Below are 144,179 nucleotides of genomic sequence, written 5' to 3' on the forward strand. Positions count from 1 at the left end.
TTAATTCTATGCCCACTTTTTTATTTTGTTTTGTTTTATGAGACAGGGTTTCTCTGATTGTTTTGGAGGCTGTCAGTCCAGCCTGCCCTCAAATTCATAGAGATCTGCCTGCCTCTGCCTCCTGAGTGCTGGGATTAAAGGCGTGCACCACCATCGCCCGGCTATGCCCACTTTTAAAGTTAGTTATTTGATATTTTGGTGACTAGTTTCTTGAATGTTTTTCTATAATTTGGAAATCAGCCCTTTGTCAGATGTGGGGATGGTGAAGATCTTTTCCCATTCTGTGGGCTGCTGTTTTGTATTGTTGACTGTGTCCTTTGCCTTGCAGAAGCTTCTCATTTTCAGGAGGTTCCATTTATCAATTGTCAATTTGAGTGTGTCTGTGTTACTGGCAATATGTTCAGCATGTGGACTCCTATACCAATTTGTTTAAGTGTATTTCCCAAATTCTTTTCTAAGGGGTTCAGTGTGACTGAATTTATGTTGAGATTTTTGATCCATTTGGATTAGGTTTTCTGTGTGGTGATAGATATGGATCTATCTGCAATCTTCTACATGTCAGCATTCAGTTACACCAGCACCATTTGTTGAATTTGCTTTCTTTTTCCATTGTATAATTTTAGCTTCTTAATCAAATATCAGGTGTTCATATATGTGTACATTAATTACCAGACTTTTAATTCGATTCCAATGGGCTACCTGTCTGTTATTGTGCCAGTACCAAGCTGTTTTCATTTACTATAGTTCTATAGTAGAGATTGAAGTCCAGGATTGTGAGGCCTAAGAATTTTCTTTATTGTCCAGGATTGTTTTGGCTGTCCTATTTTTTTTCATAAAAGTTGAATATTGTCCTTTCAAGGTTTATGACGAATTGTGCTGGGATTTTGTTGGAGATTACATTGTATCTGTAGATTGCTCTTGGTAAGATTGCCATTTCTCCTATGTTGACCCTACCTTTCCAAAAAATGGGAGACCTTTCAATATTTATTATCTTCTTTTATTCCTTTTTAATGACTCAAAGTTCTTGTTATACAGGTTTTTCACTTGTTTGGTTCAAGTTACCCCAAGATGTTTTATGTTGTCTGTGACTATTGTAAAGAGTGCTGTTTCTCTGATTTCTTTCTCAGTGCATTTATCATCTATAATTAGTAAGGCTACTGATTTTTGCTTAAGGTGGTTATTAGTTATTGTAGTTCCCTGGTAGAGTTTTTCTTAGGTCACTTATGTTAGCTACCATATCATCTGCAAATAGTGCAAATTTGGCTTCTGCCATTCCAGTTTGTATCCCCTTGGAGAGACTGGACAACCTTGTATTATTCCTGATTTTAGAGGAATCACATTGAGCTTCTCTCCATTTAGTTTCATGTGGTTGCTGTCTTACTGTATAGGGTCTTCATCATATTTAGGTATGCTCCTCTTATCACTGGGCTTTCCAAGACCTTTTTAATGATTGTGTGTTGGATATTGTCAAAGAATTTTTAAGCATCTAGTGAGATGGTCATCTTGTTTTTCTGTTTCAGATTGTTTATATGGTGGACTTCATTGATGGATTTTCATATCTTGAACCATCCCTGCGTCCCTGGAATGAAGCCTAATTGATCAGGACAGATTATTTTTCTGGTGTATTATTCAATTTGGTTTGACAGCATTTTATTGAGTATTTTCATCAGTATTCATGAGGGAAAATGGTTTGTAGTTCTCTTTCTTAGTTGTGTCTTTGTGTGGTTTTGGTGCCAAGGTAGTTGTAACATTGTAGCAATAGTTTGCCAATGACATTACGGCTTATATTGTGTGGAACCCTTTGAGGAGTGTTGGTATTATCTGAGTTTCTTGTAGAATTCTCCACTGAATCAATCTGGCCTTTTTTTTGTTGAAAACTTTTGTTGACTGCTTCTATTTAATTAGGGGTTATAAGTCTATTTAAATTGCTTATCTGCTTTTCATTTAATTTTGGTACAAGATATCTATCCCCAAAATTGTCCATTTCCTTAAATTTTTCCAATTTTGTGTTGGATTTCCTCAATGTCCAAGGTAATGTCCCCTATTTCATTTCTGATTCTGTTAATTTGGATGTTCCCTGTGTGCTTTTTTGTTACTTTGGATAAAGGTTTGTCTATTTTGTTCATTGTCTCAAAGAACCAACTCTTTGTTTCATTTATTCTTTGCCTTTTTTCTTTATTGATTTCAGCCCTCAATTTGATTACTCCCTGTCATATACACCTCAGGGTTAGTTTGCATCTTTTTTTTCTAGATCTTTCAGATTGCTGCTGGTTTTCTTGGGTGACTATTCTTAGTGCTATGAACTTTCCTCTTAGCAATGCTTTCAAAGTGTCCCATAAGTTTGGTTATGTTGTGTCTTCATTTTCATTGAATTCTATGAGGTCTTTAATTTCTTTCTTATTTTTTCCTTGATTCATGAATGGTGCAATTGTGTATTGTTAAATTACTATGAGTTTGTAAGGTTTCTCTTATTTGTTTTGTTGTTCAGTTCTAACTTTAAACCATGGTGATCCAATAAAATACATGTGTTATTCCATTTTTTGAGTCTGTTGAGGATTTTTTGTTGCTAAGTGTTTGATCAAGTCTAGAGAAGTTTGCATGTGTTGTTGAGAAGAAGGTTTATTCATTTGTGTTGGGATGGAATATTCTATAGATGTCTGTTGAAACCAATTGGAACATAACTTCTGTTAATTGCTTTATTTCTTTATTGTTTCTGTGTGGTGGTCATGTCTAATGGTGAGCGCGGTTTTGAAGTCTCCCATTATAACTGTGTGAGGTTTTATGTGTGATTTGAATTTTAGTAATGTTTATTTTTTCAACGTGTATGCCGTTGTTTTAGGGGCATAGAATATCAGAACTGATGGATTTTTCCTGCGGAGAATTTGAAATGACCTTCATCATTTGTTTTGATTAATTTTAATTTGAAGTCTTATTTGTTATATATAGCTATAACAGTTTGCTTCTTAGGACCATTTCATTGAAAAATCTTTCCCCAACCCTTTACTCTTACGATTCGTCAGTCTTTGGTAGATGAATCTATTTACTCTAGCTTATCTTCAGCACCCGATATTCTTTCTCCATCTGTTGTATTCTGTTGGTTATGCTTCCATATTTAGTTCCTCATAATTACCCAGATTTTCTATTTCCACTTTGTGTTTTCTTTATTGTCTTTATTTCAGTTTTCAGGTTTTGAACTGTTTGAATTGTTTGCTTTGTTTGTTTGATTGGTTTTTCACTGACTTTTCTTGCTTTTTTTAAAGAGCCTTGCTTATTTCTTGCATTTTTGGTATGTCTTTTCTCCATTTTTTTTGTGGCAGAATCAAGATTCACTAGAATCAATACATTTTAAATGAGGTTTATTCTGAGAGGTTACACATACACAAGAGACTGCCACAGGTTCCAGCTCCAAGCATCCTCCCAGTATGTATCCCATGACCCAGTCAGCTGCAAGACAGAGCAGGAGCCTGTCGAACCCAGCTTAAATACCCCACCTCATGTATGCACCTGTCACCATGCCCAAAGTATGTGTTCATGCATACTTAGATCTTGCTACACCATTTCTTCCTTTTTTGTTTGTTTTTTTTCTTTCATTTCTTCAAGGGGTTTTCTCCTTCACTCTTTGAGAGTCTCTATCATCTTCATAAGTTGTTTTTATTGTCATTCCCTATTGTTTTCCCTGTGTTGGAGTGTTTAGGTCTTACTGGCATAGAATCCCTAGACTCTGCTCATGTCATATTAATCTTTTTGTTGTTGAATATGTTCTTCCGAACACTTCTTCCAGTGGATACAGGTGGGTTCTGTCCCTCTCCTGGTAGCTATGTGTGCAAGGTTCTCTGCAGGTTGGAGTTGGTTGGCTGAGGCTCTAATTGTGGCATATGCTAAATGTCTTGGTCTGAATCCAGGTTTCTCTTTGGGATTCCGTGGTGAGCCAGGACTGTGGGCTGTGTTTCAGGGGACTTAAACAGGTAAAGGTGGTCAGGAAGATGCCAAGCATTCACCTTTTCTGGGTGCCAGTTCAAGACCAAAGTGCATGTTTTTAACATGAGCCTTATGTTCCTCTCAATTTTCTTAATTTGCATCTCCTCTGTAGTTCATTTTAATATTGCTAATAAATTGTTAATATTAATAAATTTCTCACAAAGACCCAAATGTATTTTATTGATTCTTCAATTTCTTTTAAATTTTACTGCTTTTCTCCCTGAATTTATGATTTTGGCTGTAATTTAAACTTTTTATTTTGGACATTTCATGTATGCCATTAAGCTACTAATATAATATCTCTCCGGTTTTTTTTTATTTGTTTGTTTTTAATTTAGTCACTAAGTTCTATGGATTTTTCTCAGAACTACCTTAATTGTGTCCCATAGAATTCTGGATGTTGTCTTTCTATTAATTTTTGTACAGACCCATTAATAAACTTAAATCGAATTGTTAAGATTCATTGTGGTTGTTAACTTTCTGTTGTGTCTGTTGTTGATATCTTACTTTAGTGTCTGGTGATCAAATAAGTTGTAATATGTCGTTTCAGTTTTCTAGACTATTGAGCTTTGCTTTGTGTCTATTTATATGGTCAAATTTTGGAGAAAGTTTAATGAGTTGCCAGGAAGATTAGTCTTTTGTGTTTTGTTGAAATATGTTGTGATATTGATAGATCACTTTGATTTATCGATAGATTGAGGTTTCCCTGTTTAGTTTTTGTCTAAATCATCTATCTATTGGTTTATGTGCAACAATAGTAACCCACTGTCACTCTCTTTTTGTTATTATTTGATGTGATCTGCAATAGCATTCTTTATGATCATCAGTGACCTTTGTTTGCTGCATTGATGTTTAAGATTGCAATATTCTCCTGGTGTATTTTTTTTCTTCAATCATTGTGAAGTGTCCTTCCTTATCTGTTTTTGTTTAGTTTTGGTTTGAAATCTATTTTGTTGGAAAATAAAATGGAAACAGAATTTGGTTTTAATGGCCATTTGCTTACAATGACTCTTTCCATAATTTTACCCTGAGGTGATATATATCTTGGATATTAAAATGTATTTCTTGGATTTTGCAGAAGGCTAGATGCTGATTTTGTACCCAATCTGTTAGAAAGTATTTTTTCAGGTTGGTGGTTTGTTGCAATTGACGTTGAAATCTATCAATGAGCAGAATTTGTTTTATCCTGTTATCTTCTTTTGTTGTGTGTTATCTCCCCCTCAAATCTTGATTTTTTGGTGTTTGAGATCATATATTTCTCGCATCTTATTGGGTATGGTTATCCTCCTCAGTTGTAATTTTCACTCTTCTTCCTCCTATAGAGCTGGATATGGAAAATTATACTGCTTAAATTTCATTTTATTGTAGAATGTCTTTCTTCATTAATCGTTATTGAATGTTTTGCTGAGTAAAGTTGTCTAGTCTAGCATCTGTGTTTTACTATAGTTTGTAGAAAATCCTTCTAGGATTTTCTGTCTTTTAAAGTCTCCATTGAATAATTAGTTGTTATTTTAATAGGTCTGTTTGCACATGCTATTTAGTAGCTTAAGTTTGAAGATTTCAATATTCTTCTGTTGTTGTATTTAATATTTTAAGTAATGTGGTACTTAAATGGAGAAATGGAGAATTTCTTTTACGACCCATTCTATTTCCTTTTTTTGCATGCTTCTTTTTCCTTGATAGGCAAGTTATTCTTCAGATTAAACATTTTCTTTTTTGAATATGTTGAAAATATTTTTAAGCTTTTCTCTGGTTTTCTTCTCATTCCTTTATTCCCAGCATTCATATGATTATTGTTTTCATAGTGTTAAAATTTCTTGGATGCTTTGTTTTTGAATCTTTAAAAAGTTAATATTTTCTTTAATTGAGATATCCACTTCTTGCATCTTGTCAGCTTTTAATTCTCTTGTTGAGGCTTGCCCCTATATTTCCTTTTCAAGTTTCTAAATTTTTCATTTTCAGTTTTCTCTCTGCTTTGCATTTAATTAGTGATTACTTTTCCACTTTCTGTTTTCCTTATTTCTATTTCCCTCACTTCGTTGTTGCTTCTCTCCCTTTCTTCATTCTTTTTTTCCTTCCTTCCATCCTTCCTTTCTTTATTTTGAGAATAAAAATCTTTGCTATTGTACAACACTCTACATTGTTGGGAAAGTATAAACGGAGCTAGCATTTGATGCCCTGACTAGCCTCATATGCCAATTCTGATAGTCATGAATGTATCAAGATTTTAACTAATCTGCGTAATGGTTTTCCTAGTGTGGCCCAACAGCTCCAGGCACAACATTCTGATCTAGAGAAAGAGGAAGGTGACAAACGGTGTCCCATATGCCATGCCCATGGTTCAATCCATGACAAAGCCAATCTTCATGTGATTAAAACAACTGAACTTGCATTGCCCTCAGGGACTTAGGGACAGCAGCTCTTTTCCATGTTCACTTTGCTCTGTCTTTTTTTTAATTTAAGTTAGAAACAAGCTTGTTTCACATGTCAATCCCAGCTCCCTCTCCCTCCACTTCTCCTCCACAACTCTCCCGAATAGGTACTCCAGTCCCCCACCCAATCTCTACTCCTTTACCCAGGGAGAGTACATCCCCAGTTACTGTCATCTTATCCAGAGCAAGGCCTAGGCCCTCCTGCAAGCATTCCTGCTGAGAGAGAATCCCCTATTGTACCATGGGCACTCAAAGTCTATTTGTAGGCCAGGGTTAAATACTACCCAAGGCCCAATAGATTACCTAGGCCTCGTCACCACTTTGCTCTATATCAAACACCAAAAGATAGGAATTATTATTATGAAAAAAGTTTCATTTGTATTATTTTAATGAAATGTAGACAGGATGCAATCAGACACGAATGCAAATTTCAGTTGAGTATTTCTTTCACTTCTCCAACAATCAATAGGGATATAAGTGAGAGAAAAACATTACCAGGTATAGTCATTCATATTTTTCCACTGCTCCTTTTGACTACTTTCTATGTTTTTCTTAAATATCATTTTGAATTCTAAATAAGAGAAAGGGTTTACAATTTTTCTTTATATCTTATGTTTATATACTCAATAGAAAAATACCATCATATTATGACTTAGGTGAAATATTTATTGAGTATTTTGAATTTAAGATAAATATTCTAACATAAGATGTGAATAAGTCTATATCATTGGTAACTTGAACATGTTCAAACTCTAACAATTTAAAGATGTCTAGAATTTTAATCTCTTTGGATCCAATTGTTCCCCCCAATATCCCCTCATTTCCCCAGGGAGGGTGAGGCCCTCCATGGGGGTGTCCATAGTCTGTCAATTCATCCAGGGCAGGGCCTAGACCCTCTCCTGAGAGTCCAGGTTCACAGTGTACCTCTCATTGTTGGATGGACACCCAAAGTCCATTTGTATACCTGGGATAAATACTGATCTAGTACCCAAGACCCAATAGATTTATGGGACACTTTGAGAGCATTGCTAAGAGTAGTAGTGAGAAAAGGAAATTCTGCTTCATCAGAGATTCTAGGAGACTTTGATGTAGAAATTAACACAGACATAATCAATACATATTTTATATATTTAAGAAATTATAAAGGAACATTTATTAAATTTTAAATTGCAGTCACTTATGGGGAAAATATCTAAGAAATCACAAGTAATAAGCATACTAGCACTTTAAGTATTGAACAGTTTCCTATAATTAAAGTAAAAGAATGGAATACCTAACATAGTTTATAAGTACTCTTAAATATTTTGAGAATAGGAAAAATAATTATCTAAAAAAATTTCAGTAATGTGAATGAATTCATGTGGACACGAATATGTAATGCTGGCTACAGTTGAGCAAGTATTCACACAGGAAGAAGAGCAGAATAAAGAGGTATAGTTTTGAAATTTTATTCTTTTTGAAATATGATATATCAATATGTCAATTTATATTTTTCTTTGAACGTTTTTGTTTTATGATTTGTCATTCAGCTTATTTCGCTAGATGTCTTCATTCTCTTGAAAAGACCAAAGTAAAACCCTGCTCCAAACCTAACTTTTGGGAGGTTCCTCTTTAGCGAGTTATATCTGAGCAAATGAAGACTTTAGTTAGTCATAAAAGTTAGTTCAGATTGAATCATCGCACTGTTTAATGAACTACCATCTCCTCTAATTAATAGGTCACTTTTGTTCATATCACACCTTTATCAATTTTAATAATATCCAGAAATTGCTTCTATTGTGGAAACAAACAAAACTACTTTCCAAAGATAAACAATATCCTGATTTCCATTTTGTGGTAAAAGTTTTTACATTACATATTATAATTTAATTCTGTTATTTTTGTTTTCTACTATCCAACGTCTATTTACATCTGTCACTGCTTTCAAATTAGCATGCAGAAAATTCAAAGTTAATATATTTCTGGGTGTTTTCTTATCCCTTTCTCTTTATCTATGCTTTACAGTTTGATTTGCTTTTATAACTGCTTGCCCTGAAGATTTGAAGTATGCAATATTCTTTATATTGTAATAAGAACAATGCTTCTCATTTTACTAGAGACATATGTCTTAATTTGTATAATTATTCACATGATGACAATAATTTCTAACAAATGTGTGATTGCAAAAATCAGACTTTTCAGAACTCAAATCTGTTGCCAATTGAAATCCCAAATTGACATAATGATTTCATGCATTTTTTGACTTCCCAAATTCTACAAAAGAGAATGCATCCGTCCACCAGATATAATTACTTTGAGTGCACTTTCGTGTAGGGAGAAATCATGTACCTGCAGCTGGAGCATGATGAGGAAGGAAGGGCTTATCAGGAGAACTTCCCTAAAATACCCAGTATCTTCCAGTTGGGCAAGCCTTCTCCAGACAGAGCCCTGGGTGGGAAGCCCTGATTCCCCAGGGTCCTTGTCAACACTGCTGCCCCACCCACATACAATGAGGGCAAAGGAATTCCAGAGGTATAAAGCCCATTGCCTGAATCTCCTTATTAACAGCTCTTATATCTGTTCCCATTCTCCATTTCTCAGACATTTTTCTTTTACTATCAAAGACAGAAGAGCTCCAAGGGATGGTTGATTCTTCAAGAGGCTGACAATTTAGCTTTTCTGGTAGCAGCTATTCTAACACCTGCAGTTTCTCTGTTGTAAAGTCCATTGCTTAAACCATACAAGTTTGTCCCTCAATCATTTTAAATGCAAGAGCATTTCTCCCTTTCAATGATAAGTTGATATTATAACTTGTTCTTGTACAACCTGAATGACTGGGAATTGATGTTTATAGTATATTCTAATTTTTTCCAAAACATATGTTAATTTTTTATTTGTTTCTAAGATTAGAGGGATATTAATCTGAGTATTCTGTTGCTGAAACACATCACATTCCGATAAATATATTCTTTTGGTAGCCATATATGACTTAAGTTTGCTCTTTTTTTTTTGACCCTATACTTTCTACATATCATGCTTCCTTTTGGCTGAGATACAGTTCCAATCCTGAAATGAGGAACAATTACCTCCTGAAATGGTCAAAATGAAAGCCAAAATTTGATACAATTATTGTGGCATCCACAAATGTGTGTACAAGAGTGAGGCTGTCGATGGCAATGCCATTTATTTGTGTTTTTATTTTTGTTTGTTGTTTTTTTTCGAGACAGGGTTTCTCTGTATTGTTTTGGATCCTGTCCTGGAACTCCCGCGGTAGACCAGGCTTGGTCTCAAACTCACAGAATTCCACCTGCCTCTGCCTCACAAGTGCTGGGATAAGAGGTGTGTCCCACCAAAGCACGGCTCATTTATTTGTATTTTTAATTTTGCTATTTGATTCTTTCTGGAAATTTCTCAAAATATTTGATATATTATTTCTCCTGTATTTTTTGTACTCTCTTCTATAGCTTTCCTGCCATTCATTCCAGTGTGTTTTTTTACAGGAGGCATTAGCTTTTATAAGTATTCTGGGAAGGATTTTTCTCCATGCTTACAGAAAATACTGAATCAAATTTGACATGGGGGCCTAAGAGAGGCCCATTTAGACATTTTCTAATGGCAAAAGGTTGCTTTGACTGTCCCTTATGGATTGAAATTCATTCGTCTAATGCTTGCCTTTTTCACTTTTTCTGTTTGATCCAAAAAAATAGGAACATTCTATTTAAACTATGATAAGAATGCCCAGTTAAGAATTCCTTTGTAAGACAGGGAGTGGTGTCCCATGACTTTAATCCCAGCACTTGTGAGGCAGAAGCAGGTGGATCTCTGTGAGATCGAAACCAGCCTGGTCTACAAGAACTAATTCTGGGACAGCCTGCAAATCCACGGAGAAACCCTGTCTTGATCAAGGGGATACAAATAGGAAAAGCTTTCACTATTTGCAGAGGATATGATAGTTTATATAAGTGACCCAAAAAATACCGCAAGGGAACTCCTAGAGCTGACAAACACCTTTAGCTGGGAAATAGAGAGGGGGAGAAGAGGAAGAGAGAGTAGGTCATGGGGGAAAAGGAGTGTTGACTTGCGGGGGGGTCAGATGGGGGAAGAAGGAATCATAGGTTAGAAGACAGATCAGGCACCATTTTGACCTCTAGTGATCTAAAGGGATGACACCAATTGGCAAGCTAAGCAATAGTGTAGAGACCACCCCGAATGCCCACTCTTGATAATGAAATTGATGTCTATAACCATCCTGGAGCTTTCATCCAGTGACTGATAGAAGCAGAGGCAAACACCCACAGTTAAACACTGAACTGAACCCAAGGAACCCAGCGACAGAGATAGAGGAGCGATGAGCAAATTGGCAAAGAATGGGCTGGCAAAACCAGCAGAGACAGCTGATCTGAACAGGGGAGAGCTGTTGGACCCCAGACCGACAGCTGGGAGGCCAGCATGGAACTGATACAGACACCCTGAATGTGAGAGTCAGTGAGGAGGCCTGGGAAACCTATGGGGTCCTGAGCAGTGGATCAGTGTTTATCCCTCGAATACTAACAGACATCGTATGTCCATAACACAAAGAGGGTTGCTCTCTCTGCCTGGACTCTTAGGGGAGTGTCTGGACCCTGCCTTGAGTGAAATGCCAGACTCTAGATATCCCCTATGTGGAAGGAATTGGCAATAAGGTGGGAGGATGGGGGGGGATGGGGGGTGCTGGAGGAGGGGAGGGAGAGGGAACTGGGATTGACATGTAAAACAAGCTATTTAGAATTAAAATAATAATAAAAGAAAAAAAGAAAAAGAAAAAAAAAGCCATCCACGTTCGAAAAAGAAACATTATTAAAAGTCAAAGCACATATAAAACCTCACACACTTGTAGTGGGAGACTTCAACACATAGCTCTCACTAGTAGATAGTACCACAAGACAGAAACTTAACAAGGATACGAAGGATCTATTAGAAGTTATGGCACAATTGGTTTTAACAGACATCTATTGAGTACTCCATTCAAACACAAAAGAATATAACTTCTTTTCAGCGCCACATGGAACATTCTCAAAAACTAACCACATACTTGGCAACATAGCAAACCTCAACAGGTACAAAAATTGGAATAACTCCATGTATCTTATTAGAACACGATGCTTTAAAGTTAGAATTAAACACCACCACCAATCGCAGAAACCCTGAAAACTCATGGAAATTGCACAATGCACAATTGCACCAATCCTGGGTCAAAGAAAAAAATAAAAAAGCAATTAAAGACTTCCTAGAATTCAATGAGAATGAAGACACAACATACACAAACTTATGGGGCACATTGGAAGCAGTGCTAAGAGGAAAGTTCATAGCACTGAGTGCCCACATGAAGAAAATGGAGAATAGTAACACTAGAGAATTAACAGCAGGACTGAAGGCTCTAGATCAAAAGGAAGCAAACTCACCCCAGAGAAGCAGAAGCCAGGAAATAATTAAATTGTTAGCTGAAATCAATAAAGTAGAAACTAGGAAAAATGATACAAAGAATCAATGTAACAAAGAGTTGGTTCTTCCAGAAAATCAACAAGATAGACAAAACTTTATCCAAACTTACCAAATGGCAGAGAATGAGTGTGCAAAATAACAAATCAAAAATGAAAAAGAGACATAACAATGAAGAGTGAGTAAATTCAGAGAATCATCAGGTCATTTGAAAAGATATACTCCACAGAATTTGAAAATTTAAAGGAGATGGACAAGGTTGCTTCACAAGTCAGTACGAGGTCCCTCTCCCTTTCCCTCCCCTCCTCCCGTGCCCTCCCCCCATCCGCCCCCCGTTATCCCCTCATAAAAAAATAAAAAAAAAAAAAATAAATAAAAAAAATAAAAAAATAAAAAATAAAATAAAAAAAATAAAAAATAAAAATAAAAAAAATAAAAAAAGGAAATGGACAATTTTCTGGATATATATCACTTACCAAAATTGAATCAAGAACAGATAAGCAATTTAAATAGTCCTAAGATGGCTTTAGTGCAGAATTTTACCAGAAATTCAAAGAATAGGTTATACCAATTCCCCTCAAAGTTTTTCATGCAATAGAAGCAGAAGGGTCTTTGTCAAACTCTTTTTACAAGGCTTCAATAAAATTGATACCTAAGACACACAAAGACTCAAGTACAAAATGAAACTTCAGACCAATATTCCTCATGAACATTGAAGCAAAAATACTTAATAAACTACTGGCAAATTTAATCCAACAACACATTAGAAAACGTATCCTTGTTTAATTAGGCTTCATTCCAGGGTTTCAGGGATGGCTCAACATATGAAAATCCATCAATGTAATCCACCATATACACAAGTTGAGAAACAAAAATCACATGATCATCTCACTAGATGCTGAAAAAGCTTTTGACAAATCCAACACCCATTCATGTTAAATGTCTTGGAGACATCTGGCATAACAGGAACATACCTAAACATAATGAAAGCTATATACAGCAAACCAACAACTAACATCAAACTGAATGGAAAGAAACTCAAGGTGATTCCTCTAAAATCTTTAACAAGGCAAGGCTGCACTCTCTCCCCATACCTCTTCAATATTGTACTCAAAATTCTAGCTAGAACAATAAGACCACAAAAGGAGAACAGGGGGATAGAAATTGGAAAGTAAGAGGTAAAACTTTCAGTATTTGCAGATGATATGATAGTTTATATAAGTGACCCAAAAAACCCTACTAGAACTCTTACAGCTGATGACCACCTTCAGCAAAGTGGCAGGATTCAAGATCTACTCAAGAAAATCAGTAGCCCTACTATATACAGATGATAAAATGGCTGAGAAGGAAATCAAAGCAACTTTACAGTTGCCAGAAACAACATAATATACCTTGGTGTAATGATATTCAAGCAAGTGAAAGATCTGTATCGCAACAACTTTGAGTCTTTAAAGAAAGACATTAAAGAAGACACCAGAAAATGGAAAGATCTCTGAAGCTCTTAGATAGCTGGTATCAATGTAGCAAAAATGGAAATCCTGTGAAAGCAGTCTACAGACTCATTGCAATCCATATCAAAATCACAGCCCAAATCTTCACAGATCTTGAAAGAACAATTCTCAACTTATATGCAAAAACAAAAAACCCCAGGATAGACAAGACAACCATCATCAATAAAGCATCATCTAGAGGCATTACCATCCCTGACCTCAAGCTATATTATAGAGCTATAGTCCTGAAAGCAGCTTGGTATTGGCACAAAAATAGACAGGTAGATCAATGGAATCAAATTGAACACCCAGAGATTAATCCACAAACCTATGAACACCTGATTTTTGACAAAGAAGCTAAAATTATACAATGGAAAAAAGATAGGATCTTCAACAAATGATGCTAGCATAACTGGATACTGGCATGTAGAAGACTGCAGATATATCCATATCTATTGTTGTGCACAAAACTTAAGTCCAAATGCATCAAAGACCTCAACATAAATCCAGCCACACTGAACCTGTTAGAAGAGAAAGTGGGAGGTATCCTTGAACGAATTGGTACAAAAGACCCCTTCCAGAACACAACACCAGTAGCAAAACACTGAGACAATTAATAAATGCGATGTCGTGAAACTGAGAAGCTTTTGTAAGGCAAAGAACACAGTCAGCAAGACAAAAAGGCACCCCACAGATTGGGAAAAGATATTCACTAACCCCACATCTGAGAGAAGGCTGATCTCCAAAATTTACAAAGAACTCAAGAAGCAAGTCCACAAAACACCAGAGGATCGAATTAAAAAGTGGGGGACTAAACTAAATGGAGAATTCTCAATTGAGGAGTTTAAAATGGAAACACTAAAGAAAATGCTCAACATCCTTAGCCATTAGGGAAATACAAATCAAAACAACTCTGAGATATCATCTCACTCCTGTCAGAATGGCTAAAAATCAAAAACTCCAATGACAGGTTATGCTGGAGATGATGTGGTGAAAGGGGAACACTTGTTCATTGATGGTGGAGTGCAAACTTGTACAGCCACTTTGAAAATCAGTATGGAGATTCATCAGGAGAATGGGAATCAGCATACCACAAGACTCAGCAGTTCCACTTTTAGGCATATACCCAACAATGCCTATTCATACAACAAGGAGGTCTGTTCCACTATGTTCATAGCAGCATTATATGTAATAGCTAGATCCTGAAAGCAGCCTAGATGCTCCTCAACTGAAGAGTGGATAGAGAAAATGTGGTACATTTACACAATGTAGTACTATTCAGCGGGAAAAAACAATGAATCTTGAAGTTTTCAGGCAAATAGATGGCACTAGAAGAAACCAGCATTAATAAGGTAACCTGGCTACAAAAAGACAAACATTGTATGTACTCATGTATGGAATTTAGACATGGATCAGGGGAATGTCAGCCTACAATCCCAATGCCAGTGAGTCAGGGAAACAGGGAGGCTCCCAAGAGATATGTATTATACTCCACAGAAGTGGAATGAGGCAAGATTTGCTGAGCAGATTGGGAACATCAGGGGAGGGGAGAGAGATCCATTAAAAAAGAGAGGGGGATTAAGAGTAGGGGAGAAGAAGGTATGGGAAAGCTGGAATGTTCAGTTTGGGATAAGAATAGAAGAGAGCAGGATGAGAAATATATTAATAGATGGAGTCATTACTGGTTTGAGGAGAGAGCTGACCCTAGTGAGATTTCCTGTGATCAACAAGGATAACACCAACTGGCAAACTAAGCAATAGTAGAGAGACTACATTAATAGCCCCTCCCTGATGGTAAGGTTGATGACTACCTTATATGCCATCCTAGAACCTTCATCCTGAGACAGATATCCACAGCTAGAAACTGAACTGAACTCCTGTAACCCAGTGATAGAAATGGAAGAGTGATGATAAAGGCATCAGGACCATGTTGGTGAAGCCCACAAAGATAGCTGACCAGACCAGGTGGAGCTCTTGAACCCCAGACTGATGGCTTAGAGGCCAACTGGGCACTGATCCAGATTCCATGAATATAGTGTTAGTAAGGAGGCCTTGGAAATCTCTGGGGCCTTGGGTAGTAGATCAGTGTTTACCATGGCATGCAAATGAACTTTGGGAGCCCATTCCAAATAGAGAGACGCTTTCTCAGCCTGCACATATGGTGAAGGGCGTAGATCCTGACCTGGATAAATAGCAGACTCTGGAGATCCCCCAAGGAGGGCTTCACCCTCCCTGGGGAATGATGTGGGGGATTGGGTGGGCAGCTGGGGGAGGGCTGGGGGAGAAGTATGGGAGAGGGAGCTGGGATTGACATGTGAAGCATACATGCATGTTTCTAAGACATAATTTATTGAGCCAAGGAAGATAACTACATTCACAAAGACACAGGCAATATAGAATCATACTTTACAAAACACTAAAAGAAAAAGGGAGGAGAAACTACACAAAATAACTTCACTAACAATAAATCAAGCGCAAACAAGGATCACCAATCAATGGTCATTAATATCCCTCAATGTCAATGGCCTCAACTTACCTATAAAAAGACACAGACTAGCAGAATGGATACGAAGACAGAACCCTTCCTTCTGCTGCATACAAGAAACACATCTCAACACCAAAGACAGACGTTATCTCAGAGTAAAGGGCTGGGAAAAGATCTTCCAATCAAACGGCCCAAAGAAACAAGCGGGCGTAGCAATCCTAATATCTAACAAATTAGGCTTCAAATTAAAATCAATCAAAAGAGATGAAGAAGGGCACTTCATATTCATCAAAGGAAAAATACATCAAGACGAAGTCTCGATTTTAAATATCTAGGCCCCAAATACAAAGGCACCTACATTCGTCAAAGAAACATTACTAAAGCTCAAAATGCACATAAAATCTCACACACTAATAGTAGGAGACTTCAACACTCCGCTCTCACCGCTAGATAGGACCATCCCTGGGTAAAGGAGCAAATAAAAAAAGAAATTAAAGACTTCCTCGATTTCAATGAGAATGAAGACACAACATACACAAATTTATGGGACACTTTGAAAGCAGTGCTGAGAGGAAAGTTTATAGCACTAAGTGCCCACATGAAAAAACTGGAGAACAGTCATACTAGAGAATTAATAGCACAGCTGAATGTTCTAGAACAAAAAGAAGCAAACTCCCCCAGGAGGAGCAGACGCCAGGAAATAATCAAATTGAGGGCTGAAATCAATCAAGTAGAAACCAGGAAAACATTGAGAAGAATCAATGAAACAAAGAGTTGGTTCTTTGAGAAAATCAACAAAATAGACAAACCTCTGTCCAAACTAACCAAAAGACAGAGAGAGAACATGCTAATTAACAAAATCAGGGATGAGAAAGGGGACATAACAACGGACTCTGAGGAAATCAAGAGAATCATCAGGGCATACTTTGAAAATCTGTACTCCACAAAATTTGAAAATTTAAAGGAAATGGACAATTTCCTGGATAGATATCACTTGCCAAAACTAAATGAAGAACAGATAAATAATCTAAACAGACCTATAACCCCTAATGAAATGGAAGCAGTCATCAAAAGTCTCCCAAACAAAAAAAGCCCAGGCCCAGATGGCTTCAGTGCAGAATTCTACCAGAAATTCAAAGAAGAGCTCATTCCAATACTCGTCAAAGTATTCCACACTATAGAAGCAGGAGGCTCACTGCCAAACTCTTTCTACGAGGCTACAATTACCTTGATACCCAAGCCACACAAAGACACAACTAAGAAAGAGAACTATAGACCAATTTCCCTCATGAACATTGATGCAAAAATACTCAATAAAATACTTGCAAACCGGATTCAAGAACACATCAGAAAAATCATCCACCATGATCAAGTAGGCTTCATTCCAGGAATGCAGGGATGGTTCAACATTAGAAAATCTATCAATGTAATCCACCATATTAACAATCTGCGAAAGAAAAACCACATGATCATCTCACTAGATGCTGAAAAAGCCTTTGACAAAATCCAGCACCCCTTCATGATAAAGGTCCTAGAGAGATCAGGGATAACAGGAACGTACCTGAATATAATAAAAGCAATATACACTAAACCAACAGCTAAGATCAAACTAAATGGAGAGAAACTCAAAGCAATTCCTCTAAAATCGGGAACAAGACAAGGCTGTCCACTCTCTCCATATCTCTTCAATATTGTACTTGAAGTTCTAGCTACAGCAATAAGACAACAAAAGGAGATAAAGGGGATACAAATAGGAAAAGAAGAAGTCAAACTTTCATTATTTGCAGATGATATGACAGTTTACATAAGTGACCCAAAAAACTCCGCAAGGTTACTCCTAGAGCTGATAAACACCTTCAGCAATGTGGCAGGATGCAAGGTAAACTCAAAAAAATCAGTGGCCCTATTATATACAGATGATGAAGTGACTGAGAGAGAAATCAGAGAAACATCACCTTTTACAATAGCCAAAAACAGCATCAAATATCTGGGGATAATGTTAACCAAGGAAGGGAAAGACCTGTATATCAAGAACTTTGTGTCTTTGAAGAAAGAAATCAAAGAAGATACCAGAAAGTGGAAAGATCTCCCATGCTCTTGGATTGGTAGGATCAACATAATAAAAATGGCAATCTTGCCAAAAGCAGTCTATAGATTCAATGCAATCCCTATCAAAATTCCATCACAATTTTTCAAGGACCTGGAAAGAACATTAATCAACTTTATATGGAAAAACAAAAGGTCCAGGATAGCCAAAACATCCCTATACAATAAAGGAACTTCAGGAGGCATCACCATAACTGACTTCAAGCTCTATTATAGAGCTATAGTCCTGAAAACAGCTTGGTATTGGCACAAAAATAGGCAGGTAGACCAATGGAACCGAATCGAAAGCCCTAATTTTAACCCACACACCTATGAACACCTGATTTTTGACAAAGAAGCTAAAACTGTACAGTGGAAAAAAGAAAGCATCTTCAACAAATGGTGCTGGCATAACTGGGTAGTGGTATGCAGAAGACTGCAGATAAATCCATGTTTATCGCCTTGTACAAAACTTAAGTCCAAATGGATCAAAGATCTCAACATACATCCAGCCACACTGAAACTTTTAGAAGAGAAAGTGGGAGATACTCTTCAACGAGTTGGTACAGGAGACCACTTCCTAAACATAACACCAGTGGCACAGGCACTGAGATCAACAATTAACAAATGGGACCTTCTGAAACTAAAAAGCTTTTGTAAGGCAAAGGACACAATCAAAAAGACAAAAAGGCAGGCCACAGAATGGGAAAAGATATTCACTAACCCTACATCTGACAGAGGGCTAATCTCCAAAATTTACAAAGAACTCAAGAAACAAGTCTCCAAAACACCAAAGGATCCAATTAAAAGATGGGGTACAGAGCTAAATAGAGAATTCTCAGTAGAGGAGGCTAAAATGGCCAAGAGACACTTAAGAAAGTGCTCAACATCCTTAGCCATCCGGGAAATGCAAATCAAAACAACTCTGAGATACCATCTTACTCCTGTCAGAATGGCTAGAATCAAAAACACCGAAGACAATTTATGCTGGAGAGGATGTGGAGAGAGAGGATCACTCCTCCATTGCTGGTGGGAATGCCGACTCATACAGCCTCTTTGGAAATCAGTATGGAGATTCCTCAGGAAAATGGGAATTAATCTACCACTAGACCCAGCAATTCCACTCTTAGGCATTTATCCAAATGAGGCAGGTTCATACAACAAGGGCATCTGCTCCACTATGTTCATAGCAGCATTGTTTGTAATAGCCAGAACCTGGAAGCAACCTAGATGCCCCTCAACTGAAGAGTGGATAGAGAAAATGTGGTACATTTACACAATGGAGTATTACTCAGCAGAAAAAAACAATGGAATCTTGAAATTCGCAGGTAAATGGATAGCACTGGAAGAAACCATCCTGAGTGAGGTAACCCAGTCGCAAAAAGACAAACATGGTATGTACTCACTCATATATGGATTTTAAATATGGATCAGGATAGTGCCAGTCTGCACTTCCACAGATAGAGAGTCTGGGAAACAGGAAAGAACCTAAAAGATATGCATATATGCATAGTACCCAAGAGAAGAGGATGGAGACAAGATCCTCTGAATGGATGGGGAACAGGGCGAGGGGGGGGGTAGTGGGACCTGGGAAGAGTAGAGGGGGTAAAGAGGAAGGGAGTTGGTCATGGGGGAACAGGAAGTTGAGGGGGTGGGGGTAAAATAGGGGGAAGAGGGAATCATAGGATCGAAGACAGATCAGGCACCAGAGTGACCTCGAGTGATCTAAAGGTATAACATCAATTGGCAAGCTAAGCAATAGTGGAAGGACCACCTCGAATGCCCATTCCTGATAATGAACTTGATATCTATAACTATCCGGGAGCCTTCATCCTGGGACTGATGGAAGCAGAGGCAAACACACAACTAAGCACTGAACTGAACCCAAGGAACCCAGTGACAGAGAGAGAGGAGTGATGAGCAAATTGGCAAGGAATGGGCTGGCAAAACCAGCAGAGACGGCTGATCTGAACAGGGGAGTGCTCTTGGACCCCAGACCGACAGTGGGGAGGCCAGAATGGGACTGATCTGGACCCCCCAAATGTGAGTGTCAGTGAGAAGGCCTGGGCAACCTATGGGGCTCTGAGCTGTGGATCAGTGTCTATCCCTGGTATACAATCTGTCTTCATGTGCCTATAGCACAAAGAGAGATGCTCTCTCAGCCTGGACTCTTAGGGGAGTGCCTTGACCCTACCAAGAGTAAAATGATAGACTCTAGACATCCCCTATGTGGAAGGATTTGGCAATAGGGTGGGAGGGAGGGTGGAAGGGGAGTGCGGGAGGAGGGGAGGGAGAGGGACCTGGGATTGACATGTAAAACAAGCTATTTAAAATTAAAATAAAAAAATTTAAAACAAGAATTACCAATTTTCTCACCAAATCTTTCTACAGTGACTGTAATGTGAGGTGTAGCTTTACTGACTGGAGAATACAGGCATTGAACTTCCTGTCTGAAGACACAGGGGCTATTATATAGCAATGTGCTAAGAGGAGGAATCCTATGATTTGCTGTATAGGGAAAGCCACCAACCCACAGAGGAGAGAGATCTGTCTGAAAAATACATGTGGGATACTGTAGAAAAAGCACGTGGCAAGATCTGTTTGAAAACAGAGCCAGTCAACATAGGATGTTACCTTTGCATCTCAGGTGATTTGGGAATTTGGGTGACAGCTGGAAGCTGTTGCAGAGAAGTTGCAACAGGAAAATCCTAAAGTAACTCAGATGTTTGGCGAAAACAATGAAAACCTATCTGAAGGGACTTTGATTCTGGCAGGAGTCCCATGTGCAACTCCAGCATGTGCCAGTGGCTGCAAAGCCACAGGCAAGTGGCTTTTTCAAAAATTTGTACCATAATGTTGGGTGCCAAATGTAGCATGGTTTCTAATTGGTCTTAGTAATACCAACGCACAATAAGATATCAGAATAGGTGCTGAAAGATCAGAGACTCTAAGGAGCAAACCACCGCCTGCTCTTATATTGCTAATTTCTCAGGTCAAAGGAGAATGATATCCTGTCTCATCCTGCCATATATCCCTCTGAGTAATTATTTTCAATAAGAAAGCAGAGTCATAAGTTTGTGGTAGGTGAAGAAATGAAACAAATATGAACCAGGTCTGAAAATGTACTTTGGACCCAACTATGTTTCATACTAATTTTAAAAAGTCAATCTTTGTATCCTCTGAAAAACAAAAGAATTAAAATGACATGTCTCCATGGATACTCTGTATTTGGGGGAGTACTTAAATCTGAAGCCTCAGTCTCACTCAGAGAAAACCTGTGACATTGGCCTGAGTTAATACAAAACAGAAAACACATATTCTTCATAGTGTTGTTGTGGGGATATAATGATATCAATGTGTTCACAACAATGATTTTCCTATATTTTGGAGCTGGCCCTCACTGAAGAATGTAGATTTCATAAAAATAGTAGATGAAATAAGTAATTATCTCTTCTTCTGTTCTACTGGAATACTCAGGACACCTGCCAGAGAACCAAGTCATAGTAAGAACTCATTTACTGTTTTGTGAGGTAATGTGTAAATAAATAGACTGTTCAATTGGAAAATCTCATAATAGCTGAAATGATTATAGCAACAATATCAAATCCATGCATCCATTGAGAAACAAAATGATACATGATAAAGTGACATTAAACAATACAGGTATAGACGGTAATAGCACTGCATTAACTTGTTCTTTATTTCTGCTGTTATTTGATGGTTTTCTCTATGCTTCTCAATTCTGTTTTTGTGAGATCATGCAAGTTTAATTTTCATTGATTATCAAATATGTCTTTATACTATATACACAATCAAAAAATACCATAATTTCAAAAATAGTAAACAGCTTGGAGTTTTTTGTCATCTATTCCAAAGTTCCTTTTTCTGTTTGGAAATTTTCCACTCTCTTCAAATTATATAGAGTGATGATGGCCGATATTAATTTGATGTTAATGGAGGTACACATAGCCAAGAAAATGTAAAGGGTTGTTTAAGTTCAAATACACAAGCTGAGGTTTCTTCTCATATATTCATCTCACCTACTTAAACTTTCTGAATTTCTGGAATTGAACAGATAACTCTGAGTGAAAATGCAATCTTTATAGCAATATTTAATCTTCCAACAAGCAGCTAGTCCAGAAATACTATGACAACATCTGTTCTCTTGGAATATTAGCATTTCTGCTTATGGCACTGGCTGCTTCTCAGAAGTGCATAGAAATGCAAACATGAGAAACATTCATTTTTAACTTTAACTTGAGTTTGAAAATCAGGGATATTCATCACTCATCTAAAGTAGTGAATACACACTTTTGCTATATATTTTATTCTGAAACAGTTTTTGACTCATGTATAGATTCATAATATCATCATGAGCTGTAGAAGTATGCATCTCCATAAACTTTCAGTACTGTCACTAATATGTATATGGTATTTTGTGGTATAGGGATAAAATACAATGTAATCCTCACCTCTTAATTGTTCTGTATTTTTTTTGTTTACATTTGTATTCATATACAAGACAGATAATGAACTTTATGAAAATGATATCCTTTGTAATATTTTCAGTGAATAAATTAAAATTTCTAAGTAAAATGACAATTTTTGTATATATCATCTCCAAAACTGGTAGTGATTTCATTTGATGTAATTTTTCAATACAATTTTTCTCAAGTACATGTGTCTTATCTCATAAAATTGAAACAATAACTTATTTTAAACTCCATCAAAATGTACTATGAAGAAGAGGTATGTGAGGGTTCTAAAGGATGGGACCTATGATGAGCTGAATGTAGGTAAAGAATTGGGGTGTGTGTGATATATTTCTATCTCAATAACATCACTTTACTTTTGGGTTTTGATATCAAAGTGTCTTTCCTAAACATCTACTTCTTTAGACAAGAGATATCATAATAGAGGTAGACATTATAATTTGGCACTAGTGAGATCTTTACAGATCTACAAGAATGACACCAACTGGCATTAAGGATACCTTAAATGCCCTCCACTGATAATGAGATTGATGACTACCTTATATGCCATCCTTGAACCCTCATCCGGTGGCTGACAGAAGCAGAGGCGGACACCCACAGATGACAACCAAACTGAACTCCTGGAACCAGGTTCAAAGAGGAGTGATGAGTAAAGGAATCATGACCAGGATGGCAAAACCCACAGAAGCAGCTGACCTAAACAAGGAGGAATACGTGGGCACCAGACTGATGACTAAGAGGCCAGCATGGGACTGAATCAGAACTCTACCAACGAAAGCCTGGGTGTCAGAGAAGAGGCCTTGGCAATCTATGGGACCTTGCAGAGTGGATCAGTGGTTATTCTTTGCATACAAATAGACTCTGGGAGCCCATTCAATATGGGGGGATGCTGTGTCAGCCTGGATACATGGGGGAGGACCTAGGCCCTGCCTGGGATGATATGAGAGACTTTGAAAATCCTTTATGGAAGCCCTTGCCCTCTATGGGGAATGGAGGGTGGATGGAATGGGGTGGGGATTTGGGAGGATTAGGGGATGAGGGGAGACGGGAAGGGAGAGAGAACTGACAGTAGCATGCGTAAAAAGTTAAATAAAACATACTATGAAAAATAAAAAAGAAGTTTTTAACAAATAAAATGCAAGTTTTATTAAATTCCTAGTAGAGTTTAATAAGCATAGGTAAATGGATATTTCATATTTATAATTTTGATGGTTTATGATTCCATAAATAAGGTTATTCAAAATATTATTTGTCTTTCTCAAATTTTTTTTACTCTATTTACCTGATTCAAAAAAAGCTCAATTATCTTAAAGTTTCTAAGATTACTTTTTTCAAAAAATTTCCTCAAGGAAAGTATAAAAATTATCTAAAAAGACATTTTATGAAACCAAACTCTTGAAAAATCCAGGCTTTTTAAAAGAATCACTGTCCCTTTTAAAACCTAAAATCACTAAAAATTCAGTCTCTAGATGGTTCAATACAATAAAATAAAAATAAATTAAATGCATCATAAGCTCTGTTCTTTGCAGCACAAACAGCTTGTTTCCTAAACATGTATTTTATGTTTTGATATTCATATTTATGTGTCCTCTTGTGCATGAATAAAAAAGGAAATATTGTCACTTAATAGTGTTTTTCTTGTCTGTCAGTTTGATAAGGCATCAATTGTAATGGATATTTTGTAACTTCACACATGCTGATGACCTACTAGAGACAAGAACCTCAATTATGAACATACCTCCCTGATATCAAAATGTAGACAAGCCTGTAGGGCATTTTCTTAAAACATGCTTGATGGGGGAGGGCCTGTCATACTGGAAATGTTGCCATCCTTGGACTCATGGCCCTGAGTACAAGAAACTAGGCTAAGCAAGATGGGAGGAACAAGCCAGTAAGCATACTCATTAGCTCCTACTTACAGGTTTTTTGACCCTGCTTGAGTTCCTATGTGACTTCCTTCAACTGGTGAACAGGGTTATGGAAGATTAAATGAAATAAACATTTCCTCTTCTTTTGGAGAGACAGAGACAGAGACAGAGACAGAGAGACAGAGAGAGAGACAGAGACAGAGAGAGACAGAGAGAGAGAAAGAGAGACAGACAGAGAGAGACAGAAGAGAGATACAGAGAGAGAGAGGCAGTATATTGTGGAATTTCAGAAACAAAAATATTGACAATAAACTTAACTTAAGGATGTGCAGCTATTTAAGCCATTTCTCTAGAAACATAGCAAATTAAAACAAATGAAGTCTATTCAAGCCACAGAAAGAATTAAAAAAAATTACCAGATTGATTTAGTTCTTTTGGACTTTCTTATCTCATTTTGTGTGTGATCCTTGAGAGTTCATACACAAAAGGAGTGCCTCTGTCAATAAACGATTCTTGTTTTTGACAATTGTTGTTAGTACATCATATAATATCCACATATAGTATTCCTTGGTCATTTAATTTTTGTCTTGTGCTTCATTGTTTGTGTGTGTATTTGTGCGTGTCTGTGTGTGTGTGTGTGTGTGTGTGTGTGTGTGTGGTGTTCTTCAGACAGTGTAACCCACCCCATCTTTGAACTTTCTAAATGAATATGTATAACATTGACATACCAATCTTCTTGCCTCAGCCTCTTGCGATTGAAAGTTTGACAAGTCACAGAAAACTTTTTTTATATCTGTAAAATTATTATGAATTACAACTGATTTTTATGAATTTTCATGATCTTTGAAGCCACTAGGTCAGTTCACCTGTTTTGGAGGGCTTCTCCAGTGCAGTCATGATGCCTTTGCTCTAAGTGAGAGCACAGACCCCTGTTGTAAACCTGGGGAACCAGCATTGGACTGAAACAAATCCTCTTAATGTGGGTGCCAGGTAGGAGTTCTGGGTAGTCTGTGGAAACTCTGACAGTGAAACCAGTATCTATCCCTATTGTACAAATTGACGTTGTGAGCCCATAACCCATGGAGAGATATTCTCTCATCCCAGATACACATAGAAGGCCCTATGCCTGCCACAAAAAGTTGTGACGAACTTTGATGATCCCCCATAGAAGGCCTCACTCTTCCTGAGGAATGGATGGGAGGGAGAGGGAACTGGACTTGATATGTAAAATAAGATTTTTTTCTAAATTAAATAAATTTTAAAAAAGAAATCTATATGACACTGTGCCCATATTTTAAGAACTTCTTTCATGATTCATTTAATAAAATATGAATTTGGAAATTGAGTTACAACTTAACTATGCCATGCTCATTTATGAACATAGTAAACTCTCTTTAGGATTAGATTTTTCAAAGTTTATTTGAATTATTTGTTTTATTCTTTAACATGTATATGTATATAAATATATATATATATGTCATTTTCAGTTCCTATTAGTCATATTATCACTCTCATTTCCTGCTGAAACCATGTTTCTAAGTAGTTTGTGTTTGCGGGGTATATGGATTTTACTGACCAAATGAGTTTAAGTGACATCGCTAGAATGAGCATGAGCATTTTGGCAGTGATTTTACCAATGAGAAAAATGAGTCTTCTCTAACAGAAACCATGGATTCTCAGACAGAATGTGACTCATGAAGCCCATTTCCATCCATAATGGAATGCTGATGAAGCCAGTATTTTGTAGGCCTTGTGAAGATAATTGCATCTGACATAACTTTATGACTTCAATGATCATGTCATGTCTAGATGACAGTTTCACCCTATTCTTGATTTTACAGTCTTTCTATCCTGTCTTTCATATTTCCTGAGGCTTGGAAGTTACAAATGAGTCAAGTCAATAATATTATATTTTAATTATACAACCGATGCAGTTCAAATGACTCTTTTAGTTATTGATAAAACGTATTCAGAGGATCACATATATATATTAGTTATTTGCACATAATTTACATATAGCTTAATGTCATTTATTAACATTACATATACAGAAGATATGAAGGGAGAGAGGTTAGAAATGAGAGACAGAAAAATGAAATTGATAAACAAAATTGAACAAGATGCACACTTAGAACGTATATAATGCACATTTCAGATTTAGAAGTATGTATCCATACTAAATCATCAAGAAACCTAAGGAAGAGGATTGACTTTGGAAACAGAGTTTGAATATTACACAATGTTTTTCTGAATACTGAGTTCATCAGAAAATATCCTATTCAAAGTTAATACACAGGAAAATACAGAAAAATAGAGTACAGTTCATATAGACTATTAATTTTAAAAAAAGGAATTAAGACATAATATAAAAGTGTTGCAATCAGGATGGTGGAAGGTCATGAACATCTAACTGAGCAGATAATTTTGATTCACTTGCACAGGGGAGTATTTGCTGAAGTTTTAAAAAAAGAGCCTGTCTCAGTACAACAGGAAAATCATACCTGTATCTAAAAATTGCTATAATAGTCTATATAGGGCACAGAATGGTAAAACTCCAGGGCAGAATCTGATCCAGTTTTGCCAAGTGTTTTAAATTTAACCCTGTAATATATATATATATATATATATATATATGTTTTATTTTGGTTATTCGAGAAAAGGTTTTTCTGTATTGGTTTGGAGTCTGTCCTGGACCTTGCTCTGTAGACCATGCTGGCCTCGAACTCAGAGATCTGCCTGCCTCTGCCTCCCGAGTGCTGGTATTAAAGGCATGCACCACCAATGCCCAGCTATAAATATGTTTTTATTGTGAAGTAATAAGTAATTAGTTACAGTTTTCACAGGTGACACCTGTTTCATTTAATTCACATGCTGAAAGTAGTGAATTGCCATAAACCCCATGCCTCATCTGCCTATTCTTTTCTGTCTACTGACACCCCTTCCCTCATTCATTGCTCTGGCAGGAAGTGTAAAGACAAACATTTGGATTATATAATAAAGTAAAGATGAATGAATTAGTAATTGCTGTTGTGTTGAACTACTGCAAGCTTCTTGTGGTTTGGTCTTAAATTTGTAGTGATTTCTGTGTTTATACTAATTCGACACTAAGGAAACTACATTGTTTTCAAGGTTTTAAGGGTGTTATCACATGAATTTGTACCACTCTAAAAAAAAACAGTTCTTCTGCAGGATCTACTTGAATAGTAATTTACAAGTTTCATGCTATTTAACAGCTTATCACAGATCAAGAAATTATGACATCTCTTTCTGATATTATCCCCTTGACAATGACTAGCAGGAAATAAATTTTCCATATGTATGTTTTTATCAGTATACACAAATGAAAAGAGTCAATCCTCTGTTACTCAATAAATCTTAGTTGCAAAATCCATAGCTTGATCCAGACCTTACTCTTTGCACCCACAAGAAAAATCACTTACTTGGTTTACTTCTGTTTCTCATAAATCAGAGAAAAGCTGACAAAATGTCGATTAATCAAGAGATAATAATAATTTTAATAGGGAGTAAGGCTTCCTTCCTAATGGGAAGTAAATCAAGAGAGACTGTAAAAAAAGAATGTAGAATGAATACGAATAAGTGTGTGCGTGTGTGTGTGTGTGTGTGTGGTGGTACCTGTATATGAGTGTCCAGTTGCATACATTCATGTCTGCATATGGAGACTAACACAGGACCTATGTCTTCCTTCATCCCTCTAATTTACTAACCTGAGACAGGATGACTCTCCGAAACAAATTCTCACTTGTTAAGGTAGAGTGATACAACTGCTTAATACTAGCTCCCAAATGTTGGAAGTTTAAGCATGTAGAGCTATGCATTGTTAGTTCTTCATAAATTCTTAGAGACTAACATAATGTTCTTATGCTTACAGATATATAGTTTCCCAATGAACCAGTGCCACAGCCATAAAATATCTTTCATATGGAATCATGTGGATATTTTTATTTTTGACATGTATGTAAAATGTGTGTATAATTTCTTTTAAACCTTGTAAGTTTGTGTATATGAATACACATACATGTTTATGGTATTTTGTGATTTGACATTTTCAATTTTCAGATGTAATATAGTACTTAGTTGATATGATATGTGTTGTAAACCTACAGCACATTTTATTAGAAATAGGCCATTAAATACATTCATACACATGTAAGTTGAAATTGACAGAAAATCACTGTTAAATACTTGTGGCTTTTTGATGTATAAAAGTGAATATTTGGTAGTGATGTTTTTGCTAATTTCAAAGCTCTTTGACTTTACAGTGGGAGGATGTGTTCCCTTTTACGTGCCTTATAAATCATGATAGAGTTCACTAAATAATATTCTATATAATTTCTTTGTTTTTATTTTGTAATTCTCAGTTAAGACAGTAGTTACAAAATGTATGCTTTTTGTTTCATATTGTTAAGAACATTGATACATTGATATAGGATGAATTCCAGGACAGCCAGTGCTGCACAGAGAAACCCTAACAAGATAGAGAAATCCTAATTAAGGTATCTCTGAGGTTGGAATTCTTTTGGCCACCAGTCAAATTCACAAATAATGACACAAAGGCTTATTATTGATTATAAATGTTCAACCTTACCCTAGCCTTGTCCCTCTAGGTATTTTAACTTAATATAACCTGTTTGTATTCATCTACATTTTTCCTTGGGGCTTTCTTTCATTCTATATGTCCTACTTTCTTTTTTCCTCCCTGAATGGCTTGCTGGTCCCTAGCACTTCTTTATTTCTTCTTTGAATCAAAATTCCTCACCCTAGTTACTCTCTCAACTTAGAACTCCTTCATCTATCTCCTTCCATGTTTTAGGCTGCTTAGCTTTTTAGTTTACCAATAATGTCCATAGAGAAGACAAAGTAAAACAGCAACAAACCTTTATATAATTAAACAAATTCAAAACATCTTTACAAAGTTAACAAATATTCCACAACAAAATCAAATGCAACAATCAAAGCAAAATGCTTTGTTAAAAAATAGTGAGTAACTCCTGTACCACTAATGGTTCTTAAATTATGGAATGGAAGATAAAAGAGTCAGAAAGACAGAGGAAGGCATAGAAACAATGGTTTGGATGATCTTGCTGTCTAGATATATTAATTAATATCCGCAAACATGTGGTCATCAACAGTATCAAAAGAAAGGCAACAATTATGGCTTTAGATCTAATAAATCGAAGTTTACATTGCCCAGTTATATCATCCCTGACCAACTAACCAGTGGTATAACAAAACAATATATTGTGCAAATTTACCAGATGGATCATTAGTTATTACAATTATAAAAATGACAGAATGTTATAGATAGTCCCATAAAATATGATAGGTTAATATAAACAAGTTTTCATTTTTTCAGTAAAAAGTTTCAAACACCTTAAACCAGTATTTAAGGAGTTATGCCTGTAACAGATTTGTGATCTTAACAAGTTTGTTGGTACCCCACAGCAGTTCCAAGCCCTAAAGAACTTTTTATTCTGGCTCTGGGTCCTGGTACTTCAGGTAGGCTCTGTAAATCAGAGATGATAAACTCTGCTGAAGATGAGCTTATAATTAAGAGGTTGCACTGAACTTATTCTGCCATCAGTCATGTCAGTTTGCCCTGCTAAAAGCCTTCTCAGTTTAACTTTTTGACCTTTAGGTTATTCAAGTGACATTCTTATGTTTTTTAGCAGGAGTGAAAGTCATACAGTTCAATTTTCTATTTAATATTGCTTATTCTTACAATTTTTATCCTTATGAATATAGACATTAAGAATTTATCCATCTTTGTTTTTTAAACTAGCAATGTAAATCATTCCAGATAATAATTCCTTTGGAGTAAAGTTCTGACAATATTTCATTGATTGTGGCTGAAGTATTAGCAATCAAGTTCTCAATATACTCCTGTCTCCTACTGAGAAGTGAGTTTATCAAACTCACATTTCAACATGCATTGCATATCTCAATATTAAATGTAAGTACTAGTATTGTACATAACATTAGGCCCCAAAAGGTCCAAATGCAAACTGTGTGAGCTACTGACATTTGGTGACTTCACTCTTTACTCTATTTACATTGTCTTTTCCATGTCAAAGTATAAGGATGGACTTTTTGGTATATCCCTTTATAATAATTAGACTAAGACATAAAGAATAGGTGTTGTTATAAAATGGCCAAGAACCAGGCAAATATCCTTTCTTTATGAAACTTTGTGACTATGACATTACATCCATCCTTGATCAAAAAACTGAATGACATGATTTAAAAATTTTCAAGCTGCCTGACACTAAATAGTGTTTGGATATTTTTTTATGGAAAGATCAAAGTCAATAAGTACAGATCCACATAGAAAAATGAGAAATGACTGTGTTTTCATTTTGTAAGTTGAAGAATAAGAAGAACTGTGCTAGTAGATCTCTCTGAGAGGGCAGATAATATAAAAAACACTTGTGAGTCATGGAAATATTTAGCAAAGAAAAATCTCAGCCCTGAAATTTTAATCAAGTGAGCAGGATGACTCATCCTGTTTCTGGCAAGCATTTCCCCCAGACACCTGTGTTCTTGCTTAAAAATTAAGTAAACAAAATCTCAGTAACAGAAGAGATGTCACTCAAGTAACTGAGAATGGGACACACTGCTGTCACCTCATCTTGCCCACAGTAAAGATCAGCACTAAGTCCAAAATTTTGTACTGCTTCAGTGTTACTGTCTTTCTTTCAGAACCATGATAGTGGGAGTACTAAAATCCCAGTTTTAAAGCAGTATTCCCCTGTGATTAGTTCTTATTCTAGGGTTGGATTTGCCTACTCTGTCCTCAGCGTTCTGGATTAAACCTCCATGCACACAGTTGCAGTATGATTCTTTTATTATAATAGTCTTTCATTTCTGATGATCACCGGAAAAAAGGAATTATTCAACAGTAAAAAACATAGACTGATACAGTATGAATTTTCTTTTATTTTACTCATAACTCAGAAGAAGCTAGCATAATGGTTCACAAAATAAAGTCATCTTTACTTCAAAAAGTTTTAAACATCCTGAAATTTAGGAGGAAAGCCTTCCTAAATGTAGCTGTGCCACTTAATCTCATTTTTGTTAATATTTCTCTCATAAGCAGGATTCTAATACCCTCCAATCAATGTACTAAAACTGGAAATGAATTCACATGGTTGCTACTAGAAATTTATTGTCCACCAGAAAAAAAAAAGATGCCTTCGTATTTCCATGAGTTCTGGTATTCCTGGCTTAGTTATTTCTATTTTTTAGAAGGGTGTTTCTGTTAAGGCACACACAGAAGAAGGTGGGATTTAAAGCTCTAAATTGCATACATTGTGCTCCTCAAGCAAAGTGATGAGCTGGTAAAGAAGGCTATAAGTATGACAGCAAAGCTGATCATGATAGTTACAAACAGAAGTAGAATGGCTCTACATATCACCGGTAAGAAGTACTTGAATGCAGAAGTTATGATAATGGAAGGATTTCTATATCTTTCTACCAAAATAAAAAAAATCAATGGAGAATCATGACTTGGAAAAGTAAAAAAGGATGGTCATCTATCAAACATGAGTGCAGTTGATTTGTCTCTTTTGAGGGAGAAAAGATTTTTGCTTAATCAAGCATAAATTGGATAGTCACACCTTACTAGGAGCAGCATATTTTGCTATAACCATGTTCAGATGTTAATCTGCGTCGGAAGTAGAATGCATGGAAATGAAGTTGTCAAGAAGAATCGTTTTTTACATTGCTCCTTGAATTTCAGTTCCTTTATGATTACAGTTTGGAACTCATCAAAGTCTAATACAACTGATATTTAGAATAATGGGATGAAGGAAAGGATACTTTCTATACTTTAAATTTTAATGTTAAGTATTAGATGACCATGCAGGTCATTTACATAGTCTTAATTAGGTAATTTATTACTATCATGAAGTTAATACAGGGCCAAAATTACTTTGACTTCTGTGAGTTTTTTTTTCAGTAGAAGTTACCTCCTTTACTCTGAGTCATGACAAGATGACCTCATCCTTTATTGAAGGAAAACCAATTGTTCTTTGTTTTCTTCTCTACATTCAATTCCTTTACACTGATTTTTAACTTGACTACACTGAACATCATTTGATATCCATTATGAAGTATGAATGCTAATTGAAATACCTTAGTTAAACACTATCTAATATGCTCCATACATGCATACAGACATAAGCACATACAAACATTCAAAGGCACATTAATGGAAATATATATATATACATATATATAATAAAAAATGAAGTCATTAGAAAATCTATTGAGTGTCTTTTAATTGATTCAGATACTATTTCAACTAAAATGCCACAAAACATAAGATATTGTGAACTGAAATTATGTGTCTAGAAGATTAATAGTGTTCCAGTACATAAAAACACACAAGAACACACAGTAACCACAAAATACCAATGTATATATTTTATAATTGTTTTTCTGATTGTATAATCAAAATGATTAAACGGAAATAGAAAGAACACCAATGAAAATTTTCCCATATGTGAATATAGAGCCACTGAGATAGGAAAAACAAAATAGAACTGCATGAACAAATTCATACCAGGACAACTGCATGTAATTAATGTCATTGTCAAAGAATTTGATGATGTTGTGGAGAACCCTAATATTCCACATTTATTTTCACTCTGTACACTGTGAAACCACTAATTTTTTTTCCAGTTAGCTATGGAGCCGCATAGAATTAAACAAATGTTACCTCAGTTACTGCAAGTATGTCACATTTGGTATTGATACACAAGCAATTTAATGCATCCTCTGGCACTGGGTGTGTAGCTATTGATCAAAATCAAGACCAGTCATGTAATGTAAAAGTCAAATTGCATAGGACAGTTGTTATAGCCAACATTTTTTCACAATCAAGTGATATGTACTCACAAAATGCATCCATAAAACTTCAGGCAAATCATATGGAAAAAAAGGAAAATATATTTGGGTAGGTTCTTAAGGAAATCAGATATCTAAAGTACACTAAAGTGAGCTTAAACTAATTATTTTTGTTTTGGTAGGTGAAATTAAAATATTTCTTATTATTTATTATTTTTTTACATCCCAACCAAAATTTTCCCTTGCTCCTGCCTGACCACAGCCTATTCCTCCTCTTCTTTTTCTTTTACAAAGTTGGGCATGCATTCCAAGAATATCAGCCAGCTGTGGTATATCAAGTTGCCTTAAAACTAGGCACCTTCTCTTATATTATAGCACGGCAAGGCAACCCTGTATGGTGAAAGGACACTGAAAGCAAGTATCAGAACCTGAGACAAACTTGTTCCCACTGTAGGAGTCCCACTATAAGAACAAACTTCACAGTTGTCCAATATATGCAGAGTACCTAGGTCAGACACATACAGGTTTTCTGACTGTCAGTTCAGTTCCTGTGAGTTTTTATAAGTCAAGGTCAGTTGATTATATGGGTTTTTGTTGTGGGAACCTTTACCCCAATGCCTCCAACAATGGTTTCTCCCCATCATCCTCAGGATTTTCCTAGCTCCAGCTAATGTCTAGCCATGGGTCACGTAATCAGTTTCTATCAGGTACTGGGTTAAGCCCTTCTGATGACAGTTGGCTAGGCACTAATATAGCAGAATGTCATTATGAATCATTAACTTTCACTTGTCAGTGGTTCTTGGTTATATCTTAAGTCTCTGGGATATACCAACATGGGATCCTTACCCTCTTGAGTGTGCTCCTTCTCATGGAATGTGACTCAAGCTGGAACAGTCAATGGTTGATTACTTCCACAATTGAGTACTATCTTTACTCCAGCACATCATGTAAACAGGAAAAAATCAAAGATTTTGTGGATGGCTATGTGTCCCCTACTGGAAGACTTACCTGGTTACAGGTGATGAACAGTTCATTTTCATATCCACCACTGATAATAATTTTTTACCTAGGTTCATCCTCACAGTTTTCTCGGAGTTTACATTGCTCTAGGTTTCTAAGTTGTCCTAGAAATGCCCGCTGAATCCAGTTGTCTATTCTAGTACTCTCTCCCCCATCCTCTCCAACACCTGATCATTTCTGTTCCCATTCACCCCCTCTTTAAGGCTCTTCCTCTCATCCAGCAGCAAATGTCTATTCTATCAATCTCCTTCACAATAAGATTCATACATCCCACTTCAGACTTCCTTGTTACTTAGATTATCTGGGTCTATGAATTATAGCATTCTTATCCTGTACTTTACAGCTAATACCTATTGATAAGTAAGGACATGCCTTATTTGTCTTTCTGGGTCTTCATTACATTAGGATCTTTTCTAGCTCTAACCCTTTGCCATGAAATATCATGCTGTGGCTGTTTTTAACATCTGCTTAATAATTGTATAAATGTACTATATTTTTCATCCATTTTTTCGCTGAGGGTTATATAAGTAATTCCAGTTACTGGTTGCTACTCATAAGGCTGATATGAACATAGGAGAACAAGGATTCTTGTGATAATGTTCAACATTCATTGCCTGTATGTCCAGGAGTAGTATATCTGGTTATTGAATCCCAATTTCCTAGAGATCACCACTTTGATTTCCAAAGTGGCTGTACAAGTTAGCATTCCCACCAGCAATGAAAGAGTGTCTCAAACTCTCCACACACATACTCTGTCACAGTTTCTCTTTTTTTCTGATTAAGTGTATCTAGTATTATGTTGACATCTTGATCCACTTAGATGTGAGTTTTGTGCAAGGTGATAGATATGGACCTATTTGCATTCTTGTACAAACAGACAACCAATTAGACCAGTACCATTATTGAAGATATTTTTACACTATATAGTTTCAGATTCTTAGTCAAAAGTCAGGCATGTGAACTTATGTCTTAATCTTCCATTTAATTACTTGATGAACCTGTCTTGCTTTTACCAACAGTATTCTTCCTATCTGTATATACACTGGTTTACATTGACAGATTTTCCTATGTAGAACCTTGTGTAAATTTCTGTAATGAAGCATACTGCTTGTAGTGGCTAACCACTATAATGTATTCTTTCATTCAGATTTTGTGTATTTTATTAAATATTTTACATCTATCTTCATAATAAAATTTGTTCTGTAATTTGCTTTCTTTGGTAAATCTTTGTGTGGTTTGGGAAAAAATTTCCTTTAAAAGCCTGTTCAAGAACCATTCTTAAGACCCCAAACATTTTAAGGAAAACTCAACTTTTAATGGGAACTAGAATCATGACCCCAATTAGCCTTACTGATACAAAAACTGAATGAGGTATCAAAGTGGATGTTGAAAGATTAGGGAAGCAAATGGGCAGCTACAGATAGACTTCTCACCTCTACTGAATGATCAGATCAAACAGGGCCAGAATGCTATCTCTGCCCTTCCTTATCACTTCTGCTGTCTCCCCAGCCTCATCCCTTCCTGTCTTCTCTCCATACAGACTTCCACACTTCTATGGATAACTAGTGGCTACCTCCAGCCTTTGATCTCCAGGGAAGTTTTTGTTTGTCAAAATGAAATATATCACATATCACTTTGCGTTCTGTAGGATAAAAAGCAAAGGTTATGAGTAACATAGACAAATAAAATACAATAAGCATAATAGGTACATATAACATATACAGTCAAAAATTACATTAACAGTATCCAGTATTCACAAACTCAGAAAAAATACTGACTTATCGATCTTATCTTGGTGGGTCCAAATGGTGGTACCGAAATTCAATTTCTATCCTAAAATGTATTTAGAATCTCAAAGCTATCATTTTATGTCTCTCAACCTTATACACTTTTCATTTTTGTGAAACTGTTTCTGAAGTTGTTAACAGGGAAAACTGTAGCTATAACTACCTAGTTTTCAATGCCATCAGAGACTCAAGAAGGAAAGAATGTTACCTGAGTAAGCAGGATCTGCAAGCAAGCATATTCCAAAAAATGTGAGAATGACAAAAATGGCTGGCTTCCAGGACAGTTACCCAAAATTTCTATGTAATGTTGAAGTATCCATCTTCAGCCTACAGGCATAGAATATCTGACTAGCAGGATATTCTACAAGGCTTCCTACCCTGTCCTGGCAAAGTTTAGCAGTCACTTCCATTAGTGTCCTGCTTGTCCAATTTGGACTGTATACTATCAACAGTCAAGGCAAGGGCACTTTCTTGGCCAGTGGCTAAATTTTTCTATAAATAAAGGAAACTCTATATGGATTTTTTCCAATGCTTCTATTTTTCTCTGAAGTAGACTGGTGCTGCTAGGAGCAGACAAGTCTCAATGTCTTAAAATAGATCCATAATTTAATACACAATCTTAAATGCCATATTCTGTAGCTATCTGATGTGTTAGAAGACCACCTGGCTACAAAAATTTATACTTGTTTGAACTTGAAAACATACCTAACAGGACAAGTTTGATTTCAATATGTGACTAATTAACAGAATATCTTTATTATCCTAAGTAGTTTGTAATAATAACTTACAAGGATAGAAATTTGCATTACATTGTTAAAGGAGCTGTATAGGTACACTACCATGAACAAGATTAGAAATGTATGCTTTAATAAACATAACTTTAGTCAGGTGGTGGTGGTGCATGCCTTTAATGCCAGCACTTGGGAGGCAGAAGTAGGTGATTCTCTCTGAATTTGAGGCCAGCATGGTCTACAAACCTTCACAGATAAGCCCTGTCTCAAAATCCCCAAAAAATAAAATAAAGTAATTTTAAATTTGTATCAATATACAAAAATACAAGTCAATGTAAACTATTTAAAACTACTCTCTTCTTTGGTGTCAAAGTAGATTCAATCAACCATTTCATGCTATTTATATAGCCTCCCATCTTTTTGTGAGAGTGAAATATTCTGAGTCCAAACTTTGTTCAGCACTTTTGCTGATCATTACCAATAACAACTTGCAATCAACCACTATTAACAATGGCAAATACTCACAGCCCATTGAATGAACAAAAGCCACTCCCACCACCTCTTGGGAATATGAGCATTCTGTCATTAAAATTACTTCCTGCTGTCTGTTGTCAAGAACATCATTAGAGGACCCTTAAAATGTTGATATTTATCAAGTCCTAGAATGGCTAGCTGTATGATTTGCTATACAGTCTGTGCATTTGCTGAAAATGTATGGCTTATCTCAAGTTCTGGCTAGAATAGTCCGTGAGGCTGGAACATCTCAGCTAGCTACCATAAAATTTTTCTGAGAAGTTTATATTTTAAAGCCAATGATTAGGTTATGTATGTCTGCTTAGTGGTGTTACAATAGTTCAGGTATAATCCTCATTGTGGGGCCCAAACCTCCTTCTGGAGACTTCAAAGGTCACTGATAGACTTGAACATAGTTCACTGAAGAAAAGGTAAAGATTTTAATATCACATGCAGCAGATCTCAAAAAGTTTAAAGAACTATAATTTGTTATGTACATCTGGAGTACAATAACTTAATTCCTACGTACCCTATAGTGACTCAAAGTCAAACCCATGTACAGAAAACTAGATGAGTTGTTCTACCAGAATTAGTTAGTACTATCTATGACCATTAATATCACTAAAATTAAAATATATAAATAGTAATCTTATAAATGTTGATAAAATTTTCAAACCTCAAGAAAAAGTTTAAAGAATCAAAACAAAACCAAAGCATAATGAGATTAGTACCAATCATGTCAGGTGACACTTCTGACATGAGACAGAGATTTGGGGTTTTCCTTAAACAAGCATACCTGAGATCAGAGAAGGCAAAGGCAATACTCCAACTCCAAAGCCAACTGTAATTTTTTGTTGAACTTTGAAGACAAAAACAGAATGAAAGAAAGAAATTGCAGTATATGTCTATAGAGAACAGTAGAAACAAGCATTTGGAAAGATTTATGAAACATTTTTATTTTGCAGAGGTGATGTACCAATAGGCCAATTTCACTTTTCCTTTGGATATTTTCTCTGAACGAGTCAGTCTTCATTGTCAGGTGTATAATATGTTCAATCATCTTCAGATTTTTTGCCTGGATGCCTTCATTCACCGGAAGAGACAAAAACAAAATGTTTCCCAACCCTAACTTAAGGGAGGTTCCATTTTAGCAGGTTATATCCATCAGATGAAAAGCAATTATTAGTTTCCTAAGTTATTTTAGATCGAATGGTCATACTATTTTATGAGCTATCATCCCTATCAATTAAGAGTTTTCTCTTGTTCTGGTTTCTCCTTGAATTTTCTTTTTATCTTCTAACGCTGTTCTATCATTCAGACCAGTATGCTTTTTTAAAAAATACATTAGGCAATTTAGTTGGTTTGGGAATAAATTTCCCTCCTGGTAACAGGGAATGAATGAACCCCATTGGACATGGGGGACTGGAAGAGGTGCCCAAGCCATTTCCAGGTATCAAGGGTTAATTTTCCTGTCCAGTGTTGATTCATACTCATTGGTTCAATGGCGGCTTTGCCACACCTTCTGCATACCTCAGGAGGGAGAGGGCCTTCTGTTTGAATTATTCATAAAAATAAAACACTGTTTCTAAGATTGCCCAGTTTGCAATCACATTTTAGGTATCATTATTTGCCACAATTAAAAAAACCTGTCCTTTTGGTTTTTCCTCAACCCTAAGGAATTCACCTGTCATATCTATGCATCATCATGGTTATAAGATTCCACTTGCACCCACTGGAAGAAGAGATATGAAGACAGAATAAGAGGACACTCAGCAATAGAAAGACCAATATGACTCCACCAGAATCTAGAGAAGCAACGCCAGCAAGACCTGAAAAGCACTACACAGAGAAAGCAGAGAAGACAGAGATTAAAATTATTTTATGATGATGATAAAGATCCTCAAAGAGGAAACAAGGAATTCCCTTAAAGAAATAGAAGAAAAACCAAACCAAAAATCCTTGAAATGGGGGAAAAATTCAAGAGATAAACAAATCTCTCAAAGAATCTAAAAAGTACCAACAAAAAACAACCAAACAAATGAAGGAAACAACTCAAACAGTTGAAGGATTGAAAGCTGAAATAGAAACAATAAAGAAAACACAGAATTAAGGGTGCTGGAAATAGAAAAGCTGGGTAAACGATCAGGAACTACAGATGCAAGTATCACCAATAGAATACAAGAGATAGAAGACAGAATCTCAGGTGTTGACCACTCATTGGAGGATATACAGTCATCAGCCAAAGAAAATCTGAAATCCAACAAATCCCTAACACAAAATATCTAGGAAATATGGACCACCATGAAGAAGCCAAACCTGAGAATAATAGGCATAGAAGAAGGTGAGGAAATACAGCTCAAAGGTGCAGAAAACATATTCAACAAAATCATAGAAGAAAACTTCCCTAACCTACAGAAGGTTATAAGATTCAATATTGACCGTATCTTGGATCCATTCCTCTATGGGTGATGATCCTAACTTTAAAGGTCTAATTACCCCCTTTCCATTGTGAATTGGCATTTTCAAAGCCAAGTTACAATTATTATTTGTCTAGCTTCTTAATTTAGTTTCATTTTGATTACAGTTGAGGTCAGTCTTTATTTAAAAAAAAAGCTCCTTTTGAGTCCTTTAAAACAGCATTAAATGATTCAGTTTTTTTTTTCCAAATTTATCAGTTCAATTCCAAGCATTCAAAACTGTTGCATGCCATACGGCTAGGGTGTGGTCATCATATACAGACAGTCTTTGTTCATCAGCATAATCCTCTTCTCCAAGAAGTTGGTTTAGTGGGATTTCAATACTTCCAGTCCTGCTGCATTTTTCAACAGTCCCAGCCTATTCTGTCTACCAGGTCCTCCAACGTAATTAAGGAACAGACTTTACCTTGAGGGTCAATTCTGTTATTCGTTGACCATGAATTTAATATATGCTTCACAAATGGTGAATGTCTACCATATGATACTACTGCTTCCTTAAACCTCCTCCATCTTAACATGTCCTAAGGAATTCAGTAGGCTCTAACACAACTTTGGGGGTGTTTCATTTGGCAATTTTCCTGTAATGTGACTTAATTAATTAAGGTTTTTTTTTGGAAAACTTGAACAGTACTTCTCTAATTTTAAAATGTAATGTTAAGATTATTTCTCTTTTAAGTTCTTCTGTCTGGGTCGTAATATCTCCATGATCTGTTTTAGTAAGTTTCTCTAAGACCTGTAATTTAGCACTCTTATCAACAAACTTTTTTTAGGGATAAACTAAGAATTATTAAACTGGAAGTAAGCATTATCAAAGTAATAATTAAACTTATGTCAATACTGGTAACTCCCGTCTCTCCATCACAATAATATTTCACAATTTTTTACATGGGAAAGATGCAGTCTCTTTTAACTATTTCCCCCATTTAAGATTTACCAATTGTTTCACCAATCTGTTTCCAGTATTGGTTAAGTGTGGAGCAGATACTGCTTCATAGAATAGTAGAAGCTTGAACTGCTGTCAAAGAAGCTACTTAGTGTGGCAGAAACGTGAAATGGGTTTCTGGGGAAATCCTACAACCCACTTGAAGAAAAGAAGACAAGGAGAATATTTGAAAGCAGCTAACACTATGTACAAAAAGAATTTTCAGAGTGTGATGATGTAGTTTGAATAAAATATGAAGAATATATTTCTTTTTATGATACATTTTTATTTACATAAGAAAAGAAATATCAAACAAATAATGTGGAAAAATAACAGAGGCAGGATATTCTCTGAAGCAAATCCAGGTTCTTATGTCAATTGAATTTCACTTTTGTGTGTGTGTGTCTGTGTGTGTGTATGTGTGTGTTTTGTTTGTACATACAAGTTTGTGTATTGGTTGTTTGTGTGTGTGTGTATAAATGTTTGTGTTTATGTGTATCCATGTACAGGTTTCTATGAGTATGTGTATATAGGAGTTCATGTGTACATTCTTACACATGCAAATTTGTGGGTGTATATGTGTGTATGTAAGAGTGTGTGGTTTCTCACAGAAGATTTTAGCTGTCTGCCTTAACCCTTTATTAATTTTATCTTATTTATTTATAAGTACAAATTTCTCCTACATCTTTTATTTTATTCCTCCAACATCTCAAGTACAACTCCTTGCTCTTCTTCAAATTCATTTCCATCATTCAGTTAGGTTATTCATATGCCTTTTGTAGGAGTCATCAAAAGGTTGACTCTCACGAAGTTAAGGAAGTTATCACTCTACTAGGTTTCCTTACCTCTAGTTCCAGTTCTCCCTCATTGGATTCTCTGCCTCCATCCCTGATAAAAATGGGTTTTTCTGCACTGAGTCCTCTGGATGTATGTTAAGTTACTGTTTTTGTGAGACTACTAACAGTGGGAGCCAATGTATCTCTGACTCAGTTGCCAGCATTTGGGACTCATTTCCTCCTACTGAGTTTCCTTGACCAACCTTGATATGAGACCTTTGCCTTGCATTATTGTAAATAGTTTTGTTCTGTTTCACTGTTGTCTCTTAGAGGCCTGAACTTGTGGTACAGGAAACACAACAGGATTGACTCTGGAGGTAAGGACAGGTAAGGGATCTTGGAAGAATGGAAGGAGAGGAAACTGTGATAAGAATGTATTGTATGAAAGAATAATTTATTTTTACTAAAATAAAAATAAAGTAAAAACAAAAAAAATATGGTAAAGAGAATCATAAATACAATAAATAGACTATATGATAATAAACATGTATTTTGACATTAAATACGTACTAGTATATTTTTACTATTGTAAACTTACATAATTTCTAATAATTCACCATTAAAGATCATTTTATGTCTTACCTTGATGTACAAATTCATAATTTTTGGATGATATCAATAGAAAAGTCCATGTAGATCTCATATATAATTTTCATCTTTATTTTTATTATGGAAAGCAACACAGGTAAATGTTGATGGAAGTTTCTGTTCAGCCTGGTCCAACAGTTTTTAGTCCCAAACAAATATACAGAGGCTTATACTAATCATAAACTGTTTTGCAGATGGCTAATGATTCTTGTTGGCTATCTCTATCTTAATGAATAACACATTTCCATTAATCTGTGCATCTCCATGTGTTCTCAAATTACTAGTAATGCCTGTGCCTCTTTCTTATTTGGTAGCTCCATGCTGCATGGCATCTCTCTAGTGACCCACTCTCTGCCTTTCTCCTCCCAGAATTCTCTTAGTCTGGTATCCTTGCCTACACTTCTTGCCTGGATATGCCCAACCTGCCCATTGGCTGAAACAGCATTATTCATCAACTGAGAAGAGAAATATATTTACAGCATACAGAAAGACATCCCTCATTATCACTATCATATTTTTACAGTGAAAAATAACACTGCCTAACAGCATCCTTTCAAGTCTCCAAAAGGAGGATGGGGCCTAACATCCACACTTTCACCTGATCTACGAAAACACCATTAAACTGAACAAAAATAACTAAAGATCTGCTTTGTACTACAAACTACTTATAACAATCTTGATGTGACTTACTGAGATGATCAAGCCTCCAGACGACTTTAGCCATCATTTGAAACAATTCCTGTACATGCCTATTATGAAGAGGCTGGACAATAAATGATCCAGCATGACAATTTTCTTTTTCAATATCCCATAAAAAATCCTTCAATATTCAATCCCAGATAGCAGGAAGTAACTTTAAAAACATGACATACACATTACCAAATTTGGGTGGTCTTTGGTCTCTCATTGGGTTATGGGTATTTGTCATTGTTTAGGGAGATTGGTTACACAATATTGTTGCTTACAATGAGGAAAACTGGAAAAATGGTGATTATATTCAAGGTTTTTGATTTGAAAAAAATAAGAGGAATCCACATGTAACCGAAGAAAAAGAGTATTTTATTGATTCTACTCTGAAAAGAATAAAGGGATGATATAGGTATACTAGTATATAAGGGAGACAATTTAATATATGGTTAAAAATCAAGTACTTATTTTAAATATTTTACATTGGATTGGATTTTAATGTATTTTATACAAATTTTGTGTACTGATGTAAACTTGAGATTAATTATGCTAAAACATACGGTACATATTTTTCTAATATTTTTCAAGTTATTGTACCTATACAACTCGTTTAATAATGTAATACAAATGTCTCGTCCTTGAAAGTTATTATTATCAAATATGTAATAATGAGGAAATGTAGCTTAAGTAATTAGTCAACTATTACAATTGAGCTTGTACTGACATTAGGAATGCTCACAAACTTAAAGAGATATTTTAGAAAGACAAGATTACTTCAAACATTCCAGAGATCTACAAAATATGGCATTTAACATATTTTAGTAATATAGGTTATTTTTTATTACTATGAGACATGTCTGCTCCTCACATCTCCAATCTACAATGGAGAAGAAAGTAGGTATTTAATAAACTCCATATGACATTTATTTTCTTTATGACAAAAGTAAGCCACTGGGCAAAAAAATGTCCTTGCCTCAACTACTGACAGTGAAATGTCCAAAGTGGACAAACAGGACACCAAAAAGTGTTTTTAAATATTGTTAAGACAAGGTGTTCCAGTCCTATATAAAACTGTGGTTCACAGAAATATCTGCAAGATATTCTAGGCCCATAGAACAAATATCAATGTTCCACCATTGCAGAGCTACCATGGATGACTCGCTAAGCAGCTAGCTGTTCCTTACTTCTCACATATGAACTAGTAATCCTCTGAATAATTGAATATATTAAATAAATTGCATAAGTATGTGGAATATTCATTTGCTCTACCAGTCAAACACAAAAGATTATGCGTTCTTCTCAGCGCCACATAGAACATGCTGTAAAATCAACCATATAATAGGCAACATGGCAACACTCAACAGATAAAAAAATGGAATAAACCCCTGTATCTTATCAACACCATGCTTTAAAGATTCAATTCAACAACAATACAAATTATCAAAATACTGCAAATTCATAAAAATTGAGCAACGCACAATTGCACCATTGCTGGGTCAAGGAGAAATAAAAAAGAAATTAAAGACTTCCTAGAATACAAGGAAAATACAGCATACCAAAACTTGTGGGACACTTTGAAAGCAGTGCTAAGAGGAAAGTTCATAACACTAGGTTCTCATATGAATTAACTGGGGAATAGTCACACTAGAGAATTAACAGCATAATGGATCTAGATCTAGAACAAAAAAAAATAAAAAAGCACTCGCACACTGGAGGAGTAGATGCCAGGACATAATCAATTTGATTTGCATTTCCCTGATGGCTAAGGATGTTGAGCACTTTCTTAAGTGTCTCTTGGCCATTTTGTCCTCCTCTATTTGGAATTCTCTATTTAGTTCTGTACCCCACCTTTTAATTGGCTCCTTTGGTGTTTTGGAGACTTGATTCTTCAGTTCTTTTAAATTTTGGAGATTAGCCCTCTGTCAGATGTGGGGTTAGTGAATATCTTTTGCCATTCTGTGGACTGACTTTTTGTCTTGTTGACAAAAACTTGCCTTACAGAAGCTTTATAGTTTCTGGAGGTCCCATTTGTTAATTGTCGATCTCAGAGTCTGTGCCACTGGTGTTATGTTCAGGAAGTGGTCTTCTGTACCAATTTGTTGAAGATTATCTCACACTTTCACTTCTAAGAGGTTCAGTGTGGTTGGATTTATGTTGAGATCTTTGATCCATTTGGACTTAAGTTTTGTACAAGGCAATAAACATGGATCTATCTGAAGTCTTCTGCATATCAATACCCAGTTATGCCAGCGCCGTTTGTTGAAGATGCTTTCTTTTTTTCATTGTATAGTTTTAGCTTCTTTGTCAAAAATCAAGTGTTCATATGTGTGTGGGTTAAAATCAGGGTTTTCAATTCGGTTCCATTGGTCTACCTGCCTATTTTTGTGCCAATACCAAGCTGTTTTCAGGACTATAGCTCTATAATAGAGCTTGAAGTCAGGTATGGTGATGCCTCCTGAAGTTCCTTTGTTGTATAGGGTTGTTTTGGCTATCCTGGACCTTTTGTTTTTCCATATAATGCAAATTGTCAGTTTGGAGTCCCAGTTAATTTAAAGATTAAAACTGGCTTTGTATTGAGATTGTGGCTCTCTCTTCCTCTAATCTTAAGCATTCTTATTAATGTAAAACGCAACATCTCTGTATCATGTCAGAAGAGCCAACTGATATTAGACAGAAGAAAAACAATTCAGAGGCCATTTTCCTGCCACTAATCACACAATCCTTTGGTTGTTTTTTGTCTTGTAGAAGCAGGTCTAGAGGTATAAATATCAACTAAACTTTATAAGATTAATATATGTATATATTTCAGATTTTGGCATGATATTTATGGTCATATATCTTACTATCTACTTCTAGAGAAATCGTTCATCTGCCTTCCTGTACAAGATTCAGGGTTTGAGTCTCTATCACTTTTCTGCAGTGAACTATGAACATTCCTAACAGCAAACTTGGAAGTCTCCAATAAGAGCATAGGGATCCTGATGACAATTCCATTAGACTTTGAATTAGATAACATCACTGAGAAGAACAATACCAACAAGGATTATCTTTGGTCTACAAACTACTGCTAAGGAAATTTTGAGGAGGCTAACTGAGATGATCTAGCCTCACATACTACTCTAGGTAGGACTTTGGAAATGTCCTGCACTTTCCCATTATGCATTGTCCAGACAACAAACGTACATCCACCTCTTTCAGGACTCGATAATTATCCCAACCTTCTCATCTCTTCTCTTTCCTTTTCATTCTTTTCCTTTCCTTTCCTTTTTTAATCTGGATTCCTTTAATTTCCTTTCACCAGAAGAGTGTGTGAAGTAAATTTAAGGGCACAGTGCCCAAATTTCCAAGAAGTGGGGTGGGTTGGTTTCTGTAATTCAAATAATTTTGGGTATTTGTTATTGTTTAAAGGGGTTCATTACAAGCTGTTATTGGTAATGGTCAGGGGAAACGCTAAAAAAAAGATAGCATTCAAGATTCTTGTTTTGTAAAGAAAAGTCAGGGATACAAATACGCTAGGACAAAAGGGTAGATTATTGAATCTACTCTGAAAAGAAAAAAGGAGCATATAGATAAAAAGTTTATTATTGTGCCTACTTTTAAAAAGCAATTACTAGTTTAAATATTGTACATTGGATTTGACTTTTTATATTGTATGCAAATTTTGTATGGTGTAAATTTGAGACTAGTTTTTTATAATATACTCTATATACTGTTGCAATCTTGTCCAAGATATTGTACCTATTAGTTCATTTACCAATGTGATACAAATTTTTATTCCTTGAAAGTTATTTTTACCAACTGTACAGGATGTAATGATATGAAGTTTAGTAGTTATCACCTATTACAATTGTATTTGTAGTCATATTAGGCATTTTTTTTGGTTTTACGAGACAGGGTTTATCTGTATTGTCTTGGAGGCTGTCGGTCTAGCCTAGCCTCAAACCCACAGAGGTCCGCCTGTCTCTGCCAACCTCACCTCCCATCTGCTACTCAGAAAGGGTAAGGCCTCCCATAAAAAGCCTAGTAAGTCTGTCCCATAACCTTGTTGAGGCAGGACCAAGGGCTCTCCACCTACCATGTCTAGGCTGAGCAAGATATCCTTCCATATATAATTGGCTTAACTAAGTGCACTAGATTTAAGTCTTGGACCCAATGCCACTGGCCTCATATATTTCCACTGCTGCACCATTGTCAACTGTATTTAGGGTGTCAATTTTGGGATTAAACAAGATCCCTGTTGTCAGATCAGAGTCAATGATTTCTTACTAACTTGGATCAACTGGTTCCATGGATTTATCAATTATAGTATTGACTCGATTCTTATTAGTATTACTCCTTGTTCAGTTCTATTGTATTCCAGGAGCTCAGCACAATGCTTACTTCTGGAATTCCACATATGTTTCCATCTGTTTCTGGAAGAGAGTTCTAATTCGTCTGGGGTTGTGCATTGTAAGCTGAATATCTTTTGCTTTATGTCTGTTATCAACTTATGTGTGAGTACCTACAATATTTGTCTTTCTGGGTCTGGATTACCTCACTCAGAATGTTTTTTTCTAGTTCAATCATTTTGCTGCAAATTTTAGGAAATCAATATTTCTTACAACTGATTAAATATACCAAATTGCCTTTATCCATTATTTGGTTGAGGGGCATCTAAGTTGTTTACAAGTTTTTTACTATTATGAATAATGTTGTTATGAATGGAGTTGAAGAAATATACAAGTGGAATGAATGTGCCTCTTTTGGGTATAAGTTCAAAAGAAATTGCCATACTGATTTCCACAGTGGTTTTTACAAGTTTGCGCTCCCACAAGCAATAGAGGAATGTTCTCCTTACTCCATATCCTATCTAGAATAAGTTGTTATTGGTGTTTTTTTTTATCTTAGTCATTCAGATTGTCATAAAATGGTATGTCATGGTTATTTTGATTAGCATTTTCCTGGCTACTAAGAGAGTTGAGCATTTTATTAAGAGTCTTTCAGATGTTTGAGATTCCTCAGTTAAGAATTATGTTTTTAGATCTGTATCTCAATATTTAATTGGGTTATTTAGTAGATTGGTGACTAGTTTCTTGATTTTTTTGTATATTTTGGAGGTCAGCCCTCTGTAGAGTTGGTGAAAATCTTATCCCATGCTTTTGGGCCATTTTGTCTTGTTCACAATGTTATCTGCTTTACTGAAGTTTCTCATTTTCAGAAAGTAACATTTATTTATTGTTTCTCTCAGTGTCTGTGCCACTGGTGTCCTATTTAGGTCTCCTGTGCTTACACATTCAAGTGTATGTCTTACTTTCTCTTTTATGAGATGTAGTGTGGTAGATTTTCTTGAGGTCTCTGATACATTTGGACTTGAATTTTGTATGTGGTTATAGATTTGGATCTATTTGCATTCTTCTACATGTGAAAGTCATTTATACAAACATCATTTGTTGAATGTGCCTTTTTTCAGTTTTATAATTTTAGATTTTTGTCAAAATTATGTGATTTTAGGTGTGCAGGTGGTCATCAGGGTCTTCAAATCAAGTTCTTCATTGTACCTATCAGTTTTTATGCCCTTACCAAGCTCTTTTCATTACTATACGTCTATATACAGCTTAAAGTCAAGGATGATTATGTCTCAAAATGATCCTTTATTTTATATGGTTGTTTCGGGTGCAGGTTTTTTTTCATATAAAGTTGAGTATTATTCTTTGCAGGACTGTGAAGAGTCATGCTGGCATTTTTGATAGGAATTGCATCTAATCTATAGGTAACTTTTGCTAGGATTGCTATTTTTACTATGCTGATCCAAATGATCCAAGAACATGGGCGATCTTTCCATCTTCTGATATCTTCTTTAATGTAGTAGGACACATGCTTAACCCTCTCCAAAAAACTAGTCTCTCTATATGCAGATGAGAATGAAATTCTTGAAACATCACACTTTACAATAGTCACAAATAACATAAAATCTCTTGGGGGTGATTCTAACCTAAAAAGTGAAAAACCTATGCGACAAGGATTTTGTCTTTAAAGAATGAAAATAAAAAAAATAAAAAAAGCATTTCACCATTTTTTGGAAGTTTTTCACACTTTCTGCTTATTCAGTCAATAGTATTTCCTTTGGGAAATCTGAAACAGTGGAAGACAAGATGGTTATAGCTTTCCTTGATTATCTGACACAAATAAGAAAATTACTAAACAGACATAAAGTGTAAAAAATTGATAGACACGAAAAGAAATTTTGATAATGCATATTAAAGTAGAGAATGAGTTTGGTTCAATCTTTGAACTCACCAAAATTGAATACATAAGGGAGCATTGTTTTCTGAATTTGTTTAATGCAAATGGACTAGATATTGTTGATGAAATTATTGACTCTATTATGTGCATAATTATTGTATTTATTGTATATAGTATTTCTTATATTTGTTATAATCATTTTTGTATTACAAAAATGGTAAATGTATTGAAATTTTGTTTATGACTTAACAAGTAAGGCTTGCCTGAAGACCAGAGTGCAAAGCTAGCCAAACAACTCATCCACACAGTCCAGGCAGTGGTGTAACATACCTTTAATCCTAGAATACACAGTAATTATCCAAAAAGTCATGCAGTGGGGATGCAGGTCTTTAATCCCAGCATTATAGAACAATATAAAGCATATGGAGACAGGAATGCTGTGTATTCAGTCTGTTATTAACCTGAAGACCTGTTTGGCCAAGCCTTGGTAGAGTTAAGAACTCTCTAATGGTTGACTGCTTACTTTTGGGATCTTCAGTTTGAACCCCAATTGCTGCCTTTGGGTTTTTATTATGTATGACACAGAGGAAGGCTATACATTCACAGCAGTTACAGGTATTCTGGCATTCACTCAAATTTTCAGGAACAGAGAAAAGAATAAAATGTATTAGAGGATGTGTAGTGAACTGCACCCATAAGCAACCATTTTTACAGTAAATAATAGTATAATTATAAAACAGAAAAACAGAGGCAAAAAAGTGATAATGAAAAAAAAACCTGCAAATATAAAAGACTAACTTTAAATTTTTAATGGAATTATAAACATCTTGATAAACTGATTCAAAATTTTACACTTAAATACATAGATATAGTTGAGAGATTCCAGATACAAAACCCTGTGTAGAATTAGAAACACCTATATGTAGCCCAGTTTATTACAACACTGGTAGTATACTCTCATTCTTGAAGATTCTGAAATAAGTCATTATTTTTTTAATTTGTTCTTCATGGGGAGACATACATAATTCCAAGCCTATATGGCTATGAATTACACTTGACATGAAATTCACTTGACAGTTACAAATACCTATCTACATGAATTACCACAAAGTACAGACTAAACAATTATTACATACACATAGAGAAAGGTTTAACACAAATGATTCACATTGATAATAAAACAGCATACAAACTTAGGAATGGAGCTACCCATCTCCAAACAGACTTAGAAAGCATTTATTGCAAGTCAGGAGTGAGAACTTTCATGTATAGTTAAATTTACTATGATGACAAATTCATGTGCACTTTCCTTTACATTTTTGTTTGTTGGCTTCACAGATTGTTCTGTAAAAACTGTATAAATAGGATAGGCACAAAAGCAAGACTAAGTTTTTGTATTATACCAAATTTTGAACTAAAAGAAACCCAAAGAATGCATAAAAATGAAAAAATACTGATAAGCAAACAAACACAAAATTATTTTTCTTATTAGTGATTGCAAAATCAAAGTTAACTGCAAAATGTGACCTTTTGAATTCTTTGTAAAAATATAAAATTATAGACATTACCTTTATAAATTATGAATTTTAAGTATAAGGCCACATGTACATTTTTAGATACAACAAGTGAAATGGTATGCAATTTTATCTGTGTCAGGAACTGAAATTCTTGCTTTCTAAGCAAACTGAGCTACTGTGTACTGATTTAAGGCCTAGAATCTAAGAATTATTTTACAATAAATATATATACTTATATATATTATCCCAGAAAGAATATGTGCCACACAAAATCCAGCATATTTAAATCATGTATTTGGATACAAAAATATTGTCAAGACAGAATTTTAATGCAGCTACTCATCGTGGTCATTTATAAAATGACTGTATTACTGATTATCTTCTGTAGTACTTAATCTCTGAATTGCATATCACTATTTCAGAACTTTTGTGAATGTATATTTAATATAGAGCAACAATTTTGCATGAAAACTCTTAAAATTTTAATTATCAATAATATCTGCTCTATATACCTCATAATTTAAAAATTGTTGTCAAAGTGAAAATGTATTATATTTGTTGTTTGTGCAATCAATATAATTGTATTCATTTCTGAAACTTGTGTGACTACATTGATAATACATATGTTAAAGTGAACAAATCATTTCTGAAAATAACAAGTGAGAGAGGAACAGAATTATTTTTGAAGAAAAATCTACAAAAAATTACAAGAAAAAATGAAGGCAAAAATTGAACAGAATGGGTATTTAACAGAAAATTTGTTTATACAAGGATTGTGTCATTTTAATGCATCTAGAAAGGTTAGCAAAGATTGGAAAATGGAAATCATGTCTTTCTAATAATTTGAATAAGATGAGAGTCATTAACACAAACACATAATTATACTTTTATTATCAAAATACCTGTATTAGAGTTTTCTGAGCGTTCTTGTTTCTTTTTATAGTCTCACTGAAGAAAACCAAGGAATGAAGATGGACTCTATTATGTCCTCCTTTTTAAGTGAGTTCTAGGTATCCAATCTTAAATCCTAGTGTATGAACAGAAAATACTTCATATACATGTATATACATATATATAGCAATGCATTCATCATTTATATGTGAATGTATAATTTTAATAGCACAGTCTGTCATATTTTATTCAACATGAAATGATTTGAATCTTTACTTGTAAGTAAAAATAAAATTTTAAAGATTAAAATGCCCCTGAATCTAATAATTTCTAGGACCAGATGTTAATGTAGTATTCAGGGCACTGATTTATAAAAATTGTGTTATCTCTTTGAATATTGTACAGATTGATATCCATGTCAAAATAAAAAATAAAATAATTCAGTGTTTCAAGCATAGGCTGAAACTTCTGTTGTCAAAATTCCCTTTTATTTTCTTTCTTTCAGATACCTATCAGTTTTGGTTTCAGGCCTTTAGGTGAATGCTTTAAGATCAGTGACATTATCAGACCAAATCTCAAATGAGCATTGGCCCATTACCATACAACTTTTATCAATAATTGAGGAACCTAGATATAAATATTGCTATGAGGCACTATGAAACTGCATAAGACATTTTATAATATCATACAGGGAATTTTGGTTAAAAAATAATTTAATGATACAAGACATACTCTGCAGCATCCAAAAATGTAGCATAGAATACATTAATTTGAGCATCATTCAATGTTTATAAATAAATGATATTGAAAATCTGTGCTAGAGTAGCAGAGTAAAAGTAGGACTATATGGATATTAAAATCTAAAATGATTTTGATAAATGTCACATAAATTTTTCCTCTAGATAGAAATACCCAAAGCAACTTAAAAAAACTGGAAAGCCCTCCTCTAGGTTCTAATATTGTAAACAATTACTGGGAGATAAAAAGTAATTTCATTGCAAAAATATGAAAATTGTGTAGCCATCACATGAGACATCAATCGTGATGGCATGGGCTTTCAGGAATTCACCTGACTTTATATAGTTAATATTCCTGCAAGGAACACTAATAAATGTAGAAATATTTTTTGTTCTATTTTAAATACTTCATGCAGAATGCATAGATATTTGGCTATATTTACCTGAAAAAAGTCAACAACAGTGACTTGTTGATTATCCTAATAAGCCACATGTAGCTAGAATGATAGAGATGAATATTCCCTGATGTGTATAAAATTTATTTCACACATGTCTGGCTCCTATATGAGGTGGTTAATTTTTATTTTTCAAGTTCATCTAACATGCAAGCAGTGAGAAAACAAGCTTGTGTGGTGTCTTGGAAAGGAACAGGTAATAAACATACTCATAAATTTATGTGCTGACTCTAGCACTGGGAAATCATAAAATCAGACAGAAATGGTGTGTTTTTCATTTTACCATTCTGAAAACAGATTTCTTTTAGAGTTATTAATACTTAAAGAGAGGTTAATTGCCAAATCACTAGGTATATACCAGTAAACATTGGTTATTGAAAACTGTAGATAGATGTGCTTCAAGCTCAAAATATATAAATATATTGCATTGGTGAAGTTATGTAAAAGTCATTTCATTTCTAACTCTGAACATATTTTTGCCTTGTTTCTTTTAGCTCTTCAGGGATTACTTGTTTCTTGTGTCCCAATGATTTTAGTTAAATTATTCAGAATGAAGACTTTCTTCCAGTGACTTCTTTGAGCTAGAGATTTAAAAAGAGGTTGTATAAATTCATTTTTAAGATATTTTTTCTTAATCCATTCATTGTCATTGTTAGGTTTGCTAGAGATGGTAGCTTACATTGGCATCTGTGTTTTCTCAGAACTTGTAGGATGTCTGTCCAGGCTTTCTGGTTTGCATAGTCTTCACTGAGAAGGCAAATATTAATAAGTGGGTTTGACTTTATATGAGATTTTGTCTTTCCCTTTGCATATTTTAGTATCATTTCATTGTTCTGAATATTTAATGCATAGATTTTTATTGTATACCATGGGGAATCGCATTTCTATTCTTGTTTATTTATTGTTTTATGTGGTCATGTACACTGATAGGTACCTTTCTTTATATTTTTGAGCCTTACATTTATGATTTCCTTAAAATTATTTTTATACATTTGACCATTGTTTTCTCTTCTTATTTTATACATAATTTGTAGATGTGGTCTTTTAATAACATCCTATGTTTTCTGAATAATTTGTACCTGAGTATATCCTCTATTTAATATTTATTAGCTTAGCTATTTCTTTTGTTTTTACTATAAAAGTCTCCCAACCAAAAAAAACCAAGACCCAAATTGATTCACCGTAGAATTCTACCAGAAATTCAAATTGTGCCACACAATAGAATCAGAATGGTCATTGCCAAACTGATTTTATGAGGCTACAATTACTTTGGTGCCGAAACCACATAATGGCAGAACTAAGAAAGCTATAGACCAATAACCTCGTGAACACTGATACAAAAATTCATAATAAAATTCTGTCAAATCAAATCCAAGAACACATCAGAAAAATCATCCACCATGATCAAGTAGGTTTCATCCCATGGATGCTGGTATGTTACAACATATAAATATCCATCAATGTAACCTACCACATAAACAAATGGAAAAAGAAAAACCACATGAGCAAATCATTAGATGATGGGGGATAGTCCTTCTGTGTATATGTTGTATTATTGTTTGATAAATAAAGCACTGTTGGCCAATAGGGAAGCAAGATATGAGGGACTAGGTGTCAAGTAGGATTCTAGGATATGTAGTCTAGAGTAGGAGAAGCTATGTAATCCTGGGAGGAATGGGCACAAGTGTGGTGCTCTCTGTAAGATAAGACCTTATAAAATATATATTAGTAATTATGGGTTAATAACTAAGTCAGAGCTAGCCACTAAGAAATCATAGCAAATGGCCAAGAGCTTCATAATTAATATAGTGTCTAGTGTGTCATTTGGGGGCTGAGACAGTGGCAGGACTGAGGCAGCTTCCAGGAATCCCACAACAATATGGTGCCCACAACATGATGCATGAATTTCTATGTAAAAAAACAAAAAGCTTAAGTGAATTTTTAAAAATAAAAGAACAGAGATAAGCATGTCTTCTTGGTAAAAACATATTTTTTGGATGGGCTCTATTTTGTTAGAGACAAGCAGAGACTTGGACCGCCAGTGCTGGCAGTAATCTTACAACTACCATCTTGGAAAGACAGTAGTTAAAACAGTCAATGCATTTATTTTTGCAATGTTTTTTAGCAGACAACAGATGTGTGGTCAGAAAAGCTTAAGTATTTAAAGTAAAGTCAGATTCAGATTAAGTAAAACCTCTAAAAGTTTTATAGGGTAGTAAAAAATATGTGTAGGCTTGGAAGAGAAAAAGGAACAGGGTAATTAATGGCTGGGTGTGGTGGCACAAGTCTTTAATCCCATCACTCCAGAGGCAGAAGCAGTTGAATTTCTTTTTCTTTTTTTGTTTTTCGAGACAGAGTTTCCCTGTGGCTTTGGAGGCTGTCCTGGAACTCGCTCGGTAGACCAGGCTGGTCTTGAACTCACAGTGATCCGCCTGTCTCTGCCTCCCGAGTGCTGGGATTAAAGGCGTGTGCCACCAACTCCCGGCAGCAGTTGAATTTCTACAGACAAATCCTCTCTCAGAGAAAAAATATAAAAATAAAGTAAAAGAAAAAGAGTAATAAAAGAGCCACATAAATATGAAAAGTAAAAGAGAGTTTGGATACAGTATACTATTGAATTGTCTTGGAATTGTTTTACTGCTGAGGATATAGCAACAAATCTTAAAAGAAATGCTACTGAATTAATCAAATTTATATATTTTAAAAATGTGTTGACTTATAAACTTTAATATACTGACAGATTACTTGGGAAAACAATTTTTGCTTGTGTTTCCACAGAAAATATAAAGTTGTGGATTCCATCCATTCTAGTGAGGATTGATGAAGCAAAAAGCCCTAAAATGGTGTTCCCTGCGATCCAATATCTAAGACATCTGAGATGATGTAGCATTACATACTAAGAAAAACAAGAACTTAGCCAAGTTTCTCTATTTTGTCATGATCTCCATGGTATGGCCATTGTACCCAACAAGCAGGAAGCAGTTTGCAATGAAGAATGCCCAAATTCCCAAATATTGCTTATACCATTTTGTTTTCATTTAAATGGGGTGGCTTATAAATGGTAATGATCACAGTCAAACTCTTTCTAAAGGGAAAAAAAGGAATATGATATAGAAATGAATAGTTTGCATTGGTATGAATATTCATTTATTGATAGAAATTTAAGGTCAATTTTGTGATCTGTGTGTTTCTCCTCTTGTTTAGGTATTGTGTTTGTGTAGCTCATTTAAAAATGTAATGCATATTTATATATAGTTTATATACAGTAACCCAAGACAACAATCAAAATAAAGTTAATTGGGGATAAAAATCAAAGCAATTGTACTTAAATCAGGAACAAATAAAAAGGTATATACTGTCTCCACATCCACTTAAAGTTCTACCTAGAGTAGTAAGAAAACTAAAGATAAATGGGGATATATATTTGAAAAGATGAAATCAAAGTGTCATTATGTTCAGATCTTAAGGTAGTATACATAAGTGACATCAGAAATCTTACCAGATTTCATGAACAGCTGATAAACACCTTTAGGGAAATGGATGAATATAATATTAGCTTAAAAAACTCAGTAACCCTGTTGTATACAAATGATATAGAGGTCGAAAGGAAATCATGGAAATAACACCCTTCACTATAGTAAAAAAATAATATAAAATGGGGTAACACTAAGCAATTAAAAACCTATATGACAAGAACTTCAAGTATTTGTAAAAAGAAATTGGAGAAGTTATCCAGAGATAATCCATGCTCATAGATTAGCATTACTAACATAGTAAAAATTGCCAAATAACGGGAGGCTGACATGTAAAAGACTGCAGATAGATGCACATCTATTGCCATGCACAAAACTTAAATCCAAATTAATCAAAGACCTCAACATAAATCCAGCCACATTGAACCTCTTAGAAGAAAAAGTGGTACATGAGACTGCTTCCTGACCATAACTCCAATAGCACAGACACTAAGATTGACAATTAATAAATGGGGCCGCCTGAAACTGAGAAGCTTCTGCAACCAAAGGACACATTCAGCAAGACAAAAAGGCAACCCACAGATTGGGAAAAGATTTTCACCAACCCCACATCTGACAGAGGGCTGATCTCCAAGAACTAAAGAAGCAAGTCTCCAAAACACCAAAGGATCCAATCAAAAAGTGGGGTACAGAACTAAATAGAGAATTCTCAGTAGAGCAGTCCAAAATGGCTGAGAGACAGTTAAGAAAGTGCTCAACATCCCTAGCCATCCAGGAAATTCAAATCAAAACAACTCTGATGTACCATCTTACAACTTGTTAGAATGGTGAAAATCAAAAACTCCAGTGACAGTTTATGCTGGAGAGGATGTGGAGAAAGGGGAACATTCCTTCACTTCTGGTGGGAGTGCTGACTGGTGCAGTCACTTTGGGAAGCAGTATTGAGAATTCTCAGGTAAATGGGAATCAGTCTGCCACAAGACCCAGATTTCCACCCTTAGGCATATACCCAAAAGATGCACATTCATATAACAAAGACACCTGTTCCACTATGTTCACAGTAGCATTATTTGTAATAGCTGGAACCTGTCAGCAACCTAGATGCCCCTCAACTGAAGAGTGGATGGAGAAAATGTGGTACATTTACACAATGGAGTACTATTAGGCAGAAAAAAAAAAACAATGGATTCTTGAAATTTGCAGGCGATAGATGGCACCAGAAGAAACCATCCTGATTGAGGTAACCCAGTCACAAAAAAAGAGAAGCATGGTATATACTCACTCATATATGGATTTTAGACCTGAATCAAAGGAGAACCAGCATACTATCCCATAGTCTGAGAGTCTGGGAAACAGAACCTTCATCCAGTGACTGATGGAATCAGAGGCAGACACCCACAGCTAAACACAGAACTGAACACCTGGAATCCAGTGACAGAAAGGGAGAGTTGATTAGCAAAGGGATTGTTTAACCCACAGAAACAGTTGTCTTGAACAAGGGGGACCACTTGGACCCCTGATTGATGGCTGTGTGGAAAGCATGGGACTGATCTATACCCCCTAAATGTGGGTGTCAGTGAGGAGACCTAGGCAGTCTATGGGGCCTTGGGTAGTATTCATCCCTGGCATACAAATATACTTTGGCTGCCCATTCCACAATGAGGGATGCTGTTTCAGCCTGGACTCTTTGGGGAAGGCCTAGGCCCTGACCTGAATGAAATGACAGACACTGGAGATCCTCCATGGAGGGCCTCACCCTCACTGGGGATAATGGTGGGGCACTGAGGGGCCTAGTGGGGGTTGTGGGGGAGGAGGGGAGGAAGAGGGAGCTGGGAATGACATGTGAAGCAAGCTTATTTCTGACATAAATAAATAAAGGAAGAAAAAATTGCCACAGTACCAAAACTAATCCACAGATTTAATGTAATCACTACAAAAGCCAGTACAAATCTTAACAGACACTAAAAGTAAACTACTAAACTTTTTGTGGAAAATAAAAAACCCAGGATTGCTGAAACAATACTGTACAGTAGAAAATCTTGTAGTTGTACCACCATTCCTTATTTCAAGGTCTTTTACATAACTACTGTGGGAAAAAAAGAATATTAGTATAAAAACAAACAGGTAGATTCTGAAATTGAATTAAAATCCCAAAGCTAAATCCATAAACTTGTTGAAACCCATTTTTTGACAGAGATAACACAATTATATAATGGAAAAAAGAAACTAATTTCAACAAATAGAATTGGCATAAAAAGGTGTTGACATGTAGAACAATAATTGCAAATGGATCAAAATCTATCAAACTACACAACTCAATTTTGAGTGGATAAAATACATCAAAATTAATTCAGTTTCATTAAATGTGATAGAAGATAAATGAGCAATTGACTTGAATACCTTGGCACGGAAGAAAACTTCCTGAAACGAACACCAGTGTCAAAGAAAATAAGATTAACAATTAGTAAATGAAGTCTTCTGAAGTCGATATACTTCTATAAGGCAAAGGGTATTGTCAATAGGAAAAATCAACAGCCTACAGAAACAGGAAAGATCATCAACACCACAATATCTGACAGTCCTATTTAGAAAATTTATAAAGAACCACAGAAACTAGCCATCCAAAAATAAATAATCAATTATTTCATAATCCAGTTAATATGTTGTACAGAATTAAGGAGAATTATCAAGAGAAATAACTTCTAATGACTTAGAAACACCTATTGAAATGTATAACATCCTTAGTCATCAATGACAAGCAAATCAAAATAATTCTGAAATTCTATCTTACACCTGTCAAGATGACTAAGATCGAAAACATTAGTCACAACCCTGCTCATGGTGGAGAGGATGTGGTGCAAGGGGCAGACTCCTCCATTGCTGGTGGGGGTGCAAATTGTAGAGCCACTTTTAAAATCAATATGGAATTTTTTCAGAAAATTGATTATCCATCTACCTCAAAACCCAGTTAAACCATTTTTGAACATATATCAAAGATGTTCAATCATAACAGAAGTACAGTTTTTCATGTTCATAGGAATTTTACTCTAATTTGACAGAAACTGAAAGGAACCTAGATGTCCCTCAACTGAAGAATGGATTAAGAAAATGTGGAATTTTTACTCAATGGAATATTACTCTGCCGTTAAAAACAATAACATCCTAAAATTTTAATTCATGAGATTGGAACTAGCAAAAATCTCCCTGAGTGAGGTAATCCAGATTCTGAAAAACAAACCTGGTATATACTCATTCATTAGCTTTAAAATAAAAGGTAAACATTCTACAAATCACAGACCTATATAACAAGTGGGACTCAGTGGGGGCACACAGATCTCCCTTTGAAGGGGAAACAGATGAGATATTATGGGAGAACTGGGGATAGATGGTGATGGAAACACAAGATATCAGCTTGGTGTTGTGTTGTGGGAAAACTGTAAAATAGATGACAGAACAGGGGGTCATTTCAGCATCAGGAGCAATCCCATATTAGGGAAACTCCCGAGAATCTTCATGGATGAACCCAGTGTAGACTTCTAGCAATATTAAATATGTAGCCTAAACTGATTATGTCTAGTGACTAGGCAAGTTGTCCAGTAGAGGAATTCAGACACCAGCAGTGCCACATCACCCTTGACCTACAGTGTGTCCTGGCTTTGGAATGGGCTGGAGTAAGGTGGCACCCAGGTTTTGGAAGCATCCATTCAATGTCTGGGCTAGCCTGAGATCCATGCCATGAGAATGAGTCCACCACTCCTATTTCCTCGAATGTCATGACACATTGGTAGGATGGTCCAGAGATCTAGGATGCAAGACATCAAATTTGAAGAAAAAATAGCCTAACAATATTTACCTATATTCATAGTTTAGTACCTATACCAATTGTCATTAAAGAGCATTCATGCAGCAACTGATAGAAAGAGATGCAGAGACCCACAACTGAACATTAGGCTGAGGTTAGAGAATCCACCCGAAGAGAGGGAGGAAGGATGTAAGGAACCAAGGGCATCTATGATAGCACAAGTAAATCCACAGAATCAATTAACTTAGGTTTATAGGGTGTTACAGAATCTGAACAGACTACCACGAAGTCTGCATGGGACTAGCCTAACCCCTCCATATGTCATAATTGTGTAGCTAGGTTTACTTACAATACTTGTATCAGTCGGAACAAGGCCTGTCCTTAACGCATTGAGTGACTTTTGGGAACCTATGGCTCACCAATGGTTGGAAGTGGAGGTGATTAGTCATACCACAAGTTGGTATGCCATGTTTTGTTTTTTATCCAATGGAGCTCTAATGATTTCTGTACAGAAAAGGGCTAGGAGTGCATCGCAGCAGGGGCAGGAGTAGTGAGAAATTAGTATTTTGCAGAATTTCCTGATTCAAGCACTCCTCAATCTCTCTCTCTCTCTCTCTCTCTCTCTCTCTCTCTCTCTCTCTCTCTCTCTCTCTCTCTTCTTTTTTGTTTGTTTTTTCGAGAAAGGATTTTTCTGTGTTGTTTTGAAGCCTGTTCTTGCCAGAATGTAGAACGAGGTGGCCTTGAACTCACAAAGATTCACCTGCATCTGAGTGCTAGGATTAAAGATGTGTGCCACAAATGCCCAGGTTCAAACACTACTCTTTAACATAACCCAAAGAGATTTATTTGATTTCAAAATTAAATTAATAATAAGCATTTTGTATTACCTTTACTATCAGTACTTTTGCTCAAAATGCTTAAATTATAATTATTTAACAGAGCTTTTAAAAATATGTAAGTGGGTGTATAAAGTCCTTTGATAATGATAGATCTTTCCAGCATGCTTGTTTTAATTTTTGTTGCAGGTTTTCTCATTACCCAATGTGCAGACAAAGAAGGGTTCCTTTATTATCACAAGATAGTGTAGGGTTGTCTATTGTTTATTTACACTCAGCTTACAAATCCTCTTCAGACATAATTTGAAGGTTAAGTTAGGTATGTAGGTAAGCTGTATATACACTCTGGCTGGAGGAAAAAATATGGTGATATAGCTAGTAGATATATTTCACTTATTAGATTTTGGCCAATTTTACTGTTATATTTTTTACTTTGTAATTTTGCATTTCATCAAATTTTTATAATAGCTGCATAATTGTCTTTGCATAAAAGATCATTTTATGTTCCTGTAGAGGAGAAGAGTTCAATTTCCTAACTCCCATTTTGGGAATCTCACAACCACACACGACTCAAGCTTCAGGGCAAATTATACCCTCTTTTGTCCTCTACAGGTAGTGACACTTATATGTATATATCCACATAAAGATATACATGTGCACATAAAAGAAAGAAGGAAATGAAGGAATAAAAAGAATGAAAGGAAATGAAGAAAAGAGGAAAGAATAAATAAACTTAAAATTACAACTATGACTAGTTAAAAGAGTAAATTACTAATATAATAAACTTCCTTTACATTTCACAATGTTGTACTTTAAAGCAACTTGAAAATATATAAATACCATAATAAATAAATTGCTGAATGATATTAGAAACCTAAGCTCATGGTTTTTTTTAAATCAAGACTAACCAAATATTGGTGGCACATGCTTTTAATCCCAGCACTCGGGAGGCAGAGGCAGACAGAATCTCTGTGAGTTCGAGGCCAGCCTAGTCTACAGAGTGAGTTCCAGGACAGCCTCCAAAACAATAGAAAGAAACCCTGTCTCAAAAAAACAAAAAAAATAATCAAGACTAAGTGTCTTAGGTAGTATCACCAGAATAATAAAAAAATTAATTTAAAATCACAAATTTATTGGAAAATTCGGAAAGTTAAAATTTCAGGGACCTTACGATGTTTTTTTCTTGATAGACCAACCTGTTATTGTATCAGTATTACTATATAGAGGGAACAAATGTGGTTCCTAAAGCTGCTTTCACGAAAATACCAATCCCATTTATGAAGATGGCCCTTCATGTTTTAGATACTTCTTCATATCAACACATTTGAAATTTGACTTGATTACAAATTTGAGTTATATGACATCCTTATACAGTGCTCCAGTTCAATGATTTCATTGGGAGCTTGATGTCCTAATTTATTTTTTCTTACTTTACCATTTTCTATTCTGTGTCTTATACTGACCAGTCTCACCCTAACTCCCTGCTCCCCTATTGAAGCTTTCAACTCTTAAAAATCTCATCTCATTCTTCTGTCCATGTGTATGTGTATGTGGTTGTGTGTGTTGGGGGGGGTTGCTCAGTGAGACAACCATCCTTGTGAACTTGAATTTGAGCTGTCCTGAAGCCAAGGGGTTTAGCAGACTGTACAACAAAGAATATATTTCTCTTTCTCCCTGGTGGCTTCATATTGAATGACATGACACTTTAAATATTGTACTCAATTTAAAATGCACAAAAATATTATATTGACAGATGAACAAAATCATATGATAATCTCAAGTAAAATTAATCTGAATTATCTATTGAAGTACCATTTATTGAAATTATAAAAGTTCTACTAAATGAAATAAATAAAGACTTCAATCATTCTTTGTCTTTAAAAGAAAGATTACAAGCCAGGAAATGCATGCTACCTTTCTCATAGCATCAAGTAGTTCAACTCTCTTTGAAAGGCAAAAGATGGAGCGTCAATAGTGACATTGTGAAAGAAAAGACATGTTCAAGATTTAAGAGATCACTCAGCAATAGAAACACCAACACGACCCCACCAGAATCCAGGGATCCAACACCAGCAAGACCTGAAAAGCACTACATAGATGAAGAAGAGGAGACAGACCTTAAAAATTATTTCATGAAGATGATGGAGAGCCTCAAGGAAGAAACGAGGAAATCCCTTAAAGAAATAGAAGAAAAAACAAACAAAAAATCCATGAAATGGGGGGAAAATTCAAGAAATAAACAAATCTCTCAAAGAATCTAAAGAGCACCAAGAAAAAACAACCAAGAAAATTAAGGAAACAGCTCAAACAGTTGAAGGATTGAAAGCTGAAATAGAAACGATAAAGAAAACACAGAATGAAGGGATGCTGGAAATAGAAAAGCTCGGTAAACGGTCTGGAATCACAGATGCAAGCATCACCAATAGAATACAAGAGATAGAAGAGAGAATCTCAGGTGTTGAAGACTCATTAGAGGACATAGCATCGTCAACCAAAGAAAATCTCAAAACCAACAAATCCTTAACACAAAATATCCAGGAAATATGGGACACCGTGAAGAAGCCAAACCTGAGAATAATAGGTATAGAAGAAGGTGAAGAACTTCAACTTAAAGGTACAGAAAACATATTCAACAAAATCATAGAAGAAAACTTCCCTAACCTAAAGAAAGATATGCCTATGAAAGTACAAGAATCTTACAGAACACCAAATAGGCTTGACCAGAAGAAGAAGTCACCTCGCCATATAATAATCAAAACATCAAACCTACAGAGCAAAGAGAAAATATTAAGAGCAGCTAAAGAAAAAGGCCAAGTAACATACAAAGGCAGACCAATCCGAATTACACCTGACTTCTCAATGGAAACGATGAAAGCCAGAAGATCCTGGTCAGATGTCCTACAAACGCTAAGGGAACAAGGATGCCAGCCCAGACTACTATATCCAGCAAAGCTCTCAATTACCATAGATGGAGAAAACAAAATATTCCATGACAAAGCCAGATTTAAACAATACGTATCCATGAATCCAGCTCTACAGAAAATGCTAGAAGGAAAACCTAGAGCCAAGGAAGATAACTACATTCACAAAGACACAGGCAATATAGAATCATACTTTACAAAACACTAAAAGAAAAAGGGAGGAGAAACTACACAAAATAACTTCACTAATAATAAATCAAGCGCAAACAAGGATCACCAATCAATGGTCATTAATATCCCTCAATGTCAATGGCCTCAACTTACCTATAAAAAGACACAGACTAGCAGAATGGATACGAAGACAGAACCCTTCCTTCTGCTGCATACAAGAAACACATCTCAACACCAAAGACAGACGTTATCTCAGAGTAAAGGGCTGGGAAAAGATCTTCCAATCAAACGGCCCCAAGAAACAAGCGGGCGTAGCAATCCTAATATCTAACAAATTAGACTTCAAATTAAAATCAATCAAAAGAGATGAAGAAGGGCACTTCATATTCATCAAAGGAAAAATACATCAAGACGAAGTCTCGATTTTAAATATCTACGCCCCAAATACAAAGGCACCTACATTCGTGAAAGAAACATTACTAAAGCTCAAAATGCACATAAAATCTCACACACTAATAGTAGGAGACTTCAACACTCCGCTCTCACCGCTAGATAGGACCTCCAGACAGAAACTTAACAAAGAAACAAAAGAATTAATAGAAGTTATGACCCAACTGGGTTTAACAGACATCTATAGAACATTCCACCCAAATACAAAGGGATATACCTTCTTCTCGGCACCACATGGAACCTTCTCTAAAATTGACCACATAATAGGAAACATAGCAAATCTCCACAGATACAAAAAAATTGGAATAACCCCCTGCATCTTATCAGACCACCATGCATTAACATTAGAATTCAACAATAACACAAATCGCAGAAACCCTACAAACTCATGGAGATTGAACAATGCACAATTGCACCATCCCTGGGTAAAGGAACAAATAAAAAAGAAATTAAAGACTTCCTCGATTTCAATGAGAATGAAGACACAACATACACAAACTTATGGGACACTTTGAAAGCAGTGCTGAGAGGAAAGTTTATAGCACTAAGTGCCCACATGAAAAAACTGGAGAACAGTCATACTAGAGAATTAATAGCACAGCTGAATGTTCTAGAACAAAAAGAAGCAAACTCCCCCAGGAGGAGCAGACGCCAGGAAATAATCAAATTGAGGGCTGAAATCAATCAAGTAGAAACCAGGAAAACATTGAGAAGAATCAATGAAACAAAGAGTTGGTTCTTTGAGAAAATCAACAAAATAGACAAACCTCTGTCCAAACTAACCAAAAGACAGAGAGAGAACATGCTAATTAACAAAATCAGGGATGAGAAAGGGGACATAACAACGGACTCTGAGGAAATCAAGAGAATCATCAGGGCATACTTTGAAAATCTGTACTCCACAAAATTTGAAAATTTAAAGGAAATGGACAATTTCCTGGATAGATATCACTTGCCAAAACTAAATCAAGAACAGATAAATAATCTAAACAGACCTATAACCCCTAATGAAATAGAAGCAGTCATCAAAAGTCTCCCAAACAAAAAAAGCCCAGGCCCAGATGGCTTCAGTGCAGAATTCTACCAGAAATTCAAAGAAGAGCTCATTCCAATACTCGTCAAAGTATTCCACACTATAGAAGCAGGAGGCTCACTGCCAAACTCTTTCTACGAGGCTACAATTACCTTGATACCCAAGCCACACAAAGACACAACTAAGAAAGAGAACTATAGACCAATTTCCCTCATGAACATTGATGCAAAAATACTCAATAAAATACTTGCAAACCGGATTCAAGAACACATCAGAAAAATCATCCACCATGATCAAGTAGGCTTCATTCCAGGAATGCAGGGATGGTTCAACATTAGAAAATCTATCAATGTAATCCACCATATTAACAATCTGCGAAAGAAAAACCACATGATCATCTCACTAGATGCTGAAAAAGCCTTTGACAAAATCCAGCACCCCTTCATGATAAAGGTCCTAGAGAGATCAGGGATAACAGGAACGTACCTGAACATAATAAAAGCAATATACAGTAAACCAACAGCTAACATCAAACTAAATGGAGAGAAACTCAAAGCAATTCCTCTAAAATCAGGAACAAGACAAGGCTGTCCACTCTCTCCATATCTCTTCAATATTGTACTTGAAGTTCTAGCTACAGCAATAAGACAACAAAAGGAGATAAAGGGGATACAAATAGGAAAAGAAGAAGTCAAGCTTTCATTATTTGCAGATGATATGATAGTTTACATATGTGACCCAAAAAACTCCGCAAGGTTACTCCTAGAGCTGATAAACAGCTTCAGCAAAGTGGCAGGATACAAGGTAAACTCAAAAAAATCAGTGGCCCTATTATATACAGATGATGAAGTGACTGAGAAAGAAATCAGAGAAACATCACCTTTTACAATAGCCAAAAACAGCATCAAATATCTGGGGATAATGTTAACCAAGGAAGTGAAAGACCTGTATATCAAAAACTTTGTGTCTTTGAAGAAAGAAATCAAAGAAGATACCAGAAAATGGAAAGATCTCCCATGCTCTTGGATTGGTAGGATCAACATAATAAAAATGGCAATCTTGCCAAAAGCAGTCTATAGATTCAATGCAATCCCTATCAAAATTCCATCACAATTCTTCAAGGACCTGGAAAGATCATTAATCAACTTTATATGGAAAAACAAAAGGCCCAGGATAGCCAAAACATCCCTATACAATAAAGGAACTTCAGGAGGCATCACCATACCTGATTTCAAGCTCTATTATAGAGCTATAGTCCTGAAAACAGCTTGGTATTGGCACAAAAATAGGCAGGTAGACCAATGGAACCGAATCGAAAGCCCTAATTTTAACCCACACACCTATGAACACCTGATTTTTGACAAAGAAGCTAAAACTGTACAGTGGAAAAAAGAAAGCATCTTCAACAAATGGTGCTGGCATAACTGGGTAATGGTATGCAGAAGACTGCAGATAGATCCATGTTTATCGCCTTGTACAAAACTTAAGTCCAAATGGATCAAAGATCTCAACATACATCCAGCCACACTGAAACTTTTAGAAGAGAAAGTGGGAGATACTCTTCAACGAGTTGGTACAGGAGACCACTTCCTAAACATAACACCAGTGGCACAGGCACTGAGATCAACAATTAACAAATGGGACCTTCTGAAACTAAAAAGCTTTTGTAAGGCAAAGGACACAATCAAAAAGACAAAAAGGCAGGCCACAGAATGGGAAAAGATATTCACTAACCCTACATCTGACAGAGGGCTAATCTCCAAAATTTACAAAGAACTCAAGAAACAAGTCTCCAAAACACCAAAGGATCCACTTGAAAGGTGGGGTACAGAGCTAAATAGAGAATTCTCAGTAGAGGAGGCTAAAATGGCCAAGAGACACTTAAGAAAGTGCTCAACATCCTTAGCCATCAGGGAAATGCAAATCAAAACAACTCTGAGATACCATCTTACTCCTGTCAGAATGGCTAGAATCAAAAACACCGAAGACAATTTATGCTGGAGAGGATGTGGAGAGAGAGGATCACTCCTCCATTGCTGGTGGGAATGCCGACTCATACAGCCTCTTTGGAAATCAGTATGGAGATTCCTCAGGAAAATGGGAATTAATCTACCACTAGACCCAGCAATTCCACTCTTAGGCATTTATCCAAATGAGGCAGGTTCATACAACAAGGGCATCTGCTCCACTATGTTCATAGCAGCATTGTTTGTAATAGCCAGAACCTGGAAGCAACCTAGATGCCCCTCAACTGAAGAGTGGATAGAGAAAATGTGGTACATTTACACAATGGAGTATTACTCAGCAGAAAAAAACAATGGAATCTTGAAATTCGCAGGGAAATGGATAGCACTGGAAGAAACCATCCTGAGTGAGGTAACCCAGTCGCAAAAAGACAAACATGGTATGTACTCACTCATATATGGATTTTAAATATGGATCAGGATAGTGCCAGTCTGCACTTCCACAGATAGAGAGTCTGGGAAACAGGAAAGAACCTAAAAGATATGCATATATGCATAGTACCCAAGAGAAGAGGATGGAGACAAGATCCTCTGAATGGATGGGGAACAGGGCGAGGGGGGGTAGTGGGACCTGGGAAGAGTAGAGGGGGTAAAGAGGAAGGGAGTTGGTCATGGGGGAACAGGAAGTTGAGGGGGTGGGGGTAAAATAGGGGGAAGAGGGAATCATAGGATCGAAGACAGATCAGGCACCAGAGTGACCTCGAGTGATCTAAAGGTATAACATCAATTGGCAAGCTAAGCAATAGTGGAAGGACCACCTCGAATGCCCATTCCTGATAATGAACTTGATGTCTATAACTATCCGGGAGCCTTCATCCTGGGACTGATGGAAGCAGAGGCAAACACACAACTAAGCACTGAACTGAACCCAAGGAACCCAGTGACAGAGAGAGAGGAGTGATGAGCAAATTGGCAAGGAATGGGCTGGCAAAACCAGCAGAGACGGCTGATCTGAACAGGGGAGTGCTCTTGGACCCCAGACCGACAGTGGGGAGGCCAGAATGGGACTGATCTGGACCCCCAAATGTGAGTGTCAGTGAGAAGGCCTGGGCAACCTATGGGGCTCTGAGCTGTGGATCAGTGTCTATCCCTGGTATACAATCTGTCTTCATGTGCCTATGGCACAAAGAGAGATGCTCTCTCAGCCTGGACTCTTAGGGGAGTGCCTTGACCCTACCAAGAGTGAAATGATAGACTCTAGACATCCCCTATGTGGAGGGATTTGGCAATAGGGTGGGAGGGAGGGTGGAAGGGGAGTGCGGGAGGAGGGGAGGGAGAGGGAACTGGGATTGACATGTGAAACAAGCTATTTAAAATTAAAATAAAAAATGATTAAAAAAAAAAAAAAAGATTTAAGTGATCCTTCTTCACTATCACTCACAGACGGGGAAATAGGAGGAATGCATCTATTCTGTAAGTGGATGGGGAGTTATGTATATAATTCCCATTTTCTTTCTGTAAACAGATGTAAAGCACAAGTTTGCTCATCAGTCTGGTCTCACCCATTGAAGGCATAATAAATTATCCACTGCATGTTTCATACGTGAAATTGGAAAAACAGAGAGAAAAATTAGTAACCTAGTTGCAAAAAAATCACCATGCTACAATGGTTTCTCCCCAGAACACTATAGGAATGAGAGCAACTGACTGTTCAGCAGCTGTCATCCAGACAAGCAGAAATTCAGCATCTTAAGTGCATTTCTTCTCTAGATTCATAAATTCCTTCTGCCACTATCATAGACCTAGTGTAATATGTATGCTCCATAATAATCATGGTTTATTTAGCTCCTATGTCTGTGTCCACAATCCAGAAACTTTTTCAAATTTTGTATTCAAACTTGGTTTAGCCTGGAAATCTAAATTAAACTCTGTAACCTTCACAAATTTCTGACTTTGTAACATCAGTTTAAATGTCTCTAGAATATTAGCTATGTAGGTATCAAGAAGGAGGTATCACACATGTTTCTTGGCTTAAAATTTTACATAGAATAAAATACCATATATTTTATTGTTATTAATTGAATAACAAATTGATGCATTAAAAGAATGCTACTTTTGGTCACTAATATTAAGCTTTTGTGATGTTGAATTATCATATTTAACACCATATAGTAGTCTCAGAATTTAAAAGTCAAAATAATTTCTACACAAAATATTGTCAATTTCACATGTGTCATTTTATACTGATTTAAATCCACTACAAACCAGTAAGAACCATTAAGTCAGCATGCAATTTAATGTGTTTTGAATATGCAGGGTTTTTGACTTGATTGTTTCATGACTTTTCCAACACTGACCTTGTAACAAAATTTAAAAAGTGTTCTTGGGATCTATAGTGTTTTCTACATGAAGTCTTACTCTCATTGGCTAAATTAAACAACCACATTCTATTTCATTTAACACAGCATGCATTAAGCAGTGGGCTTAATAAAAATATATAATATGTGCAGTCAACTACTCAAATCAGCAAAACGTGAAAAATGTCTGCATCTTCAAGTGAATACTACAGAGTTCAGCAAACTTATTTCAATAGCTAAAATCTGAAATTGTTTCAACTTCTTTGGATGCAAAAGGAAATGTACAGTGAATCATATCCTCTGATACTAAGAAGATGCAGATTTCATTTTATAGTGAAGAGCAGAGGAATTGCTGTTTCACAGAGAAAGTCTTGAGGGTCACACAAAATTAAGCTTGTTTGGCATGGTTTCTATAACTGTATGCCAAGCAGATATTAACATATTCTTTTCTGTCTTGGCAGTCTAAGATTGCATTAGGCAAGGGATTTTACATATATAAACACTTTCCGAATAATTTCTCCTGGTACTGGCCTTATCATGAAGTACTTAAAACATCACATCAGAAATTCCCTAAATAGATCCTGTCCCAGAATAGAAAGGCAATGGGTCATACACTAATAGGACGATCTATAAACCAGAAGGAAACCCTGCAGGGTTAAAATGACTTTAACTGAGATGTTGAGAATGAAAGAAACAGTTTTTAAAAATTCAAGACAAGTTGTCACTCTTACAGATGAAAGAAATTAAATGAAATGCACAGCAGACAAAATATAACAAATAAGGTGATGAGAGTGAAGCTTCTTATCTCATTCAGGCAGATGCTAACAATGTATAATTTCTTAGGTCAATTCTCAACTTTACTGCTTCTTATTTCCATTCTCTAAATTTTTGATATTTCTTGAGTTGAATATGAGTGTATATTTAAGTTATTTTAATAATTACCATATCCATCTAATGACTTATTTGCACATTTTTATTTCTTTTGGTGAGCTTTTTTTGTAACAATGAAGCATTTATCAGGTAAAAACTTGAAGCAATTGATCTAAGCCTAAATAATAAAAAAGTATTCTGTTAATAACATATAGTGAGTAATCATGGTAAAGGTAATTATGAGGATAGTCCTGATCCAAATTTGTGGAAATTCCCAACAGCACGAGATGAAGTGTAGAGTACATTTTAAGAAAAAGTGATATAATTGAATAATAAAACCAAAACATCAATGTCAATGTGGATCCCCTTTATAGAGAATGGTTACAGATATCCAAAGGTGCCAGGAACAACAACAAAAAAATAAATAAATAAAATTAGATTCAAAATGAAAAACAAAAAAGAGACACACCTTTCCTATTTTGAAGAGAAAATCAAAAAAAGAATGGCCATATTAGGTTACTTAGGAATTGTACTTGTCATACAAACATATCAGAACAGGTCTGTAAACACGATCTTTGAGACTGAGACAAATAAATTTCAAATTAAAATAAGTGTGAAGTTAGTGAATCTTAATAGAAAAAATAGTACCAAAATCACAGATTTGAGAGGCTCAATGTCTAATTAAAATATTAGCAGTTGGACTAAAAGGAGAATAGAAAAAAGATAAATATTCAGAAATTAGAAAAACTTAAAAATCAATGATTAGACATCTTGCAGTCAAGCAAGGAAAAAAGTGAAACCAAAATTTCTAAAATGGAAAAGTACATATAAGTTCCCAAAATAACTAATGAAATTTGTATTTGAAGAAAAAATACTATTTTTTCTACTATAGAAGAAAGAAATTTATACTGTTCAGAGCAAGTAAGGATGAATTGACTGTCAGCCATACCTTGACATTTTACTCCCAAATTATTTAAACCTGCATATGAGAAGAAATCTTGAAGAATGCCAGAATTTAAAAAGGCATACAAAATATTTTTAAAAAGCTTGAACAAATGAAAAAAGATAAAAGTGCAAAGTGATAGATGCTTGGCTAAAAGCATAATTCTTATTGTTAGCATTTAAAAGCATTACATGTGTATATGTCAATTTATAACAACAATTATCCAAAACATTGAAAGAAATCAATATTTCCAGAACATGAGAATGCAAGACAACAGAATGTGCATTCCAACATTAGCCTGAACTATCAAAGCAACTGTAATACATAAAAAACCAAAAGCATAATAGTCAGCCATAAAAAGTCTGTACAAATTATAAAAAGGAAACTTCTAATACCAGGACTTGTGTACTTAACTCCTTTAAAAACCCTTGCTACCTCTCTTATAAGATAAACCTAAGTCAATTCCAAGCAATTGTTTCTTTGAGCCCATTATAATATTTTTTAAGGAAAATGCTTCTTTGAGTTCTAGTTGAATTGACACATGCAGGAACATATCTGAAATTGGCAGCCCTAGAGGGCAATGCACAAAACTGTAACCTGTCAGGTATTTTTAGAGAGCAATTATTATGAGGTATAGAAAAGTGGGTATGCTGTACTATGAATAAAATTGTCAGTCATGATAGTCCAACTGACACTCCTTTTGGTTCACCTCCAAAATAAGCCCATGTTTTTTATAATTAGTTCCCTAGAAAGTTAATATCAATAAGTGATTGTCTATACTGGAATGACTGGTTGATGTGAGTATAGGGGAATGTGTTAAACAGAACATTTGATATGGGAACACGGTGAGCAACATCATTTTTTGATAGAAAGTACTGAACTATATAAATTGGATGAATCAACCTGACAGCAAGGAAATAGACATGTGTTCATTTACTTTGCTCTTATTTGGATTGTTATTTTAGTATGAATAACAGAGAACCTTGCCTTGACTTTGCAATTGTGATTGGTTATCAACTGGAATTATGGACTGAATTAAAATATCCTTTCCAGCTTGATTTTTGTCAGGGTATTTTACCCAGTAACAGAAAATTTACAGTAGAAGTGGGGTTATTGATGTGATATACTTGAATATGTAACTTTTATTGTTGTGGGAAGCATTTGGAAGTAATTGATACTCTAGCTAGAAACCCAAGGGTTAATAAAAGCAAAGCATAAGGGGTCAGTTGAGTAGAAGTTTGAAAGATAAGCATGTGAAGATAAATGGTTAGAGTAGAATCTTGGAAATTGATGTTTCATAGAGAAAATATAATCTACTAGGAAAAGGACAAATGTTTTTATGTGCAACACTTAAATGAACCCTAGCAGTGTCATGAACAGTTATAAATGAAGAAGCATCTATAATTCTTTACTCTATAAGCATCACTGTAATGAAATCTATCACTGGGATAGGAAGTGTTTGATTTTGCAAAAAATGAAAAATCTGATATAGATATAGTCTGTAGCAGGGGAGTTTAGTCGTAATTTTTAAAGCAGAAGAAGAATTTGGAAATATAAACCTCGTACATGATGTACTAATTTTGAAGACACAAAAGACACATCATTAATCAAGCCATGTAACACCAATTAGGCATGACATCCATTTAATATACTGAGATCTATTAAGGATAGGATTTGATAGATAACTATGTAGGGCTGTTGATGGCAGCACTACGACATTTGAGATCCCTGGATATGGGACTTCTATATAAGATAATAGCAAGTTTGTAAAATGGAGCCAAAATAATCCCAATATAGAAGTTGTGTGAACAGTAAGAATGGCTGAAAGGATGGGACAGCCCAAGGTATTGATAACCAGAAGATGAGCCACAACTGATGGTGATTGACCATGGGATTTTATATCTTCTTCTCAGAACTATAGTTTTGTCTTTTAGCTAAATGATCCTTGTAATATCCTGATGCTTCTCTTTCAAAATGAGGGTGATATTCTGGCCAGTCATATGTTGGAAGTAAATAAATTGTTTACAGCTTGTAGACTTTAGTTTAAACAAGTCCTCAAAATTTTAAAGGGGTTTTTGATTTCTTTTACAATGTAAACTGTGAAAAATAAGACATTGAGTAAAGGTATACTAAGTAAAGTTTTCAAGTTCTTATCATGGCTCCACAAAAATATATGGTAACTTGCAATTATAAGCTAAAATAAATCTTTTTCTCCAGTAAGATCGTTTCATCCAGTATGTGTTATCAAAGTAGAGAAGGGACATAGGAACACCCTCATATTTCTAACATCAGGAAAGGAAATATACTGTTCAAACAAATTTGAAATAATTTGATTAGATAATTTAAAACTAAGAGAACAGTATTAAAATCATCCCCATGGAATAAGAATTGTGACTTCTATAGTGTGAGCACAGTACAGGAAGTGAGCAAAAATTTTTATTACAATGGGGGGATGTTAACTGTATTAACATTTGTTATAATGCCCATCATATGGTCGCTACTAGTAAAGAATTCCTACACTCCTCAAAATGTGGCAGTTTAACCAAAGAAAATAAAATGAGCACATTGACTAATAATACTACACAAATGCTTGCCAATATATGTTTTCTTCTAAAGTCTTCAAAGTGCTAAAAACTTTAATAAATAAAAATCTCATTAAAAAGACTTCTTTCAGCCAGCTAATCCAGCTTCAGGTGAGATTGGGTCACCGGCGGAGACCGCCCGCCCAACACCTATTCCCTTGATCTTCCAGGCTGCTCCTGGCATCCAGAAGAACCACCCACACAGGAAAGACATCAGCCCTTCCAAGTCCCCAACCCCAGCGAGTACAGCTTCAGGAGACCCACCGACACAGCAAAGACGTCAGCAATTCCAAGACCCCAACCCCAGTGAGTCCAGCTTCAGGAAAGACATCAGCCCTTCCAGGCCCCAAATTCCATGTCAGCATCCCCAGCTTCAGCTGAAGGAAGGAAGGAGACCAGTGCAGATGGAAAGACCCCACCAGCACCCACTGGAAGAAGAGATGGGAAGAAGACAGAATAAGAGCTCACTCAGCAATAGAAACACCAACATGACCCCACCAGAATCTAGGGATCCAACAACAGCAAGACCCAAAAAGCACTACGTAGATGAAGAAGAGGAAACAGACCTTAAAAATTATTTCATGAAGATGATGGAGACCCTCAAAGAAGAAACGAGGAAATCCCTTAAAGAAATAGAAGAAAAAACAAACAAAAAACCATGAAATGGGGGGAAAAATTCAAGAAATAAACAAATCTCTCAAAGAATCTAAAGAGCACCCAGAAAAAACAACCAAAAAAATTAAGGAAACAACTCAAACAGTTGAAGGATTGAAAGCTGAAATAGAAACGATAAAGAAAACACAGAATGAAGGGATGCTGGAAATAGAAAAGCTGGGTAAACGATCAGGAACTACAGATGCAAGTATCACCAATAGAATACAAAAGATAGAAGAGAGAATCTCAGGTGTTGAAGACTCATTAGAGGATATAGAGTCGTCAACCAAAGAAAATCTCAAAACCAACAAATTCCTAACACAAAATATCCAGGAAATATGGGACACCGTGAATAAGCCAAACCTGAGAATAATAGGTATAGAAGAAGGCGAAGAAATACAACTCAAAGGTACAGAAAACATATTCAACAAAATAATAGAAGAAAACTTCCCTAACCTAAAGAAAGATATGCCTATGAAAATTCAAGAATCTTACAGAACACCAAATAGGCTCGACCAGAAAAAGAAGTCACCTCGCCATATAATAATCAAAACATAAAACCTACAGAGTAAAGAGAAAATATTAAGAGCAGCTAAAGAAAAAGGCCAAGTAACATACAAAGGCTGACCTATCCGAATTACACCTGGCTTCTCAATGGAAACGATGAAAGCCAGAAGATCCTGGAGAGATGTCCTACAAACGCTAAGGGAACAAGGATGCCAACCCAGACTATTATATCCAGCAAAGCTCTCAATTACCAAAGATGGAGAAAACAAAATATTCCATGACAAAGCCAGATTTAAACAATACGTATCCATGAATCCAGCTCTACAGAAAATGCTAGAAGGAAAACCTAGATCCAAGGAAGATAACTACATTCACAAAGACACAGGCAATATATAATCCCACTTTATAAAACACCAAAAGAAAAAGGGAGGAGAAACTACACAAAATAACTTCACTAACAATAAATCAAGCACAAACAAGGATCATCAACCAATGGTCATTAATATACCTCAATGTCAACGGCCTTAACTTGCCTATAAAAAGACACAGACTAGCAGAATGGATACGAAGACAGAACCCTTCCTTCTGCTGCATACAAGAAACACATCTAAACATCAAAGACAGACGTTATCTCAGAGTAAAGGGTTGGGAAAATATCTTCCAATCAAACGGTCCCAAGAAACAAGCGGGTGTAGCAATCCTAATATCTAACAAATTAGACTTCAAATTAAAATCAATCAAAAGAGATGAAGAAGGACACTTCATATTCATCAAAGGAAAAATACATCAAGACGAAGTCTCAATTTTAAACATCTACGCCCCAAATACAAAGGCACCTACATTCGTGAAAGAAACATTACTAAAGCTCAAAATGCACATAAAATCTCACACACTAATAGTAGGAGACTTCAACACTCTGCTCTCACCACTAGACAGGACCTCCAGACAGAAATTTAACAAAGAAACAAAAGAACTAATAGAAGTTATGACCCAACTGGGTTTAACAGATATCTATAGAACATTCCACCCAAATACAAAGGGATATACCTTCTTCTCGGTACCACAAGGAACCGTCTCTAAAATCGACCACATACTTGGCAACATATCAAACCTCAGCAGCTACAAAAAAATTGGAATAACTCCCTGCATCTTATTTGACCACCATGCTTTAAAATTAGAATTCAACAAGAACACAAATTGCAGAAAACCTACAAACTCATGGAAATTGAATAATGCTCAACTGCACCATCCCTGGGTCAAAGAAGAAATAAAAAAAGAAATTAAAGACTTCCTCGATTTCAACGCGAATGAAGCCACAACATACCCAAACCTATGGGACACTTTGAAAGCAGTGCTATGGGGGAAGTTCATAGCACTAAGTGCTCACATGAAAAAAATTGGAGAACAGTCATACTAGAGAATTAATAGCACAGCTGAATGTTCTAGAACAAAAAGAAGCAAAGTCCCCCAGGAGGAGCAGATGCCAGGAAATAATCAAATTGAGGGCTGAAATCAATCAAGTAGAAACCAGGAAAACACTGAGAAGTTCAATGAAACAAAGAGTTGGTTCTTTGAGAAAATCAACAAAATAGATAAACCTCTGTCCAAACTAACCAAAAGACAGAGAGAGAGCATGCTAATTAACAAAATCAGGGATGAAAAGGGGGACATAACAATTGACTCTGAGGAAATCCAGAGAAACATCAGGGCATACTTTGAAAATCTGTACTCCACAAAATTTGAAAATTTAAAGGAAATGGACAATTTCCTGGAGAGCTATCACTTGCCAAAACTAAATCAAGAACAGATAAACAATCTAAACAGACCTATAACCCCTAATGAAATATAAGCAGTCATCAAAAGTCTCACAAACAAAAAAAAAGCCCAGGCCCAGATGGCTTCAGTGCAGAATTCTACCAGAAATTCAAAGAAGAGCTAATTCCAATACTCCTCAAAGTATTCCACACAATAGAAGCAGGAAGCTCACTGCCAAACTCTTTCTATGAGGCTACAATTACCTTGATACCCAAGCCAGAAAAAGACACAACTAAGAAAGAGAACTATAGACCAATTTCCCTCATGAACATTGATGCAAAAATACTCAATAAAATACTCGCAAACCGGATTCAAGAACACATCAGAAAAATCATTCACCATGATCAAGTAGGCTTCATCCCATGAATGCAGGCATAGTTCAACATTAGAAAATCTATCAATGTAATCCATCATAATAAATACTGCGAAAGAAAAACCACATGATCATCTCACTAGATGCTGAAAAAACTTTGACAAAATCCAGCACCCCTTCATGATAAAGGTCCTAGAGAGATCAGGGATAACAGGAACATACCTGAATATAATAAAAGCAATATACAGTAAACCAACAGCTAACATCAAACTAAATGGAGAGAAACTCAAAGCAATTCCTCTAAAATCAGGAACAACACAGGGCTGTCCACTCTCTCCATACCTCTTCAATATTGTACTTGAAGTTCTAGCTACAGCAATAAGACAACAAAAGGAGATAAAGGGGATACAAATAGGAAAAGAAGAAGTCAAACTTTCACTATTTGCAGATGATATGATAGTTTACATAAGTGACCCAAAAAACTCCACAAGGTTACTCCTAGAGCAAGGTTACAGCTTCAGCAATGTGGCAGGATACAAGATAAACTCAAAAAAAATCAGTGGCCCTATTATATACAGATGATGAAGTGGCTGAGAAAGAAATCAGAGAAACATCACCCTTTACAATAGCCAAAAACAGCATCAAATATCTGGGGAAAATGTTAACCAAGGAAGTGAAAGACCTGAATATCAAGAACATTGTGTCCTTAAAGAAAGAAATCAAAGAAGATACCAGAAAATGGAAAGATCTCCCATGCTCTTGGATTGGTAGGATCAACATAATAAAAATGGCAATCTTGCCAAAAGCAGTCTACAGATTCAATGCAATCCCTATCAAAATTCCATCACAATTCTTCCAGGACCTGGAAAGAACATTAATCAACTTTATATGGAAAAACAAAAGGCCCAGGATAGCCAAAACAACCCTATACAATAAAGGAACTTCAGGAGGCACCACCATACCTGACTTCAAACTCTATTTTAGAGCTATAGTCCTGAAAACAGGTTGGTATTGGCACAAAAATAGGCAGGTAGACCAATGGAACCGAATCGAAAGCCCTAATTTTAACCCACACACCTATGAACACTTGATTTTTGACAAAGAAGCTAAAACTGTACGATGGAAAAAAGAAAGCATCTTCAACAAATGGTGCTGGCATAACTGGGTACTGGTATGCAGAAGACTGCAGATAGATCCATGTTTATCACCTTGTACAAAACTTAAGTCCAAATGGATCAAAGATCTCAACATAAATCCAGCCACACTGAAACTTTTAGAAGAGAAAGTGGGAGATACTCTTCAACGAGTTGGTACAGGAGACCACTTCCTAAACACAACACCAGTGGCAGAGTCACTGAGATCAACAATTAACAAATGGGACCTTCTGAAAATAAAAAGCTTCTGTAAGGCAAAGGACACAGTCAAAAAGACAAAAAGGCCGGCCACAGAATGGGAAAAGATATTCACTAATCCTACATCTGACAGAGGGCTAATCTCCAAAATTTACAAAGAACTCAAGAAACAAGTCTCCAAAACACCAAAGGATCCAATTAAAAGGTGGGGTACAGAACTAAACAGAAAATTCTCAATAGATAATGCTAAACTTGCCAAGAGACACTTAAGAAAGTGCTCAACATCCTTAGCCATCAGGGAAATGCAAATCAAAACAACTCTGAGATACCATCTTACTCCTGTCAGAATGGCTAAAATCAAAAACACCTAAGACAATTTATGCTGGAGAGGATGTGGAGAAAGGGGAACACTCCTCCACTGCCGGTGGGAGTGCCAACTCATACAGCCTCTTTGGAAATCAGTATGGAGATTCCTCAGGAAAATGGGAATTAATCTACAACTCGACCCAGCAATTCCACTCTTAGGCATATATCCAAATGAGGCAAATTCATACAACAAGGGCATCTGCTCCACTATGTTCATAGCAGCATTATTTGTAATAGCCAGAAACTGGAAGCACCCTAGATGCCCCTCAACTGAAGAGTGGATAGAGAAAATGTGGTACATTTTCACAATGGAGTATTACTCAGTAGAAAAAACAATGGAATCTTGAAATTCGCAGGTTAATGGATAGCACTGGAAGAAACCATCCTGAGTGAGGTAACAGTCGCAAAAAGACAAACATGGTATGTACTCACTAATATATGGATTTTAGACATGGATCAGGATAGTGCCAGTCTGCACTTCCACTGATAGAGAGTCTGGGAAACAGGAAAGAACCTAAAAGATATGCATATATGCATAGTACCCAAGAGAAGAGGATTGAGACAAGATCCTCTGAATGGATGTGGAACACGGCAAGGGGTATGGGGGGAGTGGGAGCTGGGAAGAAGAGAAGGGGTAAAGAGGAAGAGAGTTGGTCATGGGGGAACAGGAAGTTGAGTGGGTGTGGGTAGAAAAGGGGGAAGAGGGAATCATAGGATAGAAGACAGATCAGGCACCAGAGTGACCTCGAGTGATTTAAAGGGATAACACCAATTGGCAAGCTAAGCAATAGTGGAGAGACCACCTCGAATGCCCATTCCTGATAATGAACTTGATATCTATAACCATCCGGGAGCCTTCATCCTGTGAGTGATGGAAGCAGAGGCAAACAAACAATTAATCACTGAACTGAACCCAAGGAACCCAATGACAGAGAGAGAGGAGTGATGAGCAAATTGGCAAAGATTGGGCTGGCAAAACCAGCACAGACAGCTGATCTGAACAGGGGAGAGCTCTTGGACCCTAGACCGACAGTGGGGAGGCCAGCATGGGACTGATCTGGACCCTCCAAATGTGAGTCTCAGCGAGAAGGCCTGGGCAAACTATGGGGCCCTGAGCTGTGGGTCAGTGTCTATCCCTGGAATACAAACAGTCATCATGTGCCTATAGCACAAAGAGGGATGCTCTCTCAGCCTGGACTCTTAAGGGAGTGCCTGGACCCTACCCAGAATGATATGACAGACTCTAGATATCCCCTATGTGGAAGGATTTGGCAATAGGGTGGGAGGGTGGGGGGGGAAGAGGAGTCGGGGAGGAGGGGAGGGAGAGGGAAGCGGGATTGACATGTAAAACAAGCTATTTAAAATTAAAATAAAAAAATGTAAGCAGTCATATAACTGAAAATAATGGCTAAAAGTCTAGCATTACAAACTAATAAACCAATGGTTGGCAGAGAAAAAAAAACGACTTCTTTCAGCTTTTAGAAAGAATCTTCAAGGAACTTTATTTTAGCTCTTTTTTGATATTTGTGTCATTGATATTATTGGACATTCAACATTAAATATCATTTAATGATGACTATAATTCCTATAACAAAATTTACATATTGTGCAAAATTTAATGTGTTCCTGAAGTTTTTCATAAACTCTAGTGATATATATATATAAACTGATATAACCATGTGAAGACAAAAATTTCTAAACTATGATACAAAAGAAAAACAAAGAGTACAATATTGGAGATAAACAGAATGCATCTTTCTTGAAAAGGGAAGACATTCAAAGGAAAAATGAATAGGATGTATAAAAATTGTGCTTACTCTTACAAACCATTACATAGATTTATGCAAAGGAAACATCAAGGAAATACTGCAGGGCTTGAGGAAGAAAGATTGTTAACAAAAATAATGTTATGTCTGGAATGGTGTACAGATTTGTAATCTAGCCCTTGAAGGCAAAACAACTGCAATTCTCAGCCTAGGCTGGTTGTGAGAACAAGAGCCCACCTAGTCAGAGCTGACAAGGTTGACCTCATCTCAGACAAAGAAATAAATAAAATGAAACACAGCTATCAGGTGCTGAATGAGACTCAGAAACAATTTCTAGAAATGTAAGTTAGTACAGGTAGTGTTGTAAAAAGTTGCCAAGTGTCGCAAAAACTAAAACAACAGCTGACCAGACAAAGGTTAACTCTTGAATCCCAGGCATCAACCTGGGAATCCAGCATGGGACTGATCAAGATCCCCTGAATCTGGGTGTCAGTGAGGAGGCCTAGGGAATCTATTGAGCCTTGGGCAACAGATCAGTACCCATCCCAAGTATATACACGGACTTTGGACTCCCATTGAACAATGTGAGGTGCACTCTCACCCTGAACTCTTGGGGAAGGGTCTAGGCCCTGCCCTATATGAAATGACAGACTATGGACACCCCCATGGAGGGCCTCACCCTCCCTGGGGGAATGAGGGGATAACGGGGGGGGGTTTGGGGGGAGGGCATGGGAGGGGGGGAGGGAATGGGAGAGGGACCTGGAACTGACTTGTGAAGCAACCTTGTTTCTTATCTAAATATAAACTGGAAAATAAAATATAAAAAAAAGAAAAAAAGGAAAAAAACTAAAACAATAATTTCCATATGGTTGATGATGCCCCTCCTGGTTATACACACTTAGGAAATAAATCAGCCTGTTGAAGACATTCTCCATAGTCAAAAGAAAAAAAAGTAGCAAAGAAAACTTGGAGCAATCAAAATGTAGAGCAGAGCTGAGAAGCCTTCTTGAAGTGATTAAAGCTCATCTGCATTGCTTTCCCATTCCCCAAGCAGCATTACAGGAAAGGGCGTAGACAAATTGAAAGAGCCAGTGTTTCAGGGTGTTTGTTTTCTATGAGGTTATGTCTCTCCTATTAATATCTAAAACTATGCTCATAAAGACTCATTGATGGGGAAGTCCAGTGTATATGTCAATAAAGTACCGTTGGCTAATAGGGAAGCAAGATAGGTGGGACTAGGAGTTGAGGAGGATTCTGAGAAAGAGAAAGACATAGTCAGAGACAATGTAGCCCGCCAGAAGTGTAAGAGGTCTGGACCCTTTTCTCCGGTAAGAGAAATACCTAGATTAACAATTATGGGCCGGGCGGTGGTGGCGCATGCCTTTAATCCCAGCACTCAGGAGGTAGAAACAGGCGGATCTCTGTGAGTTCGAGGCCAGGCTGGACTGACAGCCTCCAAAACAATACAGAGAAACCCTGTCTCGTAAAAAACCAAAAAAAAAAATTATGGGTTAAATACTTAAGTCAGATCTAGCCAGTAAGAAACCAAGCAAACAGCCAACAGTTTATAATTAATATAACATCCTGTGTGTTATTTGTGACTGCAACTGTGGCAGAGCCCAGGCGGCTGGTGGGGGAAAAACGAAAGCGGCATGCAAGGAAGACTGCACTCTACAACTCACCAACATGACAGCCCAAATGAGAACTTAAAAAGCATGAAATCAATGGCAATTCCAAACTGGATGAAAAAAGCAGAAGAGACTTCAACCCTGTCCATAGAACTGCAAGTTGGGAGTAGCAAAGATGGCTTTGCACAGAGAACAACAACAAAAAAATCTTTGTCCAGTAGGAAATGGTCTTCTCTGAAAAAAAAAATTATACATGTAACATTATGTGGGATGAATGAGTTATAACATGTATCTGCAGTATGATCCTGCGTTAACACTTTTAGATATCTTTGCGTATGACTCTATTTGTTGCTAACTTTAGAACATACACATCTATGTTCATATCTCTTCTTTTCACAATATCTAGGAAATGGAAATTGCTCATGTGTATAATTTGATGAATAGGTAATGAAAATGATGCATATTTATACAAGACTATTCATCAAATTTTAAGAAAAATGAAATTAATAAATTTGAAGCTATTTGACTGTACCTAGAAATGGTTGTCCTAAGTGAAGTAACCAAGACCCAGAAAAGAAAACATTTGAAAGGAAAACAAAAAGTGTAGTGAACTGAAAGAGAATGGCCCCCATAGATGCACAGATTGCAATGCAAGGTTACAAGGGAGACACACAATTTGAAAGTATTAAAAGATGTCGCCTAGTTGGAGGAAGCAAATCACTGTATATGAACTTTGAGATTGTCAATAGCTCAATCAGTCACAGCAGCACTCTTTCTTCCTGTTAGCTGTGTATTTGGATGTAGAACTCTCATCTAGTTTTCTGGTGCCATGTCTTCCTGAGTGATGACATGTTCTTAGCAATGATGATGTGAACTAAATCACTAACAGTGGTACCAAGGCCTGAATAAATATTTTATGTTGATGTTCCCCCTCCTATGGGCTCCATATCTCTGCCCTCATACCATAACTTCAATGCCAGATATTTCCCATCTCTAAATCCCAATAAACTCCAATTAAAACATCTAACTGCGTTTTTACTCCAAGATCCCCAAATGTACCTTCTAACATCAAGCAGAATGTTCAAGTCTCTCCCAGATACCAACTTCATCCTTTGTCAGTATTCTCTTTCAGTGAGGTCACCATTGCAATTTATTTAAATCAAAGCATTTAATTGGAGTTTTCTTGTAGTTTCAGAGATTTAATCCATTGTTGTAATGACTGGGATCATGATGGCATGCAGGCAGAAGAGTTGTTGGATATATCGCTGAGAAATCTACATCATGATTCACACAAAGTATAACAAGAGAGAGTTTAAGCTTGGAATAGGCTTTTGGATACCCCAACTACCACTCTCCGTGCTATACTTTCTGAAAAAGCCATATAGAATATTCCAAAGGTTCTTATTCTGTAGGTCACAACCAACAAAAAAAAATCATATTTCTTATTGTCTTAGGAACTGAGACAACTCTCTACATAGCAAAATTACAGTTATCAAATAGCAACAAAATAAAACTTATAGTTTAGAGCCCCCAAGACCACTAGTAAAAGTAACAAATATTTGAAATAATGTCATTCTCTTGTGAACATTTATTCAAATCCATGAGTTTATAGGGGTCATTTTCTTCCTAATTAAACAATGGCCCCATCTCCTAAATCCACTCAAATAATATGTACAACTAGTGAGCAATTCTTCAAATATCTGAGATTGTGAAGGACATTCAACCAGCAGAGTATGTCTTCAGTACCTATGTGTACTGATATATAAATTAAAAACTGAATCATATTATTTCTTACTAATATGAGATAAAAATTTTTGTAGGACATTTAAGTGCATAGCACTCTTTTAGAGTGTGACTCAGTAAAATAATCTTGATTTGTTACTGATCACACAAAGCATATTTCTTTTAAGACTCGTACTGCTTTATGAAATCACATACATATCAATTAAAATAATTCAATATTGCACCTAAAAACTAAATCATTTAGCATGTCATCAAAATTCTAAAATCATATTTAGTGAGCATTTTATATTCTTAGGCTTTCAATTTAAATGTTCATCTAAACTAAAAAAAATAGAAGACTATCCATGCCCCCAGGAAAAAATTATTCTGAAGGCATAGAGGTGGGAAGAGTAATACATTCTTTCAGGTGCTTTGATCCATTTTGCATTATGTAATATATCATATTTCACAGATTTTTAATTTTTCACTACATATATCAGTGGTGTGAACAGGAATAAGGAGGAAAACTAATTAATTAGTGCATCATAATTAGAAAATGTCTACTAACTAGGACATTGTGTTCATATTGAGTATGAAATTCACAGAACTATATATCAAAATGCAATATTGGTTTTTGAAACTTTGAAAATTACTGAGGTTTTTGTCTTTTGTAATTGCAAAATTTTAGAGATGTATGCAGAGAAGAAATTGGAAATGTAGCTATTGTGGTACGTTATTTTTTCATATCTCTACTCAAACATACACTAAATTCAAATAAGAGAAGGACATATTCCATGTCTGTGAAATTTGATGAAATACATAGAGCTGTGAGTTTGGCATGTAGTATATTAAATGGATAACAAAACAAAGGAAAACATATATTTTCTCAAATATTAGTCTTTCCAGTAACTTCTGTTCAAAGTTTATATTTGGCACAATCTCCCTGGAAGCTGAAGATACTAAGTATTTTAAATGTTATCTTGTAGAAAGTGTCTCAAGTACTATGTCTCTATAGATACACTTCTTTCACTCTAATTCATAGGATAATCCATATGTGGCAACAAGATTCCATCTTACTATAGGTAATTTCCAATTTTTTAATGTGTGTGGATTTTTCAGAATATGCTTGCTGTGAGAAATTCCATAGCATAAACAGTTTTTGACAACATTTTGAAGATGGATAATGACTCTGGACTTTGGTGGATATTTATATAAGAGTAACCATTCAGTTCAGACTGATAAATGACTTTTCTCAAGAGATGAAAAAGTACCCCTGAATTTATTGGTTATGAAATAACTCGTTTTGCAAGAACACACAGGTATATTTATTTGTGGCATGTATGAATACTCCTTAACCTGAACTCCATAAAGAGTCAAATCTATATACCTGTAATAGCAATTAATATTCTGGTGATGATGTTGCCAACCAGAATTTTTATTCATCAATATTGTTACCCATAAAGATATATCCAACTGTCTCTGTTATTTCTCTGAATGTAGTCTTGTCCTTTTACCTTTATACCTGAACTGAACTCCTCAATGTCCCTCTCACAACTGTGTCACACCACAGCAGTTTATCTGCAACAGTTAGATTCATTACTTCAACAGAACACAGACTATTAATTACATCCCTATCAGAATACTACCTTTGTCTTCTCAGGTCTCTGAATCTTTTTTCCTATTAAAATGTTAGTAAATCTGTAATCCACAAATTTAGAGACAGCTAAAATAAAAGCAATATTATTTTAGTTTCCAATCGCAGTTTTCCCTCATGTTCTCCCATACCCATCCAGAAACTCCCCAAACCACTCCCATACACTCCTCAGGAAGAGTGATACCTCCCATGGGGGATCATCAAAGTTTCTCACATCATTTAGGGCAGGGCCTAGGCCCTCCTCGATATGTCTTGGCTGAGAGAGTATCCCTCTGTGGGGAATGGGCTCCCACAATCCATTTGTGCACTAGGAATAAATACTGGTTCCACTGCCAGAGGCTCCATAGACTGTCCTGGCCTCCCAACTGACAGCTACATTCAGGGGGCCTTGTTCATTCCTATGCTGGTTCCCCAGGTGTTATTCTGGGTTCTGTACACTCCAACTGTCTCATGTCAACTGCTTTTGTGGGTTTCCCCAGCATGGTCTTCACCCCTTTGCTCATCATGCCTCATTCTCTACAACTGGATTCCAGGAGTTCAGCTCAGTGTTTACCTGTGGGTCTCTGCTTCTAATTACATTAGCTACTTGAAGGCACTAGAATGACATTGAAGGTAGCCATCAATATCATCATAGAGGAAGGATATTTAAGGTAGTTTCTCCACTATTGCTTAGATTCTTACTTGTGGTCATCCTCATATAACTATAGATATTTCCCTAGTGCCAGATTTTTCTTTAAACCTATAATGGCTCCCTCTATTATGGTCTCTCTTTTCTTGTTGTCATCTATTCTTCCCCTGACCCAATGTTCTTGACCCCTCATTTTCTTCTCCCACTCCCCTTCTTCCTTCCTCCCTATAACCTCCCACCATACTTTTAATTTGCTGAGATCTTGTCCCTTCCCCCTCTCCATGTACATATATATATATATATATACATATATATATATATATATCTTATGGTCTTCATGCTTCCTATCTTCTCAGGAGGTGTGGGATGTAGGATGGTTATCCTTTATTCTATGTTTAATATCAAATTGTGAGTGAGTACATACCATGTTTTCCTTTCTGGGTCTGGGTTACCTGACTTATTTTTGTTTCTTCTAGCTCCATTCATTTGTCTTCAAATTGCAAGATTTCCTTTTATGCCTTTTTTGTTTTCTCTACTGTGTAAATGTAGCACATTCTCTTTATACATTCTTTGGTTGAGGGGCATTCTAGGGTACAGCTTCTGGCTATTACACCTAATGCTGATATGAACAGAGTTGAACAGATGTCCTTGTCGTAAGAATGTGCATCCTTTGTATATATACCTAAGAGTGCAATTGCTAGATCTTCAGATATACTGATTCCCATTTTCCAGAAATATGCCATACTAATTTCCAAAGAGGTTGTGCAAGTTTGCACTCCCATCAGCAATGAAGGAGTGCTCCTCTTTTTCTGCATGCTCCCCAGCATAATCTGTTATTGGTGTTTTCTTTTGTCATTTTGACAGAAGTAAGATGATATCTCAGAGTTGTTTTGAGTTGTATTTACCTAATGACTAATGGTGTTGAACAATTTCTTAAGTGCCTTTCAACTATTTTTAGATTCCTCTACTTAGAATTCTTTATTACGTCTCTACCCAACTTTTAAATTGGGTTATTTGGTGTTTTGATGACTAGCTATTTTTTATATTTGGAAATTATTCCTCTGTCAGATGTGGGGCTGGTGAAGACATTTTCCCATTCTGTGGGCTACTGTTTTGTATTGTTGTGTTTCCTTTGCCTTACAAAAGCTTGTAGGTTTCAGGTCGTCCCATTCACAAATTGTGCATCTCAAAGTCTGTGTTACTAGTATTTTGCTCAGGAAATGGTCTCCTATACCAATAAATTCAAGGGCATGTTCCACTTTCTCTTCTAAGGGGTTCAGTATGGCTGGATTTATGTTGAATTCTTTGATGCATTTGGACTGATTTTTGTATACTTGTATAGCTGTGGATCTACCTGTAATCTTCATGTCAGCATCCACCTATGCCAGCACCATTTGGTGAAGATGCTTTCTTTTATTCATTGTATAATTTTAGCTTCTTTGTCAAAAATCAGGTGTTCATAGGTTTGTGGATTAATATCAGGTTTCCAATTTGATTTTATTGAAACACCTGTCTGTTTTTGTGCCAATATCATGCCGTTTTCATTACTATACATCTATAGTAGACCTTGAAGTCAGGCATGGTGATGCTCCTGGAAGTTCCTTTTTTGTACAGTATTGTTTTGCCTACTATGGGTTTTTGATTTTACATATACAGTTGAGTATTGTTCTTTTAACTTTTGTGAATAACTGTGTGGGGATTTTGATTGGGATTGTACTGAATCTGTAGATTGCTTTTGGCAAGAATGCCATTTTTAATATGTTGATCCTGTCTATCCAAGAGCATGGGAGATGTTACTATTTTCTGTTATCTTCTTTAATTTCTTCCTTTAAAGACTCAAAGTTCTTGTCATCCAGGTCTTTCACTTGTTTGATTAGAGTCTCCCGAAGATATTTTAGTTGTTTGCTATTGTGAAGGGTGATGTTTCTCTGATTTATTTCTCAGGCCATTTAAGATCTATAATATAGTAGGGTTACTGATTTTTTTTTAGTTAATCTTGCATCCTGCCACATTGCTGAAGGTGTTTTTCAGCTGTAGTATTTCCCTGGTAGGTTTTTTAGGTCACTTATGTAACATATCATTTCATCTGCAAATAGTGAAAGTTTGACATCTTTTTGAATTTGTATCCATTTGATCTCCTTTTGTTTTCATATTGCTCTAGCGAGAACTTCAAGGACAATATTGAAAAGATATGGAGAAAGTGAAAAATATGTCTTGTTCCTGATTTTAGAGGAATCACACTTATTTCTCTCCATTTAGTTTGGTGGTGGCTGTACATTGCTATATATTGCCTTTATTATATTTAAGTAAGTTCCTGTTAGCCCTGGTCCCTGCAAGACCTTCATCATGAAGGGTTGTTAGATATTGTCAAAGGATTTTTCATCATCTAGTGAGATGATCATGTGGTTTTTAATTTTCAGTTTGCTTATATGGTGGATTGCATTCAGTAATTTTCATATGTTGAAGCATCTTTGTGTTTCTAGGATGTACCCTACTTAATCATGGTGGATGATATTTCTGATGTGTTCTAAGATTTCATCTGACAGTATTTTTTTGAGTTTATTTGCATCGAAGTTTAGGAGGAAGGTTGGTCTATAGTTCTCTTTCTTAGTATTGCCTTTGTGTGGTGTTAGTACTAGGGTCACTGTAGCCTCATAGAAAGAGTTTGACAATGACTCTTCTGCTTCTATTTTGCAGAAAAATTTGAGGAGTATTGATATTATCTCTTCATTGAATTTCTGGCACAATTCTACACTATAACTTTCTGAAACGGGGCTTATTTTAGTTGGGAGAATGTTGATGACTGCTTCCATTTCATTAGGAGTATTAGGCTTATTTAAATTGCTCATCAGTTCTTGATTTAATTTTGATAATGCAAACCTATCCAGAAAATGTCCATTTCCTTTAAATTTTCCAGTTTTGTGGGGTACAGGTTTGAGGTATGATCTGATGACTCTCTGGATTTGCTCAGTGTCTGTTGTTATGTCCCCTTTTCATTTCTGGTTTTGCTAATTTGAATCTTTTCTTTCTACCTGTCATTAGTTTGGATAAACATTTGTCTATCCTATTAGTTTTTTGGATGAACCAACACTTTGTTTCATTGATTCTTTGTGTTGTTTCTTTGTTTCTACTCATTGATTTCAGCCCTCAATTTGATTATTTCCTGGTTTCTACTCCACCTGGGAGAGTTTGCTTATTTTTTTTTCCTATAGATTTCAGGTGTGCTGTTAATTCTCTAATGTGAATATTCTCCAGTTCTTCATGTAGGCACTTAGTAGTATGAGCTTACCATTTAGCAGTGTTTTCATTGTCTACCATATGTTTTGGTATGCTGTTTCATCAGTTTTTTGAATTCTTGGAAGTCTTTTACTTCTTTATTTTGTCCTTGAACCTGGAATGATTCAATTGATCATTGTTCAATTTCCATGAGTTTGAAGGCCTTTCTCCAAATTGTGCTCTTGTTTAATTCCAATTTTAATCTATGGTGACATGACAAGATACTGGGCGTTACTCCTTTCTTTTTCATATCTGTTGAGGTTTGCAGTGTTTCCAAGTATGTGTTTGATTTTAGAGGTTACACTTGGCGCTGTGAAGAAAGTATATTATTTGATGTTTGGGTCACCACCTCTGTTAGTTCCTTTACTTCTTTATTAATGATCTGTCTGCTATTCCTGTCCAGTGGTATTAGTGAAATGTTGAAGTATACCACTATATGTGTGTAGTTTTATGTGTGATTTGAATTTTAGTAATGTATCTTTTATAAGTTTGGGTGCCTTTTTATTGGGAGCATAGATGTTCAGAATTGATACTTCATCTTCATTAATTTTTTTCTGAGATGAATATTCATTGACCTTCTTCATCTCTTTTGATTAATATTAGTTTGAAATCTAATTTCTTAATATTTGTATAACTACACAAGCTTGCTTGTTAGGGACATTTGATTTGACAGTCATTCCCCATCCCTTAACTCTGAGGTTATTTCTGTCTTTGAAGTTGAGATGTGTTTCTTGCATACAGCAGAAGGACCCATTCTCTTTGCCTGTTTCATTTTATGGGTGATTGAAGAACATCGATATTGAAGGATATTAATGACCATTGATTGCTGATTCTTGTTTGTTTTGGATTTTCTGTTGGAGGTATTGTCTGTGGATCCCCCCCCCCACACACACACATTTATTGTTTTGGCTTTTGGTAAATTGTGATTATCTAATGCCTATGTTTTTGTGAGTGTAAATAATTTCCTTGAGTAGGAAATTCCCTTCCAATATTTTTTGTAGGGCTGCATTTAAGATATGTATTGCTTAAATCTTAATTTGTCATGGAATATCTTGTTTTCTCTACCTATTGTGTTTGAAGGTTTTCCTGGGTATAGTAGACTGAATTGGTATCTATGGTCTCTTAGTGTTTTTAGATCATCTATCCAGTACCTACTTGCTTTCAGTATTTACATTAAGAAACCAGGTGTAAATCTGATACATTTGCCTTTATGTGTTTCTTGGCCTTTTTCCTTTGCTGCTCTTAATATTCTTTCTTTATACTGTCTTTGTGGTGCTTTGGTTATTATGTGAGTAGTGGAATTTTTTGTGCCTCAGCCCATTTTGTAAGCGATTGTAGTTTCATATGCATGTCTTTCTTTACTTTGGGTTTTATTCTATGATTTTGTTGAATATGTTTTCTGGACCCTTGAGATGGCTTTCTTTTATTAAATTCTTTTTACTTAAATTAGAACAAGATTGCTTCACATGTCAATAAAAGTTCGCTCTCCCTCCCCTCCAACTTGCCTCCCAGCAACCCCTCTAATCCCCAACCTCAATTCCATCCTTTCTGCAGGGAGGGTGAGGCCCTCCATGGGGATCTCCAAAGTCTGTCATATCATCCAGGGCAGGGTCTAGGCCCTACCCCATGTGTCGGGACTGAGAGAACATCTCTACATGTGGAACGGGCTCCCAAGTGTACTCATACACCAGGGATGTATGTACTACCTGAGACCCCATAGATCGCTGAGGTCTCCACACTGACACACACATTCAGAGGATATGGATCACAACCATGCCAGCCTCTCAGCCATCAATCTGTGATCCATGAGCTCCTGCTTGTTGAAGTCAGCTGTTTCTATGGGTTTCACCAGCCCATTCTTGACCCATTTGCTCTGCACTTTTCAACCTGGTTCCAGGAGTTCAGTTCAGTATTTACCTGTGTGTGTCTGACTTTGCTACTATCAGTCACTGGAAGAATGCTCTAGGATGTCATATGATGTAGTCATCAATCTCACTATCGACAAATGGCATTCAAGGTAGTCTCTCCACTATCGCTTAGATTGCTAGTTGGTGTTATCAATGTAGATCTCTGGAAATCTCACTACTGTCAGCTCTCTCCTCAAACCTATAATGGCTCCCTCTGTTATGGCATCTCTCATCCTGCACTCCTATATTCTTCCCCTAACTCAATCTTCCTGCTCCCCCATGTCCTCCTCTCCTCTCTTCTTCTCCTAGTCTCTTTCTTCCGGCTCCCTCTCCCATCCCCCAAAGCTCTGGCTATCCTGTCACATTCTGGTAATCTGGGCTACCATGCATATCTCTCTTAGGGTGCTTCCTGTTTCCCAGACTCACTGGTGTTGGGATTGTAGCTGGGCAATCACCTGTTGCAAGTCTAAAAGCCATATAAAGTTTGTATATACCATCTGTGTCTTTTTGTGACTGTGTTACCTCACTAAGGATGTTTTTTTTTCTAGTACCACCCATTTTCCTTTGAGTTACAAGATTCCATTGTTTTTTTCCCCTCTGAGTAGTAGCCCATTGTGCAAATGTGTCACATTTATTCTATCCCTCTTTGGCTGAGGGGCATCTAGGTTGTTTCCTGGTTCTGGCTATCAACATAGCTGAACAGATGTCCTTATTGTATGAATCTGTATCTTTTGGGTATATGCCTAAGAGTGGAATTGCTGGATCTTGTGGTAGATTCATACCCATATCCTGAGGATTCTCCATACTGATTTCCAAAATGGCTGTACAATGTGGCACTCCCACCAGCATTGGAGGAGTGTTTGTTTCCCTTTCTCCACATCCAGTATATACTGTCATTGTTGGTTTTGATTTTAGCAATTCTTACAGGAATAAGATGGCATCTTAGAGTTGTTTTGATTTGCATTTCCTTAATGGCAAAGGATGTTCAGCACTTTCTTAAGTGTGTCTGAGACATTCTATTGAGAATTCTCTATTTAGTTCTCTACCCCAATTTTTAATTTGGTTATTTGGTGTTTTGGAGACAAACTTCTTCAGGTTTTGGAAGTTTTGGAAATAAGTTCTCTGTCACATGTGGGGTTGGTGAATATTTTTTCACATTCTCTGCACTGCTGTTTTCTCTTGTTGACTGTGTCCTTTACCTTATAGAACCTTCTCAGTTTCAGGAAGTAACATTTATTAATTGTTGATCTCAGTGTCTGTGCGTTTACCACTTAGTTCAAGCGTACTTCCCTCTTTCTCTTCTAAGAGGTTCAGTGTAGCTCGATTTATAATGAGGTCTTTGATCCATTTGAAGTTACATTTTGTGCATTGTGATAGATATGAATTTATCTGCAGTCTTCTACATGCCAGCATCCAGTTATGCAAGCACCATTTGCTGAAAATGCTTTCTTTTTTCCATTGTACACTTTTAGGTTCTTCGCTAAAGATCAGGTGTTCATATGTGTGTGGGTTAATATCAGTATCTTCACTTCCATTTAATTGTTCTAGTGGTCTATTTTTGTGCTAATACCAAGCTTCTTTCATCACTATAGTTCTATAGTATAGTTTTAAGTCAGGAATCGTGATGCTTCCTGAAGTTCCTTTAGTGTACAAGGTTGTTTTGGCCATCCCGTGTTTTTTATTTTTGTTATTTTTCCATATGAAATTGAGAATTGTCCTCTCAAAGTCTGTGAAGAATGTTGATGGAATTTTGATAGGGATTGCATTGAATCTATAGATAGCTTTTGATAAGAATGGCGTTTTTACTATGTTGATCCTACATATTGAAGAGCATGGTAGATCTTTTCATTTTCTGGTATCTTCTTGAATTATTATTTTTTTTTAGTGACTCAAAGTTCTTGTCATACAGGACTTTCACCTGTTAGGTTAGGATTACCCCAAGATGTTATGTTGTTTGTAGCTATTGTAAAGGGTGATATTATTCTGGTTTCATTCTCAGCACATTTATTGTCTATATATAGCAGGGCTACTGGTTTTTTTGAGTTAATTTTGTTTCCTGTCATTTTGATGAAGGTGTTTACCAGCTGTAGGTATTCCCTTCTAAAATTCTTTTGGTCACTTATATAGACTCTCATATCATCTGCAAATTGGGAATACTTTACTTTTTCCTTTTCAATTTGTATTCCCTTTATATCATTTTTGTTGTCTTATTGTCCTAGATGGAATTTCAAGTACAATATTGAAGAGATATGAAGACAGTCGACAACCTTGTCTTGTTCCTGATTTTAGAAGAATCACCTTGAGTTTGTCTGCATTTAGTATGATGTTGGCTGTCAGTTTGCTGTATAGTGCCTCTATTATGTTCAGGTATGTTCCTGTTATCCCTGATCTCTACAACTCCTTTATCATGAATGGTTGTTGAATTTTGTAACAGACATTTTCAGCATCCAGCGAGATAATCATGTGTCTTTTCTTTTTCAGATTGTTAATATGGTGGATTATATTGATGGAATTTCATATCTTGGACCATCCCTTTATTCCTGGGGGGAAGCCTACTTAATCATTGTGTATTATTTTTCTGATGTGTTCTTGGATTTGTTTTGACAGTCTTTTCTTGAGTATATTTGCATCAATGTTCATGAGAGAGATTGGTCCATAGTTCCCTATCTTAATTGTGTCTTTATGTGGTTTTGGAACCAAGGTAATTGTAGCCTCAAAAAAAGAGTTCAGCAATTATCCTTCTGCTTCTATTGTGTGGAACAATTTGAAGCATATTGATAATAGGTCTTCTTTGAATTTCTTGTAGAATGCTGTGCTGAAACCATCTTGCCCTGGACTTTATTTTTTGGTTGGAAGACTTTTGATAAATGCTCCTATTTTGTTAGAGGTTATAAGTCTATTTAAATTGTTTATATGTCCTTGATTTAATTATGGTAGGTGATGTCTATCCAGAAAATTATCCATTTCCTTTAAATTTTCCAATTTGTGGAGTAAAAGTTTTCAAAGTATGATACGATAATTTTCTGGATTTGCCCAATGTCTGTTATGTCCACCTTTTCATTTCTGATTGTGTTAATTTGCATATTCTCTCTCTGACTTTTAGTTAGGTTGGATAAATGTTTGTCTATCTTGTTTACTTAAATTCTCAAAGAATCAAACCAACTCTTTGTTTCATTGATTCTTTATATTATATTCTTTGTTCTTGTTTTACTGATTTCAGCTTTCAATTTGATTATTGCCTGGCATGTACCCCTCTTGGGTGAGTTTTCTTCATTTTTTCTAGAGTTTTCATTTGTTCTGTTAATTCTCTAGTGTGGCTATTTTCCAGTTTCTTCATGTGGGTACTTAATGCTAAGAACATTTCTTCTTAGAATTGCTTTCAGAGTGTCTTAAAAGTTTGGGTCCATTGTGCTTTCATTTTCATTGAATTCTAGGAAGGCTTTGATTTCTTCCTTTGCCCATGATTTGTGCAATGGTACATTGTTCAAATTCCATGAGTTTGTAGGCTTTCTACAATTTATGTTGATGTTTAATTCTAATTTTAAGTGATGGTAGTGTCATAACATACAGGAGTGCATTCCAATTATTTAAATTTGTTGAGGTTTGCTTTATGGTCAAGTATGTCATTGATTTTAGAGAAAATTCCATGTGGCACTGAGAAGAAGGTATATTCTTTTGTGTTTCAAGGGAATGTTGAATAGATGTCTGTTAAACCCAATTGCATCATAACTTCGGTTAGTTACTTTGTTTCTTTGTTAAGTTTCTGTCTGATACTCCTGTCCCATAATGAGAGTGGGATGTTGAAGTCTACCACTATTTATGTGTGGGGCTTAATGTGTAATTTGAGTTTCAGTAAGTGTTTCATTTGCAAAGGAGTGTGTCGTTGTGTTTGGGGCATAGATACTCAGAATTGAGACTTCATCCTGATGGATTTTATCTGTGATAAATATGAAATGACCTTCTTCTTCATTTCTTTTGATTAATTTTAGTTTGAAGTCTAATTTGTTACATATTAGAATAGCTGTGCATGCTATGTCCATTTGATTGGAAAATCATTTCCCAAGCCTTAACACTGAGGTGATATCTGTCTTTGAAGGTGAGGCATATTTCTTGTGTGCAGCAGAAGGATGGATTCTGCCTTAATACCCATTCTCTTAACCTGTGTCTTTTTATAGGTGAGTTAAGACCATTGATATTGAGGGATATTAATGAACATGTATTGTTTATTTTTGTTTATTTTGGATTGGTTTTTGGTGATGATATTGTTTGTGAGTTTTTACACTATTTCTGGCTTTTGGTAAAGTGAGTTTATCTATTTTATATGTTTTTGTGAGTGAAGTTAATTTCTTTGGATTGAATTTTTCCTTCCAGCACTTTCTGTAGGGCTGGATTTATGGATATGTATTGTGTAAATCTGGTTTTGTCATGGAATATCTTGTTTTCTCCAACTTTTGTGATGGAGAGTTTTTCTGGGTATAGTTGTCTGGGTTGGAGTCTGTTGTCTCTCATTGTTTTTAGAACATCTAAGCAGGACCTTCTGGCTGTCAGTTTTCATGGAGAAGTAAGCTATAATTCTGATAGGTTTGCCTGTTTATGTTACTTGGCCTTATTCCATCACTCATCTTAATATTCTTTCTTTATTCTGTATCCTTGTTGTTTTGATTATTATGTGGCAAGGAGACTTTTTTTTTTGGTCTAGTCTATTTGGTGTTCTGTAAGCTTCCAGTCCCTTCATAGGCACGTCCTTCTTCAGGTTGGGAAAGTTTTCTTCTATGATTCTGTTAAATATGTATCTGCATTTTTGAGCTGGGCTTCCTTGCCTTCCTTCTTCTAACCTATTATTGTTTGGTGTTGTCTTTTCATGGTGTCCCATAATTCTTGGATAATTTGTGTCAATTATTTGTTGGATTTAAGATCTTCTTTGGTCGATGATTCTGTTTCCTCTAGTTTATCTTCAGCGCCTGAGATTCTGTCTTACATCTCTTGTATTCTGTCAGTTATGCTTGCCTCTGTAGTTCCTGATTTTTTGCCCAGCTTTTAAGCTTCCAGCATTCCCTCAGTTAGTGTTTTCTTTATTGTCTCTATTTTGGTTTTCATTTATTCAACTGTTTGAATTGTTTCCTTTGTCTCTTTGATTATTTTTTTTTTGATTATCTTTAAGAGATTTGTTGATTTCTTGCATTTTTGGCTATTTAATTCTTCTAATACTTTAAGGGATTTTCTCATATCTTCTTTGAGGGTATCTGTCATTTTCATAAGGTTGTTTTGAAGGTCATTTTCTTCTCTTTTATCTGTGTTGGGATGCTCAAGTCTATCTGGTGAAGAGTTCCTAGACTCTGGTGGGATCATATTGATTTTCCTGTTGTTGACTGTGTTTTTATGTTGAATTCTTTCCGTCCCTTCTTCCAGTGGGAGCTCATGGGGGCTCTTCCTCTCCTGGTGGAATCTGGTCTAAGATTCTCTTCTGGTAGGTTCAAGCAGGTCCAGTACTCTGAGGGGTCTCATGATGGGTGCAGGTGTTCTGAGACACTAGTCAAGGGACAGGCACAGAAAGTTTGAAACAGGGTCATGTCAGAAGTAGGGGCCCTGAGAAGAGACCACACTTATCTCAAGCAGAGGGCAGCAGGCAGAGGGAAATCAAGACTCAAGTGTGACCAGACTCAGGGTGTTCCTGTCTGACAGGCAGGTCCACTGTAGGCATGGAGAAGGCCCAATAAACTTGAGAGGGGTTTCTTCATCTTCTTCTATACTTATTTTTCTTAGAGGTGGCCTTTTAACAGTGTCCCATATATCTTGTAAATTTTTTGCAGATTTTATATTTTAAATTAGAAACAAGCTTGTTTTACATGTCAATCCAAGTTCCCTCCCTGCCCCCCTTCTTTTCCTGTCCCCTATTAGCCTCAGATCCCATCCCCTTTCTGCTCCAAATTAAAGGTGATATATTCCATAGGGGATCTTCAATGTCTGTCATATCATTTTGAGCAGGGCCTAGGCCCTTTCCCATGTGTCTAGGCTGAGAGAGTATCCCTCCATGTGGAATGGGATCCCAAAATAGATTCATATAGTAGGGATAAATACTAATCCACTGCTAGAGGCCTCATTTATTGCTTAGGCCTGCTTATTAAAATCCACTATCAGGGGTTCATGAACTCCCCCTTGTTCAGGTCAGCTATTTCTGTGGGTTCCAACAGCCTGGTCTTTATCCATTTGCTCATCACATCTCCCTCTCTGCATATAGATTCCAGGAGTTCAGTTCAGTGTTTAGCTGTGGGTATCTGCTTATGCTTCCATCAGCTTATGGTATATAATGTAGTCATCAGTATCATTATTAGAGAAGGGCATTTAAGGCAGCCTCTCCACTATTGCTTAGATTATTATTTGGTGTCATCCTTGTAGTTCTCTGTACATTTCCCTACTGCCAGATTTCTCTTTATACCCATAATGGCTCTCTATTATGGTATCTGTTTTCTTTCTCTCCACTATTCTCCTCTTTACTCAAGCTTCCTGCTCCCCCATGTCCTCCTCTCCCCTCCCCTTATTCCCTTCTCTTTCTCCCAACTCCCTCTCCCATCCCCTCATGCTCCTAATTTGTGCAGGAGATCTTGTCACTTTTTTTCCTTCTCTGAGGATAAAGTATGTCTCTGTTAGTGTCCTCCTTGTTTCCTAGATTCTCCAGCAGTGTGGATTGTTGGCTGGTAATCCTTTGCTCTATGTCCAAAATCCATACATGAGAGAGTAAATACCATGTTTTCTTTTTGATACTGGGTTATCTCACCCAGGATGATTTTTTCTAGTTCCATCCATTTACTTATGAATTTCAATATTCCATTGTTTTTTCCACTGAGTAGTACTCCATTGTTTAAATGTAACACATTTTGTTTATCCATTCTTCAGTTCAAGAGCATCTAGGTTGCTTCCAGTTTCCTGTATATTTTGTGTTAGGTATTTGTTGTACTTAGGATGTGATTTGTTTGATTTATCTATTTTCTCTAGGGTTCCTTCAACAAATGAGGTCATGTCTTTTATATCTTGAATTGTGTTGGGTGTTCTTGCATTTATAGTTCCTGACCATTTATCCAGCATTTCATTTTCCAGCATTCCCTCAGACCGTGTCTTCTTTATTGTGTCTATTTCAGATTTCATGTCTTGAACTGTTCAAATTGTTTCCTTCACCTCTTTTACTGTTTTTTTTCTTTACTTTCCTTACTTTCTTTAAGATATTTATTGATTTCTTGCAATGTTTGGTTTGTCTTTTCCTCCATCTCTTTTGTTTTGTTTTTTTTTATTTTTTCTCCTCCATTTCATTAAGGAGTTTCCAAGGCCACCCTGGGCTACACAAGAGTAAAGAGTTACAGAGCTCAAGCCTTTGATCCTATCACTTGGGATCACATGTCTTTAAGTGAAGCACTAGGGAGGTAGAGGCCAGAGTTGATATGGTTGGGTAGAGAAAGAAATAATAAGAGGAAGAGACAGGAATTCAGAGTCTTTTGGCTCTGAGGATCATCATTTCTGCTGGGTATAGGTAAGGTGTACTTGCATGGCTACTTTGCTTCTCTGATCTTCTGCTTTAAGCTTGAACCTTAATATCTGTCTTTGGGTCTTTTATTTTTTGTGCCACAGGAAACTTCTTAATATGCCAGAAGAAAGTCAGCCCAGGTTTTTAGGCCTGGGACCAGAATGTCAGAAGGAGAGCCAGGGACCTGCCTGTTACCATTAGATACTGGGCATGTTGTGCCCCTCAATTGAGGTAAATAAAGGGCAGAAAAATGTTAGAATTAGAGAAGAAGAATGTTTCATATGGCATGGAAAGACTTATAAAGGAAGAAACAAAGGAAGATTGGACAGATCAGAAAAGTCAGCTTGACTCCTGTGTCAATGGTGATGGCAGTGAGGAGTAGATTGTGGAGCTAGGTCTACTTGCCACCCCAGACCATGGTAATGTCCAGACCAGGTAGTTACCAGGGGCCATGTGTGGGTCTCTTTTCCTAGAGTAGCCATGATGTATGTAGATTACCATGTCTCCTGTTGCCATTGAGTATCATGCTGTCTCCAGAGACATGAGCCCCTTCCTACAGCTGAGTTTGGTTTCATGACCCATATTTCCACTGGGACTGTATTTATCTGGGTTGGTTTTGCCATCATCCAGAACCATGGTGACAGCCAAGCCTAGGAAGCTGTTTAAGAACCTATGTATTACCATGGTCCTACCACAGATGATGTGTGTGTTGATGTCCATGAACCAATAGCACCATAAGAGGCCACATGTAGCTTGGGGCCTGGGTCTCATCCTATGGTCTTGTTGGTAGGCCATGTTGTGTTCAGAGTCTTCCTGATCTTAGTCCCTGGAGCTAGTACTCAGAACAAGGATATTGAGAAGGCTAAACTGTCTGAGGCCATGTCTGTGTCAATGAGCAAGCTGCAGCTGGGGTCTGCATTGAACTCTCAGTAACAGCTAGCACCCATACAGAAGCTCAGTATCTGGACCAGAGCTTGTAGTTGGATGGTGTCAGGAGGTTATACCACAACAGTGTCATACAAATATATTCAATGCACCTATTGCAGTCAAATACCATGGAGACACACAAGATGTAGAGTCAAGCTAATGTTTCCAGACCATGCTGCTGTTGGGGCCAGTGCTGATGTGCAGAGCCAGCTGCTGTTAAGAACCATGTTAGTGTGCATGGCTCTAGCATGGTTGGGGGTCTGATCTGACGTCCAGACTATACATTGCCACTGGTGGTCAAGTAGACACCCAGACTTGGGGTTACAACCTGAGGCCTTGATGGTGTCTATCGAAGACATAGCTGCCTGAACCATTCCCACATGGATGGTCATTCTTTCTCCTCAGAGCTTCTGTGTCATCTGGGCCTAAGCTACTGCCAGGGCCTTGTCTGGCTCCATGATACAGATGTAGCTAGAGTCTGTGTTCTTTTCGGTCCCTAATGAAATCTCAGAAGGCCTTAGGAATCATACAAGATGAAATCAGTTGGCTATACTGAGCCAGTCCACCCTTCCATGTACTGGGAAAGCTGGCTTTGCAACTTTCTGGTCACTATAGCAAGACACTTTGCCCCTGAACTGGGAAGAGAAGGCCCTTACCCCTTACCACATGTGAGGATGAACCTACCCTGAGGACATGCATGGGGGGGAATGAACTCTACCATTGCACCCAAGTTGGGTGGCACCAATAACTCCATCTTACCTTCCTGGCTAACACACAGGCCAATTACTGGATATTGGGTAGATACATCCTAGTGAATACATGATATAGGATTTGCTGAAGCTTGTAAAGTAACTGGTCTTGAAGAATGTTCTCACATGATCTCTAAGACAAGGAATACCCCTGAGGATGGTATACCCAAAACCAGAGGCCTTGAAAGAGATCAATTACTCATTGCCATGAACAGTTGCCAGTCAAGCTGATAGGATAAAGACGAATACTATAATACACACTGAAGCCTGAACAGGGCAGATGAAGAGGTGATGACGAGTCAATAGAGAAGGAAAAGCAGAGATTATTTTTTCTGTTTCCATTTGTTGTTCTTTTTTATTTATTGGTTTTTTGTTACTGTTTTTGGTATTTGGTATTTATTTTGCTTGTGTGTTTACTTTTTTATTTTCTTTCATGGTGGTTATATAACAAGGATAAGGGATATGGGGAAGTTAAGATAATAGTGATGCATGATATGAAATCTGTAAAGATTCAATAAAATTTTTTAAAAAGAAGAGGTATAGGGCAAAAGATATAATGCATTCCTTAAGGGTACTTTTTTTTTATTCAGAAGACATGATTTTGGTTCTCAGTTCCCATTCTGGAATATGTAAATAGCCTGGAAAACAACTTCAAAATATTCATAATCTTCTTATAACCTCACATACATATCATTCAACCATGCAAATAGTTCACTTACTATATTGAACAACTAATTTATATATATAAATTGTTTCAGTAGTATATAGGCAGCATGGTGTTGCCTATTTTACTTATTTGTATTTCTTGTAACTATTATGGAAGTGGAATATTAAGGCCTTTCAGTAATTATGAAGTACTTTTCTCCATCACCTGTATTTTGGTAGATGTTCACTTTTGTTTGAGTATCTGTTGTAGAATATGCATGACATTTTTTGGAAGTTATTACTACTCAAGAATGCCATTGCAAGGCATATGTATTGGGTAGAAGCACAATCAACCAGATGTGATTGGACTTCTTTTATCAGGAGGTATCCTAGTTTTCGTATTATCTCACCTCTCCATGTTGTCAAAGGTAGTATTCCCCTAAATAGCAGTAGTAAGCCTCCTGTCTGCTAAAGTTTTTCTCACTCCCCAAGTAAGCTTAAAAGTAATAAGAAGAATTAATTTATGAGTTTTTCATATACCGCTGTGCTGCATAGTCTATGTCAGCTTGCCACACACACTAGATTTTTCTGAAAGGAGGGAACCTCAACTGAGGAAATGCCTCCAAAATATCCAACTATAGGGCATTTCTCAATTAGTGACTGATGGACAAATGATCAGGTCATTGTTGTTGGCACTATTTGTGCAATGACAGCCCTGTATTATATAACAGAGCAAGCTAAGTTAGACATAGGGAGCATACCAGTAAGCAGCACCAATCCTTGGCTTCTGCATCAGCTCTTGTCACCAAGTTCCTGTTTTCTGACATGTTGGAGCTCTTGTTCCAACTTCCTTTGATGATGAGCAGTAATATGAAAATATAAATTTTTCCCCATAACTTGCATTTGCTTATGAGCTAGTAGAGTAGGTACAATTATTAAGTGGATTTATCTATTTTCATGGCTATGTACATACCAGATGTTATTTAGTGCATTTGAAGAATTGGTTGAATACAATGGTTGCATAGAAAATAAATGCACTTGTTTAATACAAGGGGATGTAATACAAGGGTGTATGTGAATGTTGATGACACAATAGCAAACTCTAAATGGAAAAATGATGTATGATTGGTGGTTGGCTTCTGGTGACCATATTAGAGGAGCAACAGTTGGCTATTCAGTTTCATTGGATCAGCAATCAGGAAGCAAAACATTGATGGGTAAATCAGGAAGCAAAGCATTGATGGGTAAATTCCCCAATAGGCAAGGCTGCAAGGGCTTCTAATCAAGAATGTCTCTTGATACTGCTGTGCCTTTTTATGCCTGTCACTGCCATTTATTCTGGTATATGTTATGGCATGAATGTCAGGAAAGGGTTCCTTTAAAGTAGTGTGATTATTTCATGGCAAATCATATTCTACTGGACATATTTACCTATGAATCATCATGAAGATGATTTCTTAAACTGTGTAGTTTAACTGATGCAGTGGTTTCATATAACAAAGGTGTGAGCTTAAATATAAGTTTGATGGTCAAGGGATTTTTAATAATTAGAATAAGTAATATTTAAGAAGGTTAATTTAGTAGGAAGATAAATATAGATGAAAGCAGGGTATGGTTTTTCCTGAAACCTGATAATGTTGTGTCTATGAAAGATAGAAAATAAGATCATGGAAGTTTCAAATAGGTAGGAATTTTGAGTTTCTCTAGAGGTCTGTAGACTATAGCTTATGTTAGTGACCAAGAAAACCAATTGCATCTCAGAACTTAATCTAGCACAATTCTTCTAACCTTAGCATTCAGAGGTGTGTTCATAGGTTTTGTTGTACATCATAGCAAAAATGGAGCTTCAAATGCTACTTTGAGGCTATGTTAAGATATTTTTGCTAATAGCTTTGAGGAAAAAACTTTGGGAAACAATTTAAAGTTTAGAAAGGCACATAGTTGAGTGTGGGATTCATTGAGTTCAGGAAACAAGAACAAAGAAGTCTGGTTATCATTGGCTATAGTGCCTTTCTTCTTAGAATTGGGTAGCAATCAAGAATAATTGTTAATTTCTTTTACCCTTTTGTGTCCTCAGAATCCTGATACAACTTCAGTTGATGAATTGGTATTTATCTTGATACATAGTGAGGACTGTTTTTCACACATATGAACTTAGATTTGTGCTTTGTAAATGTTGATTTATAAGACTACCTTTTAAGATAAGCAATAAAGTAACCACCAAATGCATCCTTACAGTAAAAGTTCTGGCTGAGAAAAATGATTTGCATGCTTACACTCTGTTTTCTATAACAAGTTGCTTGAAAATATGTGGTTTCATGTTTTATATTTAACCTAAAATATATTTAATATTTACCAATATATGGGAAATTTGAAATATGTTTCTTACCTTTATTCTTTATAATAATGCACTAGAAAAATAAAATATAGATCCATTGTAATTTTTAAACTGCCTGAAATATTTCACAGCACCCCATGGAACGAACCTTGTCTAAAATTAAACTATGTCACAAAGAAAACCTCCACAGATAAACTAAAAAAGTTGAAATAATCTCCTTAATCTTATCAGATCATCATTACTTAATGTTAAAATTCAGCAACATGAATGCTAGGAAGCCTACAAACATATGGAAAATGGATTATACCCAACTTAATCACCCCTAGATTAAGGTAGAAAGAAAGAAATCAAAGATTTCCTAGAATACAATGAAAATTAACTTACAAAATTGTCAATTATATGGGACACTAGGAAGATAGTTATAAGAGGAGAGTTGATAGCACTAAATGTCTACATATATAAGTTGAAGAAATTCCATAGTAACAAGTTTGCCAAACACCAAAAACTTTAGAAGAAAAGGAAGTGAACTCACCTAGGAGGAGTAGACAACAACAAAAAATGAAATTGAGGGCTAAAATCAATAAAATAGAATCAAAGAGAAAAGTGGAAAAGATTCATGAAATAAAGATAGATGAACCCATATAAGTATATATATATGGACAAAAAGACAATATCCAAATTATCAAAATCAGAACTGAAAAGGGAGACTGTGAAGAAATCTTTATATCCTACATCAAAAACCTATACTCCAGCTGAGCATTGGTAGTGTATGCCTTTAATCTCAGAACTTGGGAGGCAGAAGCAGGCAGATCTGTTGGAGTTTGAGGCCAGCCTGGTCTACAAGAGCTCGTTCCAAGACAGCCTCCAAAGCCATGGAGAAACCATGTCTCAAAAAAACAAAAAAAAAACCCTATACTCCACAAAGTTGGAAAATTTTAAAGGATGAAAATTTTTCTGGATAAGTTCTACATACCAAAATTAAATCAAGACTATGTAAAATATTTTCAAATAGGCCTAGAACCCCTATGGAAATTGAAACAATCATGAGAAGTTTCATAACCAAAAATATGTAAGGACCACATGGCTTCAATACATAATTCTATTAGAAATTTAAAGAAGAACAAACTCCAATACTTCTCAAACCATTCCACACAATAGAAACAGAAGGGAAACTGTCAAAACTCTTTTTATGAGTATCCATGATACTCAAACCACATGAAGACACCACAGAAAAAGAGAACTAAAAAAATCTCCCTCATGAACATTGATGTGAAAATACCCAATAATTTGCTGGCAAACCACATCCAGAAACATATCAAAAAATATTCTACTTTGACCACATAGGCATCATACCATAGATGCAGGGTTCAACACATTGAAATTTGTCAATGTAATGTACCATATCAACAAACTGAAAGAACAAAAAGGACATGATAATATCATTAGATCCTGACAAATCATTTGACAAAATAAAATAGCTCTTCATTATGAAGGTATTTTAGAGAACAAGGATTGAAGGAACATATCTAAATATAAAAATAGGTTAATATATATTTATAACCAAATGATAATAATAGCAATGCACAGAAAGTCAACAGCCATCATCAAATTAGATGGAGAGAAACACAAAGCAATTCCAATATCAGGAAAAGACAAGGTTGTATATTGTCTCCATATCTATTCAATATAATAGTTGAATTTCTAGCTATAGGAATAACACATCAAAAATAGATGAAGTGGATACAATGTAGAAAGAAGAATTAACATTATAACTATTCATAGATGACATGATAGTATACATAAGCAACCCCAAAATCTCTCCCTGAGAACTTCTACTTCTACAAATGATAAACACTTTCAGTAATATGGCAGGAAACAAGATTATCTCAAAAAAAACCTGCAGCCCTCCTGCATAGGAATGATAAATGGACTAAGAAGAAATCCAAGAAACTAGAAGAACCAGAGAGGAATATGCATGGAGGATCCCATCCCGACAGGATTCAGCCAGCCCTTAGACTGCCAGCATCATAGTCCCTCTCTCCATCAACTGGGCTAGATAGGCCTGGGCCTGTTTATGTCCCACATTCCAGTAATATGTCCAAAACTAGCTGAGGCCAGGGTACTGCACACTGCAGCTCCCATCCCATCAGGAGCCAGCCCACATAGAGAACACCAGCATCCAAGTCCAATTCTCCATCCGTGGGACAGGCAACTGTCCAGCATACCCAGAGATTGTCAATGCCCTGATATTAGTAAGATCGCTATACATGCAAGAGGAAAGCCACGAGGATATTGGACCTGCTACCACCCACTAGAAAGTAATGGTGGTCACATACCCACCAGGAGAGGAAGAGACTCCTTCTGCACCTACAGGAAGAAATGATGGGAAGGAGACAACATGAAAACACACCCAGCAAGAGAAAAACCAGTATGACACCATCAGAGACTGGAGACTCTACACCAGCACGACCTGAAAAGCTGATTTCAGATGAAGCAGATGAGAAAGACCTTAAAAATAGCTTCATGAAAATAATCAAGGCAATCAAAGAGGTTAGGAGAAAATCCCTTAAAGAAATGGAAGAACCAAAAAAATGCAAGAAATGGAAGAAAAAACAAACCGAAAATGCAAAAAAAATGAAAGAAATGGAAGAATACACAAAACAAAAAAATCCAATAAAAGCAAGAATTAGAGGAAAAGACAAAGCAAAATTTGAAACAGAGCAAAGATTGAAAGCAGAAGCAGATACAATAATAAACACAGTATGGGGGAATGCTGGAAATAGAAAAACTGGGTAAACGGTCAGGTACTACAGATTCAAGTATCACCAACAGAATACAAGAGATGGAAGAGAGAATCTCAAGTGTTGAAGACATACTAGGGGAAATAGATACAATGACCAAAGAAAGTCTTAAGTCCAACAAATCCCTAACACACAGTATTCAGGAAATACAGGACACTGTGAAAAGACCAAACCTAAGAATAATAGATATAGAAAAAGGTGAGGTAAACCTCCTCAAAGGGGCAGAAAATATATCCAACAAAATCATAGAAGAAAACTTCCTAACCAAAAGAAAGTCATGTCAATGAAAGTACAAGAAGACTACACAACACCAAATAGAGTAGAACACGAACACAAGTCCCCTCACCACATAATAGTAAAAACCCTAAACACAAAAATAAAGAGTAATAAAAGCAGCAAGAAAAAATGCCAAGTAACATACAAAGGCAGACCTATCAGAATCACACCTGACATCTCCATGCAAACTCTGAAAGCCATAATGTCCTGGACAAAGACTGTACCAACACTAAGAGACCACAGATGTCAGCCCAGACTGCTATGATCAGCAAAGCTTTCAGTCACTATAGATGGAGACAAGATATTCCATGACAAAAGCAGGTTTAAACAATAGGTATTTACTAACCCAGCCCTAAAGTAAGTTTTGGAAGGAAAACTCCAACCCAAGGAAGTTAAATACAACATGAAAAACATAGGCAATAGATAATCCCACCTTACCAACAGCCAAAAGATAAAAGAGGTGGAAATCCACATATAATTTCATGAGCAGCAACCATTTCAAAACAAACAAGAATGAGCAATCAATGGTCAATAATATCCCTCAATATTAATGGTCTTAACTAGCCCATAAAACGACACAGGCTGACAGAATGGATTCGAAGACTGAACACATCCTTCAGCTGCATACAAGAAACACACCTGAGCCTCAAAGGCAGACATTATCTCAGAGTTAAGGGTTAGGAAAAGATTTTCCAATCAAATGGACACAAGAAATAAGAGGGGTTAGCAATCCTTATATCCAACAAATGAGATTTTTAAAATAAAATCAATCAAAAGAGATGAAGGATGTCATTTCCTACTTATCACAGGAGACATCTCCCAAAATGAAGTTTCAATTCTGAACATCTATGCCCCAAATACAAAGGCATCCATCTTCAAAAAAGAAACATTGCAAAAACTCAAATCACATATAAAGCCCCACACATTTATGGAGGGAGACTTCAACACCCCACTTTTACCACTAGACAGGACTACCAGACAGAAACTTAACAAAGAAGCAAAGGAACTAATAGATATTATTACCCAATAGGGATTAACAGACATCTATAGAACATTCCATCCAAATAAAAAAGAATATACCTTCTTTTCAGCACCACATGAAATCATCTCAAAAATCAACAACATAGTTGGCAGCATATCAAACCTCAACAGGTTCAAAAAAATTGGAATAACTCCATGCACCTTATCAGACAACCATGCTTCAAAATTAGAAATTAACAAAAATACAAACTGAAGAAACCCTACAATCTCATGGAAATTAAATAATGCACAACTGCTCCATTCATGGTGGTGGTGCACGCCTTTAATCCCAGCACTTGTGAGGCAGAGGCAGGCGTATCTCTGGGAGTTAGAGGCCAGGCTGGACTGACAAACTCCAAAACAATACAGAGAAACCCTGTCTCATAAACCCCCCCCAAAAAAGTTGAAATTAAAGACTTCCTAGAATTCAGTGAGAATGAAGACACAACATAACCAAACTTTTGGGAAACTTTGATATCAGTGCTACTAGAGAAGTTCATAACACTAAGTGCCCACAAAAAGAAACTGGAGAATAGTTACACTAGAAAATTAACACCACAACTGAAAGCTCTAGAACAAAGAGAAGCAAACTCCCCCGAGGAGGAGTAGATGCCAGGAAATAATCAAATTGAGGGTTAAAATCAATAAAGTATAAACTAGTAAAACAAAATCAAGAATCAATATGACAAAGAGTTGGTTCTTTGAGAATATCAACAAGATAGACAAACCTTTATCCAAACTTATGAAATGGCAGAGTGTGAGTATGCAAATTAACATAATCAGAAATTAAAATTGGGACACAACAATGGACACAGAGGAAGTCCAAAAAATCTTCAGGTCATACTTTGAAAACCTGTACTCCACAAAATTTGAAAATCTAAAGGAAATGGACAATTTTTAGATGGATATTACTTACCAAAATTTAATCAAAACACATAAGCAATTTAAATAGACTTATAACACCTAAGGATATAGAAGCAGTCAACAAAAGTTTCCAAACTTTTGTTCAGGGCTAGATGGCCTCAGTGCAGAATGCCACCAGAATTTCAAAGAACAGCTTACACCAATTTTTCCCAAAGCATTCCATGCAATAGCAGCAGAGGGGTCTTCGCCAAACTCTTTCTATGAGTCTTCAATAACCTTGATGCCCAAGCCACACAAGGACACAACTAAGAAAGAGAACTTCACACCAATATTCCTCATGAATATTGATGCAAAAAACTCAATAAAATACTGGCAAATTGGATCCAAGAATACATCAGAAAATTCATCCACCATGATCAAATAGGCTTCATTCCAGGAATGCAGCGATGGTTCAACATAGGAAAGTCCATCAATGTAATCCACTATATAAACAAGTTGAGAAACAAAAATCACATGATCATCTCACTAGCTGCTGAAAAGCCTTTGAGAAAATCTAACACCCCTTCATGATAAAGGCCTTGGAGAGATCCGGTATAACCTGAACTTACCATAACATAATAAAAGGTATATACAGCAGACCAACACTCAACATAAAACTAAATGGACAAAAACTCAATGACATTCCTCTAAAATCAGGAACAAGACATTATCTCCATGCCTTTTCAATAATATCCTTGAATTTCTAGCTAGAGAAATATGGCAACAAAAGGAAATCAAGAGAATACAAAAAGGAAAGGAAGAGGTCAAACTTTCGCTATTTGAAGATGGTATGATAGTTTACATATGTGACACAAAAAAACTCTACCAGGGAACTCCGAGAGCTGGTAAATAGCTTCAACAAAGTGGCAGCATACAAGAGCAACTCAACAAAATCAGTAGCCTTTTTGTATAAAGACAATAAAACGGATTAGAAAGAAATCAATGAAACATTGCCCTTTACAATATCCACAAACTACTTGAAATACCATTGGGTAATGCTATCCAAACAAATGAAAGACTTGTATTGCAAGAATTTTGAATCTTTAAAGAAAGAAATTAAGGAAGACACCAGAAAATGGAAAAATCTCCCATGCTCTTGAATAGGAACGATTAATAGAGTAAAAATGGCAATCATACTAAAATCAATATACAGATTTAACACAATCCCCATTAAAGCCCCAGCACAATTCTTCACAGACCTTGATAGAACAACTCTCAACTTTATACGGAAAAACAAAAGACCCTGGAAAGTCAAAACGACCCTGTTCAACAAGGCAACATCTGGAGGCATAACCATCCCTGACTTCAAGCTGTATTACAGAGCTATAGTCCTGAAAACAATATGATATTGGCACAAAAATAAATAGAACCATGGAATTGAATTGAACATGCAATCATAAACCCATACATGTATTAAAACCTGATCTTTGGCAATAAAGCTAAAATTATACAATGAAAAAAAAAGAAAACATCCTCAATAATTGCTGCTGGCTTGACTGGAGGGTGACATGCAGAAGACTCTAGATAGATCCATGTCTATTGCCATAGATCAAAGACCTCAACATAAATCCAACTACACTGAACCTGTTAGAAGAGAAAGTGTAAGGTACCCTTGAATGAATTGATAAAGGAGACAGCTTCCTGAACATAACTCCATTAGCACAGACACTAAAATGGACAATTAATAAATGGGACCTCCTGGAATTGAGAAGCTTCTGTAAGGCAAAGGGCATAGTCAGCAAGTCAAAAAGGCAAGCCAAAGATTGGGAAATGATATTCACTAACCCCATATCTGACAGAGGGATGATCTCTAAAATTTATAAAGAACTCAAGAAGCAAGTCCCCAAAACATCAAAGGATACAATCAAAAAGTGTGGTATAGAACTAAATAGAGAATTCTCAGTAGAGGAGTCTAAAATGGCTGAGAGACACTTAATTGCTCAACATCCTTATTCATCTGGGTAATTCAAACCAAAATATTTCTGAGATACCATCTTACTGCTCTTAGAATGGCTAAAATAGAAAACTCCAAAGACAGTTTATGCTGGAGAGGATGTGGAGAAAGGGCAACACTCCTTCACTGTTGGTGGGAGTGCCAATTCCTACAGCCACTTTGGAAATCAATATGGAGATTCCTCTGGAAAATGGGAATCAGTCTAGCACAAGATGCAGTAATTCTACTCTTAGGTATATACCCAAAAGGAGAACATTCACACAACAAGGACATCTGTTCCACTATGTACATGGCAGCATTATTTTTAATAGCCAGAACCTAGAAGCAAACTAGATGTCCCATAACTAAAAAATGGATAGACAAATATGGTATATTTACACAATGGAGTACTATTCAGCAGAAAAAACATTGGAATCTTGAAATTTGCAGGCAAGTGGATGGAAGACACTAGAAGAAACCATCCTGAGTGAGGTAACCCAGTCACAAAAAGACAAACATGGTATGTACTCACTCATATATGGATTTTAGGCATAAATCAGGGGAGTGCAAGCATTCAATCCCACTGCCAGAGTGTCTGGAAAACAGACCCTTAATCCAACAACTGATGGAAGGGCCTCACCCTCCCTGGGGATAGGAGTATAGATTGGGTGGGGGCCTGGGGGACCTGCTTGAGAGGGTCGGGGAGGAGGGCAGGGAGAGGGAGTTGTGAATGACATGTGAAACAAGTTTGTTTCTAACTAAAAAAAAAGAAGAATCCAAGAAACATCACTATTTACAATAGTCACAATTTTAAATTATCTTGGGATAACACTAACCAAACAAGTGAAAGACCTGTATGAAAGAACTTTAAGGACCTAAATAAAGAAATTGAAGAGAATCCAAAAAATGGATGCTCTTGGATATGTAGGATTAACATAATATAAATTTCAATCTTATCAAGGCTAAAGATTCAATGCAATCCCCATCAATATCCCAACATAATTATGCACAGACCTTTAAAGAACAGTATTCAATTTCATGTGGAGAAAAAAAACCCAGAATACCTAAAACAATCCTGTACAATAAGGGAACTACTGAGTCGTCACCTCCCCTCACTTAAACTTGTACCATAATTCTATATTTTAAAAACAGCTTAGTTATGGCATAAAAACTCATGGGTGGATAAACGGAATCATGTGAAAGCCCTGACATCCAGCTACACACAGATGAACATTTGATTTTTGCCCAAGAAGTCTTAATCATATAACAAAAAAAGAACACCTTTAATGAATGGTGATGGCATAACTGGATTTTAACAAGTAGAAGATTGCAAAAAGAACTGTACATACAACCAAACACAAAACTTCAATCCAAGTGAATCAAGGACCTCTGCCTAAATCCAGCTATATTGAACATGATAGAAGATAAATTGGGAACAACCCTTGAACTCATTGGCATAGGATTTCCTAAATATAACAACAGTTGAACTGACACTAAGATTAAAAATCAATAAAAAGACCTCTTGAAGCTTAAGAGCTTTTGTAAGGCAAAGGACAAAGTTAATAATACAAAATGGTAGCCTAAAAAATGGGAAAATATCTTCACCAACCCCACATCTTACAGAGTTTTGATCTCCAAAATACATAAAGAACTCAAGAAACTAGACATCAAAATATACAATACCCCAATTGATAAATGGTGTACAGAACTAAACAGAATTCTCAACAGAATAATTTAAAATGGCTGAAATACAATTAGGGAAGTACTCAACATCCATAATCATCATGAAAATGCAATTAAAATGACTGTGAGATACCATCTTACACCTGTCAAAATCCCTAAGATAAAAAGTACTGAGAACAGCTTTTGTTTGGGTGATATGGATTTGGGGGAACACTACTTTCTTTTTTGTCTCAGTTTCAAATTTGCACAGCCATTTTGGAAATACGGCAGTTTCCAAGAAAATAGGACACCAATCGACCTCAAGATCCACAGATGCCACTCTTGGGCATATAGCCCAAAGACTCACAATCACACATTGAGGACCATTGCTCAAAAATGTTCATAGCATCATTATTTGAGATAGTCCAAACCTGGAAACAACCCAAATACCCAACCCATAGTATTCACAAGGAAAATGTCCTACATTTACACAATGAAGCACTACTCTGCTTTAAAAAAATTAGGACCTCATGAAATTTGCAGGCAAATGGATGGAACTAGAAAAAAATATCTTGAATGAGGTATCCTAGAGTTGGAAAGACAAACACTGTATGTATTCACTCATAGCAGGAATTAAAGTTAAATCAAAGTATATTGAGTCTACATTCCACAGCTCGAGAAATGCTAGGTAATAAGGAGGACACTGATAGGGATACATTGGACATCATGGGAAGGGAAAGTAGATGAGATCTATGGGGTAAACCAGGACTTTGGGGGAACAATAGAGAGGGGAATGAGAATGAGAACATGAGGGAATGGAACAGCTGAAGTGGGGAGGGATACAGTGGGATAGCAGTGAAAGAGATATCTTAATAGAGAGGTCCACTATGGGTGTAGGGAGAAATCTGGTGCTAAGGTAACCCCCAAGAATCTATAAGGCAGACCCAAGCTATCACTCCTAGAAATAGCAAAGAGGATACCAAAACTAGCCTACTGCTGTAATTAGATTGGTGAATACACAACTATTATCATTGAGCCTTTATCCAGTAATTGATAGAACCAGATGCAGAGACACACAATGAAGAACCAGGATGAGCTCGGAGAATCCAAAGTGTGAGAGGAAGGAATATATGAGGAACAAGGTCAAAACCATGATGGAGAAATCTACATATTTGTCTGAAAAAAAAACTTGTGAAAACTCACCAACTTGGACCTACAACTGTGGAGACTCCAAGGGAATGAAGTATGTTTCCATATGTGGGATTGAGTTGCGAATCTTTGACTACCTGACAGCCTCCTGACAGTAAACCAAGATACAAACCTGGTATATGAGGTAGCTTGTTGGTGTCTACTCCCTATGGTGGGACTGCATGTTCAAACGCATGGGGGAATGGACAGGTCCAGCCCAAACTATTATACCAGACTATGTTGACTCCTCATTGGAGCCTTTGGCCATAAGGAGGAGTTGACTAGTGTTGGAGGAGTTTCTAGTTGGGGTAGATGGAGACAATGTGGGGCAGGAGGAGGTGTGGGAGGGAGAACTGTAGTTGGCATAAAAATGCAGTAAATAAAGGAACAAAATTCTCAAGTAGTTGTAATAGTGTTTGTATTTCTTCAGCTGCATAGTTAACCTTTCAAGGAAGAACAGCTTACTTCTCCAAGAAATCCTATTTGCTTATGTTCTATTCTTATCCTTTAATTCATGAGGTACCTATGTTCAGAAGTCTCTGATAAACTTTCTGTTTCTTTTACCAAATTTTCAAATTTTCTAATCTACAACATTCACTAATATGTGTAAATAGATGCTAACCTAAATGTCAGCATGCATGAAACAGTGGTGATTTTTACTGTAAATATAATTAATTCTTTATTGTGTCTTTTAAGGTATTATTCTTGCTGTGCTCCAAATTTATATCTTAAATTTAATGTGAAATTATCTACATAATTATGTGATGTAAATATATATGACTATGAATACAAATAAAATCATAGACACTTTAAATTGTAATGATTCAGACACAAAGCTTTTTTTCAAATATAAACTCCCTCAAGCTTTGTAAGGACAAAAAGAGTTTAATTACATTCGGAGTAATTAATTGTATGACAACTTTTATCTACTAATAAAGAAATGAAATAGTAAATGCTTTAGGCTTATGTTTATTGGCTTACTCATTATAAATATATGCCCTCCAAATGATAGTAATTTATTATATATAATACAGTAATTTAAATACCCATACATCAATTTTCATTTTCGCATTGTGTTTTGTTGATAATTAGTCTGCCTTGATTTGCATTTCACAAAAGTTTTATTTTATTACTGCCTTTAACTAAAAGAAATCAATATCTTTAAAATTTTTATACTTATTTCCTGCTGTGTGTGTGTGTGTATGCATGTGTGTGTGTGTGATGAAGGATGTCAGAGGATAACATACACTAGACTTGTGGGTGGAGCTTCAGGAGAGACATCCCTCTATATACTGGATTTCACCTAGCTTGGGCTTCAATAGTTTTTGCATAAATTGTCAAAACTACTGTAAATTAGTGTGTGCACCTGCACTGAAATAGCAGAACAAACAAATATTTCTTTATAGGCAGGGACACACCACCTCTAGCTCTTCTACTCTTTCTGCTCCCCTTACTTAAAGACTCCCAATTATATGGAAAAATGTGTATTATGTATGTGTTCTCTATAGAAAAACCCCTTGTCTCTTGTTATGTGAACATAGCCTCTTGTGGGACTTTATGCTTATCATCTTCTATTGTAAACAGAAATATCTCTAACAATGTTACAGTAGTGCCTTAATCTATAGATATAATAATAAGTCATTAGGAATTGATGTAATATAATGCATCGTTAGGAGAATATTAGATGAATGTCTCTTAGATCTTATGGTTCCTCTAACCACAGAACTTTAGCCCGATTATGGTTTGAGATATGGATTTCACACTCTGCATTGAGATTTAAATACAAGAAAATTGTTAGTGGCACTTTAGATGTCTTCTTCACTATTACACCAGTGGGCATGCATTGACATGCAAGTCCTTATTATACTACATAGTGTTCATTATTGAATATGATTAATCCTTATTTTCTCTTACTTTTCTGAAAATAGAATATTCCAGTACTATGAAATCTAAGTAGTAGGAAGAATTTTACAAGTGTATACCACCATTATTTCTCTATGTTCTATGGTGGAAATACATGGTATCTTCAGCAATGGGATAATTAAGTTCTGAAGTATGACAAAGGGCCAGGAGTATTATAAATATCTCTCAACATTTGGTGGTGTTTGACATCTCATTGTCCAACATTTTTTATTTTAAATTTAAATTAGAAACAAGGTTGCATCACATATCAATTCCAGGTATCTCTCCCTTTCCCTCCCCTACTCCCAAGTTCTTCCACCAAACCCTCCAATATCCCCTCATTTCCCCAGAGAGGGTGAGGCCCTCTTTGGGGGTGTCCATAGTCTGTCATTTCATCCAGAGCAGAACCTAGACCCTCCCCTGAGAGTCCAGGGTGAGAGTGCATCTCTCATTGTTGGATGGGTGGCAAAAGTCCATTTGCATACCCGGGATAAATACTAATCTACTACCCAAGGCTCAATAGATTACCTAGGCCTCCTCACTGACAACCACATTCAGGGGATCTTGATCAGTCCCATGCAGGAATGCCAGCCATCACTCTGAGATTCAAGAGCTAACCCTTGTCAGGTCAGCTGTTTCTGGGGGTTAAACCAGCCCAGTCTTAACCCTTTGCTCATCAGTCCTCCTTTTCTGTCACTGGATTCCTTGAGGTCAGATCATTGTTCAACTGTGGCAGTCTGCCTCTGCTTCCATCAGCCACTGAATGAAGGTTATGTTTCCTAGACTCTCAGGCCATGGGATTGTAGGCTGGCACTCTGCAGACCTATGTCTAAAATCCATATGTAAGAGAGTACATGCCATGTTTCTCTTTTTGTGACTAGGTTACCTTACTCAGGATGTTTTCTTCTAGTGCCATCCACTTGCATGCAAATTTCAGGATTCCTTCGTTTTTTTCTGCTGAATAGTACTCCACTGTGTAAATGTACCACATTTTCTCTATCCACCCTTCAGTTGAGGGGCATCTAGGTTTGTTCCAAGTTCTGGCTATTACAAATAATGATGCGATAAACATAGTGGAGCATACATCCTTGTTGTATTATTGGGCATCATTTGGATATATGCCTAAAAGTGAAGTTGTTTCGTCTTGGGGTAAGTTTATTCCCATTTTTCTGAGGAATCTCCATACTGATTTCCAAAGTGTCTGTACATGTTGACACTTCCACCAGCAGTGGAGGAGTGTTCCCCTTTTACCACAAACTCTTCAGCATAAATTGTCATTGGTATTTTTGTTTTTAGCCATTCTGACAGGAGTAAGGTGGTATCTCAGGGTTAATTTGATTTGCATTTCCTGGATGCCTAAGGATGTTGAGCACTTTCTCAAGTGCCTCTCAGCTATTTTAGACTCCTCTATTGAGAATTCTCTATGTAGTTCTGTAGCCCACTTTTTAATTGGATACTTTGATGTTTTGGAGAGTTGCTTCTTGAGTTCTTTATACATTTTGGAGATCAACCCTCTGTCAGATGTGGGGTTAGTGAATATCTCTTCCCATTCTTTGGGCGGCTTTTTTGTCTTGCTGTTTCCTTTGCATTACAGAAGCTTCTTAGTTTCAGAAAGTCCCATTTATTAATTGTTGACCTCACTGCCTTTGCTACTGGTGTTGTGTTCAGGAAACTGTCTCCTGTACCAATTTCTTCAAGGGTACTACCCACTTTCTCTTCTAAGAAGTTCAGTGTGGCTGGATTTATGTTGAGGTCTTTAATCTATTTGGACTTAAGTTTTGTGCATGGTAATAGACTTGGATCTATCCCCATTCTTCTACAAGCCATCATCCAGTTATGCCAGCACCATTTATTAAAGATGGTTTCTTTATTCCATTGTGTATTTTTAGCTTCTTTGCATATGGGTTAATACCAGGGTGTTCAATTTGATACCATTGGTCTTCCTGGCTATTTTTTTGTGCCAATACCAAGCTGTTTTCAGGACAACAGCTCTATAACAGAGCTTGAGGTCTGGGTTGGTGATGCCTCCAGATGTTGCTTTGTTGAATAAGGTTATTTTGCCCATTCTGGGTCCTTTGTTTTTCCATAAAAAATTGATTATTGTTCTTTCAAGATCTGTGAAGAACTGTGCTGGTATTTTCGTGGTGATTGCACTGAATCTGTAGATTGTTTTTGACAGGATTGCCATTTTTACTATATTGATACTGCCTATCCAAGAGCATCGGAGATCTTTCCATTTTCTGAGGGCTTCTTTAATTTCTTTCTTTAAAGACTCAAAGTTCTTGTGATACAGGTCTTTCACTTGTTTGCTTAGTGTTACCCCAAAATATTTTATGTTGTCTGTGGCAATTGTAAAGGGTGATCTTTCTGTGATTTCTTTCTCAGCAGTTTTGTTATCTGTATATAGTAGGGCTGTGATTTTCTTGAGTTGATCTTGTAGCCTGCCACTTTGCTGAAGGTGTTCATCACCTGTAAGAGTTCCCTGGTACAGTTCTTTGGGTCATTTATGTAAACTATCATATCATCTGCAAGTAGTGATAGTTTGACTTCTTCCTATCCAATTTATGTCCCCTTGATCCCCTTTTGTTGTTGTATGGCTCTAGCTAGAATTTCAAGTACAATATTGTAAAGGTATGGAGAGAGTAGACAGCCTTGTCTTGTTCCTGATTTTAGCAGAAACACATTGAGTTTCTCTCCATTTAGTTTGATGCTGGCTGTTGGTTTGCTGTATATAGCTTTTATTATGTTTATGTATGTTCCTGTCATCACAGATCTCTCCAAGACCTTTATCATGAAGGGGGTGTTGGATTTTGTCAAAGGCTTTTTTTACATCTAGTGAGATGATCATGTGATTTTTGTTTTTCATCTTGTTTATATGGTGGATTACATTGATAGATTTTTGTATGTTGAAACATCCCTGCATCCCCGGGATGAAACCTACTTGATGGTAGTGAATGATTGTTTTGATGTGTTCTTGGATCCGATTTGCCAGTATTTTATTAAGTGTTTTTGCATCAGTGTTCATGAGGGATATTGATCGGAAGTTCTCTTTCTTAGTTGTGTCTTTGTGTGGCTTGGGCATCAAGCTTATTGAAGCCTTGTAGAAAAAGTCTAGCAAAGACCCTTATGCATTTATTGTGTGGAATACTTTGAGAAGAAGTGGTATAAGCTGCTTCTTGAATTTCTTGTAGATTCTGCACTCAGTCCTTCTGAACCCGGGTTTTTGTTTTTGTTTTTTTGTTTGTTTGTTTGTTTTGTTTTGTTTGCTTGGGAGACTTTTGATGAATGCTTCAATTTCCATAGGGGTTATAGGTCTATTTAAATTGCTTATCTCTTCTTGATTTAATTTTGTCATGTGATAGCTGTCCAGAAAATTATCTATTTCCTTTAAATTTTCGAATTTTCTGGAGTACAGGTTTTCATAGTATGACCTGATGATTCTCTCGATTTACTTAGAGTCTGTTGTTTTGTCCCCCTTTTCATTTCTGATTTTGTTAATTTGCATGTTCATACTCTGCTGTTTGATAAGTTTGGACAAAGGTTTGTCTATCTTGTTGATATTCTCAAAGAACCAACTATTCATTGCATTGATTCTTTATATTGTTTTTCTAGTTACTACTTTATTGATTTCAGCCCTCAGTTTGATTATTTCCTGGCATCTACTCCTCCTCGGGGAGTTTGCTTCTTTGTGTTCTAGAGCTTTCAGTCGTGGTGTTAATTCTATAGTGTAACTATTCTCTAGTTTCTTTATGTGGGCTCTTAGTGTTATGAACTTCCCCTGTAGCACTGCTTTCAAAGTGTCCCATAGGTTTGGGTATGTTGGAATTTATTCTCACTGAATTCTTGGAAGTCTTGAATTTCAATTTTTATATCTTCTTTGTCCCAGGAATGGAGCAATTGTGCATTATTCAATTTCCATGAGATAGTAGGGTTTCTTCAATTTGTGTTTTTGTTGAATTCTAATTTTGAAGCATGGTGGTCTGATATGGTGCATGGAGTCATCCCAAATTTTTTGTACCTGTTGAGGTTTAATATGTTGCCAAGTATGTGGTCAATTTTTGAGAAGGTTCCATGTGGTGATGAGACGAAGATATATTCTTTTTTATGTGGATGGAATGTTCTATATATGTTTGTTAATCCCAATTGGGTCATAACTTCTATTAGACCCTTTGCTTTTTTGTTAAGTCTGTCTGGTATTCCTGTCTGGTATTCCTAGTGGTGAGAGTGAGGTGTTGAAGTCTCCCACTATAAGTATGTGGGGCTTTATATGTGATTTGAGTTTTAGTAATGTTTCTTTTACGAATGTTGATGCCTTTGTATTTGCGTCATAGGTGTTCAAAACTGAAACTTCATCTTGGTGGATTTCTCCTGTGATGAGTATGTAATGACCTCCTTCATCTGTTTGTTATTGATTTTATTTTAAAGTCTAATTTGTTAGGTATTAGGATTCTGACCCCTGCTTGTTTCTTGGGTCCATTTAATTGGAAATTCTTTTCCTGACCTTTAACTCTGTAATGTCTGTCTTTTAGGGTGAGGTGTTTTTTTGTATGCAGCAGAAGGATGGGTTCTGTCCACTATTGCATTCTGTTAGCCTGTGACTTTTTATGGGTGAGTGAAGACCATTAATATTGAGGGATATTTATGACCATTGATTGCTCATTCTGCTTTGATTTGGATTGGTTGTTGTTTGTGGAATTATGTGTGGAGTTCCAACCCTTTTTTCTTTTGGCTGTTCGTAAAGTAGGATTATCTAATGCCTATGTTTTTCTCATTGTAATTAACTTCCTTGGGTTGGAGATTTTGTTCCAGAACTTTCTGTAGGGCTGGGTTAGTGGATATGTATTGCTTGAATCTAGTTTGGTCATGGAATATCTTGTTTTCTCCATCTATAGTGATTGATAGCTTTACCGGGTATAGTGGTCTGGGCTGGCATGCTAGGTCTCTTAGTGTTGGTAAACTATCTATCCAGGACCTTCTGGCTTTCAGAGTTTCCATGGAGAAATCAGGTGTAACTCTGATATGTTTGCCTTTATATCTTACTTGGCCTTTTTCCTTAGCTGCTCTTCATATTCTTTCTTTATTCTCTATATTTGGAGTCTTGATTATTATGTAGCAGTAGGAAGAATTTTACAAGTGTATACCACCTTTACTTCTCTATGTTCTATGAGGGAAGTACATGGTATCTTCAGCAAAGGGATAATCAAGTTCTGGAGTATAACAAAGAGCCAGGAGTATTATCAGTATTTCTCAATATTTGGTGGTGCTTGGCATCTGATTGTCTTACAATTCTTGTAGAAGCAACCAGTTATTTACACCAAACTTTTCTGATGGTTCCTGGTATCAACAAGGGATATTATTATTTTGCTGTAGGGTAAGTATATTTTTATTTTTGCACATTTATTGTATTTAAAGGGACTTTTGCAGGTGTAGATTTGCATATATATTTTTATAACTCTGTTATGTTGTTTATTTTCCCCCAACTATTTTCTTTTATTCTGATAATTTTCTGATTGCTCTAATTTAATCCTTCCTGTTTCAGAACTCTGTTTAAATTAGTTCTGTCTGCTATGTGGAAGGAAGTGGTGATAGGATGGGAGGCTGGGGGAGATGGTGGGGAGAGTGGGAGAGTAGGTGAGGGAGAGGGAACTGGGATTGACATGTGAAGCAAGCTATTTAAAATTAAAGTAATAATAAAAAATTTATTTTGTCTGTCTTCATTCTTGTCAATGTTCTTTGACATGAACCATTCTAATTTCTTGATATGTATGAATATTCATAAAATTAAAAAAATAATATGCATTTTTGAAATATTAAAAATGGTCTGTCACAATTAATACAAATATATATGAAGCTCCATTCTGATTTTAAATAAATATTTGGACTCAAAACTATGAGAATATAGTACTTAAACAAGTCACAATATTCCACTTCCAAATTCCTCAATATTATTTATGTCTTCTACATATTTAGGAACTGATATTTTGACAGACTTAAATTGGCTTTTCATGTCTGGGAGATACAGATATATTTATTTTTCAAATTTGCTATATAAAATTTATTTTTAATACATTTTAGATGTTAACAATTAATATATAGCCAAAGCAGTTTTTATTATCTAAAATGTCTTTAAAATTTCAAGCTACTCACTATTAGAGCATGGAGGAAGGAGCAGTTTTAGAAGACCCCATGCTAGCTAAGAAAGCTAATGGCTTCTGAGAAATTGGAAGCCAATTTATTTTAAGGATGTACATATATGGATTCTATAACATTTTTTGAGGTCTCATTTTCTTCATTCTCAGGTTAGGTATTCAGCAGTGTCTTCAACTGGTGATGTGATTTTACTTGTAAAGGTAACAGTATTCAATTTTTCTTTTATGTCATTTATTGTGGCCTCAGCTCTGTATCCTGTTTTATCTATGACATCAGTTTCTACCAAATGACTCAGGTCTTATGTTCTAAATTTCTTTGGTCTTGGTTAATATGGCAGAAGACTTTGCTGATAGGTTTTTTTATTTAGCATTTTATTCTATGACAATTTTATATGATGTATTTTCTTTTCATTCATTGTAAAGATTTTATTTCTTTTTTTGTACATACTTATCTCACTTCTCCTTCTCTCCCCTCCTCTGACTCCTCCTAACTTCCCCTTATTCCAACACCCATTTTGCTTCTAAGAGAGGCAAGGACTCCCATGGGGAGTCAAAAATCTGTCCCATCACCATGATGGACCTCCCAACTGTGTCTATACTGTACAAGTTTTCTTCCCCTTGGAACTTGGCTCCAAAAAGTAAGTTCATGCATTAGGGATAGATTTTGGTTTCATTGTCAGTGGCCCCACAAAATGCCCAAGTCACTCACTATCACCTGCATTCAGCAGGTCTAGTTTAATCCTATGCATATTCCCCAGCTGTCAGTTCAGAGTCTGTGACTTCCCAGTAGCTCAGCTCAGCTGTTTCTGTGGGTTTTTCCATCCTGGTCTTGACAACTTCTTTGGTATTATCAATTTTCCATCTCATTGACTGGACTCCCAAAGCTCAGCACACTGGTTAATTGTGGATCTCTGCATCTACTTCCATCAGTTACTGGATGAAGCTTCCATGATGACAACTATCATAGTCTTCAATCTGATTACAGGGGAAGGTCAGTTCAGGCAAACTCTCCACTATTGTTTAGAGTTTCTTTTGGGTTACCTTTGTGTATTTCTGGGAATTTCCAAAGTGCCAGATTCCTCACTAATCATATTAATTCATCTGAATAATTCTTTCTTTGAACTTCCTCTCTGTCCTACCAACTTCACCATCTTGTTCCCTCATATTAATACTGCACTCGCCTTCCTTCCTCTCCTCTCACCTTCCAACACCCTCTCTCCCTCTCACATTCTTGATTTACTCAGGATGACATGTCTATTTACCCTTCCTATGCAGATCCATATATATCTCTCTCAAGGTCATCTTTGTTATTTAGCTTCTCTGGGAGTATTATGTAAGGATGGTTGTCCTTTTTTATGCCTAATATACACTTTTGAGGGAGTAAATACCATATTTGTCTCTCTGGATCTGGGAACCTCACTTGGGATGGCTTTTTGCTTTTGATTTTTCTAGTACTGCCCTCAGTTGTTTGAAAATTTAAATATGCCATGGTTTTTTTGTTTGTTTATATTTTGTTTTTTTATCTGCCAAGTAGTATTACATTGTGTAAATGTGGAGAATCATCTAGGTTGTTTCCATATTCTGGCTATTATGAATAATGCTGCTATGAACATAGATGTGCAAATGTACTTGTGGTATGAGTGTGCAACCTTTGGATATATACCCTGAAGTGGTATTGTTGGGGTCTTCAGGTAGATTTATTCTCAATTTTCTGAAAAAAAAATACCATACTGATTTCCAAAATGGCTGTACATTTTTACATCCCCACAAAAAATGGAGGAGTGTTGCGTTTCTTCACATCCTGTCCAGCATAAGCTGTCATACTTGTTTTTCATCTTAGCTATACTGACAGGTAAGAGATGATATCTCAGAGGTGTTTGGATCTACATTTGACTAATGCTTAAGGACGTTGACCAATTTCTTAAATGTCTTTTATCCATTTGATTTTCTTCTGTTGAGAATTCTGTTTAGATGTGCACCCCATTTTAAAATTAGATTATAGGGCATTTTTGTGTCTAGTTTCATGAGTTCTTTGCATATATGGAGACCAGCCCTCTGTCAGATGTGAAGTTGATGAAGATCTTTTCTTATTCTGTAGGCTGCCACTTTGTCTTATTGGCGATGTCCTTTGCCTTACCAAAGATTGTCTGTTTCATGTGGTCCCATTTATTAATTTTTGCTGTCAGTGTCTATGCTATTGGTGTTATATTTGGGAAGTGGTCTTCTGTACCAAGGCATTCAAGGCTACTTCCAACTTTTTCTTTTATGAATTTCAGTGTGGTAGGAATTTTGTTGAGGTCTTTGATTCAGTTGGACTTGAGTTTTGTGCATGGCAATAGATTTTCTATTTGTTTTTATCTTATACATGTCCATCTAAAGTTTTGCTGAAGATGTTTTTTTTTAACTTCTTTGTAAAAAAAATCAGTTGCTCAAAGGTACATGGGTCTTTGCTTCAATTCCTTTGGCACAGCAGTCTGTTAATATCTCAATATCAAGCACTTTTTTTTTACTGTAGCTCTGTAGTACAGCTTAAATTCAAGGATGGTGGTGCCTCCAGAAATTCAATTATTGGAAAAGATTGTTTTGACTATCTTGGGTTTTTGGTTTTTCCAAATGAAGATGCATATTTTTCTTTTGAAATATATGAAGAATAGTATGGGGACTTTGAAGGGACTGCATTAAATGTGTAGATTGGTTTTGGTAAGACTGTCATTTTTATTATGTTAATTCTATCTATCTAATAGCATGGGGAGTATTTTCATTTTTGTTATATCTTCTTCAATTTTGTTCTTCAATGACTTAATGTTCTTGTGATACAGTTTTTCCCAATTTCGTTTAGAGTCTGCCCAAGATGATTTATGTTGTTTGTGGCTATTGTGAAGGGTGATATTTCTCTGATTTCTTTCTCAGTCAATTAACATCTATATATAGTAGGGCTACTGATTTTTGAGGTATTTTGTATCCTGCCTCATTACTGAAAGTGTTTATATGTTGTAGGATATCCCTGGTAGAATTTTTATGGTCATTTTTGTATAGTATCTATCATATAATCAGCAAACAGTGAAAGTTTGACTTCTTCCTTTCCAATCTGCATCCCCTTCACCATTGTTTGCTATTTATTGCTCTAGATGGAATGTCTAGTACTATCTTGAATATATAAGGAGAAAGTAAGGAAGCCTTGTTTTGTTCTTGCTTTTAGCAGAATTGCTTGGGTTTCTCTCCATTTATTTTGATGTTGGATGTTGTCTTGCTGTATATTGCTTTTTTATTATGTTTTTTTCATCCCTAATCTCTCCAAGACCTTTATCATGAAGAAGTATTTCATTTTGTTTAAGGTGCATTCAGCATCTAATGAGGTAATAATTTTTTCCCATTCGGTTTGTTTATATGGTGGATTAAATTTATGGATTTTCATATGTTGAAACATCTCTGCTTTTCTGGAATTAAGCTTACTTGACCATGGTGGATGATTCCTCTAATGTGTTCTTGAATTTGTTTTGCCAGTGTTTTATAGAGTATTTTGCCTCAATGTTCATGAAGGTGTTTGGTGTGCAAATCTCTTACTCAGTATTGTATTTGTATTTTGCATATCAATGTAATTGTAACATCATAAAAATGTATGGCAATGTTCCTATCTTTTCTATTGTGAGGAAAAATTTAAGGACTATTGGTATTAGCTCTTCTTGCAGATCTGATAGAATTATTTGCTGAATCCATCTCGTCCTTAGGTTTTTTTTTAATTGTGGAGACTTCTGATGATTATTTCTATTGTAGGTGTTATGGGTCTATTTATTTATCTGATCTTGATTTAATTTTGTTATGTGGGACATCTACAGAAAATTGTCCATTTTAAATCTTTTGGATTACAGGTTTTTGAAGTATGGTGTGAAGATTCTCTGGATTTCCTCAGCTTTTTTTTTTTTGGTTATGTCCCTTTTTTCATATTTCAATTTGTTAATTTGTATGTTCTCTTTCTGCCTTTTGGTTACTTTGGATAAGGGTTTTTCTTTCTTGTTGAGTTTTTTAAAGAACCAACTCTTTGTTCCACTTATTCCATTTACTTTTTTTCTTTTGTCTATTAAACTGATTTCTGTCCTTGCTTTGATTATTTCCAGCCATCTACTCCTCTTATGTGAGTTTGTTTCTTTTTGTTCTAGATAGCTCAGGTTTTCTGTTAATGTGCTTCTCTGGGATTTCTCCAGCTTCCTTATATAGGCATTGTGAGTTATAAAATTTCTTCTTTGCACTGAATACATTGTGTTCCATAATATCATTTTCATTAACTATTTGGAGGTCTTTAATTTCTTTTTATACTTATTCCTTGACTCAGTCATGATTCAGTTGAGGATTGTTTATTTTCCAAGAGTGTGTGGGTTTTTGACAATTAGTGTTATTGTAGAATTCTAACAGTAATCATGGTGATCAAATAAGACACTGGAGTTATTTCATTTTTTGTATCTATTTAGGTTTTCTTTGTTGCTGAATATGTGATCAATTTTATAAAAGATTACCTGAGGTGCTAAATAGAAGGTATATTCTTTTGTGTTTGGGTAGAATGTTCTAGGGATATCTGTTAAGGTCATTTGAGGCATAACTCATAACTCCTGTCAGATCCTTTATTTCTGTTAAGTTTCCGTCTGGCAGATATGTCCACTGGTGAGAGTTGGGTATGAACCACCCCACTATTATTGTGTGTGACTTGATGTGTGATTGAAGCTTTAGTACTTTTTTTTGCAATTGTGGGGTATTCTTGCATTTGGGGCATAGGTGTTCAGAATTGAGAATATATGTTGTGAATTTTTGCTGGGACTAGTACGAAATGTCTGTCTTCATTTTTTTGATTAGTTTGAAATCTATTTTGTTCAATATTAGGATAGCTACACCAGCTTTTTTCTTAGGATAATTTGATTGAAACAACTTTTCACAAACCGTTATTTTTGAGGTATTGTCTGTCCTTGTGTTGAGATGTGTTTCTTGTGCTCAGCAGAAGGTTATATTTTGTCTACATATCCATTCTTTTATTCTTTGTCTTTTAATAAGTGAATGGAATCCATTGATTTTATGTGATATTAATGACTAGTGATTGATGGTTCCTGTCATTTGTGTGTGTGTTGATTTGGTGTTATTGTGTGTGCATTTCTCTTCTTTGAGATTTGACAGTATGAGACTATCTATTTCCTTTGTTTTGTGCCTGTTGAAGTTTACCTTCAAATACTTTAAGCAGGGCTGGATTCGTTAATAGGTATATTTAAAATCTGTTTTTTTTTTCAAAAAATATCTTGTTTTCTCTGTTTCTGGTTATTGAAAGCTTTGTTGGGTACAGTAGCCTTTGCTGGCATCCATGGTCTCTTAGTGACTGCATAGCAAATGTCCTTAACCTTATGAATTTCTTCTTTTCCATTTCTAAGTTTTCTGATATTTCAGCTTTCATATGTTACTTGGCCACTTTCCTTTGTATCCTTCAGCATTTTTTCTGTATTTGAAGGGTTTAGTGTTTTGAATATTACATGGGCAAAGATTTTTTTGGTCCAGTCTATTTGTCATTCTGTAAAATCCTTATACTTTCTTTTTTTAAATTAGAATCAAGCTTGCTTCACATACCAATCACAGCTCCCTCTACCTGCCCTGTTCACCACTCACACCAGCCATCCCAACACCCTCTCCTCCCACCCCACACCAAAATTCCCTACTCCCTACCCAATCCCCACTCTGTTCCCCCAGGATGGTGATGCCTTCCATGGAGGATCTCCAAAGTCTGTCATATCATCCAGGTCAGGGACTAGTCCCTACCCCATGTGTTCAGGCTGAGAAAAACATCTCTCATTTTGGAATGGCCACCCAAAGTCCATTCATATGCCAGGAATAAATACTGATCTACTACCCAAGGTCCCATTGATTGCCAAGGACTCCTAAGTGCTACCCAAATACAGGAGGTATAGATCAGTCTCATTTTGGGCTTCCAGCCATCAGTCTTGGGTTCATGAGCTCCCCATTGTTCAGATATGCTGTTACTGTGGGTTTCATCAGCCTGGTCTTGACCAATTTGTTCAGCACTCCTCCCTCTCTGCAATGGATTCCAGGAATTCAGTTAAGTCTTTCGCTGTGGAGTGTGTGCCTCTGCTTCCCTTATCCACAGAATGAAGACTCAAGAAAGGCAAGCAAGGTAATTGTGTGACTATTCTTCAATTACTTCATGTGAGCACTTTGTGCTATGAACTTTTCTCTTAGTACTGCTTTCAAAGTGTCCCACTGTTTTGAGTATGTTGTGTCTTCATTTTCATTGACTTCTAGGAAGTCTGTAATTTCTTTCTTTCTTTCTTCATTGACCTAGGAATGGTGCAATTACAAGTTGTTCAAATTCCATGAGTGTGTAGGGTTTCTGCAATTTGTGTTTTTGTTGAATTCTAACTTAAATGACTGATGGTATGATAAGATACATGGTATTATTTCAATTTTTTGTAACTGTTGAGGTTTGATATGCTGCCAAATATGTGTTCAATGTAGCACTGAGAAAAAGGTATATTCCTTTATGTTTGGATGGAATGTTCTATAGATGTCTGTTAAACACAATTGGGTCATAACTTCTATTAGTCCCTTTTTTCTTTTTTATATTTATTTTTTATTAATTTTTATGTTTAAATTTAGATTAGAAACATGGTTGGTTCACAAGTCAGTTCCAGGTCCATCTCCCTTTCCTTCCCCTTCTCCCATGCCCTCCTCCCAACTCCCCTATTATTCCCCATTTCCCTAGGGAGGGTAAGGCCCTTCATGGGGGTGTCCATAGTCTGGCATTTTGTCCAGGGCAGGGCCTAGACCCTCCCCAAAAGAGTTCAGGGTGAGAGTTCATCTCACATTGTTGGATGGCAGTCCAAAGTCCATGTGTATACTCAGGATGTATATTGATCTACTGCCCAAGGCTCAATAGATTACCTAGGCCTCATCACTGACACCCATATTCAGGGGGTCTTGATCAGTCCCATGTTGGATTTCCAGGCATCAGCCTGTGATTCATGAGTTAACCCTTGTCAGGTCAGCTGTTTCTGGGGTTAAACCAGCCTAGTCTTAACTACTTTGGTCATCAGTCCTCCCTCTCTGTTACTAGCTTTCTTGAGTTCAGCTCAGTACTTAGACATGGGAGTCTGCTTCTTCTTCTATCAGCCACTAAATGAAGTTTCTGTTTCCCAGACTCTCTGGCCATGGGATTGTAGGCTGGCACTCCCCAGATCTATATCTAAAATCAATATATGAGAGAGTACATGCCATGTTTCTCTTTTTGTAACTGTGTTACCTCACTCAGGATGGTTTCTTCTAATGTCATCCATTTTCCTGCAAATCTTAGGATGCAATTGTTTTTTTTTCTGCTGAATAGTACTCCATTGTGTTAATGTACCACATTTTCTCTATCCACTCTTCGATTGAGGGGCATCTAGGTTGCTTCCAATTTCTGGCTATTACAAATAATGCTGTTATGAACATAGTGGAACAGACATCCTTGTTGTATGAATGGGCATCTTTGGATATATGCCTAAGAGTGGAGTTGCTGGGTCTTGTGGTAGTTTTATTTCCATTTTTCTGAGGAATCTCCATACTGATTTCCAAAATCACTGAGACAGTTGGCACTCCCACCAGCAATGGAGGAGTGTTTCTCTTTCACCACATCCTCTCCAGCATAAATTGTCATTGGTGTTTTGATTTTAGCCATTCTGACAGGAGTGAGATGGCATCACAGAGTTGTTTTGATTTGCATTTCCCGGATGGCTAAGGATGTTGATCACTTTCTCAAGTTCCTCTCAGCAATTTTAAACTCCTCTACTGAAAATTCTCTATTTAGTTCTGCAGCCCATTTTTTAATTGGATTCTCTGGTGTTTTGGAGACTTGCTTCTTGAGTTCTTTGTAAATTTTAGAGATCAACCCTCTGTCAGATGAAGGTTAGTGATTTTTTTCCTATTCTGTGGTCTGCTTTTTTGTTTTACTGACTGTGTCCTTTGCCTTACAGAGGCTTCTCAGTTTCAGGAGGTCCCTTTTATTAATTGTTGATCTCACTGTCTGTGCTACTCATGTTAGGTTCTCTTCTAAGAGGTTCAGTATGCCTGGATTTATGTTGAGGTCTTCGATCCATTTGAATTCAAGATCAGGCACCAGAGTGACCTCGAGTGACCTAAAGGTATAACATCAATTGGCAAGCTAAGCAATAGTGGAAGGACCACCTCGAATGCCCATTCCTGATAATGAACTTGATGTCTATAACTATCCGGGAGCCTTCATCCTGGGACTGATGGAAGCAGAGGCAAACACACATCTAAGCACTGAACTGAACCCAAGGAACCCAGTGACAGAGAGAGAGGAATGATGAGCAAATTGGCAAAGAATGGGCTGGCAAAACCAGCAGAGACAGCTGATCTGAACAGGGGAGTGCTCTTAGACCCCAGACCGACAGTGGGGAGGCCAGAATGGGACTGATCTGGACCCCCCCAAATGTGAGTGTCAGTGAGAAGGCCTGGACAACCTATGGGGCTCTGAGCTGTGGATCAGTGTCTATTCCTGGTATACAATCTGTCTTCATGTGCCTATAGCACAAAGAGAGATGCTCTCTCAGCCTGGACTCTTAGGGGAGTGCCTTGACCCTACCAAGAGTAAAATGATAGACTCTAGACATCCCCTATGTGGAAGTATGTGGCAATAGGGTGGGAGGGAGGGTGGAAGGGGAGTGCGGGAGGAGGGGAGGGAGAGGGAACTGGGATTGACATGTAAAACAAGCAATTTAAAATTTAAAAAAAACTAACTAACGAAAAAAAAAAAAAAGAAAGGAAATAAACACCATATGCATTCTGAAAAAAAAAAAAAAAGTTTTGTGCAGGGCCATAAACATGGATCGATCCACAGTCTTCTACATGCCAGCCTCCAGTTATGCCAACACCATTTGTTGAAGATGCTTCCTTTATTCCATTGTATATTTTTAGCTTCTTTTTAAAGATCAGGTGTTCATATATGTGTGGGTTAATATCAGGGTTTTCAAGTCGATTCCATTGGTCGACCTGTCTATTTTTGTTCCAATTCCAAGCTGTTTTTAGGACTATAGCTCTATAATAGAGCTTGAAGTCAGGGATGGTGATGCCTCCAGACGTTGCCTTGTTGAACAGGGTTGTTTTGGCTATCCTGGGTCTTTTGTTTTTCCATACAAAGTTGATTATTGTTCTTTCAAGGTCTGTGAAGAATTGTGCTGGGATTTTAATGGGGATTGCATCAAATCTGTAGATTGCTTTTGGCAGGATTGCCATTTTTACTACATTGATACTACCTATCCAAGAGCATGGGAGATCTTTCCATTTTCTGAAGGCTTCTTTAATTTCTTTCTTTAAAGACTCAAAGTTCTTGTGATACAGGTCTTTCACTTGTTTGCTTAGTGTTACCCCAAGGTATTTAATGTTGTTTTTGGCAATTGTAAAGGGTGATCTTTCTGTGATTTCTTTCTCAGCAGTTTTGTTATCTGTATATAGTAGGGCTATGATTTTCTTGAGTTGATCTTGTAGCCTGCCACTTTGCTGAAGGTGTTCATCACCTTTAAGAGTTCCCTGGTAGAGTTCTTTGGGTCATTTGTGTATCATCTGCAAACAGTGAAAGTTTCACCTCTTCCTTCCCAATTTGTATCCCCTTGATCCCCTTTTGTTGCCGTATGGTAATGGCTAGAACTTCAAGTACAATGTTGAAAAGGTATGGGGAGAGTGGACAGCCTTGTTTTGTTCCTGATTTTAGAGGAATTGTATTGAGTTTCTGTCCATTTAGTTTGATGTTAGCTGTTGGTTTACTATATACTGCTTTTATTATGTTTAAGTAGGTTCCTGTTATCCCAGATCTCTCCAAGACCTTTATCATGAAGGGGTGTTGCATTTTGTCAAAGGCTTTTTCAGCATCTAATGAGATGATCATATGATTTTTGTTTTTCATCTTGTTTATAGGGTGGATTACATTGATGGATTTTCGTATGTTGAACCATCCCTGCATTCCTGGTATGAAACCTACTTGATTGTGGTGAATGATTGTTTTGATGTGTTCTTGGATCCAATTTGTCAGTATTTTCTTGAGTATTTTTGCATCAATGTTCCTGAGGGATATTGGCCTGAAGTTCTCTTTCTAAGTTGTGTCTTTGTGTGGCTTGGCGATCAAGGTTATTGAAGCCTCATAGAAAGAGTTTGGCAAAGACCCTTCTGCTTCTATTGCATGGAATACTTTGAGAAGAATTGGGATGAGCTGTTCTTCGAATTCCTGGTAGAATTCTCCACTGAGGCCATCTGGACCTTGGCTTTTTTTTTTTTTTTTTGGGGTTGGGAGACTTTTGATGATGGCTTCTATTTCCATAGGGGTTATTTAAATTGCTTATCTGTTCTTGATTTAATTTTGGCAAGTGATAGCTATCCAGGAAGTCGTCCATTTCCTTTAAATTTTCCAATTTTGTGGAGTACAGTTTTTCAAAGAATGACCTGATGATTCTCTGAATTTCCTCAGAGTCCATTGTTATATCCCCCTTTTCATTTCTAATTTTGTTAATTTGGATGTTCACTCTCTCTGTTTGGTAAGTTTGGACAAAGGTTTGTCTATCTTTTTGAATTTCTCAAAGAACCAACTCTTCGTTGCATTGATTCTTTGTAGTCTTTTCCTAGTTTCCACCTCATTGATTTTAGCCCTCAATGTGATTATTTCCTGGTGTCTACTGCTCCTTGGGGAATTTGCTTCTTCATGTTCTAGAGCTTTCATCTGTCCTGTTAAATCTCTAGTATAACTATTCTCCAGTTTCTTCATGTGGGCACTTAATTCTATGAACTTCCGCCGTAGCACTGCTTTCAAAGTGTCCCATAGGTTTGGGTATGTTGTGTCTTCATTCTCATTGAATTCTAGGAAGTCTTTAATTTCTTTTTTATTTCTTCTTTGACCCAGGAATGGTACAGTTGTGCATTATTCAATTTCCACTAGTGTGAGGAGCCGCCCTCGCTATCGCTATTGCCGTTAGAAGATGGCGCTGACATCCACTGTCAGTTGGAGTTAACTGTCGCTGTCAGTTGGAGTTAACTGTCGCTGTCAGTTGGAGTTAACTGTCGCTGTCAGTTAGAGTTAACTGTCGCTGTCAGTTGGAGTTAACTGTCGCTGTCAGTTGGAGTTAACCGTTTAAACTGTGCCTCTCCCGTGACGTCATCTGGGGTGATGTGCAAACCACCAATCCCGGCTCTACACATCTCACTCGGAGCTCCTAGGCTTATATAAGGGGCTGGGTTTCTTAGCTTGGGGTCTCCCTCTAAGAAGCTGATCATCTATCTCTCAAGATGCATTAAAGCTTTACTGCAGAAGGATCCGAGTGTTCTGCGTCGTTCTTGCTGGCGAGACGGTAGCGCGGGACATCTGGTGCCGAAACCCGGGAACTCTTCAACATCGCCGGCGCCGCGGGAGACCCCTCGGAAAACGGGGCGGATTCAGAACTGCAGGGACGTAGGTTCAGAGAGGTATGCTTTATCCTGAACAACCCTTTTCTCGACTTTGGCCTTAGTTTGTCATCACCGTGGGACGGGTCAGTGGAGGCTTTGGTGCTAGTCCTGTTTGTCCTTCTCCTTCATCGTGGCTGGTGCTGACAGAACGGCGCTGTCCGTCTGGCGCTGTCCGTCTGGCGCTGTCCATCTGGCGCTGTCCATCTGGCGCTGTCAGTCTGGTGCTGTCAGTCTGGTGCTGTCAGTCTGGTGCTGTCAGTCTGGTAACGGAGTTGAGCGCGTTTTTAGATAAGCTGTCAGCGCGATGGGGTCGTCACAGTCAGTGGTTACAGCCTTACAGACTGTGCTAAAACAAAGAGATCTTAAAATTGCACCACGAACACTTCAAAATTTTGTGAAGGAGGTAGATAGAGTGGCACCATGGTATGCTTGTTCCGGGTCCCTCACTGTGGCCTCATGGAACAAGCTAGGTAAAGAACTAGACAGGAAGCATGCAGAAGGAGATCTCTGCTTAGGTACCAAAGCCATTTGGAAGCTAGTTAAAAACTGCTTGGAGGATGAGGCCTGTCACCCTGCTATAATAGAAAGTCAGGGAACCTTAGAGGAAGTTCAGGATAGCATGTCAGAAACTGAACGGAGTGAGAGAATGGGAGCTCGCAAAAGAAAAGACATGTCTAAGAAAAAAGGCCCTCCCCAGGAAGTTAAGAAAGGGGGAGAGAAAGAAGGGAGTTATCATTCACCCCTTAACAAATCTAAGAAAAAGAAAAAGCCAGAATCTAGTCTATACCCTGCAGTAGAGCTAGAAGCCTTGGAGCTAGATAATTCTGATTCTGACACTCTGGATTCTAGCGAAGAAGGTGGTCTAGAGGAGGAGGTGGCACGGTATGAGGAAAAAGATATCACCCTGATAGACACCGGCCACTGAAAACAAAAATGAATGTGAGGCCACCGCCTATAAATCCGGCGGGCTCACGCTCCTCAGCGCCTCCGCCATATGAGCTTCGGCTGAATACTGGTACTGACTCCTTTTTACCTTTAGAGGAACGGAGAAAAATACAAATGGCTTTTCCAGTATTCGAGAATGTGGAAGGCGGAAGAGTACATACCCCCGTAGATTACAATCAAATTAAAGAATTGGCCGAATCCGTTCGTAATTATGGGGTCAATGCTAACTTTACCACATTACAGGTGGAAAGGCTTGCTAATTTTGCCATGACTCCCACTGACTGGCAAACGACAGTGAAAGCAGTGCTTCCCAACATGGGACAATACATGGAATGGAAGGCGCTCTGGTATGATGCAGCCCAGGCACAAGCTAGAGTTAATGCCACGGCTGAAGATGAGAATCAGAGGCAGTGGACATTTGAAATGCTGACAGGTCAGGGTCAACATGCCCTTAATCAAACCAACTACATCTGGGGCGTCTATGGTCAGGTGTCGGCCGCCGCTATTAAAGCATGGAAGGCCCTCACAAAAAGGGGAGAGTCCAGTGGACACCTTACAAAGATTGTCCAAGGACCCCAAGAGCCATTTTCAGACTTTGTGGCCAGAATGACAGAGGCCGCCAGTCGCATCTTTGGTGATTCAGAACAAGCTATGCCCCTGATTGAGCAACTTGTCTATGAACAAGCAACCCAGGAATGTCGAGCGGCTATCGCCCTCGCAAAAGCAAAGGTTTACAAGATTGGCTCAGAGTGTGCAGGGAGCTGGGGGACCCCTAACCAATGCAGGACTAGCTGCCGCCATTTTACAAACGCACAGGTATAGAGATTTATCTAATCGAAAAGCTTGTTTTAATTGTGGGAGAATGGGGCACCTTAAGAAAGATTGTCAAGCCCCTGAAAGAACAAGAGAATCGAAGCTTTGCTATCGTTGTGGTAAAGGTTATCATAGGGCTAGCGAATGCAGGTCAGTCCGGGATGTAAAAGGGAGGCTTCTGCCCCCTATTGAAGAATCCAAGGTACCCCAATCAAAAAACGGGTCACGGGGCCCATGGTCCCAGGGCCCTCAGAAATATGGGAACCAATTTCAGAAAAGCAATCAAGAGGAAGTAGAGGTTTCCGAGGAACCTCCGGAATGGACTTGCGTGCCGCCTCCGACTTCTTACTCATGCCCCAAATGAATGTTCAACCGGTCCCAGTCCATTCCCCTGGACCTTTGCCCCCTGCCACCATTGGGCTTATTCTGGGCCGTGGCTCCTTAACTTTACAGGGACTCATTATATATCCTGGGATTGTTGACCCATATCATAAAGAGGAGATTCAAGTTCTCTGTTCTAGCCCTCGGGGTGTATTTTCTATAAAGCAGGGAGATAGAATTGCACAACTGGTGTTGCTGCCCTCCCTCGGGGATGGAGAAACCTACACTTTACAAAAAAGGGCTATGGGATCTTCTGGAAGTGATTCAGCCTATCTGGCTATACCCCTAAATGAGAGACCTACAATAAAATTGTTAATTAATGGAAAAGAATTTGAAGGGATAATGGATTCGGGAGCAGACAAAAGCATTATTTCACTCCATTGGTGGCCGAAGTCTTGGCCCACTGTTGTTTCATCTCATTCTCTACAAGGTCTTGGATACCAGTCCTCTCCTGCCATCAGTGCCTCAGCCTTAACCTGGCGGGATGCTGAAGGCAAACAGGGATGTTTTACCCCCTATGTGTTGCCACTCCCTGTAAATTTATGGGGACGAGATGTGTTACAAGCCATGGGCATGACCCTAACTAATGAATACTCCCCCAGGCATCAGCCATTATGGCAAAGATGGGGTATACAAATGGTAGAGGCTTGGGTAGGCAAGAACAAGGCAGAATAAAACCCATTACACAACACGGAAATCGGGGTAGAAAAGGACTGGGTTTTATTTAGGGGCCGTTGAGGCTTCACGACCCATACCATGGAAAACAGAGGAGCCGTTATGGGTCTCTCAATGGCCTCTATCCTCTGAAAAATTAGAGGCTGTCACAAGATTAGTGCAAGAACAGGAACGGCTGGGGCATCTAGAGCCTTCTACCTCCCCATGGAATACACCAATTTTTGTTATTAAGAAGAAATCTGGGAAGTGGAGATTACTCCACGACCTGCGGGCCATTAACAATCAGATGCATCTTTTTGGCCCTGTTCAAAGAGGCCTTCCTTTGCTTTCTGCACTTCCTCAAGATTGGAAGCTTATTATTATAGATATTAAGGATTGTTTCTTCTCTATTCCACTTTACCCACGGGATAGACCAAGGTTTGCCTTCACTATCCCTTCTCTTAATCATATGGAACCAGACAAGAGATTTCAGTGGAAGGTACTGCCGCAAGGCATGGCCAATAGCCCAACAATATGTCAGCTATATGTGCAGGAGGCTTTGGAGCCAATTAGGAAGCAATTTACATCTTTAATCGTTATCCATTATATGGACGATATTCTTATTTGTCACAAAGAGTTAGATGTTTTACAAAAGGCTTTTCCCATGCTGGTGGCTGAATTAAAACAGTGGGGATTAGAGATTGCCTCAGAAAAGGTTCAAATTGCAGATACAGGGCTCTTTTTGGGCTCAAAGATTACTCCCAAAAATATAGTTCCTCAGAAAATAGAAATTCGCAAAGACCACTTACAAACATTAAATGATTTTCAGAAACTTCTGGGAGATATAAATTGGTTGAGGCCCTTTTTAAAAATTCCATCTGCTGATCTAAAACCCCTCTTCGATCTCCTGGAGGGTGAGCCTCATATCTCCTCACCCAGAAAATTTACCCCTGCCGCCCACCGAGCCTTACAGATGGTGGAAGAGGCCTTACAGGAAGCACAATTACAACGAATTGAGGAGTCACTACCTTTTAATCTGTGTGTTTTTAAGACAGCTCAATTGCCAACTGCAGTCCTGTGGCAACATGGACCATTACTTTGGATTCATCCAAATGCTTCCCCTGCTAAGATTATTGACTGGTACCCTGATGCTGTTGCACAGCTCGCGCTTCGCGGAATAAAAGCAGCTGTTACACATTTTGGCAGGGATCCTGATTCCTTGATTGTGCCTTATACTGCTGCACAAGTTCAGACCTTGGCAGCCACATCTAGTGATTGGGCAGTTTTAGTTACTTCCTTTTCAGGACAAATTGATAATCATTTTCCAAAGCATCCAATTTTACAGTTTGCCCTAAACCAGGCTATAGTGTTTCCACAAGTGACAGCTAAAGACCCACTCCCAGATGGGACTGTGGTGTACACTGATGGATCAAAAACTGGTATGGGAGCTTATGTGGTCAAGGATAGGGTTATATCTAAACAATATAATGAAACTTCACCTCAAGTTGTAGAATGTCTGATAGTACTGGAGGTTCTTGAGGCTTTTCCAGGACCCCTCAATATTGTATCAGATTCCTCTTATGTGGTTAATGCAGTTAATCTCCTTGAGATAGCTGGAATAATAAGATCCTCCAGCAGAGTTGCTAACATCTTTCAGAAGATACAAGCTGCCTTGTTAAATAGGAGATTTCCTGTTTTCATTACCCATGTCCGAGCACATTCTGGACTCCCAGGTCCCATGTCCTTAGGGAATGACTTAGCGGACAAGGCTACAAAGCTGGTGGCCGCTGCCTTGTCTACCCATGCACAAGCAGCAAAAGAATTCCATAAGCGCTTTCATGTGACGGCTGAGACCTTGCGCCGTCGTTTTGCTCTATCCAGGAAAGAGGCTAGGGAAATTGTTACTCAATGCCAGAATTGCTGCGAATTCTTACCTACTCCCCACATGGGAATAAACCCACGTGGCATTAGACCATTGCAGATGTGGCAGATGGATGTTACTCATATTCCCTCTTTTGGAAGGCTTCAATATGTTCATGTTTCTGTTGACACCTGTTCTGGCGTAATGTTTGCCACACCCCTAACAGGGGAAAAGGCCTCATATGTGATTCAACATTGCCTTGAGGCCTGGAGTGCTTGGGGAAAACCCAGAATTTTAAAAACAGACAATGGACCAGCATATACCTCTCAAAAATTCCGACAGTTTTGTCGGCAAATGGATGTTACCCATCTAACTGGCCTACCTTATAACCCTCAAGGACAGGGCATTGTGGAACGTGCCCATCGTACACTCAAATCATATCTGATTAAACAAAAGGGGAGTATTGAGGATGTTCTACCCTCGGTACCAAGAGTTGCTGTATCCATGGCACTTTTTACCCTTAATTTCTTGAACTGTGATGCCCAAGGCCACACTGCGGCTGATCGCCACAGTTTAGAGCCTGATAGGCCAAAAGAAATGGTAAAATGGAAAGATGTCTTGACTGATCTCTGGAAAGGCCCGGATCCTATTCTTATAAGATCCAGGGGAGCTGTGTGTGTTTTTCCACAGGAGGAAGAAAACCCCCTGTGGATCCCTGAAAGACTCACTCGAAGAGCTCCTTCACAACTCCAGAATAAGAAGGATGGAGGCCAAGTGGGTGATGAAGACTCTCCTACTCGGGATGATGGTTCCTAGTATGATGGGAGAGTTACGGTGGGCCATCATGTCTACCTTCCCCTACCGATGCCAGTGATGCAGAATGCCCAGGTGTTCCCTAGATTTTTCACAAATAATAGAGAGTTGGGGCTTGCCTTTTTGCCTTTAGATCCTCAGATACAGAGTTTTCAGGATGAGAGAACCTTGTCATTAGTAGGAAGCTTGTGCTTTACTGTGATTTCTTCATTAAAGGATAATTTTATTCATATGGATCCAGAAAGATCTAATGCTAATCCTTTTGAATTAATGGAAGCTGTACTGATCTTTCTCCTATGATAGTGAGAAGGGACAGATTACTTTTGATTGGAAAGGGGCATTAGGCAACAGTCTGAGTGAGGGACAGAGCTCTGGATCATCTGATTGGTCCTCCTCCAATGTTAAGTATACCCCTTTTAAGAGAACTAATTATTCAGCTGCCCTTTATTTGGGTTGTGAGTAATGATACCTTAGGTAAGAATCAGAAAGAAATAAATTGTTCTGCTTAGAATTGTTTTTATGCATTATGCTGGGATGCTATTAAGCACCCTTTTGCTTTGGTAATGCGCATGCCTCGATTTATTCCAGCTCCTGTTGAGGCGCCAAGTAATTTGAGTTTGTTTAGGGAAAAGCGAGATTTTTGGGATCTCTGCTATTATTGTGGGCCTGATAGCCACCGCCGCGGTTACTGCTTCGGTTACCGCCTCGGCCCTTGCACTTTCTGCCACTGTGCAGACAACTCAAACCATTAATGAACTATAGGCCACTGTGACCATGGTCCTAGATAAACAGGCCACTGCCAATTCTCAGATACAAGGAGGCCTGATGTTGGTAAACCAACAGATTAATTTGGTTCAGGAACAATTGGATATATTGTGGCAGATGGCCAAATTGGGATGTGAACAAAGTTGCCTGGCCTTTGTGTCACTTAGTACAATATGAGAATTTTACAAGAGCAGCTAACCTGTCAAAAGCTCTGTCTCAACATTTATTACAGAATTGGACTTTTGAGTTTGAGCAGACACTCCGTGAGTTGAGAATGGCGATCCTGCAAGTGAATTCGACGCATCTGGATCTTTCTCTGATGGAAGACCTCTCCCCTGGATTTCATCTGCATTTTCTTATTTTAAGGAATGGGTGGGGGTAGGATCATTTAGCCTAGTTCTCTGCTGTGGAATAGTGTTGATGCTTTGGATGGTGTGTACGCTCAGAGCCCAAACAAAAGGAGAAAGTGGTGGTGGCACAAGCACTTGCTGCCTTAGAACACGGAGCATCCCCTGACATTTGGTTAACCATGTTAAAGCAATAGGTCGCTGGCCTCCCAGCTCTTGCACCCCACGAGGCTAGTCTCATTGCACGGGATAGAGTGGGTAGGCTTCAGCAGCCCAAGGAGTTGCAAGGCTAAGCACTGCACAGGAGAGGTCTGCGGTATAACGACTTTCTCCTGGGAGATAAGTCATCTTGCATGAAGGTTCTATGTCATGATCTCCTTCCCCCAGAAAAAAGACATCGGACTGGTCAGGACTTCCTCTGGGGATAAGACCCTGGAGAGGAGCTTTGTACATGTTCCGAATTTGCACATGGGGATTTGACCTCTATCTCCACTCCAAAGTTGTGGGTGTCCTATTGCTTCAAAAATAAATGAATAGGGGGAGATGTGAGGAGCCGCCCTCGCTATCGCTATTGCCGTTAGAAGATGGCGCTGACATCCACTGTCAGTTGGAGTTAACTGTCGCTGTCAGTTGGAGTTAACTGTCGCTGTCAGTTGGAGTTAACTGTCGCTGTCAGTTAGAGTTAACTGTCGCTGTCAGTTGGAGTTAACTGTCGCTGTCAGTTGGAGTTAACCGTTTAAACTGTGCCTCTCCCGTGACGTCATCTGGGGTGATGTGCAAACCACCAATCCCGGCTCTACACATCTCACTCGGAGCTCCTAGGCTTATATAAGGGGCTGGGTTTCTTAGCTTGGGGTCTCCCTCTAAGAAGCTGATCATCTATCTCTCAAGATGCATTAAAGCTTTACTGCAGAAGGATCCGAGTGTTCTGCGTCGTTCTTGCTGGCGAGACGGTAGCGCGGGACACACTAGTTTGTAAGTTTTCTGCAATTTGTGTTGTTTTTGAATTCTAATTTTAAAGCATGATGGTCTGATAAGATGCACAGAGTTATTCCAATTTTTTGATGCTGCTGAGTTTGGATATGTTGCCAAGTATGTGGTCGATTTTTTAGAAGGTTGCATGTGGTGGTGAGAAGAAGGTATATTCTTTTTTATGTGGATGAAATATTCTATAGATGTCTGTTAATCCCAGTTGGGTCATTACTTCTATTAGACCCATTGTTTCTTTGTTGAGTTTCTGTCTGGTATTCCTTTCTGGTGGTGAGACTGGTGTGTTGAAATCTCCCACTATAACTGTGTGGGGCTTTATATGTGATTTAAGTTTTAGTAATGTTTTCTTTTGAATGTGGATGCCTTTGTATTTGGGGCATAAATGTTCAGGATAGACACTTCATCTTGGTGGATTTCACCTGTGATGAGTATGTAATGACCTCCTTCCTCTCTTTTGATTGATTTTATTTTAAACTCTAATTTGTTAGATATTAGGATTGCTACCCCTGCTTGTTTCTTGTGTCCATTTAATTGGAAAAATTTTTGCCAACCTTTAACTCTCAGGTAATGTCTGTCTTTGAGGGTGAGATGTGTTTCTTGTATGCAGCAGAAGGATGGGTTCTGTCTTCGAATCCATCCTGCTTGCCTGTGTCTTTTTATTGGTAAGTTAAGGCCATTGATGTTGAGGGATATTAATGATTATTGATTGCTCATTCTTCTTTGATTTACAATGATTGTTGGTGGTGGAATTATGTGTGGAATTTCACCCCTTTGTTCTTTTGGCTGTTGTTAGAGAGGGATTCTCTAATGCCTATGTTTTTCTGGTTGTAGTTAACTTCCTTGGGTTGGAGTTTTCCTTCCCTTTTTTTCTTTGTTAAGTTTCTGTCTGGTGGTCCTGTCTAGTGGTGATAGTGGGATGTTGAAGTCTCCCACTATATCTTTGTGAGGTCTTATGTGTGATTTGAATTTCAGTAATGTTTCTTTTAAGAAAGTGGGTACCTTTGCATTGGGGTTATAGATGTGCAGAATTGAGACTTCCTGATGGATTTTTCCTGTGATGAATATGAATTTACCTTCTTCATCTCTTTTGACTGATTTTAGTTTGAAGTCTAATTTGTTAGCTACTAGGATAGCTACATAAGTTTGTTTTGTGGGTTCATTTTATTGGAAAATATTATCCCAAACTTTTACTCTGAGGCAATGATTGTCTTTGAAATTAAGGTGTGCTTCTTGCATACAGCAGAAGGATTGATTCTGTCTTTGTATCCATTCTCTTAGCTTATGACTTTTCACAGGAAAATTAAGTTGATTACTATTGACTAAGTTAAGAACCATTAAGTATAAATTCTTGTTTGTTTTTGATTTGTTGTTGTGGTGTTATTGTTTGCTTATTTACCCACTTTTGGCTCTTGGTAAATGTAATAAACTTCCTTAGGTTGGACTTTTCCTGCCAGTATATTCACTAGGGCTGGATTAATGGATATATATTGTTTAATTCTGGTTTTGTCATGAATTATCTTGTTTTCTTAATATATAATGATTGAAATCTTTCTTAGTGTTTGTAGAGTATCTGTCCAGGATATTCTGGCTTTCAGAGTTTCCATGGAGAAGTCAAGTGTGATTCTGATAGATTTGACTTTATATGATACATGGCCTTTTTCCTTTGCTGCTCTTGATATTATTTCTTTATTCTGCATGATTTGTGTTTTAAGTATTATGTGGCAACGGGGCATTTTTTGTGTTCCACTCTATTTAGTGTTCAGGAGTCTGATTGTACTTTCATTGTCATGTCTTTTTTTTAGTTTGGAAAGTTTTCTTCTATGATTTTGTTGCATATACTTTCTGTACCTTTGAGGTGTTTTTTTAACCTTTTTCTATAACTATTATTCTTTTTTATTATTATCTATTTTTAAATTTAAATTTAGATTAGAAACAAGGTTGCTTCACAAGTCAGTTCCAGGTCCCTCTCCGTTTCCCTCCCCTCCTCCCATGCCCTCCCCACAAACCCCCCTAATATGCCCTCATTTCCCCAGGGAGCGAGTCTGGGGTGTTTGGCTACCACCGGGATTGGAAGCTCTGTGCAGTTCCAAGGTGATCCCCAGGCACTGGAATACCTATTATTCTTAGCTTTGGTTATTTCACGGTGTCCCATATTTGCTGGATATTTTGAGTTATGGATTTGGGAGGGATTTCTTTGGTTGATGAATCTGTTTCTCCTAGAGTATCTTCAATGCCTGTCATTTTCTCTTCCAGCTCTTGCATTCTGTTGGTTATGGTTGCATCTGTAGTTCCTTACCACTTACCTACCTTTTCTAATTCCAACATTCCTTCATACTTTTTTTAATTTTCTCTATTTCAGCTTTCAAACATTGTACTGTTCGAATTGCTTCTTACAATTTTAGGTTTGTCTTTTCTTCAATTTCTTTAAAGGATTTTCTCCTTTCCTGTTTTAGGGTCTCTAGCACCTTCATGAAGTTTTTTTTTAACATCATTCTATTTCATCTGTGCTGGGATGTTCAGGTCTTTCTGTTGTAGAGTCCCTAGAGTCTGGTGGCATCACATTGGTTTTTCTGTTGTTGAATGTGTTCTTATATTGTCATCTTCCCATCCCTTCTTCCAGTGGGTACAGGTGGGGTCTCTTTCTCTCCTGGTCTGTACAGCTCCAGTGTTATCTTCTGGTGGGTATAAGCAGATGCAATACACTGATCAGACTCATGGTGTGTGCGGTCTGGGCTGAGGCACTCACTCTCCCGATGGGTGGGAACTAGATTAGCACAGTGCTGTCAGCAGACTCATGGTTGCTCTGTGATATGGGGGTGAGTTGACCTGCCTGAAGTCCCCAGTTTAGGAGATCCCAGAATGGGTAAGCAGAAGTCCTTCTTGTACTTTCATAGACATGTATTTCTTTAGGTTGGGGAAGTTTTCTATGGTTTTTTAAAATATATTTTCTCTACCATTAAGCTGAACTTCTCTGTCTAAACCTATCATTCTTTGGTGTGTTCTTTTTATGGTGTCTCAGAAGTCCTAGATAATTTACTTTAATATTTCTTTTAATTACCATTTTCTTTGACCTGTGGATCTCTTTAATCTATTGTATCTTTAAAGCCTGTGGTTCTCACTGTCATTCAGATATGCTTCAGTTCCTTATCATTTACCCAGATTTTACATTGTCAAAATTCCTTAGTTTTGTCTTTCTTTATTGTCTCTAGTTCAATTTTTAAGTTTTGAACCCTTTTCTTCATCTGCTTTATTGCCCTTTCTTGGTTTTCATTAAGTTCTTTTCAACATCTTTTTCTTCTGCTTCATCTGTATTGGGAAGGTCAAGTCTTGCTCTTGTAGAACCACTATTTTCCAGTGGAGCTGTATTTGTTTTTATGTTGTTGAGTGTATTCTTACACTGTTGTATACTCATCTCTTCCACCAATCATTGCAGGTGGAGCCTGTGCTTTAGGCAGTCTCTCTTGCTCCACTTAGTGCAGATTTGGGTTGTGGATCACTAGTCTAGGTGCAGGCAGGGAGGAGCCTTTGATGTTTCATCCACCGAATTTTGGGGATCCAGAGACTCAGCTGATCCTCCCTCTAGGTTCAGGAGGTGAACCT

The sequence above is a fragment of the Mesocricetus auratus genome, unplaced genomic scaffold (assembly GCF_017639785.1).
Source record: "Mesocricetus auratus isolate SY011 unplaced genomic scaffold, BCM_Maur_2.0 Super-Scaffold_100676, whole genome shotgun sequence".
In the NCBI taxonomy this organism is placed as follows: domain Eukaryota; kingdom Metazoa; phylum Chordata; class Mammalia; order Rodentia; family Cricetidae; genus Mesocricetus; species Mesocricetus auratus.